Below are 144,179 nucleotides of genomic sequence, written 5' to 3' on the forward strand. Positions count from 1 at the left end.
CTCAGTTCCTCCAGTCTATCTATTATATCTATTTTGCAGTGCTAGAGACTACAAAAGGGAGAAAGTTGGGGATAATCCTAGCCCACACTATGAACCAGTCTAAAAGGTGCAGGGCAGTATTCTTCTACACAAGTGGAACTAGCCTGGATAGAACAAAGCTAGCAGAAGGTTTACGTATTCTATCTTGCAGTGGAAGTAAAACCGGGAAGGCTAAGACACTTTACCCAGGTAACCAAGGCTGGGGCTTGGATCACCCTATTAGGACGAGTACCTCGACACTGTAGGGCAGAAGGTGGTCAGACTATAGTCTAAACATGGGTACAAGTATCTCTCTCACTCTCAAGTATCACTCCTAAGTTTCAGCAGAGCACAAGTACTACATTCGGTTTGGACTCCCTTGACAAGCTCCTCTCCTCTATGCTGCTTTATTTTGCTCTAAACTATAAGCACCACTACAACTACCTCTACTCTACTGTACTCTTTCAAGCATCTACTCAGCACAAACCAAGTTGAAGCACTAAAGTCTGTATAAGGATTATATATTTGCTGCCAAAGTGTTCTGTATTCTCAAGAGACTGCACAGTAAAGCTGTTTTATTTTTTTTTATCACCGGGACTCAGTCATCCTTCCCTACGCACCAGCACCTATACACATTAGCCGTACACCTTGGGTTAATTTCCCCCTTTCTGTGGGTAGCAGTACCAATAGTTCGGGTGGGTCAAATGCTACTCAGGACTACCGTGACAACAGCCCAAGAGACCCATCACAGCCCGGCAGGTTACCGACCATTTGAGGAACAGTACAGACTGGCCACACTAAAAGCAGGTACCAACATCACACCTTTGTGCTGGACTAGCACTGGCGTCACGACAATACCATCACTGGCCAAGTACTACCAACGAACACCACAAAACTGTCTAATATATCTATAGTATCTATATCTATCATGTGTGTAAAAAGTATGATCTCTCTCATAGCTATCTGTCAGATATATTTACCTACAGTATGTAGCTACATTTATCTGTTATCTAGGCCTATCTATCTACTGTATGTATCCCCCTCTCTCATAGCTATCTGTAAAATAAATTTACCTACAGTATGTATCTATCACATCTCTCTAGCTTTCTCATCTGTCTGATCTATCTATAGCATCTATCTTTTTATCTATCTATAATGTATCTACAAATTATCTATGCTCTCTCTCTCTCTGTCTCATAGCTATCTGTCAATATATTTACCCACAGTATGTATCTACATCTATCATCTAGTCCTATCTGTCTGTCTATCTATAGTATCTATCTAATCTGTACATGTAGCAGATCTATATACTTTCAGATCTTTTTTTTTTTTTTGTATCAGCACAGACTGTATATACAGAATCTAATAAAGAATAAAAAAAATTCAGCTTTAATGAGTGTTAGGAGCCACCCTGCCCATTCAGCTTCTTCTGTTTGCAGTGTTGCACTCTCTCAGGCAGGGGGTGATCCAATGTTAGCTACTTAAGGAAGTAGGTGTGGTGACTAAAGGGCTGTGCTCAGCTGTAAGTGCTGCCAGGCACTCTCCACACTTGCCAGACACCATGGACAGCTCCCAGTGAGCACACACAAAGGGATTCTGCTCCAGTATCCTGGACTTCAATGATCCCGGGAGTCGTCTTCATTATAAGGGGGCTATAAGTGAATGCACTGACAGCACTGCCTGTGACTACACCTTTCTCTCTGGTAGACAGGTAAGTGCACATTTGTTATAATTCTGCAGTTGCCAAATAGCAGAAACCAAGTGAAAAGGGTCCAGAGTTCACCTAAAAAAGTGAGATTACTTCCTCATTCTGGGTGCACAGTTCAAGTCGGATATTCTTACACTGTACAATATATGGGCTGAGAAATCTATAAATCTACAATGTGCAATAAATCCAGTTTATTAGGAGCATGACTTTGTTTTTTAACATAAAGCTTTGGCAAGCTGAAATACAGTACCTTTAAGTATACATGTAAGTGCAAATGTGGCAGAGCTAAGTTTACTTGGTCCATCTGACCATTGCACCATGATGTGCTTTCCCTAGGGCAGTGTTTTTGTACAAAGGTAGTGCCATACTAAGAGTGCAGTGATGTACTGCTACATTTTCACCTTCCTGTTATACAATTGGTGCAGTGAATGGGGAAGAAGTCATATTAGCAGTCAATTATGAAGTTCATCATTACCTCATGCAGTCTTATAGGCAGTAGAAGGTAGTGCCCCTTAAAGGCATACTTTAGAGAAAAAAAATGTTTTCAAATCAGCTGGTGCCAGAAAGTTATACAGATTTATTAGTTACTTCAAGTCTCCAGGTACTTAACAGCTGCTGTATGTCCTGCTGGAATTGGTGTATTCTTACCAGTCTGACACAGTGCTTTCTGCTGCCACTTCTGCTTATATCAGGAACTGTCCAGTGCAGTAACAAATCCCCCTAGAAAGAAACAAGACAAGCAGCATCACCATTTCAGAAGATGTGGTTTTCTTTATCCCCATACACACGAAAAAACATCATCTGAAATGGTGAGTTCCGATCGTCTCATTTCTACTTTTAATAATTGTGTATGTCTTGTTTTAAAACGAACACCCCGTGTAACAATACAGTATATTGGATCCAGAAGTAGGATTTACCACAACCAGCGGATAGAGTATGACATTGCAAGTAGTGTCAGACTAGCCTCTTTCTATGTGTTATAAACCTCTCCTGCACTAGACAGTTCCTGTCAGGGACAGGGGTGGCAGCAGAGAGCACTGTGTCAGACTGAAAATCACTACATGACCTCCTCTGGGGCATGCATAAGCTAATAAGTACTGGAAGGCTTGAAAAAAAAAAAAAAAAGTAACTCTTTAACCATATGGCCCCTTTGCAACTGCACAGGATGCCCACATGGTATTTCGGCCCCAGAAAATGCCATCACCGGCAGTCTGCCACCTGAGGCCAGATACTTATTTTGCTTCACAGAAGATGTGGCCCTATGCTCCAGTGTTCCTAGGAAAAATCTACTTTGCAAATAGTCTTGATTAGTTGTTCAGCCTTAAAAGATTCTACTGTGATGTGGGCACAGCTCTGATGCCGACCTATGTATATCCATGGTAACAGACTACAAACCCGGTGTATGTTTTTGATTCTGTAGTTATGTCTTTCTTCCTTGCCCCATCTTCTAGTTTACTTACTATCTGTAGCATATTTAGCCGAGATTAATTAGATCTTCTAAAGCAAAGAGGATGCTTTGCAGAAGTGTGCTGGGACTAAATGCTGATTGCCAGACAATGGAAGTATTTTATACAGTGGTTAGATGAGGGTCAGGTAAGGGTTGGTTAAGGACAGAGTGGGTTATCCTTTTAGGACAGGAACTCCAATTAAAGGATCAGAAGGAAGGGCCAGACAAGAGAAAGGCATTGGGTGCACAGCCCCAACCTCCTAGACTCTACTGAACTCAAAGCCATTTATAAGTAAGATTTAGAGGTGATGTGTCAGCTCTATCACTAGTCCATGGTGTGTCCAGGGTTTGCTGGACTTTTCCCATTGCTCTATTAATGTCCTAGATGATACTGCAACAATTCTGCTAGCAGGTTCTCACAATCCTTGTGCATAGTGCATCCCTGTCACTGTTCTGCTCTTTGTTCGCTTTTGTATTTTTATGTATTTATGGCATGGAAATGGCAGATTATTTCTACTTTTTATTTGAGGGAAAAGATAAGATTACATTTATTGCTCGGGCTTGGGAGTCAAAGGTGGATGTAAAGTCTAAAGCTGACAGAGTCTTCAGAGTACTCAAATTCTCTAATACCGTGCCATTTCAAATATTCTGTAATATTTAACCTGTAGATTTATTTAGAGTATTGTGAAATTCCACTAAATTCATCAAAGAGATTCAGTTAAATCAGCTTTTGTGATTGTTCTAAGGGATAGAGCTTGATAACTGTCTATCGTAGGTGTCATATACTATACAATAACTTGGCCTGTTTTTCTACTAAACAGAATAGGTTGTGTGGGTGCTGGCACCTGGGGAAATCACTCTGCAACATAAACAATAGAATATATCTTGTATTTTTAGCTAACTGGGGATGGTAGACCAGTTTAAGTAATATGTCATTACATATTTTTCTGTAATCCATTGTAATATATGTTGAAAAAGGGGCAACATAGCCATGGGGAAAAAATTAGACCCCCTTTTTAAGGGCTGCCTGACATACTGTGATACACATGGTCCAGAAGGTCCTAGTCCCATTTTGCAAATGTCAAGACTACATCCCTATGTAAGCTCAGACCTCATACTAAAATTACAAGAAGATGAACCAGGAATAGACCCCCTATCTTCAGGGATCCTATTGGACATACATGGGTTAATATGTACACCTTGAACGTGTGTCTTGAAATGCACATGGTTTAAGGTGTGCGTGTCCATGATTCTTACTAGCACTACAATACACAACCCTTTTACATTAGCATTGTACTTGTGGTCTATAGTCTAGCCCAGCATCTTAAAGAGATTTGACTGATCACATTTCTGAGATTATCTAATGATACGTATACTTAATGGATGTTAAAAGCTTAAGGGAGGGCACAAATGGACATGATAAATATTTAATTGCTCCTTTACAAGGAATGCATCTAGGAGCAAATAATTTATTGTTCCTTGTTTGCAAGTTCATCTTTCCTATAGAAATCTAAAAAAATATATTTGGATTAGAGAATGCATATGTTCTCTCTCTCTCTCTCTCATAACATGTTTTGTGCAGGCTTAATAATTCTTATATATTAGCAGCACATCCCACATCCCCCATGTAGACAGTGGATGTAATATGGTTTCTATGTAATATCTCATCAACGATCATTTATACAAACACCAACTTAAATGGTTTAGCCAATATGTCACTGATTCTTTAAAGGTGGCTGTACACCTGCATTAGCTGTCAGACAAATCAGCCATTCCCCTCCATACATATTGACACAGATGAATGTCCATTTCTTCTAATTGGAGAGAAGTCATGTAAGGCGATAGCTCTGGCAGTTGTTTTTTATGTTGTTTTTTTTTTTTTTTTTAAGCAAAAGTGTTTAGTAGTAGAAATTTAACAAGCCTGATCCTTTTCCCTGACATCAGCTTTTGAGTGAGAGTAAGGAGGCCTCAGTACATTTTAGACAGTCAGCCAGTCCCACCAAAGTTGGTATATGGAGGCCTATGGAAATAATTTAAAGCTCCTGGGCCCAAATCTAAAATCTGTAATATGTCCCCACCTACCATATACTGGTGTTATGCAATGGGGCAGATAGGTCTTTAAAGACCCCCTTAAACACTTGAACACTACCTGTACACCCTGTATAACTACACCCCTACTCACGCCACATATCCACTACGTGAAAACTTTATGATAATAGTAATATACTCATTGTCTGGTCATAACGACATGGCTTGTCCCAACAGATTCTAAATGAGAAGAAAGCAATATTTAGCACTGGTAATACAGGTACATTCATTTATTATTGGAGAGCTCATAAAATATAGTTCTTAATGGTCTAAATGGTAATTCATACCTTAACATTGTCCATGACTTTCCTATATCTCCATTTCTTTTTCCGTCATTATACAAAGTATATTGCAAATACATGGTCACTTTGTGCTGTGGTCAGGAATATATTTATCAATACAAATGAGTGCAGAGCATTAGTGTGGATGTATATTGAATTATAATGGCTATTGAGTACCATTTGCTATATAGTATTAGCTTTAAAAGTTCATAATATTACTTCAATATCTCGGTTATTGCTGGAAAGTATGCATTTGGTCAGGGCGAGATGTAACAGAAGTCCTTAGCAAAACTTACAGTGGGTCTCTTTCCTTTACTTTGCAAGCCATTGAAAGTAGGCTAAAAAGCATGTATGCCATTGTCTCTTTATATCAGGCCTCCCCAGTGGGGAAATTTAGCTCAATATGAAGTGGTCTAATATAATGGTCTTTTGCTATTTGTCTTTAGCTTTTGACAAGTTTTCAGTGTCTGATGTCCACAACAACTTTTCTTACTGACTGACTTGAAACGTATATGTAGGCAATTGCATATCCACACATAGAAATTTGGGGGGGGGGGGGGGGGGTATCGGACACACTAACGATTATCTGCATGCTCCGACGTGCATTTTGTAGCTCCTGGTATCCAGATTCCAATGTTATTTTTATTTGTTGCTATGCCCCCTGGCACCCTGATTTAGGAATTCCCATATTTAGTTGTATATCTACAGTTTCTCTCAATAGTCAGGTGGGCATGAACTGAACCTGATTCCCTCTCCCCTCGGCTTCATATTCACACCCCCTCCTAAGCCTGATTCCCGGGTCTATCCCCAAACCAACATCTATTGCAGCGAGCTACATTTGGCATATAAGCGCTGTATCTGTAGTATACTCAACTATTTGAGAGATACATCTACACAAATCTGATATACACCATGCAGTCTCACGTTCATACCCCCTGAGTCAGATTCATGCCCTATAACCTCACATTAACACCCACTGGGCCTAATTCATACTCCATTAGCCCTATCCTCCCACCCCCTGAGCCTGATTCATGCCCCCTCAACCTGATTCATGCCCCCTCAGTCTCATTCACACCCTGTCAGCCTTATCCTCACACCCCCTGAGTCTGATGCATGCCACCCTCAGTCTCATTCACACCCTGTCAGCCTTATCCTCACACCCCCTGAGTCTGATGCATGCCACCCTCAGTCTCATTCACACCCTGTCAGCCTTATCCTCACACCCCCTGAGCCTCATGTACAGGAAAGTAAGTCTCAAATCAGTTTTAAGCCTAGTGGCTAGTGTTGAGTGAAAGTCAGAAAAATTTTAAGTGTTCCGCCTTGTGGCTGAACCCAAACACTGAGTATTCAATTCTAGATGGCAGAAGAAGTTGGATGTCACCCTAGGGAGTCCTGGAAAACATTCATACAGCCATAGGCTGTATCTATGTTTTCCTGGCATCCCTAGGGTGGCATCCAAAGAAACATAAGGACTTGTTTTAAACAGGTTATTTTCTGATAAAGTATATATGAGGTGCCTATGAATGCTCCCTTAAGAGGACAGGGGCATGAAACACTAAATAATGAGAAACATAAAGTTTAATAAAACTACAGTTTTAGGCTATGTTCACACAATGTTTTTTGAGGCAAAAATACAGCTGTATTTTGATAATTACAGCTGTAAATAATCTTGCTCTTTATTTACAGTCGTAATTATCAAAGTGTGGCCATATTTTGCCTCAACAAACGTTATACGAAGATAGCCTCACAGTTTAGAGTTATCATTTAGCAGAGCTATTGAGCCTTTTTAAATATCAGGATGTTTACCAAGCCAGCTCATACGGTTTTCCGCCTGGCTTTATTTGTTCCATACTAGTAGTATGCTTGTGACCATTCATTCAGTGCTTTGTATCCTGGATTTCATATCCTTCCTCTCCAGGGTATTGAAGTTACTATTCCGGACGTCAGCTGTAGGAGCTATATGGTAAATGAACCTGACATGATACTATTGTGCATTTTCCAGAAATACAGAGTGTTTTTCATGTGTTAGAAGAAAACACATCTGATAATGACCATAAATAGGGATACCGGTTCTAACATGTCCACATCTCCAGCCAAGAAGGCCTAGAAAAATTTGGGACTTTTAGCTACAGGATTATTCCCTATGAATTAATCTAGGTGTTTTTGATGCTGGTTGTGAGAAAAAGGTACACCATAGATGTGGAAAAAATCTGTCTTCACCTTTTTTTTAGGGGCTGAAGAATTTGTATTGAAAATCCACATCAAATGTGCATCAACACATATTACAGCTCACATAAAGAGTTAAAGGGGTTATCCAGCGCTAAAAAAACATGGCTACTTTCTTCCAGAGACAGCACCACTATTGTCTCCAGCGGAGGTGTAATTTGCAATTAAGCTCCATTCACTTTAATGGAATGGTGTTACAAAACCCCACCCACACTGGAAAAAGGGGCCATGTTTTTGTAGCCCTGGAGAACCCCTTTAAATGGAGGTCACCTCTGTATGTGGTCAGGGTGATTATACAGTGCCAACACATCTTTCTTTAGAAGGTCAAGCTGCTAATAAGTCACATAAAACAGTGCCATAAAAAAAGAAACACACCTACCATGCCCAGTTAGAAATGACTAAACTCACGATGCACTCTTGGCACAGCTGTATCTGCCTACAGCCTTCAAACACTGGGTAAGCACACTAGTAAGGGAGATCCCAAGAGACCTATGACTAATATTTGCTTTTGGGCTTAAATAGGAAAAACATAAAATACAAGTCTCCATAGCCCATAGAAAGGTTGAAATCAGCTCACCTCCAATCTTCCTAGGAGTCCTGGTATATTCGAGAGGCAGCCCACGGTTCCTGCGGTGGCTAGCAGCCCACGGATGTAGCAAGTTTAAAGTAGTATGGTCTTACAATACAGCGTGGAATCATTACCTGCTGTTAAAATTATGATTTAATAAAGTTTATCTGTTTTTATGAACTTTTGGAGTGCCATAGTAGCCGCTATAGCTGCTACAGTAGTAGTTACTACCGACTGAGAATTATATGCTTGCATGAACGGCATGTGACTACTAGGGTTAGTAATTGGCTACAGCATCACATGAAATATTTACATTATGTGGGACATTTATTATCATTGCGCCAGTGTACGCCACAGAGAAGGCACAGAGTCTTATCTTCTCTGTGGCATACGAAAGCCGTAACCCCCACATGGCTGGTGCAGCATTATGTTGTAAAAAATGTTCCTTTGTAGGAAAATGCAGAGTAATCTTAAAGGAAAATCTGTTGCAGTCTGCAAGAGAACTACCGCCTGACAGAAAACTATTATCAAGCAAAATGATAAGCTTAACCCCTTTAGGGTGCGTTCACACGTATAGGATCTACAGCAGATTTGATGGCACAAATTTGAAGCAAATCAAATCTGCTGCAGATCCTGTACGTGTGAACGCACCCTAAAGGGGTTGTCCTACAAAGGTCTATACTGATGCATTATGTGAAATGAAACATTTCAAATGTACAAGTATTTCTCAAAATGTGCTATAAAAGAGTTATATACTCACTGACACCCCATGGTCCTGCTTTTGTTTCAATAACCTGTTTCCCTTGGATAGGACCTGCCTTTGGGTATCCGCTAAGGTGGGTGACATATGTTCAGTCTAGCTGCAATCTCCTGATCAGTCCCATTTCTATTGGGAGTTGGTCTTTACTGCGAATGCATGCAAGGAGGTTTGTGGGAAAGTGTCTGCACTGTTGCAAAGTAACATAAGGATCAAAGTTTAGAGGTAAAACCATGAAGTTATCAGAACTACTGTATACGTTTGATATTGTCACATGCATCCGTAACGAACCAAGCTTTAAAATTATATTATTTATACAGCATGATGCACACTGTAAAAATGTTTAAAAAAACTGCACCAGAATTAATAGAAAAGACAACATAAAAGATTAAAAAGTCATAAATATGTAAAACGTGATATCAATAAAATATATACATCTTCTACTTAACAAAAAAAGCCCACAACCAACTCTGTCACAAGCACAATAGGAACGCTATGGATCTTTAGTTGTTCTTTTCAGGAAAATCATTTCTATTGTGCCAAAGTGGTAATAGTTAAAAAAAATCCCAATTTGGTATCCCTGTAATTGTAGTGGCCCAAAGAATATCTTTTGATATAACCGTTTTAATGTTATTTTTGCTGCACGCTGCACATAAGTGTAATATTAAAAAAAGAGAAAAGTAAATTGCCTATTTGTCAATATCCTCACAAAAAAGAGTAAATAAAATGTAATCAATAAGTTACATAAATCCCCAAACGGTGTGAATAAAAGTAAAATCTGCCTTGCTGTCATATTGCTATGTCTGCATGAATCTTGTAGAGCGATGTTGAAAAAAGTGCTGTCACTATAATGTGCAATGGAAAAATGTCAATCAGTGCACACACTGTAAAAAAATATATATATATATATATGTGTGTGTGTGTGTATATATATATATATATATATATATATATATATATATATTTATTATATATATAGTGCAGTGGTACTTCAGTTTAAGAGTAACATGGATTGAGAGCGTTTCGCAAGAAGAGCCCACAGTTTTTCAAAATTGTAACTTGGTTTAGGAGCATTGCTTTGGTTTAAGAGCTTCCTGTACTGGGTCAGAGCGGGAGTGGGAGAGGGACATGATCTGCATAGGTGGTCTACAGCTCTGTAGCCTGACCCAGAAAGTCTCCCTCACCTTCTAAATCATAGCAGATCCACTTCAGGCTGGGGATTGCATCAGGGGACAGGGCTGTCGCGGTAATCTCGGTCAGCCCTTGTGTTTCCCATCCTCTCCATTCCAGCTATAATGTGCCTGTACTCACACTCAGCTATACACACTGCTGTATAGAAAAGTTTCTGTCACTGTCCTCCTGCACAGCTCTGTGATTCTCACTTCCTGATTGGTCCATGCTGAACACATGCCCCTTCCCCACTGCTGTCATGTGACCACACAGACCTCTGACAGCAGTTCTGCTTCTCTATTCTAGCCTGTTGTACTACGCTCCTACATGATGGGGATTTGCACTTCCATTCTGTATCTACAAACTGCTGCTGTTTTTTTTTCATTCTTATGCACTTACTATACAATATACTCCTACATGCTGCTTAGCTATACTTTACAGTAACTTATATTATGACATATTCAGCTTTCTAAATGTTTGTTTTACCTGTTATTAGGAGTGTGGAACCATTTGTCTGCAGTTCAATGATTCCTTATGGGAAAATTTGCTTTGATTTAAGAGTAGATTTGGATTACAAGCATGATCCCAGAAGGAATTATGCTCGTAATCCAAGGCACCACTGTATACATCTTTACAATGTGTACACAGACTGACATTTTTCCATTGACTTTAATTTAACACATTATTGCCAACGTGACTACTCCTGGCTGATATAGGAGGGTCCTGGGAACTTCTTCTTGACACCTCTGTAAGCTTTTCATAAAATAACACTTATATCAGCATAAATAGTGGAAGTTCTGGGTGTATATGTGCAGATCAGTCTTGATGGAGATTAGTAGAGGAGATCCTTACATCACCAACACTGTACTCTTTGGATCTATCATTTCAAGATCTGATAACGCGGCATAGAAGTAAGATATTAAACTAAAATTTTCATAAAAATATGGTGATAAAAGCGTTATAAAATGAAAACCCAGTGCCATCGTATCCATTACTTTTTTATGTTTCATTCGTAAAGCACTCAGAGAAGGAATGATCTTATATTTTATAGCTATTATTACAGAGCAGAGTTCACATGTGCAGTGTCAATGCTACTCCACGCATGTCTACCTTAGGGTCCATTTACACAGAAAAATTATCTGCCAAAGATTTGAAACCAAAGCCAGAAACAGACTATAAACAGAGATCAGGTCATAAAGGAAAGCCTGAGATTTCTCCTCTTTTCAAATCCATTCCTGGCTTTGGCTTCAAATCTTTGCAAGATGATCTGGCAGATAATCTTTCTGTGTAAATGGACCCTTAGATCCACACCATAAATGCCTTGCTGTTATGTATCCAACCATAAACCAGTGCTGCTGCCTGTAAATTCTAGGTTATAAAAATACAGTTACTAATAAAATTACTGTCAGTATCAGAATAAACACCCATCTTTTCAAACTAAGGAGCTTGCCTGTGCAACAATATAGCAGTGCACAAAGCAGCAGTATAACACTAGGTCTGAACCAAAAAGCTAAAGCTTAAGGGTATTCTGCTCAAACATAACTTATGATATGTTGCGGCCCATATGTTGCAGCCTATTCAGTCTCCTTCCCCAAGTTCTCAGCTCCTGTTTTCTGCTGAAAAAAACAGCTCTTTCGGAGACAGCTGCTGTAAACAAGTCCCTGACTGGCCTTATCTGCAACATTGTAGCTTCTTTGTAATGCTGTGAGGTATAATCACAGTGAGTTCATTAGCAATTTGACCTCAGAATAACCCTCCCAGCATTACAAAAAGCTACAAGGTTTCAGATAAAGCCTTCCAGGGACTTGTTACTTCAGGTGTCTCAGAAGGGAGGGGGTGGAGGGGGAGATGGAGATGGAGAAAAAAGCTCACACACAGTTTTTTGTGTCTTCAGCAGAAAGCAGTATGAAAGGAATTGTTAGTCTCACCATGGGCAGCAAAATATCAAAAGTTATGTTTGAATGGAATACCCCTTTAAAACTATAAAGGTTTTTTCTTAACTTTATAGGATTTCAACCCTGTTGCTACTCCCAAAATAGGGTCATTTTTGACCTCTTGGAAAAAGCAGACACCTCTGTAAACATATAGACCTTTTTTTTTTTTTTTTTTTTTTTTTAACAAACATACAAGTGCATACATATTGCCATATTGAAAACTGCTCAAAAGTAAATAGATGCACTCCTATGGTGTTATACAGGGTTCTTAGACAAGAGTTATACTGAAATTATTGGGCTTATGGTGAAGTTTGGGTTTGGAAAAAACTACCATATTTTCCAGCAGATAAGACGACTTTTATTTTAACTCTTATTTTATTAAAGAATTTTTGTAGAAATAAGGGTTACAGACATATAAACAGAAACATTCTCATAGCATTGAAAGTGTGTAATATCATTCAGGGCCCAAAAGTCCAACGGGGCGCATTGTGTGGCAGCAACTGGATAGCGTCCATAAGGCCCTTCTGCAACATACGCATGACTCAGCAGCCCCGATTAAAAAGATAAGACGACTTTTAAAGCTACTCTGTACCCACAATCTGACACCCCCAAGCCATTTGTACCTTCGGGTTGCTGCTTTTAATCCAAGATCTGTCCTGGGGTCCGTTCGGCAAGTGATGCAGTTATTGTCCTAAAAAACAACTTTTAAACTTGCAGCCCTGTGCCCAGCGGGAGTATCTGTGCCCTAACTTTGCACCACCCCTCTGTCCCTCCTCCCCACCCTCCTCATCATTAGGAATGCTCCAGGCAGATTGTCTCCTATTCACCCTCTGTGTGAATACTGAACCTGGGTGGGATCGTTAAGCACCTGTGCAATATCCAGCATGGAGAAAATGTTCCAGTGGCATTCCTAATGATGAAGAGGGTGGGGAGGAGGGACGGAGGGGTGGTGCAAAGTTAAGGCACAGATACTCCTGTTTGGCACAGGGCTGCAAGTTTCAAAGTTTTTTTTTAGGACAATAACAGCATTACCTGCCGAACGGACCCCAGGACAGATCTTGGATTAAAAGCAGCTATCTGAAGGTACAAGTGGTTTGGGGGTGTCAGATTGTAGGTACAGAGTCGTTTTTAATCCCCAAAAATCTGCCCAGAAGTTGGGGGTTGTCTTATATGTCAGGAATGGTCGCCACATACTGTGGGGGAGCTCAAAAACTGTATGTGGCAACCGCTATAAAAAAAAATACAAATCACCTGTCACCCGTTCCCGGCAGCCGCGCGTCTCCACTCATGTTCCCGATGCAGGCAGCATGATGCAAGACACTGCCTGCACTGCAGGTCCCCGAAGCTCTCCAGGGCAGCCAAGCATCTCATTGGAGAAGCTCGGAGACGCTCGGCTGCCCAGGAGAGCTTCGGAGGCCTCTCGCAGTGTCTCTGCGTCACGCTGCCTGAACCGGGAACATAAGTGGAGACGCGTGGCTGCCGGGATTGCCCCCAGTGCACCAAACTGCCTAATTAAAATATGAAATAAACGACAATGTACATGAAAGCGGCACTGACGATCAAGGTAAGAAACTTACTTCATCCTCACCACCCACCCCTGTGCACTATAGGGACATTTTATACTGATTTTTATATTGAAACCCATCCTGATCAGGACCAAATAAAGCAAGCCTGTATCATGGCTGTCTGTTCTCCAGTAATGTGAGCAACATCTTACCAGAACAAGTGTTTGTACTATTTTTTTTTTTTTTTTTTGCTATAGTCTTGCTCAAAATCTCAACAGAATCGACAACTTGAAAAGGAGGGCCTGATGGTTGCCCTACCTACACATTTCTAACAGCACCATAAATTCTTTACATGTAGTAACCCTTGTGCACATGGATTTGTGTGAACGTTTGTTTAAAAAATCTCCATTATTTTTAGATCCCAACCGGACTTAAAAGATGGATTTCAATTCATCCTTCATGGATGGCATGGTTGGGGTAGGGGACATGATTCTTCTTGATTCTCTCAGTGACGATTCCCTACTCGAGAACCTAAAGGAACGTTTCAAGCATGATGAGATATATGTAAGTACAACTCTATATATATATATATATATATATATATATATATATATATACTTAGTTTCATATGAGCTGATTTCATTTTGTTGTGTATATTAAACAAAACAGAAACATCTGACATTTGGATACAAATGTTAACTTCTTTAGTGGTATCAGGAAGATGTTACATCAACGAAACGAAAAGGGAAGGCCTGTCATATATACTCACATACTGTATAGCACTCATACTGTATATCTTTATTTCACATAAATCAAAGCAACAAACATCACACTGGGACATAAACAGTTAAAACATCTAAAAAACACACAAAATACATCAAGGGGGCCCCACTAAATATAGGGAAAAGCCCCCAGGACACTTCGACAAGCAAAAATGGCAGTGGTGTCATCCTCCGAGCACCCTGTAATTTTGGCGGTGCATAGTCCACATATTTTTGTCATAGATGTTACATCGGCGTTGAATAAAAAAGAAATGACATATACTGCATTAAGTTAGTGATCTACTTAGCATTAAAATAAAACGCTGATTCCAGATCTACGTGCCCACTATTCTTTGCCCTCCATCTGGGTATCTATACCTGTTTGTATCAACAAAATAGCAAATGATGACACCAGGGAGTGAATGGATACAAAAGTGGTTAGCTCTAGTTCACATGACATTCTGCATATACACCAGGAAAATCCTGACCTGTTGGGGCCACGTGAGGACTGGAGTTGAGAGACACTGACCTGACGTAGCAGTCCTGCAGGACAGTAAATTGTGCTGCCATTTCTGTAGAAGCCAAGTATTGTTTTCCCACTGTTTATAACATGGACCCATCAAATATATTCAGTCAAAGGTGAACTTAGATCCAATGCCAAGCATAAAGCCAAGAAGAAATAGATCAATAAATGTTACTTAAGTGGGAAGACATATTCTTTCATTTTATAGGAAATCTGCATTATTTATGTAGTTGTATATTTCCATGAAAAGACAAGTACAACAAATACAATACTTGCATGGTGTATATAAGGTGTGGCTTTACTGGATCTGACTGTAGGATATGAGCCAGAGAATAAACCTACCGCTTGGATATTGTGACCTTGTAGCACATTCTGCATACTGAGATAAGATTGTGAGATTGACTGAGATAACAGAATGCCATGAACCATGAGTGAGGATATGTTATGTAAAAGATGACAGCACATGATGGGGCCATTCCATCACCTTATACTGTACATAACTAATCATTTTCTGTGTTTGAGCTTTTGATAACATTACATGATTTACTGGGTTTAAACTGTTTTCTTAAGGCATACATACATCTTTATGATATAAATATAGGGGGAGATTTATCAAACATGGTGTAAAGTGAAACTTTCTCAGTTGCCCCTAGCAACCAATCAGATTCCACCTTTCATTTTCCAAAGAGTCTGTGAGGAATGAAATGTGGAATCTGATTGGTTGCTAGGGGCAACTGAGCCAGTTTTACTTTACACCATGTTTGATTATTCTCCCCAAGTCTTAGGGTGGGTTCACACTACGGAATTCTCGCAGATAAACTCCGTGGCTGTACGCGCTCACGGACGTGCGCCTTTCCGCCGGCTCCATTCTATGGGCCGGCTGATTCCGCATTCCGCCGAAAAAATTGACATGTCAGTTCTTTCAGCGGAATGCGGAATCAGCCGGCCTATAGAATGGTGTCTATGGAGCCGGTGGAAAGGCGCATGTCTGTGAGTGCGTACAGCCGGAGGAATTCCGTGGAGTTTATCCGTGAAAATTCCTCAATGTGAACCCATCCTTATGCTTGGACATTGATAGAAATGCAGGATATAACAATAAGTTATGCAGGGTTTGCTCACATCTGCATTGGAGCTTCCTTTAGTAGCCCCTGTCACATCTTATAAAGTATGGTAAGAAGGTGAACCCCATGACTGTATCATGACAAGCCATATTGTAGTCAATAATGTCCAGTGAGTGCTGTTGGTGCCCATCATGTGAAGATATGGCACTGCCATCATTTTGCTGTTCTGCTCCTATAATGATGAGAACAATATTGAGATGTCATTCCTCCAGAGTAGCACATTACGCTGGGTTAATAAACAGCCAAAACCAGGAAATATTGTATAAGGAGTGATGTAATGGGATAGGAAATACACAGCATTAACATGCAGCCAAAAAATCTGCAATAGCTGCCTACTGCTATTACGTCTAAAGGGATTATAATATGGTAGGATTGTTTTTTTTTCTCACCACTTCTGTCTTTTTCTTTATGCCAGACCTACATAGGAAATGTAGTCATATCAGTGAACCCCTACAAGCAACTGTCCATCTACACACCTGAAAAAGTGGAAGAATACCGGAACTGCAACCTATACCAGCTAAAGCCACACATGTAGGTAGAATAAAGGGAATCAATATTGATATGCAGAAAATGGCAATGATAACAATGCTAATCATCAATTACCAGTTCATGGACACACACACACACACACACACACACACACACATATATATATATATATATATATATATATATATATATATATATATATATAAAGAGAGAGAGAGAGAAAGAGAAATCCTATAGCACTGTAAAACAATAGACCTGAAGCAAAGTTGGTTAATTGCAGGTGTGGGTGTATGCATATATCCAAAGTGCATGTATCTCAAAGGGCAAGGTAAAAGATAGACCAATAGCCTCCACTTTATCCACTCATGATGTATAGGAAACACATAGCAGACATGCTTCTACTGCCTTATGAGAAGAAATGCATTTGGAATTAAATTGCGTTACATTTTGTACATGTAAAAAAAAATTAATAACTATCTATCTATATACACAGCACATATACATTCAGCAATTGACAGCAGGTTGTTAATGTGCTGACAGCAGGAAAGAGGAGAAGGAAATGGAGCTTACTTTACTTTTTCAAGAGGAGTTCCCTATTCTGGGGAATCGTCTACCTAGATAAAGTATAGAGAGACATACTGGGTAGATGCTGGTACTCATCATAGTGGCATGCATAATATAGTGACACCAATGGTATAGTAAATATAATTAGCCTTTTGTGAACTTGCCAGCCCCATGGGGCTATTAGCATGTGCTATATATATATATCCACTCAGCAGTCATATAGCAATGACAAAGGGAAAACGATTCATCAAAGAGAAGGCTGAAACAACATTGATGTGTGTAACAGATTTCGCATATGTTTTAAAGAATAGGAAGGAAAGGCCATTTTATGACTAGCATTACACTTAAAAGGGCAATTTCCAATCAACTGGTGTCAAAAAGTGCCAGAGATTTGTAATTTTCTTCTATTAAAAAAATCTCCATATTTCTAGTACTTATCAGCTGCTGTGTGTCCTGTGTCCTGCAGGAAGTGGTGTATTCTTTCCAGTCTGACACAGCGCCCTCTGCTGACACCTCTGTGCATCACAGGATATGTCCAGAGCAACAGCAAATCCCAATAGAAAACCTCTCCTGCTTTTTAGGGTATATTCACACAGACGGGCTCGCAGCGAGATTCTCGCTGCGAGCCCGGCAGGTCCTGGCAGTTCCCATACACTACATACTTGCTGCAGTCTAAACGACCGCAGCGAGTATGTAATTATACCGCCCTTAACCCCTTCTGCTCCCGTCCGGCTCCCCCGCTGTAAGCATACTTTACCTGTCCTTGCTGCACGGGTCCGGCGTCCTGCTCTCCCGCCCGGCCAATCAGTGGCTGCGGCTGGGCAACACACTAATTGGCCGGACGGGAGAGCAGGACACCGGACCCGTACCTCTTCCTGCAGGACATAAAGCAGCTGATTAGTACTGGTAGACTGGAGATTTTTTAATCAAAGTAAATTCCGGCACCAGTTTATTTAAAAGAAAAACTTTAGTGCTGGAGTACCCCTTTAAGCAGGCGTAACATTTACCTGGCATTGTTAAAACCACCTTAACCTCACCTTATCACTGCATTTTGTCATTTAACTCTTTGCTGCTTTGTGAAGTAAGTTAATGTTACATTAGTAATAATTTGTGTATCCTACCAACATGTATATGTCCAATACAGTGATCATAAGTAGAGTATAATCTTGCTGATCGGCGCTCATTTACGGCTGTAGTTTAAGCAGGATGGCAATGACAATGGCTTTGAAATCCATTGAATCATTTATATAACAATGGTGTTATGGTTTCATTGTTATTAGATCTAGGGCAGAGGGTCCAGTAACAGGTCCAATAAGGCTTGCTTGTTAAATCCATCAGCCACTGGCTGTCTGATACAGCTTCCATTACCGTCCGTCACGCTTAGACTAAGTGCTCATCCTAATCTATAATGCTCTGCACATAATTGCATTGTGGTGTTTGGTCAGAAGGAATAAACTGACTTTCTAAGAATATAAAAGGGAATTTGTATGCTTAAATTCTTCAACAACTTTTATCATATATTAATTATCTTAATTTGTGCATCTGTGCCAATGAGGCCCATAAGGTTAAAAGAGACCACCCTAGCAGAGGGATATCTCTGGCTATGTAGCTCTTGAACCTTGTTTAAAGACTCCCTCTGGAATTAGACATAGGCCCACAAAGTAGCCATATGCTCTAGTGGAACAAGTTGCAAGTTTCAGTAAAAACAGATAAAGTTGAATTCCAGACTAGGTTCACTCTGTTATGGTATGTTCACACTCAGAATCCCGGTGGATCACCCGCCACGGATTCCGCAGCTCCCCCATCCACCTGAAGAATGAACCGGTTCATTCTTTGGACGGAAGGTGTAATCCGCCTGTGCATAGAATGGAGTCTAAGGCACGGGCAGAGATGCACATGGCCGTGAGCTGTGGAATCTGCGGCAGGTGATCTGCCCGGATTCCTTAGTGTGCACATACCCTAAAAGGGCAGACTAGATGGACCTAGTGGTCTTTTTCTGCCTAAAATCTTCTGTTTGTATGAGCAAACCCGAACAGAATATGGAAGAATTCAGATGAGATATTTCATAAATGGTGCAGTGGGATTGTGTACTTCTTTACTAGGTTACTAACAATGTAATGTTATAATGTCCTTTTACCTATTGCTTCTTTTCAGCTATGCAGTGGCTGATGATGCATACCAGTCTTTGCGGGAACGTGACAGGGACCAGTGTATCCTAATAACTGGGGAGAGCGGTGCTGGGAAAACTGGTAAGGTTAGCTCACTGGTTACCTTTTTCTTATTATGTGAACCCTTGGGGTCTGATTCAGCTGGAAGTCAATATTGAAAGGAGAAAAGGCTGCTGGGTAATATAGTCCATGAAATCAATGACCTGAAGATTTCAGTGACGTATTACAGTAAATTTGTATATGAGGAAGAAGGGGAGTTTTCAGGACAACTTCTTGAAGTAATCATTAAGTCAGCAGAGTTCGTACAGTGAAAAAAAGCTCATCTCAATGTATTGATTGCTTCTTTTTACCGATTACGTAAGACGCTTGTATGTATTTGTATTAAATCTGGACATGTAAACTAACTCCTGTCCATTCTGTTGAACGTCTCCCTTCTGAGCACTGTTAGCGCCATGGACTGGATTACCTAACACACTGCCTTTTACCAACAGGCCAGGACGGAGTTAGGGTAGGGGAGTGAATAAGGACACCACATCTGCCTGATCCTGGGAGGCCCTTATACATACTAGAAGAAAACTCAGCAGGTTCAGCTGCCATTATGTAATGTCCTTTCACTTTTATAGCTAAACTGTCCACTGCTGGACTCTGCTCTACATAGTCCTGTATAGAGAATATTAGGAGAAACTACATGATCTGCTTGTCAGGGATAATACTACTGAGAATCTGGGGCAGAGAATTCTCCTGAGGAAAGAGGTGCTGCCTGTGGCTCTCAGTTAGTAAGTATAGTTCCCCATGCAGGAGGCCATGAGTTATAAGAGAAGAAACCAAAGAGGACCGTGGAGCCCTCAAACTGCAGATACTGTAGGTGCAGGACCTGTATCTAGAGGATACTTATGTAAGTGTCCCCTAGATGTGGGTCCTATGTGGGTATACCCCTTTAAATGTGTTTAAATAAATTTTTCTTTAACTTCTAAAAGGATAAATTCCTGACATGTGATTATGCTTCGTTTTAACTCTCTGAGCAAACCTATTTTTTTGTGCAGTCTTCTGTAAACCACAAATCATTCATTCTGATATTACTGAGGGTGCTGCCAGATGTCAGCTCTACTACACCTGACAAATCCAGCACTGCTACGTCTGCACACATTACTTTCTCCGTCTTTTCGATGTACCTTACAACAGGGGCGTAGCTAGGGGTTCAGCCTAGGGGGGGCGAGTGAGTCTGAGTGGGCCCCCAACCTATTATGTTACCCATAGGGAACCTCAGTAGACCCCAAACAAATAGAGGTGTAAGTAAAGTGCAGACACATCCAGTGACTCACAGGTGACGTCTTCTCTGATGAGAGTGGGTCAGGTTTCCTTTTCTTTTTCATTGTGAAGACTCTTCTAACCACAAATCATCACAGCAGTATCTGCCAGACAAACATCTTCAGCACCTTACTTTTACAGCACCTTTAACCACCTCTATACAAACTCTCCATCATAGTGCCCTTAAACAGTAACAGAGACTTCTTTGAAGACCAATCTGTAGTCATTTTTCCTTTTCTGTGCTTCTCTCTATACTTAGATCCCTTCTTTATGCCTGTATCTGTAGTTAGGATCCATCATTGTGTCCTCATCTGTAGTAAGACATCCTCTTCATGCCCCATCTGTAGTTGTGTTCCCTCTCTTTGCCCTCTGTAGTTAGCCCCCCCCCCCTTATGCCCTCAACACTAGTTGGGCCCCCACTTTGTGCCTCCATCTGCAGTTAGCCCCCCCTTTGTGCTAAATAAATGGTACCCATTTGTCCTAATGAACTGTACCACCGCCCCCCTGTATAAACTGTGCCTCTTATGAACTGTTTTTATATTAAATAGTGCCACTGTCCCCGTATTATACTGTGCCCACAATGTAGTTTGCCACTGCCTACCTAATAAACTATATTACTACTGCCCTCCAATGTACTGTACCACTGCCCCCTGTAATGTACCGTACCACTGTCCTCTAATGTACTGTACCACTGTCCTCTAATGTTCTGTACCACTGTCCTCTCTAATGTACTGTACCACTGTCCTCTAATGTACTGTACCACTGTCCTCTCTAATGTACTGTACCACTGTCCTCTCTAATGTACTGTACCACTGTCCCCTCTAATGTACTGTACCACTGTCCTCTAATGTGCTGTACTGTACCACTGTCCTCTAATGTACTGTACCACTGTCCTCTCTAATGTACTGTACCACTGTCCTCTCTAATGTACTGTGCCACTGTCCCCTCTAATGACCTGTACCACTACCACTGTCCCCTCTAATGTACTGTACCACTGCCCCCTCTAATGTACTGTACCACTGTCCTCTCTAATGTACTGTACCACTGTCCTCTCTAATGTACTGTACCACTGTCCTCTCTAATGTACTGTACCACTGTCCTCTAATGTGCTGTACTGTACCACTGTCCTCTAATGTACTGTACCACTGTCCTCTCTAATGTACTGTACCACTGTCCTCTCTAATGTACTGTACCACTGTCCTCTAATGTGCTGTACCACTGTCCCCTCTAATGTACTGTACCACTGTCCTCTCTAATGTACTGTACCACTGTCCTCTCTAATGTACTGTACCACTGTCCTCTCTAATGTACTGTACCACTGTCCTCTAATGTGCTGTACCACTGTCCCCTCTAATGTGCTGTACCACTGTCCCCTCTAATGTACTGTACCACTGTCCTCTCTAATGTACTGTGCCACTGTCCTTCCCTAATGTATTGTACCACTGTCCCCTCTAATGTACTTTACTACTGACCTCCTAAATCATTGTTTTCCAACCAGTGTCTCCTCAGCTGTTCCTTAACTACAACCTCCATTATGTCAGGACATGATGGGAGTTCTAGTCTTGTAGCGAGTGAAGGGTCACATGTTGGAGAACACTATACTAAATAAACCTCCCACCTAAATTATGGTTTCCCTACCAGTGGCAAAACTACAACTCCCATTGTACCCTGGTGGCAGGACATGATGAGAGTTTTAGTTTGGTAACAGCTCAGGAGCCACTGTTAGGAAGCAATCATTTAGGGGTACAGTTTATTTAGTAAAGTATTCTCCAACATGTGACCCTCCTGCTGTTCCTAAACTACAATCCCCACTATCTCCTGCCAGAAGGGCATGATGGGAGCTGTAGTTTTGTCACAGGTTTGAGAACACTACTAAATAAACTCTACCTATGTGTATACACTCCAGCCGGGATTCCTCAGAAGGCAGTACTACATAAGTTCCGTAGAAATCACGGCCATTGTTACAACGGCCATGATTACTACGGAACTTACTGTATGTAGTGTGAACATAGCCTTAAACACTAAGTTTTACTTATCTCTTCTTACATCACATTACATACACCCAGGGACACACACACACACATCCCATGCACCCAGGACACACACATCTCATGCACCCAGGACCCACACACATCCCATACACCCAGGGACACACACACACACACACACACACACACACACACACACACATCCCATGCACCCAGGACACACACATCTCATGCACCCAGGGCACACACACATCCCATACACCCAGGGACACACACACACATCCCATGCACCCAGGACACACACATCTCATGCACCCAGGACACACACACATCCCATGCACCCAGGACACACACATCCCATGCACCCAGGACACACACATCCCATGCACCCAGGGACACACACATCCCATGCACCCAGGGACACACACATCCCATGCACCCAGGACACACACACACATCCCATACACCCAGGGACACACACACACACACACACACACATCCCATGCACCCAGGGACACACACATCCCATGCACCCAGGGACACACACATCCCATGCACCCAGGGACACACACATCCCATGCACCCAGGACACACACATCCCATGCACCCAGGACACACACATCCCATGCACCCAGGGACACACACATCCCATGCACCCAGGGACACACACATCCCATGCACCCAGGACACACACACACATCCCATACACCCAGGGACACACACACACACACACACACATCCCATGCACCCAGGGACACACACATCCCATGCACCCAGGGACACACACATCCCATGCACCCAGGGACACACACATCCCATGCACCCAGGGACACACACATCACATGCACCCAGGACACACACACACATCTCATGCACCCAGGACACACACATCCCATGCACCCAGGACACACACATCCCATGCACCCAGGACACACACACACACATCTCATGCACCCAGGACACACACATCCCATGCACCCAGGACACACACATCCCATGCACCCAGGGACACACACATCCCATGCACCCAGGACACACACATCCCATGCACCCAGGACACACACATCCCATGCACCCAGGACACACACATCCCATGCACCCAGGACACACACACATCTCATGCACCCAGGACACACACATCCCATGCACCCAGGACACGCACATCCCATGCACCCAGGACACACACACATCCCATGCACCCAGGACACACACACATCCCATGCACCCAGGACACACACACATCCCATGCACCCAGGACACACACACATCCCATGCACCCAGGACACACACACATCCCATGCACCCAGGACACACACATCCCATGCACCCAGGACACACACATCCCATGCACCCAGGACACACACATCCCATGCACCCAGGACACACACACATCTCATGCACCCAGGACACACACATCCCATGCACCCAGGACACACACATCCCATGCACCCAGGACACACACACATCCCATGCACCCAGGACACACACACATCCCATGCACCCAGGACACACACACATCCCATGCACCCAGGACACACACACATCCCATGCACCCAGGACACACACACATCCCATGCACCCAGGACACATACACATCCCATGCACCCAGGACACACACACATCCCATGCACCCAGGGACACACACATCACATGCACCCAGGACACACACACACACACACACACACACACATCTCATGCACCCAGGACACACACATCCCATGCACCCAGGACACACACATCCCATGCACCCAGGACACACACATCCCATGCACCAAGGACACACACATCCCATGCACCCAGGGACACACACATCCCATGCACCCAGGGACACACACATCCCATGCACCCAGGACACACACATCCCATGCACCCAGGGGGACACACATCTCATGCACCCAGGACACACACATCCCATGCACCCAGGACACACAGCACTTACTGTAATTGCAGGGAAGCTCTGAGGGGGCCATGTGGTGCAGTTCTCTGATCTTCTCCTCACAGTCGGACTCTGGGCCCCTCCTCTTCTTCTGTCCCGACATCCAGGAGAGCAGGAAGCAGCCGGTGGAGGTAGTGAGGGAGTGGGGGAGGGGCCCGGGCTGTGAGGAGGGGGTCCTGTCTGTGTCTCTTCTGCCCTGGTATAGAGTGACCAGACACACAGACAGGAAGCTGCAGTGTTTGCCCTGAGTGCAGCGGCCACTACTTCCGGGCAGCCTTAAAGTGGCAGAGCAGCCTAATTAACATCCGGCCTCTGCGGCCCTTAAGTGTACTGGGGGGGACCGGCCCGGGGGGCCCCCAGCCTTGGTGGGCCCGGGGGCGACCGCCCCCTTTGCCCCCCTCTAATTTCGCTACTGCCTTACAATCAAGAGATGACTAACTGATTGTTCTTTCATGCTGTTCTCAGAGGCCAGTAAACTGGTGATGTCATATGTGGCTGCTGTGTGCGGGAAGGGAGAAGAAGTCAATCAAGTAAAGGAGCAACTCCTACAGTCAAATCCTGTTCTGGAGGGTGAGTAGGGAAAAGTAATACAGAAAATAGCCAGTAACCATCAGCAGCCATTACTCTACACTATATTTATGGATTACTATTGATAAGATGGAGTAATAGATTGATGGGATGGAAATTTATGATTAAAAACATATATTATATCAAATCTACCATTTATATCTGAATCAGCATCAGTACCAGAGTTCAGTTTGTTTTCTGAAATACTATTTAATAAGTGTGATGTTTCCATTGAGTTTATTTGGAAATTATGTACACTATGGGGAACATTTAACAATAAAAAAAGCATATTTTTCGGCGGAAAATGACTAGATGCGAATAAATTTATTCGCAAATGGCTGTTTTGCGAATAAATATTCACATCTGGCCATTTTCCTCCCGGTACGCCAGGGGGCAGGGAGGGTGTGTGGAGGGAGCGGAAAGGGGGGCACGGACTCAGAGTCCGCATAATTTATCATTTTTTTCACCATAAAATAGACAGGAGACCTACTCCAGCCAGTTTCCTGGCGCGCGCACTGATACTGTCGGAGCTGCTGGGACATTTTTAAGTCCGGTGCAGAAAACGCCAGACTTAATAAATGTCCCCCTATGCCTCTAGGGGGCACTCATTACATTACATCACAATATCTTTGTGGACGCTTTGATTTTAGGGTAATTGGAGTGAGAGGTTTTTGTTCAGCAACATCATAAAGCTCAGAAATGTAGTTAAATTATTATTATTATTATTATTATTATTATTGTTATTATTTTTTTTTGTCTTCCAGCATTTGGAAATGCCAAAACCATTCGCAATGATAACTCCTCCAGATTTGTAAGTTCGCACTGATGAAATAAGAAGGACTGTAACAAACGGACATAATACTCCACGAGCCTACTTACTGAATTAGCTCCCAAATATTTCTTATATAATTTTCATATCATACCATTCCATGGGAATGGCTAAATACATAATATATATATATATATATATATATATATAATGTGTTAGTGTGTGTGTAGATATATATGTATTTCATTTTATCCATAAAGAGATATTTTGGAGGATAGAAATAAGACCAATAGTTTTAAGTTTTAACTATTTTTACTATAGGTGAGTGAGCTAGTAATACTGGGTCCAGACAATTGGACCATTTTCATATCGCGATTAATGCTATGATCCACCAGTCATGGCCGGATGCTAGTGAAAATCATTACATCCATGGTAAGATCAGTGTGTGATGTAAAAGTGTTAATAGTTAGTTCAGTAAAAATAGAAGATTTTTTTTTTATAGTTTGCACATATATTATTGTTATACAGAAGAGCCTGGGAACTAAAGAACATAGCACAACATGGCTTTTTTCATTCATCTTTACAGGGAAAGTACATGGATATTGAATTTGACTTTAAGGGTGATCCGGTAGGAGGTGTCATTAGTAATTGTAAGTATATTTAATCTAAGTATTCCATAACTCTGATTCTATCTATCTATCTATCTATCTATCTATCTATCTATCTATCTATCTATCTTACACTTAAAATCTATGTTCACAACAGGAAAATAAAGGCTGTCTTTCTGGACAACCATTTAGGCTCCAAAAGATGGCAAAAAGAGAGTACTGTGAAGGAGAATAAAGCCAAAACATGCTTTGCCTGTCATTTCCACTTTAAGGCTATGTTCACACTACGTAAATCTACGGCCGTAGTTCTCGCCGCAGAACTACAGCTGTAGATTTGCGGGGTGGAACATAGCATTATTTGCTATGGGATCCCGGTTCCCATACGGCGCCGCAAACAATTGACAGGTCCATTATTTGCGGACGGAATTCAATGAATTTCGCCTGCAGAAGGACCTGTAAGTTCACACAGTGAAGCGAGCGGCTCCGGCCGCTTGCTTCACTCTGTGCTATGGGAAGCTCTGATGCGGGCGCGCGCTGATGCGCCCGCATCAGAGCTCCACGGAGGAAGGATCATCCGGCCGGTACTTAAGTATGTAGTGTGAACATACGTAGTGTGAACATAGCCTAAAAAGTCATAGCTAAATGTCAGTGAGACATGCCAAAAGTATCTGCAGGTTTCCTGGGGTTTGGGGCCAATAATTGCTGCTGGCACATACCACAGGGCTAGGGTTATAAATAATGAGGGGTGGTAGATTGTACACAGAAGTACAAGGGGAGATTCCAGTGTGCACAGAAGTACAGGGGGAGATGTATATTTTACACAGAAGTACAGGGGGAGATTCCAGTGTACACAGAAGTACAGGGGGAGATGTACATTTTACACAGAAGTACAGGGGGAGATGTCCAGTGTACACAGAAGTACAGGGGGAGATGTACATTTTACACAGAAGTACAGGGGGAGATGTCCAGTGTACACAGAAGTACAGAGGGAGATGTACATTGTACACAGAAGTACAGGGGGAGATGTACATTGTACATAGAAGTACAGGGGGAGATGTACATTTTACACAGAAGTACAGGGGGAGATGTCCAGTATACACAGAAGTACAGAGGGAGATGTACATTGTACACAGAAGTACAGGGGGAGATGTACATTGTACACAGAAGTACAGGGGGAGATGTACATTGTACACAGAAGTACAGGGGGAGATGTACATTGTACACAGAAGTACAGGGGGAGATGTACATTGTACACAAAAGTACAGGGGGAGATGTCCAGTGTACACAGAAGTACAGAGGGAGATGTACATTGTACACAGAAGTACAGGAGGATGTGCACTGTACACAGAAGTACAGGGGGAGATGTACATTGTACACAGAAGTACAGGGGGAGATGTACATTGTACACAGAAGTACAGGAGAATGTGCACTGTACACAGAAGTACAGGGGGAGATGTACATTGTACACAGAAGTACAGGGGGAGTTGTACATTGTACACAGAAGTACAGGGGGAGATGTACATTGTACACAGAAGTACAGGGGGAGATGTACATTGTACACAGAAGTACAGGGGGAGATGTACATTGTACACAAAAGTACAGGGGGAGATGTCCAGTGTACACAGAAGTACAGAGGGAGATGTACATTGTACACAGAAGTACAGGAGGATGTGCACTGTACACAGAAGTACAGGGGGAGATGTACATTGTACACAGAAGTACAGGGGGAGATGTACATTGTACACAGAAGTACAGGAGGATGTGCACTGTACACAGAAGTACAGGGGGAGATGTACATTGTACACAGAAGTACAGGGGGCGTTGTACATTGTACACAGAAGTACAGGGGGAGATGTACATTGTACACAGAAGTACAGGGGGAGATGTACATTGTACACAGAAGTACAGGGGGAGATGTACATTGTACACAGAAGTACAGGGGGAGATGTACATTGTACACAGAAGTACAGGGGGAGTTGTACATTGTACACAGAAGTACAGGGGGATGTACATTGTACACAGAAGTACAGGGGGAGATGTACATTGTACACAGAAGTACAGGGGGAGATGTACATTGTACACAGAAGTACAGGGGGAGATGTACATTGTACACAGAAGTACAGGAGGATGTACACTGTACACAGAAGTACAGAGGGAGATGTACATTGTACACAGAAGTACAGGGGGAGATGTACATTGCACACAGAAGTACAGGAGGATGTACACTGTACACAGAAGTACAGAGGGAGATGTACATTGTACACAGAAGTACAGGGGGAGATGTACATTGCACACAGAAGTACAGGGGGAGATGTACATTGTACACAGAAGTACAGGGGGAGATGTACATTGTACACAGAAGTACAGGGGGAGATGTACATTGTACACAGAAGTACAGGAGGATGTACACTGTACACAGAAGTACAGAGGGAGATGTACATTGTACACAGAAGTACAGGGGGAGATGTACATTGCACACAGAAGTACAGGAGGATGTACACTGTACACAGAAGTACAGAGGGAGATGTACATTGTACACAGAAGTACAGGGGGAGATGTACATTGCACACAGAAGTACAGGGGGAGATGTACATTGTACACAGAAGTACAGGGGGAGATGTACATTGTACACAGAAGTACAGGGGGAGTTGTACATTGTACACAGAAGTACAGGAGGATGTACACTGTACACAGAAGTACAGAGGGAGATGTACATTGTACACAGAAGTACAGGGGGAGATGTACATTGTACACAGAAGTACAGGAGGATGTACACTGTACACAGAAGTACAGAGGGAGATGTACATTGTACACAGAAGTACAGGGGGAGATGTACATTGCACACAGAAGTACAGGGGGAGATGTACATTGTACACAGAAGTACAGGGGGAGATGTACATTGTACACAGAAGTACAGGGGGAGTTGTACATTGTACACAGAAGTACAGGCGGAGATGTCCAGTGTACACAGAAGTACAGGGGGAGATGTCCAGTGTACACAGAAGTACAGAGGGAGATGTCCAGTGTACACAGAAGTACAGGGGGAGATGTACATTGTACACAGAAGTACAGGGGGAGATGTTCATTGTACACAGAAGTACAGGAGGAGATGTATAGTGTACACAGAAGTACAGGGGGAGATGTACATTGTACACAGAAGTACAGGGGGAGATGTAAATTGTACACAGAAGTACAGGGGGAGATGTACATTGTACACAGAAGTACAGGGGGAGATGTACATTGTACACAGAAGTACAGGGGGAGATGTACATTGTACACAGAAGTACAGGGGGAGATGTACATTGTACACAGAAGTACAGGGGGATGTACATTGTACACAGAAGTACAGGGGGATATGTATAGTGTACACAGAGGTACAGGGGGAGATGTATAGTGTACACAGAAGTACATGGGGGGTGTACAGTATACACAGAAGTACAGGGGGATGTACAGTGTTCACTGAAGTACAGGGGCAGAGAACATTTTCCTTAGTCATGGAACATGCATGACTTGAACTTGGGTATGCTTAACTCTTCTTCCTGTCTTTTTGTCTGTATGTATTCTGTGTTATAACTTTATATTCACAAGTGTCACTTTCCTGTTCCCATCTCAAATATTATTATTCTAGGAGGGTTCACAGCAGGAATTCTCAAACTTCCTGCTCAATGTGACAACAGTTATTTTCCTTACATTTATCTAATGTATCACTGTTAAGGCAATAGATGAAAGGCATTAAAGAGCACACACAGGGAGGGAGGATGGATCCCTGAGGTCACAGCTGCATATTGTCTGACCCAGGCCTGGAATGTTCCAACTCAAATTTTAATTCATTCTTTTGCTTTGGTTCAGCTCTTCTGTAAAATCTTATTGCAGATTATTGGGCACTTACATTACTTTATCGCTTTCTTGCATAACTGACATTGAGTGAACAAAGAGGCTACTACTGAATATTACTTTTTTTCTTCACAAATAGTAGTCAGAAAACATCTGCTTTGATTTATTTCTTAGAGAGCATAATTCACTAGTGACAATAGTATGCTTTAAATATTATTATTATTATTATTATTATTATTAATAATAATAATAATAATAATAATAATAATGTCATATTTTCTGTAAAGCCCATGGACCTTCAGTTTATAGATCCTGGGCAAACACTTATTTATATTTTCTTCCTACATTGCTCAGACCTTCTGGAGAAGTCACGGGTGGTAAAACATGTCAAAGGGGAAAGAAACTTCCATATATTCTACCAGTTGCTGGCTGGAGGAGGTGCCCAGTTGCTAGGTAAGGCTATTAGAATAATTAATTACTCTATTATAATAAACATTTTACTTAAAGGCAAACTATCAGCAGGTTAGAAACATCTTGATTTGATCGTGCTTTTTGGTGCACTGGAGGCGGGACCCCAGCCATCCCGCACCTTCTAATAAATATTCATCCAGTGCTGTGCAGTGATGAGCGCCAGAGCGACATCAATGCATAGTGTCGTATATATATTACAAGGGGCAGGCCAGCAAGGACAGATCAGTGCATGGAGGGCTGTAGCCCCACCCCCAGTGCACCAAAGTACCTAATAGCATGTGAAATAAACAAGGAATATCCACAAAATGGTGCTGAGGATGAAGGTAAGAATATTACCTTCATCCTTAGCTTCCCGTGTACTATAGGGACATTTAAAAAGTAAAAAAAGGAACCCCCCCCCCAGTTTATATCAATTCACCATTAACCAAATAATAAAAGGGCTTGTTTAAAGAAAACATGATAAGATTTGACATACAAAGAACAATAAGTTCCCTCTAGGCCAAAAACAAGGAATTGTATGGGTATGTCTTGCATCACAGGCAAAAAGACAAATTTGGCCAGCTCTCCTACAACACTATTCACACTAGGCAGGAGCATGTTGCTATGGCTGAAATTGCAAATACATAAAAACACACTGTTGCATCATCTTAGAGATTGGTGGCATGATGATACATCTAGATTTTGGGTTCATGTGAACTGATTTTACTATTGACACAGGGTTGCCACTGTATTTACTAGGAAGTCATTTTCCACATTACTTTCTGATTTGTATTTCCATTGGGACCCGAGGTGGTTGCTAAGCAGAGATAGCTATAAATGCAACCATTCTGAAATTTTGTTGGTGTTCAAAGCTCATCGTTACTGCATTTACATGTCAGGGGTGATTCCATTATATACCTCTGATGCGAGACTACAAAATAGCCTATGGCAAATGTACAGTATATAGTGGCAGTCCTCACCCATAAATATCCTGTTCAGCTGCCCGGCTGTGAGACGACAGAAAGGAGAGCCGTGCAAATGTCCTGCAGCCTTTACAAAACACAGCTACAAACACACGTAGCAGGACAGTCTAGTCTGTGCAAGTCCCACCATCTCTAGCCAGTACCACTGCAAACCTGCTCATACCGGGCACCCACAGGGAGCAATAGAGGAGGTACGAGAGGCAGTGCTGATATGGAAGGACTGTGTGCTCACACTGATAAGTCCCTCCACCAGGCGCCTGTTGCTAGATTTGGGGGGTTTATTACCTTCGCAGTCACTCTGAAGCAGCCAGAGACCCTGCACAGAGTCCCAGGATTCAGTGGTCTCCGGCTGCTTTTATCTCAGAGGCCTGTGACATATAGCCTCACATTATGGCCCAGATTTATCAAAGGGTGTAAAATATAGACTGGTGCTAACTGCCCACAGCAACCAATCACAGCTCCTCTATCATTTTACCAGAGCTGAAAGCTGAGCTGTGATTGGTTGCTGTGGGCAGTTAGCACCAGTCTATACTTTACACCCTTTGATAAATCTCCCCCTACATGTACACAATTTTTAATTATTACCAATTAATAATAAACGATCACATATGAGAGCTTTTGGGAATGACCTGGAATTGTTTATCATGATGATGCGTTTACATGGACCGATAATTCGCCCAATCGAACGATTAACAATTTTGAAGTAACAATGTCTTTTTTATAACGATTAGACGGAACGATATATCTTTTGGAAAAATCGTTATTGCGATCGTTTTAAGATCGCTTAAGCCTATCTCACACATAGGGTGAATCGGTGAAAGACTGTTTACACTAAGCGATCTGCGAATTTTTAGCGAACGACCAGCAACGATTTGAGAACATGTTGAAAGATCAAAATGAACGATTTCTCGTTCATCGCTTGCTTATTCACTGTGTTTACACGAGCCGATTATCGCTCAAATGCGATCGTTATCACGAAAATTTGAACGATAATTGTTCCGTGTAAACGCACCATAACACACAGAACTATAGTTGTTATCGTTACTACGATCATTTACTTCTTCTGATCCCAGCAAAAGAATGAACAATGTGTACTATTAGCGGAAATTTAGCGCACGATTAACAATGATTTTAAGGTCAGCTTACAAGCTGCGACCAAAGACACACAAGCGATTTTCCGATCGTTGCCTGCAAATACACAAAGCGATTATTGTTAAAATTCGAACAATATAATGATTTTTTGCACAATAATCATCTGTGTAATAGGGCCCTAAAGCTTGCCCAGGTACAGTGCTGCACCATAGTTGTCTCAGAACTGCAGTCAGTGCAGTGAGGTCTTGTTCTGAAGCTCCTATTCATTTTAATAGGAGCCTCAGAGCAGGACTGCATAAAAAAAGTAACATTTCATTTTTTTTCCTGCATGGTTTCTGTTTCCTATTGAAATCAATGCAAGACTTTTTTGGTTGAAATCATATTTTTTGACATGTAAATTGGTGCAGTTTTCACGAACGGTGGAACAATACTGTTATTGACCAGGTGACTTAGACTTTCAACATGCTATAACATTTCATCCCACTGCCTAAGCACATTAATAAATCTTGTTGGGTGTGAAATACCGTACAGTGCATTAAACCCTATGAAGGAAATTTTGCAAATTGTCTATAAAATCATTGGATTAGACTTATTGGAGAATTTATAATACATACATTCATTTGTGTTTTTAAACAAATTAACGGATATATTGTATTTTTGTTTGCAGAACAACTAAAACTGGCTCCAGATTGTACCAAGTATTTGTACCTGAACAAGGACGCAAGCAGTTTGACTGGCATGAATGATGCAGAGAACTTTAAAACTGTTAAGGTACATGTGCCATAACGTCTTCTAAGTTTAGTAGACTCATCTGAACATATAGCATTACCACAAAATGAAGACCTCTGTCTTTTCACTATGTTATATGACTTTGTTAACTGGAAATATTTATTGTAAAACTGGAGAATAACATTGAATCCAGCTGAATGTTTTTATATTCTTTACAGAACGCCATGAAAATTATTGGATTTTCAGATTCTGAAGTGACCTCCATTCTGCAAATTGTTGCAGTTGTTCTGAAACTGGGAAATATTGAAATAAAGGGCCAGTTTCAGTCCAATGGAATGGCCTCCTGCTATATCCCAGATACAAAGGGTAAGAGATAAAAACATTCATCATACAATATACTTAGATGTCTCACTCTCTGAATGAGGAACACATATTAGTTTAGTAGTTATAAACAGTTAGAGAATATGAGCTGATTCCCTGGTTAGTTCCAGCTTTGTTACATCATTCATATGAATATAAGATGGGGGTTGTGTAATCTCTAGTTATCAGATGTGTAGGTTCTGCAATCCTCGATTATTCCCCCGACAGTCTAATATTGTTAAAATGTTTTTATAAGCAGAGGTCCGCATTTACCCCATTATGAATACAGGGGAAAGAGGTGCTGCAGTCCTGGGGCACAGGGCATCCTCATACATGCCTCATACTGTCCTGCAATGAATACAGTATATTATATACAGTATACAGTGGTGCCTTGGATTACGAGCATAATTCGTTCCGGGACTGTGCTTGTAATCCAAATCCACTCTTAAACCAAAGCAAATTTTCCCATAAGAATTCATAGAAATTCAGACAATTGGTTCCACACCCCAAAATAATGATTTATTATTCTGAATAACATGTAAAACTAATGAAACAAACATTCAGAAACAGCAGAATATGTGATATTATTAGTTACTGTACAGTAATGGAGAGGATGGAAAACACCAGGGCTGACAGAGACTGCAGGGAGCATGAAGGAATGAGCAGGGCAGATATGGGCACAGTATAGCAGCGCTCTCTGTCCAGGAAGAGAGGGGTTACAGCTATGCAGAGATTACCCCCACAGTCCTGTCTGTCCCCTGATGCAAGCCCCAGCCTGAAGTGGATCTGCTATGATTTGGAAGGTGAGGGAGACTTCTTGGGTCAGAGTACAGGGCTGTAGACCCCGCTATGCAGGCCATGCCCATCCTCCACTCGCGCTCCCAACCAGTACAGGGAGCTCTTAAACCAAAGCAATGCTCTTAAACCAAGTCACAATTTTGAAAAACTGTGAGCTCTCAAACCAAAACGTTCTTAAACCAAGTTACTCTTAAACCAAGGTACCACTGTATATTGCTCCTCTCTTCCTCTTCTATTTTATTTTCACTTTTGTGACCTGGCTTTTACATTTGATCAATACAGCGTATAAGGGTGGGGGTCTAGGATAGTGCGGACAGGTTTGCACAGCACCCAGTTACTTGCCATGATCCTATATATAAACGACCTGGCTGTTTCACGCTCTTACTTCACCTTCCAGATATCAAGGAGATCAGCTCACTTATTGGTCTTGATGCGTCTACATTGGAAAATGCATTCAGTGTCCGTACTGTAGAAGCTAAACAAGAGAAGGTGGTGACTACACTGACTTCAGCTCAAGTAAGGAAAAAAGGGGGAAAAAATTGTGACTTCAATGTTGTGTTGCTAATTTTTCAGTGGGTGGGGCCAATCCAGAGAGATGGGGCCACTATCGGCTCATACCTGGCATGTATTTCACCTTGTGGGGCATGGGCATCCAATGATAGACTAACTTTATTAGGAGGTGTGTGCCATTAAATACATTTGGCACCTTTTGCCCTTGTGTTGTTTATCATCTATGCTGCATACATGTTCTTAGGCTGTGTACTGCATTGTTACTTGATGAACATTTGCTGGCCTCCACATAACCACCATAAAGTATCTATATACATGTGAAGTTAGGGATAAGCGCACCTTGAGCATGGTTAAGTCCGATCATTCAGTATTTCAATACCAGTGGCGGAAAAAGTTGGATACAGCTCTATGGAGTCTGGGCCATTGACTGTATCTATGTTTTCCCAATTTCTTCATCCACTGGTTTCAAATGCCGAACAATCGGACTTGAGCATGCTGGAGCTGCGCTCATCCCTAGTAAAGATTGTATACACTGCAGATTTTTTGCCTTTTTGTTACCAATTTTCCAAGATTAACTTCTATTGGGAATTTAAAATCTGCACCAAATTCCTTTACATAATTTGTTATTGTTTTAGGGAATGTACGCAAGAGATGCCTTGGCAAAGAACATGTATGACCGGCTCTTCAGCTGGCTGGTGCAGAGGATTAATGAAAGTATAAAGGTTGGTCCCATGTCTTTTTTGCTAAAAAAATAAATAAATGAATAAATAAATAATAAATAAGTACAGGCTATTACATACAGTATACATTCTATTCATGGCATTCTATTTTTACGTTGTATTGAACTTATGTTTGTATATGATATGTAAATGTATCTATAATTCATTAGTGTATTCCCATTAAGGTCTTTTTACCCATGATCACCCATGACCCACATCAGTTATAGAGCTTTTATGCTTTGTTTAGTGTAATGTAGGGATTATCCAGAAAAACATGGCCGCTCACTTCCAAAGACAGCACCATTCTTGTCTCTAGTTTGGGTGTGGTTGTGCAGCTCAGTTCTATTGAAGTGAATGGAGAGGAATTGTAATACCCCACAAAACCTGGGGACAGGGGTAGTGATGATTTGCAAGAAAGTAGCTGTGCTTTTTCTAATCCTGGATAACACCTTGGTTTACAGCATGTTACACATATAACTATTATCTATCTATATTAATGTTTTAACTATAGTTATTCTTGACGTATTTGTTGGACATGTTTTAGATTGTTACATTAATCTGTCTTTCTCTGCCAGGTGTCGGAGTTCCAGGGGAAGAAGGTGATGGGAGTGCTGGATATTTATGGATTTGAGATCTTAGAGGTAAGTGGGATGGAAAACATGGCTACAGTTTACCAAGCTTTGACAAATGCAGCTGAGCCACCAATGTTACACTTCTTCAATTTTGGAGAGGTTTTCTCACAATGGGGTTTTCTAAAATTTCTGTAGGAATAACAGAGCCCCAAATGAATATTCATTAGAAGAGGAGGACCAGCTGGGCTGATTGGTGCACTGAGGGTAATAATCCCGCCCCCAGTGCACCAAACTACCTATATCTAATAAACTACAAAGTTCCGCAAAACAGCACTGAGGATCAAAGTAAGAAACATAACAGCAAGTTAGATGGTTCCAACCTGCTAATAGTTTCCCTTTAAAGGAAACCTGTCACCCCCCGTGCCGGGGTGACACCCATCCGACCCCCGCAGTGGAGCATCATATACTTACCCCTTCCTCGAAGTCCCGCTCCTGCCGCTGAGCTATCGCCGTCGGAAGCTGTGCACGCGCTCACCAGAGATGAGTCCGACGCTTATAGAGAATGACTGCTCCAGTCATTCTCTATTTCTAACTGCTGACACTGTTAGATAGCTGATAAGCCAAGGAGACACACAGTTTTTTTTATATATTTATTTGGGCTACTAGAACATAGAAAAATGCTTTTATTCTCCAGTAAAATGTGTCAGACAGGCTTTCCTAAGCACCAGATCTTCTGAGGGCTGTAACATCTCAGGTAGGGTCAGGTGTGGGAGGGGTGGTTAGGAGGTGTTCTAGCTTGCAGCAGACACTTTCACTGGAGAATAAAGGCATTTTTCTATGTTCTGGATGCATGAATGGATATATGAAAGGTATTATGTTGTCCTAACAGCTATCTAACAGAGTCGGCAGTTTGGAACATTAATTGCATCTGAGTCACTTTAATCTGCCAAGTGCTTTCACATTGTGATGACTAAGTCAATAAGGCCTGAGTTCACGTGAGTTATAAACAAATTTATAACCTATAAAAAACTGTTCCATAAACACGCTGAGGTTTTCATATCAATCCTCATTTGAAATTTTATATTATTATTACTTTTTATACGTTTTGGGAAGCTGTCAGTCAGGGATTGTACAGAACAAGGAAGTAAGATTAAGACCAGAGATAGAGTTGGGTGTTAAATAGGCAGTTTTGAAAACCAGAAGGATAGATCATTAACAAATGACCCTTAGATGTCCGGGGACATAACATTTTCTATATATGTCTAGTGGTACATTAAGATAAAAAAAAAATCATACTCACTTTCTTCGATCCCTCACAGCTGTGGTTTTGCTGTGTCCTGTTTTCCGCTTGTCATCCCTATTAGTTCTAGGATGAGTCATCCCAGCAGGGACTGTCCAAATGCTAGCTGCTAATGGTGTGTTTACACAGGCAGATTTATCTGACAGATTTTTGAAGCCAAAGCCAGGCACAGACCATAAACAGGGAATGGGTCATAGAGAAAAGACTGAGATTTCTCCTTTTCAAATCCATTGCTGGTTTTGGCTTCCAAAGTCTGTCAGATAAATCTGCCTGTGTAAACGCACCATAACTAAGTCAGGTCAATTCTTGCGGCCAATGATTGACTGAGTGGGAAGTTCCTGTTCCTGATGGCTCGCCGTGAAACTAGGAAGAATTGGTAACGAGTGGGGAGCAGAAGATGGCTACACAGCAGCAGTGGGAGGGTGGGGTAAGTATGACTTATTTCTTATATTTAAGATAACCCCTTCCTTTATGGTGCAGATCATGGAACATTGCTTTGCTATAGCTGTAATTACTTTGCTTTTTATTAACAGGACAACAGCTTTGAGCAGTTTATTATTAATTACTGTAATGAAAAGCTGCAGCAGATCTTTATTCAGATGACTCTGAAAGAAGAGCAGGAGGAATACGATAGAGAGGTAACCTGCCAGTCTAATCACATTTCCTCGTTTTAACACTGTTGCACTGCTATTAAGGTATCTCTGGTCCTGACAGAATAAAACTTGTCTGTAAGCAAAGGGGATAGTTAGGGTGTAGTCATGTCCCATTTGTTGCAGATTTTCTTGAAAATCAGGTCTATTTATCTGAATGGGGGTTTTTTTTGGCAGGAAGCAAATTGATTTCTGCTGCTTCAACTGACATCAATGGAGCAGTAGATGTGCGACATGATAATTTACCCTTATGCAGAAAAATAGAAAGGCATAAGTTTTTCAATGCTAAAACCATATCATTTCATTGTTTAAATGTATCAGCAAATATACTCTTCTTTCATTCTTATAAATATAAGTCACCAAACATCTGGGGGGACATTTATGAAGACTGGTGTACTTGTATGTCTTAAATAAAGCCCTGCCCCCCTTTTTCCCGGCCAGATTTATTAAGAGGTGCATGCCTCTTAGTAAAGCTGGCGGGGCCATTAGGCAGATTTCTACACCAGCTTAGAGCACGCCACGACTTCTCCCCGCATTGGCGCCCCCCCCCCTCCTGCCTCCCATTAGGCAAGTGGGGGATATGGCTGGAGTACACCAGGGAGAAGGGGCGAATCTGACCCTTTTCCATAGTGTATGCCAGGGGTGCATGTTGGTAAATGTGCCCCTAGGTGTTTAAATCTGTTATTGTCAGTGCACTAGTGAGTCTTTTTCTGGGATTTGGATGATCCTTCCTGCCAATTCAGGCGGGCTGTTTAAAAATCAATCTAAAATTACATTTTATATGTGAGTGATATGGTACTTTTGCAATAGGTAACACTCCTGATTTCCTTGTTTCACTTAATACATAACTAACATTTGGTTGTCCAAAGATCACAGTTTGGATGGACCATTGCACACCATTCAGTGTTTCCTTTTGTGTAGAAGAAAAGCTCAGATGATGAAGAATTTACCATAGATGTCATACAAGCTAGATGCCTCAGTAGAGATCAAGCCAGATACAAACCCATATAAAATTGCCACTGCCATAGGACATGTCAATGTGAATCTCAGTAACATTCTTCTTGTGGTTTGCACTGGGGTATGCAGTGTTTATAGCGGGACGGGACGGGGGGGGGGGGGGGGGGCGGGACAGTAAGGAAGGTATCTCTCTAACTTACTTTATAGTAACTTTATTTTATTTAGGAACCAGAACATAATATAAACCTGTACATATTATGCTTTGTGTCTCACATTCTTCTTATTTTTATTTAAGGGGATCGAATGGACCCGAATTACCTTTTTTGACAATGGGATAATCTGTAATCTCATAGAGGATGTAAGTAATAAATTAAATATAGCATCAAAAAAGGATAAACAGAGTTGTGCTATTCTTAAATGTTGGTTCCTCTGTAGGGTCACAGCCACATACTTCAGTCCTGGCCATAAGAACATAAAATACTTGGCCCACATAGTATTGAGTTATATACACTCACATTATTCTATGGGGGTGGTTTGCAGTTTCTTAATCCATGTTCTTGTATTACACCCATTATACACATTATATACTGTATGTGAAGGGTTACAAACTAGACATGTTCTAATAGTTATAAATGAATCCTTATGGCAGAATACAAATGGAATACTAGCAGTACTGGATGAAGAGTGCCTGCGCCCAGGAAATGTCTCTGATGCCACCTTCCTTACCAAGCTTGGACAAAGGTTCAAAAACCATAAGCACTTTGCGAGCAAGACCACCCAGAATGATAAACGTATCACAGATGCAACTTTATCTGATAAATCTTTCCGAATAGAACACTACGCTGGTCAGGTAAGAAATGTTATATTTAGCGCTGTCCTGAACAAGCCTTATAACTACATGTTACTAAAGCAGAGGTTACAGATGCCACAGAAAAGTCTTTATCTATGCAGAAGCAAAGATGAGATTGCAGTGCAAGGTAAATATACATTAAAGCGAATGTACCATCAGGTACATTTGCTTCCAGTGTAGCATATTAATAGAACAGCGCCCGTGCTGGGAAGGCAGTGCAGCGGTCTTTTTTTTAAAACCACAGCCTGGTTCCCGCGCACAGCGCCAGGCTATTACTGGGCGCAAGCCTGGGCTGAAGCACTGAAGGGGGCTAGCACACCCCCAGTGAGAGAAAATCCCCACCCCTCTGTGATTCAGCTCCATTGATTCTAATGGAGCAGCGTCATAGAAGGGTGGGGGTTTCCTCCCACTAGGGCGGGCCGGCCCTTCTCCAATGCTTCAGCCCCCGCCCGGTGCCAGTGAATAGAACAGCGTCGTACACGGGAAGCGGGCCGTGGTTCAAAAAAAGGATGGTACATTCACTTTAAGTATCATGTCTTGAGATGTTCTTTAGAGGTTGACAAAATGCAACTGTTTTGAAATACCTGTGTTTCGCACAGGTAACATACAGCACAGATGGGTTTTTGGACAAGAACAATGATCTACTCTACAGAGACCTGTCCCAGGCTATGTGGAAGGCAAAGCATGTACTGCTGAAATCTCTTTTCCCAGAAGGAGATCCAAAGAATAGTTCTCTTAAACGTCCACCTACCGTTGGCTTCCAGTTCAAAGGCTCGGTATCGACTCTTATGAAGAATCTGTATGCTAAGAATCCCAATTATATCAGGTGACTGCTGTATTAACTATAGACAACTGAGAAGCTGCTTTATCTACATTTCATTTAATATATTATCATAGTGTGCCGATAACATTGCGATAATCTCATTTGCTTTAGACTGAACTATTTTGCCCAATTTCAAAGCAAAGGTTACATGGAAGCCCACATAATTAATTTTAAAGGGGTTGGCCACCTTATAGTAAAATTATTAGTAACTGTACTCACTGCACTTATTGACTGCAGCTCCCTGTGTACCTCATAGAGCTAAAATCAGACTCCCCTCCTCCAGGCTGTGCTGTCCTGCTTTGTGGTGATTCTGTCCATAAGATGGAGTGGCATGTGACCATGCTCTGCCCCAATGTGTCTTACATTGAGCCTGTATATGCCTACTGTGGACACTGGGGTGCGGAGAATGGTCACATGCACCTCCATGTCGGTCATCTTATGGACAGAATCACCACAAAGCAGGACAGCACAGCCTGAAGGAGCGGAGTCTGATTTTAGCTCATTTTACACAGGGAGCTGCTGTCAGTAAGTGCAGTGAGAACAGTTACTTATACTGTACACTAAACAAATTTACTATAAAGTGTTCAACCCCTTTAAATAATTGAATAACTACTAATATCTTTTAAGTAACTACATATGTTTTATTTGGCAGTTTTGAATATACTATTCTAGTTGTGGTCATTGCCTCTTTTCTCCAAGTTTATGGTTAATTATTTTCCCCCTTTCAGTCTCTCCGACTCTTCACTCTCCTGTTTTTTTCCTCCTGTATTTATATTTATTGTATATAATGTGTACCACCAAAACAGGTGTTTGAAGCCTAATGGCACAAAAAAAGCCTCCTTGTTTGATGACACCCTTGTCAAGACACAGGTCCGCTATCTAGGGCTGCTGGAGAATGTCAGAGTGCGTCGGGCTGGATACGCTTACAGACAAGAGTACAAGTCTTTTCTGGAACGGTACAAGATGCTGAGTAGACAGACTTGGCCCAAGTGGGGAGGAGACGCAAGGTAAGATTATATGGAATCAGCATGATCTACAGTACTAAAGAGGAGATGTACTTGTATTATAGGTATCAATCATGGAGTTTTTATCAGATCTACATATAAATAGGTATATAATTATGCTGCAGGTGTCAGTGCACTGGCAATGCCATATGAAATATATCCATAGTATTAACCCCTTAAAGAGAACCAATCATGGCCGAAATTCCAAAAATTTTTTTTTGCTAATTAGCTGTACATTTAAATTTTATTAATATTTGCAAATACACTTAATTATTTTTATAACTGTATTTTTGAGATATACACACTTTACTTTCCTTTTGAAAAGAGCCGGCGCGAGACAGGAAGCTCCTGTCATGCAGAGCGGCAGCAATGCTGGGGGCGCCGCCATATTGATGACGTCATTTTGCGTTCCACCGCTGGAACGCAAGTGACTAAATTAAGATGGCGGCGCCCGGCAGCGGACAAGAGGATTGGGTAAAGTATAAGATACAGACTGCAAAGGCAGTCTGTATCTTCATAAATAGACAAAATGAAGATACAGACTGCCTTTGCAGTCTGTATCTTATACTTTACCTCATCCTCTTGTTCGGTACAGCAAGGCCGGCCGCCGCCATCTTGAATACGTCACTTGCGTTCCAGCAGTGGAACGCAAAGTGACGTCATCAAGATGGCGGCACCGGCCTTGCTCCACCGGAACAAGTGGATTAGGTAAAGTATAAGATACAGACTGCAAATGCAGTCTGTATCTTCATAAATAGACTTCATAAAGATACAGACTGCATTTGCAGTCTGTATCTTATACTTTACCTACTCCTTTGTTCCGATGTAGTAATGCCGGCCGCCGCCATCTTGATGAGGTCACGCTGGAACGCACGTGCGTTCCAGCGTGACGTCATCAAGATGGCGGCGCCCCGGCATTACTACACCGAAGAAGAGGATTAGGTAAAGAATAAGATACAGACTGCAAAGGCAGTCTGTATCTTCAGGAATAGACTTAGGGAGAGAGGACCTGTAATAATAGGGACAGTGATTTTTAGGTGATAGGTTCTCTTTAAGGACAGAGCCTGAAATGGCCTTAATGACAGAGACAAATTTTATGAATATGACCAGTGTCACTTTATTCATTAATAACTTCGGGATGCTTTTACCTATCCGGCTGATTCTGAGACTGTTTTCTCGTGACATATTGTACTTTACATTTCTGGTAAATTGGAGTCGATACTCATAACGAATCTTTATGAAAAAAACCCAAATAATGTGAAAAAATGTGAAAAACTGCATTTTTCCAACTTTGAAACTTTTTTGCGTATACAGAAAGTGGTTATACCACATAAATTATATATTAAATAGCATTAGCAACATGTCTACTTTATGTTGGCGGCATTTATTAAACGATCTTTCATTTTTTTTTAGACAATAGGAAGCTTAAAACATTAGCAGCAAATTTCCAAATTTTCAGTAAAATTTCAAAATCAGATATTTTTAGGGACCTGTTCAGGTTTAAAGTGTATTTGAGGGGCCTGTATGTTAGAAAACACCACAAAGCACCCCATTTCAGAAACTGCACCCCCCACACTCTGCAAAAGCATATCCAGAAAGTGTTTTAACCCTTTAGGGGAGTCACAGAAATAAAAGCCAAGTGTGTAAGAAATTTGAAAATTTTAATTTTCTGTGCAGAGATTTTATTGTAATCCAATATTTTTCATAATTATAAACCTATTACCAGAGAAATGCACCCCAATAATTATTACCCCGTTTCTGCAGTTTATAGAAATACCCCATATGTGGCCCGATTGCGCTATTTGACGCAACCACAAGCCTCAGATACAAAGGAGCGCCTAGTGAATTTCAACGCCTCCGTTATATTTGGTCATTTTTGACTGTACCACTTCAGGTTGGCAGAGGCTCTGGGGTGCCAAAACCTGAAAAAGACCCCTAAAGGGACACCATTTAGAAAACTACACCCCTCAAGGAATGTAACAAGGGGTGCGGTGAGCATTTGGACCCCACAGGTGCTTCACAGATTTTCCGAACAATATGGCGTGAAAAAAGAAAAATTTATTTTTTACACTAAAACGTTGTTCTAGCCTTCAATTTTTCATTTTCTTAAAGGGATAAGAAGAAAAAAAAGACAAAAAATGTGTAGCGCAGTTTCTCCCGAGTACGGAAATACCCCACATGTGGCAATAAAGTGCCAAGGGGGCGCAGGACGAGCCTCCAAAGGGAAGGAGCGCCAATTGGCTTTTGGAAGCTGAATTTCACTGGAAAGGATTTCAAGGGCCATGTCGCATTTACAGAGCCCTCGTGCTGCCAAGACACTGGAAACCCCCCACGAGTGACCCCATTCTGGAAACTACACCCCTCAAGGAATCTAACAAGGGGCACAGTGAGCATATGGACCCCACTGGTGACGGGCACAAATGTGGAACAATGTGACGTAAAAGTAAAAAATTTCATTTTTTCACTTTCATGGCACAAATGTGCACGTCATCAAGGGGTCCATATCCTCACTGCACCCCTTGTTAGATTCCTTGAGGGGTGCAGTTTCCAGAATGGGGTCACTTGTGGGGGGTTTCCAGTGTTTTGGCAGCACGAGGGCTCTGTAAATGCGACATGGCGTTCATCATCCATTCTAGCCAAATCCAACCTCCAAAATCCAAATGGCGCTCCTTCCCTTCGGAGGCTTGCCCTGCGCCCACATGGCGCTTTATGTCCACATGTGGGGTATTTACGGACTCGGGGGAAATTGCTCTACACATATTGTGTGTTTTTTTCTCTTTTAACCCCTTGTGAAAATGATAAATTCATTGTTCCACATTTGTGCCCGTCACCAGTGGGGTTCATATGCTCACTAAACCCCTTGTTACATTCCTTGAGGGGTGCAGTTTCCATAATGGGGTCACTTGTGGGGGGTTTCAACTGTCTTGGCAACACAGAGGCCTTTTGAATGCAACATGGCCCCTCGAAATCCATTCCATCCAAATCCAGCCTTCAAAAACCAAATGGCGCTCCTTCCCTTCGGAGGCTTACCCTGCAACCGCATGGCGCTTTATGTCCACATGTGTGGTATTTCCGTACTCAGGGGAAATTGCTCTACACATTTATTGTTTTTTTTTATCTTTTAGCCCCTTGTGAAAATGAAAAAATCATGACAAGATTAATGATTTAGAGTAAAAATTTTACAAAAATTACACTAAATGTTGGTCTAGCCTTGATTTTTTCCATTTCCACAAGGGGTTAAAAAAGAAAATGAACACAAAACGTGTAGGGTAGTTTCCCCTGAGTACGAAAATACCCCACATGTGGGCATAATGTGCCATATGGGCACAGGGCAAGCCACCAAAGGGACAGAGCGCCATTTAGAGGCTGGAATGGAGGATGAAGGCCATGTCACAACTACAAAGCTCCTGTGCTGCCAGGTCAGTAGAAACCCCCGACAAGTCACCTCATTCTAGAAACTACACCCCATAAGGAATCTAACAAGGGGTGCAGTGAGGATATGGACCCCACTGGTGACAGTCACTTACGTAGAATGTGCCGAGAAAATAAAAAATACCATTTTTTTTATTTTCACGTCCCAAATGTGGCCGTCACCAGGGGGCCATATCCCCGCTGCCCCCCTTGTTAGATTCCTTATGGGGTGTAGTTTCCAGAATGGGGTCACTTGTGGGGGGTTTCTACTGTCCTGGCCGCACAGAGGCTTTGTAATTGCATCATGGCATCCTCTAATGGGAATGGCGGCCATACCTACTTAGCTGGGGAAAAAGGGACAATTCTAATTTATTTGGGGGTATTAGGCCAACTATTGGTTTATAAGGTTGGAAATGACAGGTGTCCATCAAATTCTATCTGTGTTGATCCAGAGGAAGGCAAAAAACCCTCGTGAGGCAGACGACAGTAGCTTTATCACAGGGGAAAAATTCCTTCCCGACTCCATATTGGCGATCAGAATAATCTCTGGATCAACGTGACCCCTGAAATAGGAATAAGGGACAGAATTTAGATAATGTAGAACTCCAATGACGTGTGGTGCGCCTTGGAGCGATCCTGTATGCAGAGGCCGGGGGGATCAGGACAGGTGTCACACTGGAAAATGGTGTCCTTCCTGATCCCCCTGTTACGCCACACTCTGCACTTCTTCTGGGGTCTCCTGTTCTCCAGTGTGGGGGACGTCACCTGGAAAATGTTGTCCTGGTGCGATACGGGGTCCTTCATATCCAGAAGCGCTGGGTCCGCTATATGGCTGCTAAATATTAGGGCTTTATTACTGCTTCTGATATTTTCGTATTGTGCCGCAAGCTACAGTAGCTCGGGCAGTGACGGACCGGAAGAGGGGGTGCTGGTATAAAAGTTATCCCCGTACAGGTGGTAACCTTTATAAAGCAGTGGGAAGATCAGTTCCCGGACGATCTTCCCACTTGTTCCAAGGATGGGGGGGGGGGGGAGGGGGCATCTGGGGGCATCTGGGGGCTGCATTCGGGTGTCCCTTCCTACATACACTCTAAGGGTACGTGCACACTGCGGAATCGCGACAGATAATCCTTTGTGCATTTTGCAGTTGGCACCCTCCGGCGGACTGATGCAGGCGCGCGTCTCCGTCCGTGTCATAGACTCCATTCTATGCACGGGCGGATTCCGCTCTCCGTCCAACGTATTCATTCTTTGGATGGACGACGGAATCCGCCCGTGCATAGAATGGAGTCTATGACACGGGTAGAGACATGCGCCCGCATCAGTCCGCCAGCGGGTGCCAGCTGCGGAATGCACAAAGGGTTATCCTTCGCCATTCCGCAGTGTGCACGTACCCTAAATCTGTAAGTGTACCCTGAGGTACGCTCACAGAGTTTGTAGAATTTCACACCATACAGTGATCTCTTATTGGGACGGTACTGGCGGAAAAGACGTGTCTGGGGGGCAGCGTACGCTACGCTACCCCCAGACACGTCACCGGATGATGAGGAGGATGAGGATGAATGGAGGAAAGAAGGATCCCCCCATTCATCCTCACTGGCTGTTTCGGTGTCGGAGGCAATAATAACGTATCCCTCTGACGCCGAAAACACCCTGGGGGCCATCTTTATACGGGGATTGGTATATGGGGTATGTAGTGGTGTAGTGTCAAACTTTATTCAATGTAGTGTGGTGTAATGTAGTGTTTTTTTACGTGTTTTTTTACAGTAAGTATAAAAAAAAAACCTACGCCAACAAAGGAGTTGCTGATAAATGCCGCACTTATGTGCGGCACTTATCAGCAGACCGTGGCAGTAGAATATAGAAAAAAACACCCTACGCCAAAAAGGAGGAGTTGCTGATTAGCAGCGCACTTTCGTGCGATGCTGATCAACACTCAGCGGCGATAGGGTGCGGAAAATAGAAAAAAAAAAATTTGGAAAAAAAAACAAACTTTTTCTACATTCTGAACATCCCTGTAGCTGCTGATAAGTGTATTACACATATCAGCCGCTAGAGGGCAGCAGAGCGCAAATTCCGGAAAATGACGAGGCTGGAGCCGAAAATAGCAGAAAGAAGACGACGGGGACCGCCGGAAAGACCCGAAGACCGAACGGAATGACGGAGGACGCCGCGAACCCGGAAGACGCCGATCAGGACCCCGGGACAGGTGAGTAATGTACAAATACCTGCTCTGGACCCCTCAGCTCAGGGCAGGTATTTTTTATTTTGTGGGACTCTGATCGCCGTGCCACCGGCCCGATCGCCGTGAACGGCCGGCCGGCCGTTCACGCCGATCGGGCCGGTGGCACGGTGACCACCATTACTTTTTACAGTAATGGCGGTCGGTGCCGTCCTCGGACAGCACCGACCGCCATTTTTTTCCAGGTCATCGGGTCACCGATGACCCGGAAAGGTTCCGATCGCCGCTATTGGCTGATCTGAATTGATCAGCCTATAGCGGCGATCGTAAGCACCCCCGTGCCGAGAAGCTAAGATGGCCTGCTATGATTTATAGCAGGCCATCTTCCCCGATCGCTGTGTGCGAACACGCAGCGATCGGGGAAACATCGGGCGTAAATTTACGCCCTGATGCGCCAAGTACCAGGGCGCGAGGGCGTAAGTTTACGCCCGATGTCGTTAAGGGGTTAATATTGGTACCAACTGACGCCAAAGTATCAAGCTGTAGCTTTTTGACTTTGTGATATACTTTTCTATTAGGTGTCTAGCTATAATTTGAATTGACTTTTGATTTTCATTTCAGAGAACGTTCTACTAGGATTTTCGCTCTAATATTTACTCTCTGTTTTGTGATAGGAGTGGGGTAGAGAGCATGTTAAAAGACCCAGAAGTCAATATTGCAAGTGAGGAACTTGCATTTGGAAGAACAAAACTATTTATCAGGACCCCAAGCACAGTATGTATCGCTTTCTAGTTAATGTGCACACAGGTATAATCTGCTACTCTAATATGATAACAAAAATAAAAAAAGTAAAAATGATAAAAAAGAAAAAAAACATGCTGTATCATACAAAGCCAGTTATGTAGATGTGTATACATACTGTCCTTCCTTTAGATGATATTTAGTGCATATATTACTGCAGGGTCCTTGCAAAAAAAATATTTTAGCACTTAAAATATGTGAGCGGCTCTAAACTGCACTATATAGTTATAATCATTAGTATATTTTTTGGTCTATATGACCCATTTTAATATAACTATTTCATGTGTCCACTATAATATTTTTTTATACTTGAAAAACTGCTTCAGAGCCTGCTATATTTTAGTTTTTGCTACCCAATTTCAGTCTCAAGGGCACAAGAGACTAGTAGTGTACTCGCAGCTCACACACTACTACTGTGTGTTGTTAAATATTTATTTTAAAAAATAAACTAGTGAAGTCACTTACATTGGAGAATTATCAAGCAGTCTTTGGCTATGTTCACACAATGTTTTTTCCTCTCCATTTTTGAAAAGCAAAAATAACATCCATCATTTTGAGTTTAAAATGACGTCTGCTATTTTGCAGTTTGGCCTCCCGTCAGTGCAATGACGGCTACTGGTACATTATCCCAGGTCAGGTGGACTAATTGGCCTTTGGCTGTGTCTTTAATTGAAAAGTCTATTGAATTTAATAGTAAAAACAGTGAAAGGACGGTGAAAAAAGAAAAACTTTGTGTGAACAACTAAAAAATAACGTCCACTGGTTGCAAAAGATGACTGAAAATAATTGACATGATCATTATTTTGCCATTCGCGCAGGCAATGTCATTTTGGACGTCCGTCATTCTATTGATTTCAATGCATTGCACTGAATTTAATTACATTGCAGAAATAGAAAAGGCAGCCACCTTTTTTTTTTCATTGACGCTTTATGAACATAGTCTTACAGTAAGAATGTCATCAACTGGAGTAGGGATCAGTGTTTAGAGTAGTGTTTCCTTATCCCAAATGACATCACACAAGAGGTGCACATAAGCTAATTCTTTCTTCAAACAGTGCTAATTACTTTCATGAGGCCATCAGTTATCTCTGCTGTCCACCCCCTTTCCTTCTAAACATGGGAACATTTGGCACGGCCAAGAATTCCTGTGTTCTCTTTAGAGGGAGGAGTAAGCCACAGCCAGTGAGCTCTGGCTGCGTCTTATCTCTCCTAGAACAAAGAGGTGGCATTGTGACTTTCCATCATGCCTGACCTTTATCTCCATCAACATGATCTGTCTGTGGTCGTTCATGAGAGCCTCAGACATCTAACATCAGTGGTTGAACTCGCCACCAGCATTGGGTGCAGTCAACTAAAGTATAAGGTGTATTGGGATATTGGCCCCTTTCTTTGTCTGGATGATCAAATGTTTTTTGCATATTAGATACTGGATTCTGCCATGTTTCCTAATGAAACATGTACTTTAGAATAAAAAAAGTAGGATCAGGACAGTTTTGTCTTAAAAAATGAATGTTTTTACTTAACTCCAGCTGCAGCTGTTGCTGGGAGTCCTGCAAGATATCTATTTTATTGACATTTAGACGGTTTTGCGGCAGAGACCCAACATCTTACAGAAGAACATTTCTTAGGTCTTATGCCCCTATTCCACGAGTCGTTTGTAGGAGCAAACGAGCGCTATTAGCGCTCGTTTGCTCCTCGTTCCCCGCTCGCTGCCGCCGCTATTCAACGCGGCGTCAGCGAGCGGGTGAGTGCGGGAGGGGCGGCGGGGAGCTGCTGGGGGGGGCTGCCCGGGGGATCGCTGATCGTCCGGGCAGCTCATAGGATATAGCAGCATCTGCTGCCGACGGTCCTATTCAACGGAGCGACGGCAGCAGATCGCTGTTATATCAGTCGCTTGTTTTTAAACATGTTGAAAAACAAGCGACTGCAACGATCAGCCGACATGAACGATGTCGGCTGATCGTTGCACTCTATTCCACGGGACGAATATCGTTCGTAGCGGCCGTTATCGGCCGAATACGAACGATATTGCTCCTCTAAACGACCCGTGGAATAGGGCCTTTAGTCTCTGTTGCACTGGGTCTCATGTAACTGTAATCAGATCGTCAGGGAGTTTCCTTTTAAATAGTGTTTTAGACATGCATAAGCTATTTCTGCCTCTATTTACAGGTAAAATGTTACTAACAAAGACTTTTTTTTAGCTTTTCGACTTAGAGGAGAAGCGCAAGAAGAAATTAGGTGAGCTGGCCACCCTTATACAGAAAACATTTCGTGGATGGAGACTTAGGAGTCACTTTTTGCTCATGCGGAAGAGTCAGATTATCATTTCTGCATTTTACCGTGGCCACGCAGTAAGTTTCAAGATTGTGTAAAAATCTGAAGATGAAAATTTTTTTATCAAGGTGTGCTTCATCACTTCTTACAACTTTTTACAGTTAAAGTCTGCTTGGTCACTGATCTGACTGCAGCTCATGTTTTATCAACATTAAAAATCATTTGGAAAAACTTATGGGGAAGATTTATCAAACATGGTGTAAAGTGAAACTGGCTCAGTTGCCCCTAGCAACCAATCAGATTCCACCTTTCATTTTCCAAAGAGTCTGTGAGGAATGAAAGGTGGAATCTGATTGGTTGCTAGGGGCAACTGAGCCAGTTTCACTTTACACCATGTTTGATAAATCTCCCCGATGGTGCCCAAATAACAGGACAAAGTGGATCAAAATCCCCTCACACGTGAAATAAATAGGCAGGTGCTAAACTGCTGTGACTGCAAAAGCAAACACAAAGATACAGCACGAAAATGTGAGTGCTAAGATATATGCAGCTGTGATCATTTTATTATATTTACTAGCCTTTTATTATATTTACTAAATTCGAGGTTCTTGTGCAAATATGAACTAGGTAATGGGTGCTTACCAGCCATTAGAAGGCAACCTCGTACAGATGGGTCCCTGTTAGAGATGAGCGAAACGGGTTCGGGTTCGAGTCCATCTGAACCCGAACGATCGGCATTTGATTAGCTGGGGCTGCTGAACTTGGATAAAGCTCTAAGGTTGTCTGGAAAACGTGGATACAGCCAATGACTATATCCATGTTTTCCACATAGCCTTAGGGCTTTATCCAACTTCAGCAGCCACCGCTAATCAAATGCCGAACGTTCGGGTTCGGATGGACTCGAGCATGCTCCAGGTTCGCTCATCTCTAGTCCCTGTTCTGAACAGCATACCCATCACTCTAGAGTCAGGATAGGTAGGACCAAGGGTAGACACATATCTACTACTACTCCATGATTGTTAAAGGGGTACTCCAGCAAAAAATAAAAATCTTTTAAGCCAACTGGATAGTTAATTCTATTTAAAAATCTCCAGTACGTTCAGTACTTATCAGCTGCTGTATGTCCTGCCAGAGGTGGTGTGTTCTTTCCAGTCTCACACAGTGCTCTCTGCTGTCCGTGACTGGAACTGTCCAGAGCAGTAGCAAATCCCCTATAGAAAACCTCTCCTGCTCTCCAGACTGGAAATAATACACCATTCCCTGCAGGACATACAGCAGCTGATAAGTACTGGAAGACTTGAGATTCTAAAATAGAAGTAAATTACAAATCTCTGCCACCTTCTGATTTGAAAGAAAACCATTTTTAGCTAGAGTACCCCTTTAATTGAAAAAAATACAGCAGCACTATCAAAGGCTTCAAATGTTCTTGTGCGAGGTCAAAGCAAACACTGATTTGCATTTTTGGTGGATTATCCTACAATTGTGGATAATAGTGTGAAGAATAGTGTGCTAACTTATAGTCTGTACCTGCTCCTGACCCATTGATTTCAATGGAACAAATGTATATACAGTGGTACCTTGGTTTAAGAGTAACTTGGTTTAAGAGCATTTTGGTTTAAGAGCTCACAGTTTTTCAAAATTGTGACTTGGTTTAAGAGCATTGCTTTGGTTTAAGAGCTCCCAGGACTGGGTGGGAACGCGAGTGGAGGAGGGGCATGGTCTGTATAGCGGGATCTACAGCACTGTACTGTGTCCCAGGAAGTCTCCCTCACCTTCCAAATCATAGCAGATCCACTTGAGGCTGGGGCTTACATCAGGGGACAGGACTGTGGAGGTAATCTCTCCATAGCTGTAACCCCTCTCTCCCCAGACAGAGAGTGCTGCATGTATTTGCCCACATCTGCCCTGCTCATTCCTTCATGCTCCCTGCAGTCTCTATCAGTCCTTGTGTTTCCCATCCTCTCCATTACTGTACAGTAACTTATAATATCACATATTCTGCTGTTTCTGAATGTTTGTTTCATCTGTTTTACATGTTATTCAGAATAATAAATCATTATTTTTGGGATGTGGAACCAATTGTCTGCATTTCTATGATTTCTTACGGGAAAATTTGCTTTGGTTTAAGAGTGGATTTGGATTACAAGCACGGCCCCGGAACGAATTATGCTCGTAATCCAAGGCACCACTGTAGTTTTCCTTCAGGACACAAAAGCACATTTAGCTGTTAGAATAGCTGTATGCCCTTGGAAATGTATTGCACATAGTCACTACTAGACAGAACTCAGGAGGATTGAGACATTTTTATTACAGAGTTTATGTTTTTTAATTTTGCAGCAAAAGAAACACTATCAGAAAGTGCGGTTCTCTGCCTTACTTTTACAAGCCTACATCCGAGGCTGGAAGGTAAATGACATGCATACGTTTATGCCAAGTGACTCATAGTACCAATAGCGTTATGACTGATTATGATGAACACCCTGCATGTTTGCTAGTAGTACATCAGTATTTAAAGGGGTATTCCCATCTCCAACATTTAGGGCATATTAGCAGGGAATGTCCTAAATGTGTGATAGGTGCAGTTCCCAGAAGTGGGACTTTATGGCGCAATCCTGTTAATATGTCCTAAATGTCTAAGGTGGGACTACCCCCTTAATCTTCTTTGCTGTGCACTTTTGATTGGTGTGAATTTGCTTTTAGGCGCGTGTGTTGCTGAGGCGAATGAAACTTCTGAACCGCCAATCAGAAGCGTCATCCACTATTTGTGCTTATTGGAGGGGATACAAGGTAATGCCATCTGCTCCGCTTCAGTATTATGAGGGCAATGGCTAACTTTTTAAAGTTTGGAAGATTTGAACAGGAAGTGAAGCAAAGATTTTTTTAATACCTCATTACAGTGGTGATCATCATCAAATCTGTTGTGTCTGTCATAACCTAACATGTATGTAAATGGTCAAAATTTGAAATCATGTAATAATCCTGATCTATCTATCTATCTATCTATCTATCTATCTATCTATCTATCTATCTATCTATCTATCTCCTATCTATCTATCTATCTATCTGTCTGTCTGTCTATCTATCTATCTCCTATCTATCTATTTATCTATCTATCTCCTATCTATCTATCTATCTGTCTGTCTGTCTGTCTGTCTATCTATCTATCTATCTATCTATTCATCTAACTTCAGAATATGCTGTCTAGGTAACTATCTCGATCTATCTATCTATCTTTCCTGATGTTTCCTACTGTGCATGAATAATTTATAAGCTACACTTAACTGAACAACCGCTTATATGTAATTATAAAATGATAATTAGAAAAGATTATAATCCCGCTTTAATCACTATCACTCTGTGCTCACAAAGCTATGAACCTGTAGGGCTTAGGGCCAAATCCATAACTAAATGTTGCAAAATTGCTTTTGGATGTGAATCAAAAAGTGTTGTACCTGTGTAAGCAGAGGTTTTCTTATGTAAATTTACACAGTAAAATGTTAAACGTAGAGATAGCAGAATATGTATAAAAAATGTGGCTCTATAAAAACTGCATGTAACTGTTTGTTCAAGCATACTGAATACAGAAGTTGCTGCGACTCATGAATAAAATTCTTTTTACAGGTGAGAAAGGAATACCAGAAATACTTCCGTACAGGTGCAGCTAAGAAACTGGCCACTTTTATCTACATGAGGATTGTAAGTTTTTCTGCTGTCGTACACTGTGTATTTTCTCTGTTTCGGCTAGACCAAAATCTTGCAGCTAGTAGCTTCCATAGATACATTACAAGATATATACCTCATACAGTATTTGTGCACCTGACAATGATTTCTTGTTTCTAGCTTCAAAAGTATTTCTTGGGACTAAAGAGCAACCTTCCTTCAATGTCTCCAACAAACAAAACATGGGCACCCCCAAAATATAAGTTTCTTACCAGTACAAATGAAGAATTAATGAGACTGTTCCATCTTTGGAAGGTGAGTACTAAAATATTCAGTCAACATCCACTTGGACCTGGTGTGGAAATCCTATGCCGCACAATATGGTTCTGTGATGTGGTGTGATATGACCATCAATGTCATATAGATCATTTAAAGAAAATACAGGATAACACGCAACTAGAACATCTGAGCTTCTAAATCAGATTACAAGGCCTGTTCCCATGTATCAGATTTATCAGGATTTTTCACATTCACTTCAGAAATGATCCCAATGGAAACAATAGGATTGGCTGTGGCATCAGCTTTACTAACATTTTAACAAAGTGAAATCCTTTACTTTAAAAAGTATGTGCTGTAATTTAGAATTGCCGGCAAGTGTAAAGCCTAAGTTTATTATACATTATTCACCTCTGAGCAAGTGATAGACTGATCCCTAGGCAGTGCTCAAAGCTTCTTAAGGCCCTACAACACAGAATGATTTTTGACACCCCCCCCCCCCCCCCCCCCCCCCCCGGGCCCAGGTTTTTCTCAGTCCAACCCTGACTAGTTTACTAGTGTATGAAATTATTCTACAGTATAATAGATGAGCCTAAAATATTTTATATGTACACAAATTTAATCTTTTTGGATAGTGCAAAAGATACCGACAGACTCTAACCCCTCAGCGCAAGGCGATACTCCAAGATAAGCTCGCTGCCAGTGAAATCTTTAAAGGCAAAAAGAAGTCCTATCAGGCCAGGTAGGTATAACTGAAATAGCAAAGAAAAGACTTTGGACATAATATAATGCGGAACAGACAGAAGATGACTAATAATCAGTGATGAGCAAACTTACTGAATGTTCCAGTATAGCTTAACCCTCCTGAGAGGATGGATGCAGCCCTAGAGAGTCCTAGAAAACATAGATACATCCATAGGGCTGTATCCAACTTCTCCAGTCACCGGAAATCAAATGACGAGCATTTCGGTTCTAACTATCCTAAACATTTGGTAAGTTTCCTTATCAGTACTGATAATATAATAGAAAAATATTAAACTGGTAATTTTATTATTCTGTAAGTCAAATGTTTTTTTTTTAGTGTTTCAAGACCTTTCCAAGGTGATTCTGTGGGATTACAGAAAAGCCCCAAACTCCAAAAACTGATCTCTTCTGTCCAAGGAAGGATAGAGGTAGCAGCCAATGTTCAAAGAATAAGCAAAATTGATGGCAAGGTATGTTGTCCTATTCTGCAGTCTGCTAAGAGATATTGATGTACAGTATATGGCAACAGAGACCCAAACTGTGTGACATCTGGTCATCGGGTGGGAACACTCATTCCTAAAATCTGGACTATGTAAAAGGGTCAGCAATGATCTGCTGATCGCATCTTTTGCGTGGCCATTGTCATTGCTATTGACCACCCATTACCTTGTGTAAACAGCTAATGTGCAGCTGACGATGACTTTGAATGGTCTGACGATCATTTGTGCAGCCCAGCCTACGATTTATTGAGCTGTGTAAATATATAGCCCTGGAGATACCCCATAGTGCCAATGGATAGCAAAAGACTATCCTTTTGGCATCTACTAGACTAGTATATTTTTGGTAACTGTTTGGCCAACAGTTATAATACGTGTATGGTCAGCTTTAGGATCCTGCCATTTTCTAACGGGATCTGCCCGAAAAAGGCTTGTTCTTTGTGGGAAGGGGTTTGACAGGCTAAATTTGTATGTAGCTGGTCTTTTGTTGCCTCGGCAAGCCAAGGACCAAATAAATAACATGCTCTTACAATTAACTATGGTATGTAATGGGTGGACGGAAGAAAGTTTCACTTGGTAGCTTTTAAATGTTTATGACCAATATTGGCATTGGTAGAGGGAGAGGGTTTACTTGGATATATGATTTACTTTGAAAAGTAATTGACTTTAAATCTTTGCTTGCAAAACACTACAAGTCTTGGTATACTGAAATCATACTATGAGGATTTCTAGCTATATAATAATGATAAAATGGAGTCCCTCTAAGCTTTCTGTCAATATGAAAGAAAACAACTTATTGTTGGCCAGTTTAACCTTATAAGAAGTAGAAAAGAATTGCTATCATTCTTACTGTAGTGTACTAAATAATTAAATGGCTGCACAGATACAGTAAGCAAAGGCTAAACGTGTAAGAAGGGATTTATATGTATTCAATGCATTTACTTTATAATAGACAATCCCTACTTATAATAAGCAAATCACAATTATCAATCCTTCCCATATATCTATATATATTTTCTTCCAGGGAACAGCTATGATAATTTTACTAACAAAAAAACAGGTTGCTCTTGCCGATTCAAAAGGTCAAGTAAAGACATTTGTTAATGTGGAAGAGATTGGCAGCGTTTCTGTAAGCAAGTTCAGCGATGGCCTGTTCCTCTTACAGCTGACCCAGGTACTGACTATCAATGAACCTCTAGCATCAGAACTTCTTCTGATCAAACCTGAGTTGTTTTTATTCTTTATTTTTTTTTTTTAGCTTAGTAGACTGATAATAGGTATTATGTGATGCCTCTGTATATAGACTGATAGACATTATGTGATACTGCTGTATATAGACCGATAGATATTATGTGATGCCTCTGTATATAGACTGATAGACATTTTGTGATATTGCTGTATATAGACTGATAGACATTATGTGATATTGCTGTATATAGACCGATAGATATTATGTGATGCTGCTGTATAAAGACTGACAGACATGTTGACAGATATGATGCTTCTGTATAAAGAATAGGAGATATGTGGCTGTTTATAGACTGACATACAGAGAGACAAGTAGGAATTCTACTTTATTATAGGACATACTATGATGAGTTGCTGCTGTATGCAGACTGTATAAGTTCTTTTTAAATAATTTTACACCCTTTACCTGACACTATATTATCTCCTTTTCTATGAATGCATTGGGGTATGTCCACACTGAGGAAATGTGATGGAAAATCCCTTGCAGAATTCGCCGCACGCGGGCTGCGGCGGGCTCGCGCATCTCCACTCTTTTCCGAATCCATTCTATGCACAGGTGGATTCCGTCGTCCGTGCAAGGAATGGAGTCTATGACACGGGCGGAGATGCGCGCGCCCGCCGCAGTTCGCAAGCAGCAAATTCCGCTACGGATTTTGCGTCACATTTCCTCAGTGTGCACATACCCATACACAGGATTTATCTAGATCCAGAAGTTACTGCACCCATATAAGTAGATAGTTGACACATTGTAGTCAGTCCATGGTAGTGGTATATCTTATTCTTTGTAGCTTGCTCTAAGATTAATATAATTTTGTGTTGTAGACCTCCACACCAGGAGCAAAGGGAGGAGCAGGAGGAGATATTCTTCTTGCCAGTGACAACGTCATTGAGATCGTGACAAAACTTTATCAAAATGTACAAGAGACAACACAAAAGAAGTTAAACATTCAAGTTACTGATGAGTATGTGTCTATGAGTTGTAAATTATTGCTGTGTATTGGTCGAATTGCTGAATAATTGAAGAGACAGTGAAATCTCTGTAAGACCAACTCCTTGTGAAGACCACCACTGATTTAGACCGAATTATCCTATTAGATTTTCTATTCCTTATATCTTTTTCAAAAGGACAGGCACTTTAACTACAGTTGTGGGTAGTTTCCTCAAAGATATTTAACTGTATTTTATATATTTTTCCTTTCGGTATAACTATACATTTATCATATGCTCGTTGCTTTAGGTTTTCAGTGAAGTTCAAGAAAGATCCAGTGGTTGTGAAATTAATTGAATCAGGTGGACCTGGACAAAATGGAAAAGGCCCAGTGTTCAAGAAGAAAGGAAGTCAAAGAGTAGAAGTCTTCGTATAATGCCCTGGTCCTCGTGAACTTGCTTGTCCAGAAGTTACCTTTGTAATAGGCAGATAAATATGTAAAGGTTTCCATCACTGACTTTCTTAAAGGGGTTTCTGATATATTTTTCAATGGCTAAATACGCTAAGGGTGTGGGGGAAAATAAATATATGTGTACTAACCTGCCACCTATCCCCTGCCAGAATCTCTGGTTGGTGGGGTAAGGACAGTTGAAACGGCAATAACAGCTGATAGGCGGCAGGTGAGTGCTTGTGTAGTTGTTTACTCTCCCCTACCCTGATCTAATTTAGATTTAAAATATTTATCCAAAGAACCAATAGGTCTCATTTATTTAAAAAAAAAAGTTTTAATTTTTGAAGAACAGTTTAAAAAACAAAACCTGCAGGTAGCTAATGGCAACAAGGACACTTTTTTAGACACTTTTGACAAATGAGGTCTTTAATACCCATAGTAACCAAAACCATCAAAATTCAGCTTTCATTTCGTATAGTGCTTTTGAAAAATGAAAGCTGTGCAGTGATTGGTTGATATGGGCAAGAAAGACAATTTCATAAGTCTATGCCCCATAGTGTCTGTGTACTGTCTGCAATGATTTATTATACATATAAGGCTTCATATTAAAAGATTAAAAGAACTATTAATAGCAGTGAATTAGAGCCCCCCCCTTTTTTTTAAGAAAATGATAGCTAACACCTGACAGATAACTATAGACATTTTTCTCCCATACACCTGTATTATTTTCCTGATCACTGAAAGCCCTCTATTGACTTATACTTAAATCATCATCTGCCCGTACTTTACAGTCTCACCAAATTCTCTCTTACCTTTCATACAAAATATATCTTATATATGTATACATTGATTTTAATATATTTTATCTTTAATGTACAGTACATAAGCACATAAATCTGATCAGATGACATTATTCAGCAATGACATAACAGCATCATTTGATTTTAATAAAAAAGTTAATTGGAGGGCGCGGCTATATACACTGAACATGCATGGGTATATATGGCGTCACACCTTGTATGCTTATACCATGCCCCGAGAATTGTCAGCCACTAATCATGAAGGCAGTCGGTTTTACTTTGTTTTAGTTTTTGTGACTCCACTTTGTAAAAATGTTCCGGTCTGAGGATAAGTTTGTTGTTGAGAAGACAACTATATAGGCAAGGACATCCAAGGGGCAATATGTTTCAAGGATTCTTGGATGGGGAAACACTGAATTTACAGTTTGTCAATAAAAAAAGAGCTGCTCTATCAAAGGTCCTATGGAGAATTATATAACATGCAGCTAATAAACCTTAAATGTGGCTCATGGGTGCATTGTCATTGTCTATTCTTTGTTATCAAAGGTTTAAGGGTTTTTCTGGACTACAAATTGGAGGGGGGGGGGATCTGTCTTTTGTCATGCCCTCTGATGACTGATCGCAGTGATCATGCTTTAAACAGCCCTATACTTTTGTTAGTGTCTGTACCTAGTATTGCAGCTAACAGCATCTCAGCATCTCTAATCAAGAGACCAAAAGTAACAATCCCGTGCTGGTAAACAATAAACACGGTGCTTGGTAGAGTGTCATGGCCCCTTCAACCGGCTTATCAATAGGAATGGGGGATGCCAGAAAACTTCTTCAGGGTAGCTTCACACATAACGGATCCGCAGCGGATTTGACACTGCGAAGTCCCAGCGAAATCCGCTGTGATCCACTGCCATGTATTTTCTATGAGAAGACATACTAGCAGCGAGTTTGACATCCTAATGCGAGTATGTAAATTAACCCCCCGCCGGCCGGAGCATAAATTACAGTGACAGAGCGCACCCATCTCACATCCGCACAGACCACTGAAAGGAGATCTCAAGTCGTGCAGTCAAGCTCCCCTCCAGTGTGCTCAGCGCTGTGCTGCTACCGGGCACGTCTCTCTCCTCCTAGCTAGCGGCTCTGGGCGCTGCACATGCCGCTCCATGTGGAGCTTAAATCAGAACTTGAGATCTCCTTTCAGTGATCTGTGCAGCTCAAAGTCACTGTAATTTATGCTCCGACTGCCGAGGGGGTTAATTTACATACTCGCAGCAGGATGTCTATCTCATAGAAAATACATGGATCCGCAGCGGATTTCGCTGCAAATTCGCTGCGGTCAAATCATCTGCGGATCGGTTATGTCTGAAGCTACCCTTAATCTATAAAAGCATTTTTTAAATGTATTCACATGTCTATGTAGAACAGCTTATATCAATTTTTGACACCCCTCCCCCATTAAATTACTCTGCATTGTCTACAATTTGTACTTTACATAAAACAAGTATCCTAAGGATCACAAGTATCCTTTGTGTCTGCAATTTAACAACGGTCGAACCTCCAGCAGTTAAAATGTATGAAGTGAAATTAACTCAAGTATCATGATTTAGTGTTAGGGTATGTTCACACGTACCGTATCCGCAGCGGATTTTACGCTGCGAGTTACCAGAGCAATCTGCTGCGGATACCTGGCCTTTCACTACAATGGGCTGACATACTTGCAGCGGGATTATCATCCTGCTGTATGTCAAACTGAGCGCCATTGACCCCCACTACACGGGTACATACTTTACCAGGTCTCCACTCTGGCTTGCTTCAGAGTCTCCCGGCAGTCAGCCAATCAGTGCACTGCGACAGCAAGCCGGAGCGGGGACCCAGTACAGTATGTTTCTGGGCTGCAGGGGTTAATGGCACTGAGTTTCACATACTCGCAGGGGGATGACAATCCCATTGTGAATATGTCAGCCCATTGAAGTGAATGGGCAAGTATCCGCTGCGGATACGGTACGTGTGAACGTACCCTTAAAACACCTTTTTAGCTCTTCCCTATCTGTATTCATCATATCTTGCACTTGAAGCCCTAGTAACAGTGACAATACAAAGAGAAAATGTTATGTTGTGGTAGCAAAACCTAATCTGGGGAATCCACTAACAGAGGAAAAAAATAAAAACTCCTAAATAAGCGGAGGCGTGAAAAGGATTTACAGACGTCTGTTGACCTGCATAATTTTCACAAGGGCTTTTCCGGGCATTCATATTTTTTTCAGATATTGCTGGGGTTCCAGAGAAGATAATAAACCGCCTATTTTCACCTACTAAGCGTCCTTGTGGGTCCTATCACAATTTCAGCGCCCCTGATTAATGCTGTTGATACTGACATTTTTAACTTGCAATTCGGACCAAACATATGCATGTATTTGTAGAGAATGGGAAAAATAGAAATTCAGTGTGTTTGAAGAAATGTATCTTGCATGTAAAAAAAAAATTCCACTTCAATAATTTGTTTTTAACATTTTTAATCAAAATGTAAAACATGAATATATTTTTATAAAACACTTTAATCTACAAATTTTGGCAAGTTCTAAACTTATATATAACTTTACAAGCTGAGAAACATCTCCATGCTTAAAGGAGGACTCTGGGTGGGTGAGCATGCTCTCACCTCCCCGGCTCCAGTGTTGGTGTCAGTATCCCACAGTCTGCAGTTTTGCCAATAGCAACCAATCAAAACTGAGCTGTCATTTTTCTAAGGCAGGATAAAAAGTGAAAGCACCTGTCTGATTGGTTGTAATGGGTACTATTAATTTTTGCTGACAGAGTCAGGCTGTTAGCCAATCAGATGTCTGAGTTTGGCATTCAGCTCCCTCTCCTTGGCTAGCAGTTCACTGCTATGCTTTTTGTAGGCTTCAAACTCTCGCTTAATTTGGGCCAACTCTTTCTCACTGTCTGCCAGTCTTGTATTAAGCTCCACAATCCTGGCATCGGCGTTTACAGCAGTTACGTCTCTTTGATAGCGCTCTTCTGCCTCCCGTCGAGCCTTCTCCGCACTCTGCAGACTATGAGTAATATCAGTGACTTCTTTCTGCCGCTCTTGTAGAGTACGCCCGCGCTCCATGCACAGCTGGAGGAGGTCTTGCTTCTCTTTATTTAATTCAGCCATCTTTTTTTCAGCTTCTATTCGCTCAGTTTTTTGCACCTCCTCTAAGTGACCCAACTTCTTCTGTAGGTGTTGACACATCTCTTCTGAAAGCTGAAAATCACATACAACAGAAGCAAAAAGTGTCAATCTTTTACATTGTAATGTACATATAGTATAAGTAAAATAAAAAACATCTATACCAGGATGCAAGGATTAAAAACCATGACCTATTACCACACTCTACCATATTGTAGCTTGATAAGATCTCCATGTTATTCCTTACAGATATCTATGGTGCTCTACTGTACCATGGTGTGTCTATTAGTTCATATGGAGTAGATACAGAACTTCTCCCCTGTATGAATGTTCCATTGGTCCTCAAATTACTTCTAGAAGGATTGAAAGAAACTATTGCACGTCAAGAGTGCTGTCCTATTGACTGTCTGTTCCAAATTACAAATTATAAAGTTTATGGTGCGCACTGAGAATCACACACCCTAACACAGTGAGGGTTAGGCTGCATTCTCACGTTCCGTGTTCCGCACAGAACCCAGACGTGGAATGCCTGTAACGGACTCTCCCCCGCTAGGGCAGCATGTGTAATTAGATGCTGAGAGTGGGGGAACTGTACAGATATGCGCCATGCTGTAATGAAGCAGCCGCGCAGCACTGTCATTACAGCACGGCGCATATCTGTACAGTTCCCCCGCTCAGTTTATAATTACAGATGCTGCCCGAGCGGGGGAGAGTCTGTTACAGGCATTCGACGTCTGGGTTCTGTGCGGAACGCGGAACAAGAGAATGCAGCCTAAAAGGACAACTCCCGCGGCCCCCCCCCCCCCAAAAAAAACAAAACAAAACACAGACACACACAGACACCATACTCACCATCCCTCTGGTGATGATCGCCACTCCATTCGTCCGCCGTCCAGCGATGTCTCTTACTTCCGGGTCCATGGGAGAGAAAAGGCAGCCTTTTCATTGGCTGGAGCGCATCACATGGCTTCCAGCAAGTTCAGCCAATCAGGGCTGAGTGGGGGAAGGGGGCCAGACCGGGTATTTAACCACATTACAAAGTTATATAACTTTGTAATGTGTGTTAAATAAGCCAAAAATTTTTTCGTGGGAGTTGTCCTTTAAGGTGAATCTCCTTTATTCAAAGATGACAGCCAGTTTATATATCCTGCGGGCATGTGTTCATCTACTAAGGCTTGTGTCAGTACTTCATTGACTGAGCTACTACACTATATTGTAATGGCTTCACTAAATATACAAAATATCACAGCCTTAGGAAAACAGATCTGTAGTAAAAGCTACTGCATGCCACCCCAAAATCACATGACCCATAACCTGGTTTTGGATACTCTGTAATAAAATAGTTTTCCAGGCTTATAACAAATAGCAGCTATCCCACTTATAATGTTTTGGGTACATTCGCATGTACAGTATTGCAGCATATTTTGAACTGTGAGTTTTTCACTAAAATCTGCTGCAAACTGAATAGCGTCAAAGTCTATGGCACCCCATTCTCATTCAGATTTAAATTCCCCTGTGAGACTGGAGTCTATAGCTGTTTAAAATTTCAGATATAGTGCTGATGTCATAGTAAAAAACTATAAAGAAGACATTCTTACCTATTTGCGTTCCCCAGGAGCCCTCTTGTGGTGTCTCTGGGTGCCCTGCTCAGTTATAGCCCACTCAGACATATAAGCCATTGATTGGCTAAGGGGGCTGTCACTGAGCAGGGCAACTGAAGATGCCGCAGGGAGGCACAGGGGGAGTGCGGACAGGTAAGAATGGCTTCTTTATTGTTTTTTACTATGAGATCTGCACTATATCTGAAGCTTTTAGAGGCTAAGGGCCCTATTCCACAGAGCGATAATCAGGCGAATCGGTTCGATTCGGTCGATTATCGCTCTGTGGAATAGAGACAATGATCAGCCGATGATCGTTGTCATCGGCTGATCGTTGATATAGGTTAGGACCTATATTTGTCAGGCGCCGACCGCGCACCGCTACGTGGAATAGCGGTGCGCGGCCGGCGACTGACGATATACATTACCTATGCATGGTGCAGGGCTCCTCTTCTTCTGCTTCTCCCCGAGTCCCGCGCTCCTCCAGCATCAGGGCGGCCTGTCTCAGCGGACAGGCCGCTCAGCCAATCACTGGCCGCAGCGGTCCCGGACAGTGATTGGCTGAGTGGCCTGTCAGCCGACACAGGCCGCCCTGACGCTAGAGGAGCGTGCGGGACATGGAAGAAGCAGAAAAAGAGGAGCCCTGCACCATGAATAGGTAATGTATACTAGTTAAGCTAGGGCTGCAAAGACACCGGGCCGTGGAATAGGCCCAGTAAACGAGCGCCGATCTAGCAGATTGGCGCTCGTTTATCGGGCCCCATCGGCCCGTGGAATACCACCCTAAGGCACTTCCTTCCCGTAGTGGAATGAAAATCTGCAGCGAGAATAGAGTGTAAGGGGTATTTCAACACTTTTATTAAATTCATATGCTGCTGGGGCCATGCAAAAAAACTGAAAAAAAAACTACAGCTAGCCCTGGTACCCTACAGCTCCTGTTTGGTTCCAGCAGTGATTGTTTTAGCTATCAAGTTTTTGTATCAGAAGCAGGAAAAAGCCAAAACATCGGGGGACAAGACGGAGAAGAATGGGGGCTGTGAGGAACCCTGTTAAGTTTTTTTTTTGTTTTTGTTTTTTTTGCATGGCCCACAATTGACTCTTCATTACAGTAGGAGACCTGAGACTGTGCGTAATCCACCGAATGGACAAATTACCAAAAGGCACCATGCTCACTAGGGGGCTGCCAGTTACAGCACACTGTCAGCATCAGTGGTAGGGACTTAGGGTGGTAGCTTACAGATTCACTTTAACTGTATCCAGTCTTGTCAATGCTACATGTATGCCAGGATACATTTTCATACAATTCACCAGTGAGATTGTCATACATTTTCTCCATATATTGACTTTCTGAAGATCAGCAGAGCCTTCCATTAGGAACATAGGTGTCACATCTCCTACATGAAACAAATGACGCAATGTGCAAGCACAGTAATTGCTGATGGAAAATCTAATTTGCTTGTTACTTCCAGCTGGCTGCCCTGCGGTCTTGGTAACACACATTCCCTGCCACCAATCCATAAACCCTTGGTAACCATTAACACATTATTTGCTGTGTTTATCTGCATTACCTTAGCTATTCAGACGCCACTCCCATATACCTCTATATGATACCTAAACGGTATGATCTGCTAGAAGAAAATCTGCCTACCTCTGCATTATAGGGGAACAAAATAGGCCATAGCAGTCTAGGATCTATGTGATTTGTATATGAGAAGAAATAATCCAGCACTCACCCACTGTGGTGACCTCAAGGTAACTTATTGCAGCATGTAGTGTTCAAAGGGAGGGAGACATAGAGGTGAACAAACTAGTCCTGGGACAGCTGTTTCGGGTTCCCCCTTCCTGTAGCCAGGAGTACTCCTATGTGATTTCTACAAATAAGATGAAATCCAGCACTCACCGAATAGAGTCTCCTCGACTAATCCAAATATATTGCAGGGAGGAGAGCGGTGGATCAGTGTAGGGGGAGACACCCAGGTGATGTGCCTGCACCTACACTGATCCATCGTTCTCCTCCCTGCAATATATTCGGATTAATAAAGTTGAGAAGAGGCTATTCGGTGAGTGCTGGATTTCATCTTATTTGTACATATTGCACCTACCTTTTCATCTATGCACCCCAACTGTCTCCTTTGAAAATGCATCCTGTGCTCGAGGTTTGCTCCGTTTTGGGGATTGTTTGTATGCAGTGCGGACTAGCTGTCTCTTGAATCATCCACTTCTATGTGATTATCGCTAATGTTTGGGCAATGTCATAGGTAAGAAGAATAGTGAGGAATCTCATCAAGCTGACCCCTAAAGTGGGCACTATAGTGAGGGAACAGGGTACAACGTCCAGACACTACTGTGTATTACAAGTCAGAAAGCCTGGACACTACATAGCTCCGGGAGGAGAGGCACAGGTAATCATTTACCCTAGATGTCAGGAGAGGGGTAACTTGGTTATCACTGGGGGTCTGATTGCTGCCCCCTCCCCAATCCCAACAATACAGGTAAAATGTCCCTCAAAATGGGGAAGAGGAGTTGACTGGATCAGAGTCAAGTAGGGTACATCCAGAGATGGAAACAACAGGATGCAGCCAGAATAACCCTTTCAGTAAAGGAAAATACCAGAGAATGTATGCATAACCCACATCAATCTTTTTTTTTTGGTGGGGGTGCAGCGTCTGATCATGTGATCATGGGATCCAAATTCATACGCCTATTACTCCATCAAACTCTGAGATATCAGTACATTTTAGGTGTAAACCCCCTTTAAGACAATTATGTTACGTTTACAACCATTGGTGACGTTATTAGACGCAGTATGTCAGGTGCTGTCAGGGTGACGTTATTAGACGCAGTACGTCACGTGCTGTCGGAGGGACGTTATTAGACGCAGTACGTCACTCGCTGTTGGGGTGACGTTATTAGACGCAGTACGTCACGTGCTATCTATGGGGGGTGACGTTATTAGACGCAGTACGTCAGGTGTATTCGGGGTGGTTATTAGACGCAGTACGTCACGTGTATTCGGGGTGACGTTATTAGAGGCAGTACGTCACGTGCTATGTGGGTGACATTATTAGACGCAGTACGTCACGTGTATTCGGGGTGACGTTATTAGACGCAGTACATCACGTGTATTCGGGGTGACGTTATTACATGCAGTACGTCACGTGCTGTGGGGGTGATGTTATTAGACGCAGCACGTCAGGTGCTGTCGGGGTGACGTTATTATATGCAATATGTCACGTGCTGTCGGGGTGACGTTATTAGACGCAGTACGTCAGGTGCTGTGTGGGTGACGTTATTAGATGCAGTACGTCATGTGCTATGGGGGTGATGTTATTAGACGCAGTACGTGACGTGTATTCGGGGTGACGTTATTAGACAAAGTACGTCACGTGCTGTCGGGGTGACTTTATTAGACGCAGTACGTCATGTGCTATGGGGGTGATGTTATTAGACGCAGTACGTGACGTGTATTCGGGGTGACGTTATTAGACGCAGTACGTCAGGTGCTGTCGGGGTGACGTTATTAGACGCAGTACGTCATGTGCTATGGGGTGATGTTATTAGACGCAGTACGTGACGTGTATTCGGGGTGACGTTATTAGACGCAGTACGTCACGTGCTGTGGGGGTGACGTTATTAGACGCAATACGTCATGTGCTGTCGGGTGACGTTATTAGACGCAGTACGTCAGGTGCTGTTGGGGTGACGTTATTAGACGCAGTACGTCAGGTGCTGTCGGGGTGACGTTATTACACGCAGTACGTCATGTGCTATGGAGGTGACATTATTAGATGCAGTAGGTGACGTGTATTCGTAGTGACGTTCTTAGACACAGTACGTCAGGTGCTGTCGGGGTGACGTTATTAGACGCAGTACGTCATGTGCTATGGGGGTGACGTTATTAGATGCAGTACGTCACATGCTGTCGGGGTGATGTTATTAGACGCAGTACGTCACGTGCTGTGGGGGTGACATTATTAGATGCAGTACGTCACGTGCTGTGGGGGTGACGTTATTAGATGCGGTACGTCACGTGTATTCGGGGTGACGTCATTAGAAGCAGTACATCACGTGCTGTGGGGGTGACGTTATTAGACGCAGTACATCACGTGCTGTGGAGGTGACGTTATTAGACGCAGTACGTCACGTGCTGTGGGGGTGACGTTATTAGACGCAGTACGTCACGTGCTGTGGGGGTGACATTATTAGACACAGTACCTCAGGTGCTGTCGGGGTGACGTTATTAGACGCAGTAGGTGACGTGTATTTGGGGTGACGTTCTTAGACACAGTACATCAGGTGCTGTCGGGGTGACGTTATTAGACGCAGTACGTCAGGTGCTGTCGGGGTGACGTTATTAGACGCAGTACGTCAGGTGCTGTCGGGGTGACGTTATTAGACGCAGTACGTCATGTGCTATGGGGGTGACGTTATTAGACGCAGTACGTGACGTGTATTCGGGGTGACGTTATTAGATGCAGTACGTCACATGCTGTCGGGGTGATGTTATTAGACGCAGTATGTCACGTGCTGTCAGGGTGACATTATTAGATGCAGTACGTCACGTGCTGTGGGGGTGACGTTATTAGATGCGGTACGTCACGTGTATTCGGGGTGACGTCATTAGAAGCAGTACATCACGTGCTGTGGGGGTGACGTTATTAGACGCAGTACATCACGTGCTGTGGAGGTGATGTTATTAGACGCAGTACGTCACGTGCTGTGGGGGTGACGTTATTAGACGCAGTACGTCACGTGCTGTGGGGGTAACGTTATTAGATGCAGTACGTCACGTGCTGTGGGGGTGACGTTATTAGATGCAGTACGTCACGTGCTGTGGGGGTGACGTTATTAGATGCAGTACGTCACGTGCTGTGGGGGTAACGTTATTAGATGCAGTACGTCACGTGCTGTGGAGGTGACGTTATTAGACGCAGTACGTCACATGCTGTGGGGGTGACGTTATTAGACGCAGTACCTCACGAGCTGTCAGGGTGACGTTATTAGACGCAGTACGTCAGGTGCTGTGGGGGTGACGTTATTAGACGCAGTACGTCACCTGCTGTGGGGGTGACGTTATTAGACGGAGTACGTCACGCGCTGTGGGGGTGACGTTATTAGACACAGTACGTCACGCGCTGTGGGGGGGACGTTATTAGACGCAGTACGTGACGTGCTGTCGGGGTGACGTTATTAGACGCAGTATGTCACGTGCTGTCAGGGTGACGTTATTAGACGCAGTACCTCACGAGCTGTCAGGGTGACGTTATTAGACGCAGTACGTCAGGTGCTGTGGGGGTGACGTTATTAGACGCAGTACGTGACGTGCTGTTGGGGTGACGTTATTAGACGCAGTACGTCACGTGCTGTCAGGGTGACGTTATTAGACGCAGTACCTCACGAGCTGTCAGGGTGACGTTATTAGACGCAGTACGTCACCTGCTGTGGGGGTGACGTTATTAGACGGAGTACATCACGTGCTGTGGAGGTGACGTTATTAGACACAGTACGTCACGCGCTGTGGGGGTGACGTTATTAGACGCAGTACGTCACGTGTATTCGGGGTGACGTTATCAGACGCAGTACGTCACGTGTATTCAGGGTGACGTTATCAGACGCAGTACGTCACGTGTATTCGGGGTGACGTTATCAGACGCAGTACGTCACGCGCTGTGGGGGGGACGTTATTAGACGCAGTACGTCAGGTGCTGTGGGGGTGACGTTATTAGACGCAGTACGTGACGTGCTGTCGGGGTGACGTTATTAGACGCAGTACGTCACGTGCTGTCAGGGTGACGTTATTAGACGCAGTACCTCACGAGCTGTCAGGGTGACGTTATTAGACGCAGTACGTCACCTGCTGTGGGGGTGACGTTATTAGACGGAGTACATCACGTGCTGTGGAGGTGACGTTATTAGACACAGTACGTCACGCGCTGTGGGGGTGACGTTATTAGACACAGTACGTCACGCGCTGTGGGGGTGACGTTATTAGACGCAGTACGTCACGTGTATTCGGGGTGACGTTATCAGACGCAGTACGTCACGTGTATTCAGGGTGACGTTATCAGACGCAGTACGTCACGTGTATTCAGGGTGACGTTATCAGACGCAGTACGTCACGTGTATTCGGGGTGACGTTATCAGACGCAGTACGTCACGTGCTGTGGGGGTGACGTTATTAGACGCAGTACGTCACGTGATGTCCGTTACCTGCAGCCTGTGGGTCAGTGCGCGGATCTCCCCGGCGCCGGCCTCGCTGTTCCCCCGGAGCTCCGTCACTGTCCCCCGCAGCTCCTCCAGCTCCTCCCGCCCTCTCCTCTGCACCTCCCGGAGCTCGGCACCGGCCGCCTGCAGCTGGGCTCGCAGCTCCCGGACGCTCCGCTCCTTCTCCAGCAGCTCCGGGTAGGCGCCTTCCCGCAGCCGCTCACACTCCGCCCGCAGCTGCTCGTTCTGCCGCTTGTACTCGTCCTTGAAGCGGATCATGTCCTGGTGATTGGCGGCCAGGATCCCGAACCTTTCGTCCAGCTGCTCGCCCCGCCGCCTCTCCGCGGTCAGCAGCCCTTCGGTGTCCGCCCTCAGTCTCTCCAGCTCCCGGTTGTCCCTCTCCAGGCCCTGGCAGCGGAGCAGGGAGTCGTCCGCCCGCCGCTTTAACAGGCAGATGAGCTGGGACTGTTCGTCCAGCCGGGACCGCAGCATTCCCATCTCCGTCTTCTCATCCCATAGCGAGGAGCTGACACTCCGCACCGAGGCGCCGTCCGCGCCGTCCACAGACTCCCCCGGCATTTTGCGCTCTGCCTGTTGCAGTGGCTCCCGTACGGGCCACACGCGTCTCCATAGTAACCGCGTTGTTGGTTGTTATGGGCGGCACCAAGCCTCTAGTAACTGTCCAGACAGTAACCAATCAAATCGCATAAAAGCAGAAATCTGATTGGCTGTTATGAGACAGTACCATTGTCTGCAGTAATACTTATGTGGGAGACCTGTAGATGGTGCACTGGGACAAACAGCTCTAGTTATGTATAGGACTCATTCATCTGTTTTACAGATCAGTATTTCAGGATCCATAGAAAACTCATACTGCTACCTGATTTGGTACAGAGATACATGCCGATCAGCTATTTCATTAACCCTTTGAGGACCAGGCCCAAAATGACCCAGTGGACCGCGCAAATTTTGATCTTAGTGTTTCCGTTTTTCCCTCCTCCCCTTCTAAGAGCTCCAGCACTTTCAGTTTTCTATCTACAGGCCATGTAATGGCTTATTTGTTACAGGAATAGTTGTACTTTGTAATGGCGTCATTCATTTTACCATAACATGTATGATGGAACCCCAAATATATTATTTATGAAGATATAAATAGGTGAAATCGCAAAAAAGAAAGCAATATGGTAACGTTTGGGGGGTTCCTGTGTCTACGTAATACACTATATGGTAAAAGCGACATGACACTATTATTCTATAGGTCAGTCCGAACACAACCATATGCAGGTTTACGCAAATTCTCTAATGTTATATATTTTTTTTAAATGAAATCCTTTTTTTTGGCAATTAATTATAAATAAAATGGGACTATTGTGACGCTTATAACGGTTTTATTTTTTCACCTACGGGGCTGTATGGGGTGTCATTTTTTCCGCCATGATCTCTAGTTTTTATTAATACCATATTTGTGAAGATCGGACGTTTTGATCACTTTTTATTAATTTTTTTTATATATATAATGTAACATAAAATCGGTAATCCGCGCACTTTTTTCGCAATGACGCTTGTTATATTTTAATAGATCGGACAATTACGCACGCTACAGTATATTATATGTTTATCTATTTATTTTTATATGTTTTATTTATATAATGGGAAAGGGGGGTGATTTCAACTTTTATTGGGGGAGGGGTTTTGGGGTAGTGTGTTAGTGTTTTTAACTTTTTTTTTTTTTTTTACACATTTGAAGTCCCTTTGGGGAACTTTTACATAGTTTAGTTTGATTTCTACACTGATGAATGCTATGCCATAGGCATAGCATTGATCAGTGTTATCGGCGATTTGCTCATTGAGCCTGCCTGTGCAGGCTCAGTGTAGCAGATCGCCGATCGGACCGCACGGAGGCAGGTGAGAGACCTCCGGCAGTCCGTTTTACCGATCGGGACCCCCGCAGTCACACTGCGGGGGTCCCGATCGGTAAGTGACAGGGGACTCCCCCTGTCACTTACATTTAAACGCCGCGGTCGCGGCGTTTAAGGAGTTAATGACACGCGGCAGCGCGATCGCTGCAGCGTGTCATTACCGGTGAGATCCCGGCTGCTGATTGCAGCCGGCCCCCACCTGCTATGAAGCGCGCTCCGCTCCGGAGCACGCTTCATAGCGGGAGAAACACCCAGGGCGTACAGTTACGCCCTAGGTCGTCTGGGGACAGACTTCCATGGCGTAACTATACGCCCTGGGTCGTCTAGGGGTTAAAGGGGAACTCCAGATGTACAAAAAATGAACCTGCTGCAGAACCATATAGCATTGCTGACCTGTCTAACCCAGTTTTGAAACTACCAAAATCCTTTGGGGTTCTTCGTTCTGTGTTTCCTTTTTGAGTATTTGTACATAGTACTACAGGTTCCAGGCACAGAGGCCATTTTATCCCGGAAGTGAAGCCTTGATGCAGTAGTAAGTGCAGGGAAAAAGCACTTTATAAGCATTTCCTGTAATAAGTGTATATTGGTGATTTGTATATATATATATATATATATATATTTTTATTTTTTTGGGGGGGGGGGGGGGGGCAATACAATACTTTAATAAAAATTTTCACTAGACTCCTCCTTTAAAAGGGTAGTGCGGCGTTTAAAAATTATTTACTAAATAACACACATTACAAAGTTACAAAGCGATTGGCTGAGCATAACTGCGCTCAGCCAATCGCGGCTGAGCATAACTGCGCTCAGCCAATCGCGGCAGAGCCACTGATGGCACAGCAGATGAGGGACGTCTGGAGCTGTCGACAGTAATCTGGTGAGTATACTGCATCACACTTCCGGGGGTGGGGGGCCATTTACTTGCATAACACACGTGACAAAGTTCTGTAACTAATGTGTGTTATTTAGTGAATAATTTTTAAATGCTGCACTACCCCTTTAAGAGCTACTTTTATTCAGTGTCTCTCAGTCACAATGGGTTTTGGGGTGCTGGGACCCCTTTCTCAAGAATTCCCTTCCTTCCTCCCTCGCAGCCAGACACAGAAAATATAAAATAACTGAACTGTACAACCAGAATGAATACCCAATCCTATAGCTTTGTGCTGCTGCCAGGGAAATTAGTTCTCAAATCTTCTACTAAAGTGACTGTACTAAAACTTGAGCTGCAGTGTATGATGGAATGCAGCAGGGTTGTGGAGTCGGATATGGAGTTAGTTTTGGTTGGAGTTGAAAAAAAATTTACCAGCTCCAGCTTTGAAAAAAAATCTAAAATTTGTATTTCAGTTTCATATGAATTTTACATATGTATTTTCTGTTTTATCAATCTAAGGACCTTATTTATAACAACCAGAAAAAACACTTTCTCACATACATTGTTAGAAAGGGTGAAGCATTTTCTCCATATATCAGTAATAAAGCACTGTCCCTATTAGGAATGGTCGAGCAAAAGTTGTCGGCCACTATTTGGTAGTTTGTTTCTGAGTTGGAAGAGTCTATTTTGTGTGTGTGTGTGTGTGTGTGTGTGTGTGTGTGTGTGTGTGTGTGGGAGGATTTGTGCTGTTCCTGCATCCTGAATGATTGTATATGAGCAGCAGTGTAATATGAAGATATCCTATGTAATATAGAGGAGAGCCATAAGTAGTGTAGCAGTAAACTCTGCACTCTGTAGTGTGTTTAAGTGTGCTATGGCTGCAGCAGGCTGCGTGTGTGTGTGTGTGTATGCTATGGTGGCAGCAGGCTGTGTGGGAGGCAGATATTAAAGGGATATTCTGGGCAACCGTGAAAAATTCAGGGGGACGGGATGGTGGAAACATAAAGAAGTCCTATTTACCCATCCCTGTGCCCTGCAGTGCAGCATCAGGGCTCATAGTCCCCTGCTGGGTTTCTGATCCTCTAATGTCACGGCTCCACTCAGAAATGCATCCTCTACCAATCAGTGAATGAGGCGGGACACAGCTGCAGTCACTGTAGTTCCTGTGGGACTGCAGTGATTCAGGAGCGCTGACAGCGAGCTAGTACATCTGGGCCTATATCTGACCTCTAGATCACTATAGCTGACCTCTATATCACAGGTATCTGGCATTGTTAATTTCCCAGAATCACGTATAAAATCTAACTTTTATTAGATATGCAATAAAAGTAAAAAATGTATTAAAACAAGTGTTCTACACATATGAAATCGGCACTTCACAACAGATCTAGGGTGTTGACCCTCTGATAGACTGGTATACTTAGGGATAGATTAGCCCAGATGTATAAAGATAAAACCAGACTTCAGAATTACAGGGATTACTCACTACCCCCAGCGTGCCCAGGATGGTGAATCACCATCCTGGGCACGCTGGGGGTAGTGAGTAATCCCTGTGGGGATGAGTGCACCATATCTGCACTGTGACTTTTTATCATCATGGCTGTCTTGGCAAACACTGTCAGTATATATGATTCATGCACTTGCCAGTTTCTGTGATTGTACCTGCTGTATGAGACTTTTCATCTTCCAGGATTGGATGTTCCTCTAGTACTTGGCAGACATAGCTAGTATATGCATGGTTGCCATAGATTATCATAGAGGTTATGCATGTTATCATATTTACATGTGGCTTGTGACGTCATAGGATACTGGTATCTAACCTGAACCCCAAAGGACTGTCTCTGAGGGTCATTGCTATCCCTATTGGTCATACATACATTTTCTGACGTGTAATACTGCAGCCATTAAAGTGTACTCCTGATTGTGTGTGGTTTGTCTGTGTCTTGGGGTTGTCCTGACCTGTCGCTCCAAGTGCTTATCGGAGGCCGGGACAGGGTGAACACCCGACGCACACACAGAGTACACATACTATATCAACAAAACACAACAATCACTGAACTCAGGGAGAACAGTGAAAAATTCCAATGGAGTACTCATTTACGAGTCTCCATTGATTGTCCCATACAAAATTTAAATATGCAAAAAAGGGGTCCGTGGAGCCTCAGTTACGAGTCTCAAAACACGGGAGTAGCCAGATATCCCTCTCTCCAGAGAAGGAAGCCCATTGCCAAGGGGTGCCTCCTAGTGGGGAGAGCACCAAACCACCCTGATACGTAGTCCCTCAGGTCCTCACTCTGTTGCAAGCTTTAGGACCTAAATAGGGAAACACCAGGGTGGCCCCTGTGAGTCAAAGTCTAACTCTGTGGAGAGTATAACGACATAAGACAAGGGTTACCAAGGCTAGTCATCCATCCACAGACTGCAGTTTCGGGGTATTTGCCCCTCGTCAGTGTGGAGCAGGATTCTGGCTACTGGGGCAATGATAAATAGACCAACAAAACACAACAAGCACTGAACTCACGTGTTTTGAGACTCGTAACTGAGGCTCCACGGACCCCAACAATTCTATATAATCTCTAAACAGTAACCACTGTGTTTTGTGAAGGTCTCCTGATGATCCCAGGGACATATCTGGGTGAAACGCGTAGAGACTTGGATTGAGACAGAGATACCTGTTTATCGCAATTTTTTTCTGAAGTCTGGTTTTATCTTTATACATCTGGGCTAATCTATCCCTAAGTATACCAGTCTATCAGAGGGTCAACACCCTAGATCTGTTGTGAAGTACCAATTTCATATGTGTAGATCACTTGTTTTAATACATTTTTTACTTTTAATGCATATCTAATAAAAGGTAGATTTTATACGTGATTCTGGGAAATTAAATATAAATTACACGTATTTGGACCGTGGTTATTGCATGCCCATACGAGGTGGTGCATCTGTGATTTCTATCTGGCATTGTTACCAGTGTTTCTTTGTGTATGGTGAATATTTATTTAGAAAGAATACTTAGTCAGCAGAAAAAGACCACCTGCTCCATCTAGTCTAGTTCAGAGTTCTTCAGGACATGGTGGCTGGAGACTGGCTACATCCACTGCACACACAGGAGAATCTGCTTTATATCTTTGTCTTATTTACTCAGAAGTCGCCCCAGGAGCATGTAGCACATTAGGAAGAAGCTGCTGAGCCAGATCTACTGTACACTAATTTGATAAATCAGTCCCCTGGTGTCTGACTGGCCAATGAAGGAGCTGCAGCTTACCGACTCCACAGCCCTGGAATGCAGTTCCATGTGCACGTGAAAATATGACGTGATAGTCAAACGCTCTGGCCCAGACCTGAACTCATGTATGTAACCAGGAGTGCAAAGAGGGATTTATATACCTTATCCAAAATGCCTTAGAAATTGCTTCCTACATAATTAGAAAGTAAATGGTTGATATCCCTTTTTATAGGACTGAGGGAGAATATTGTTCTTCACTGAAGTGCAGTAGTTATCTCCATTGTCAGGATCAGCGGACGTGAGCACACTGTGCCACGTGACCGTCTATCCCTAAGGGCGTTGTCTAGACATATAGTATCTTCACAAGATACTTCTGATAATGGTGATAGGCTTTTCCAGACAGTACAGGCAAATACTTAGACAAAGGTTACACCAGATGCTGGAGACAAAGGCACAGGTGCAGGTCACACAATGCAGGTAACTCGGTGCATTACCCTGGGGGCAATGTTCCTAGATACACTGACGTCGAGAAACATGTGATGTTGTCTCTGCAGTGTTTTGGTTTATCTCCTAGAGGTCAACTTCACTAGGATCTACCTTCTGAGAAATGTGTAAATGCCAAGTCTCAGTTCAGACTAACAGCTGAGCCATATCGAGGAGATGGAGGGATTCTTTACCATGGGAACAAGGAAGTTCTCATTAAAAGTTGACTTTCAAATATTCTGAAGGCATGTCATGACGATCCATTTCAGTTGGCCATTCTGGCAGGGATAAAATTTAAGCCAAAATCTTTAACCATTTTTACTTAAGATCAATGCTCAACAACATGTCAAAACCTGGCAAAAATGTTTTGTCATAACTCCCAATATCAGCAAGGAACCACTCAACATATACCAGTGCCTGGAAAAGTATCAAGCTTAGTCAGTATTGATATTCCTTGTCAGGAAACATCAAATGGCAACAAATGTATAGTTGCTGCCACTGATCATTTCTCCAACTGGACTGAAGCAACATTTGTTCCAGAGAAGGCCCCGTTCACACAGAGCAAGAGTGGTGTAATTCCTCTGCAGATTGCCACCAGCCTCCATGTAATAATGACACTCTATGGGAGACGCACGCGCTGCATCTCTCGTCGCTGAAGAATGAACATGTTCATTCTTCAGTGCGGAGAGACGCTGAGCAATGCGGCGCGCGAGCCTCCCATAGAGTGTCATTATGACACGGAGGCTGGCGGCATTCCGCCGCTCTTGCTCTGTGTGAACAGGGCCTAAGAGTGCCAAGTCAGTAGCAATTTATTTCAAATAATACCGACCCTGTTGTGCTAAATACACTGGCAACCATTCCTAAAAAGCTCAGTTCAACCGTCAATACAACATCCATTCTGCACAGAAATAACCAGAAGTGTGTTTTAAAATTAAGCATGATCAATTTAATTTTGTTATCATTGTCTACCTTTAAACATTATATATTGTAGCAAGGACTTGCTAGTCTAAAGGTGCCAATACATAGGACGACTACTGGGCAATTTGTTATGCTAGATAGCTGTCCCTTGCATTGAGTGATAAGTCACTAAGAAAAAAAAAAAGAAATTGCATAATCATGGTCCATATCTCCTGGCTCTCCTTCATCCCTCCTCCATGTCTTTGCCAGCTGCCATTTCTTGCTGTATCCTTACTTTGCTGGGCTTCCGGGTCACCAGATCAGTGTATGACATGTCAGACGCTGATCATGTGAAGCTCCCTTTACAAGTTGAAGTTTCAGGACGTTATGACTTTTATTATATCATGAACAGTCAAGTTTTCCTAGTTGAAGTAATATTGGGGACATTTATGAAACTTGTGGCGTTTGCATGCGCCATGGAGAAGGTGCAGATTCCTACCTTCTCAATGGCATATACCAGCTGTGGCAAATCAGGGAGGAGACATGACCTCCCTTGTACTTAATTCTCTATGATTTATGCCTGATAACAGATGTAAATCATGGCAGAAATCCTAATGAGGTGTAGATTTCTGTGCCCGCCATGTGGCAGATGCAGGTCCCACCAGAGTTACCTAGAAGGCGTGCGCCTCTTAGTAGAACCATTCAGAAAAAGGGGGGCAGGTTTTATCAAGACTAGCATACAGGTACACCAGTCTTGATAAGTGTCCCACCTATGTTTTTAGAGTTTTAAGTCAATTAGATTTCTCACATAGCTTACCAGACAAAGCTAAATCCCCAATAAAATGTTAAAAATTAAGTAATACAATTAACTAACTAAATGCTACTGATTTCATGGGGGTTTAAAGGGGTTGTCCGGCGATAAAAAATTATTCACAGAATAACACACATTACAAAGTTATACAACTTTGTAATGTATGTTATGTCTGTGAATGGCCCCCTTCCCCGTGTCCCACCACCCCCACCCGTGTACCCGGAAGTGTGGTGCGCTATACATTACCTGTCACATGCCGACCACGGTCTCCGATCCTCAGCAGTGACGTCTTCTTCGGGAGGCCAGCGGATCTTCCCGAGTGCCGGCCACCCTCTGCAGCGTCATCCGAAGCTCAACCGCGATTGGCTGGGCATAACTGTGCTCAGCCAATCGCGGCTGAGCAGCTGATGACGTGGCCGCGTCATCAGCCGCTCAGCCGCGATTGGCTGAGCACAGTTATGCCCAGCCAATCGCGGTTGAGCTTCGGATGACGCTGCAGAGGGTGGCCGGCACTCGGGAAGATCCGCTGGCCTCCCGAAGAAGACGTCACTGCTGACGATCGGAGACCGTGGACGACACGAGATGCGGTGAGTATAATGCACCACACTTCCGGGTCTAGCGTGGGTGGGGGGAAACACGGGGAAGGGGGCCATTCACAGACATAACATACATTACAAAGTTGTATAACTTTGTAATGTGTGTTATTCTGTGAATAATTTTTTATCGCCGGACAACCCCTTTAATATGGTCTGAGGGGTATGAATTAGCCTAGGCTAATTCATACTCCAAGGTGTAAATTGTCCTATGCCTAAATATACTGGGGTATAATATAGCCTAGGCCACTTTAACCCCAGGTATAGTCTGGACTGTGGGCATAATCTGGCCTGTTACCCCTGGATTCTACACTACTGCCATGCCATGAGATGGTGAAAGTGCACTGGACTTAACAGGTTGACACTGCACTGGAAGATGATTTACACAGTATGTTACTATAATGGTATGTAGGAAGAGGATGTAGGAAGTTACTGATGCACTGAATTTGAAAGGTGTTATGTGATCAGAAATGAAACAGCAGCAGCACAGCAAGGGAGGGGTTATGCTAAGCATTGAACTGCTGCTGATAAGCTAAAGGGAAGAGGGAATCACATTCAGGCAGCGCTGTTTAACTTACCATTGATATTTGTGGTGAGAAAATACTTGTCTGTCTGTTTCATTCCCACAGAAGAGCTACTTTCACTCAAATTGCTAAAATATACGCCTATCCATGGCAGAAAGGTGTCTGAAAACACAGCGCAACACAATTTGCTCTGTACGGAGCTGCATAGTTGCAGTTAGTGGAATTGTATTGATGGCCCTTTGACTTTAGGTTGCAAAAATGCAACATAATTGGGTGCCAATCTTCTTGTTCCTATGCTCCCTGCTTTTTCTAAGCTGCTAGTTGTATAGGCTCTGTGCAAACCCTTTAGCAAGGTGCATGAGGTCTTAAGGTATTTGAGTGACAGTACAAGGTGTATAGGGGAATCTATTCTCTCCTCCCAGTAGAGAATGTATGAATGTACAGCCATACCAAACAGTCATGGAGAGATGAGTCTCAGCAGTTTGTCTGACAGTTTTTGAAGATGTATGGCCACCTTTACACCTTAGGATGCCAGAAAAGGGGATGCTTTTTCAACAATGATGAAGCAATAAGAAACCATCCAGTAACCTCATGTGATGTCCCACACACATATCAAAATGTAATTAGTTTTTGACAGGGATGTTAACCTGGGACAGCTGCATACTGGGTGATGCAGCATGGGTGAGGTTATGATGGTATAATATGAGGACGGTATGTGTGCATTAATATAGCAAGCATAGAGTAAACAGCAATCCATAATATAACAAAAATTCCCTTACATATGCTGTTTTGTGTTACAGATTGTATACCAGTAAGGGTCATTTTCCTCTGAAGCCACTAGATGGGGGAATAGTGCAGCTTATTTTGCCCTACCTTTTTCTTACAGCTACAACTAGTAGTGTCTAGTAATTCATAAACAGTCTAGCCTATTGAAACAGAGATCTATCTATCTATCTATCTATCTATCTATCTATCTATCTATCTATCTCTTATCTATCTATCTATCTATCTATCTATCTGTGCAGCTAGTAGTTTATGGCTGCTGTGTGCACAAGCAGATACATTGTAACCAGTTAATCATCACTGACAGGGGTGAGGAGAAGCGAGAGAATGGCCATCTTTTATTGATGATCATTGATGCAAGGATGTCCAGGTCCCATTGAAAAAGTGTTCCTTCTTGACTTTATTTTTTGTGCCATGATCTATAGTTTTCATTGGCGCCATATTGGTGTAAAATCCTGGTGTTTTTTCCTCTTTTCATTTACGCTGTTTACAATGCAGAAACAATATTATTATTTTTACATATTTTTATTTGTATATTGGGGAAGGGGGTGATTTAAACTTTTATTGGGGGAGGGTTTTTTAAAAATATTTTTATAAGCCTTTTTTCCCTTAGGGGACTTATATATGTAATCATTAGATTGCATATACTATGTCATTGCATAGCACGGACCAGTATCATGGGTATTCTGCACATAGAGTCTGCCTGAGGCAGACACTATGAGAAGTTCACCGATCCCACAGGATGAAGGTAAGTATTGTTCCTGTAAGTATTGCCGGTCGGGGAAAGTGATCGGCACCCCTGCAGTCATCCCGACAGGTCACAATCAGTAAGTGACAGGTGCTTCGCCTGTCACTGACTACCCTAAACGCTGTGATTGCTATAGATTGCAATGTTAATGCAATGGGTTAATGACAGGCAGCTGAGTGATCCCTGCTGTCTTTCATTATGCCAGGTCCTGTCACATCAATGTGTGCAGGGCTACTTAAACTGAAGCAGTCCGCACACATTAAAACCCTTTTATAGTCAGAAATGTATATATATTCCCACTGTATGTAATATCGGCAGTAGGAACATATATCGCCTTATGGCTGATGTGAAGGGGTTAAATACAGTCCCTATTTGGGAATTTTGTAAAAAAAAATCAGACTGTTAACACTAAGCAGTCCAAATCTGTCAAAATAAAAGACCATTATCTGTGTTGTACAACAAACCATCCCCCATATTTAAATCTTCCTTGATCATTCCTTCTAAAAGGTTTAAAGGAGTCTGACCATTTGGAAAATTTTCAATCAGGCAGGGGCAGAGGGAGACATAAACTATCACAACTCTCCCCGTGCCTCTTCAGCTCTGGATTGCCGCTTCGGGACCCCCGCAAGACTCCTCGGTTTCGTGTACTGACAAAATCTTGACCTGGTTGATAGACTGCATTCTCCAATGCATCGACTGAGACGGGCTCCCCCACCCGAGTTGTGACGTCATCGGAACATGCCTTCTGAAGGGGGTCCCGGCGCCTGTCAGTCAGCGCATTACTGGCACGGGGGAGAAATTTTTTGAAATGGCTAGACTTCTCCTTTAACTGTTTGGGCATGACCTCTGCTTGTATGAACACATTCATAAATGTGGAGATCATGTGACAGGATAGTCATGCAGAGTTAACCTTTTGATGCTACCATAGCAACTCCAGAGCAAGAGGTAACATAGACAGTATTTACTTTACTGTATTTATTGTAGCACATAAGGCTCTGTACAGACTGCGGCTTCAGTCCCTCAAATATATTGTCATAAGACTGTTCCATTAAAGAAGTTGTCCGAAGAGCAGAATATGGCTGATAGCTTCTGCTCTTCAGCATTCATTTTCTCTCTTCCCATATCTCAGAAGTATTCTTTTCAAGACGTGAGGGGCACAGGTCCGACTGAGTTCAATAGCCTGAACATAGCTAGTAACTACATTCTGGTTGTTTCATACACATTTTGGGGGAGATTTATCAAACTGGTGTAAAGTAGAATTGTCTTAGTTCCCCCTAGCAACCAATCAGATTCCACCTTTCATTTTGGAATCTGGTTGCTAGGGGCAACTGAGACAATTCTATTTTATACCAGTTTGATAAATCTCCCCCATGTGTTTTGTCTCAGACTCAAGTGTGCAGCACGTGCGGGAAATGACCTGAACGTAGTCACTAGCTGACTATACTCATGTTCCGCCTTTACAGGCGAATCCAGTTGTGGAGAAGCCACACACTATACAAGAAGAGAGGGGGTTTAGATACATGTCGGACTACACCCCGTGCTAATGTGTATCAGGACAGTATAGTTCAGACAATGGAAGTCAGATATAAACCATACACATATACAGGTTTGGAAGGCACACTAAAATCCTCAATCTTACCAACAAAGCTCTCCAACCCCTAATCTTCTTCCTCACCTGTCTACCATCCTACCTGATACTGACGACGAGCGAACAAACATACACTTTTGTCGCCAAAACTTTTCTTGTGCTGCACCTGTTCTCTGAAATGTTATACCCTGGACAATCTTAATTTACAACATCCACAATTTCAAGCCTACACTAATGCAACATTCAGTCTGAAATTGCACAGATCCATTCATAGGTGGGTGGTGATCTGTAGGGTAAGTGCAGTCTGTGCTAGGACCTGCTTGCGGTGGGGCTATTTTTTAAATAAAAATCTGAAGCATAAAATCCGCTGCAGAAAATCTGCAACATAGTTGTGCGCAAAAGTTTACATACTTTTGACCAGTTTGCATAGTAAACTTTATTAAAAAAAAAAATGTACTTTTAGGGTATGTTCACATGTACTATAAACAGTTGTGCTCAAAAGTTTACATACCCTGTCCTGTATTTCAGCTGATGTTATTTGTGGGTTTTTCTTTGCATCCCGAACAATTTCCTGGCACTGTCAGTTGTGGCTGAAATCTTTGTTGGTCTACCTGACTGTGGTTTGGTTTTTACGGAGCCCCTCATACAAAGCAGCCCAGGAATTTACAGGAACTGGAGGTTTTTTGTCAAGAAGAATGAGCAGCTTTCCTGTCTAAGAAAATAAAGAGCCTCATCCACAACTACCACAGAAGACTTCAAGCTGCCATTGATGTTAGAGGGGGCAATACACCGTACTAAGAACTGAGGTATGTAAACTTTTGATCAGGGTCATTTGGATGTTTTTGGTTTTCATTATGATTTAAAGAAAAAAAAGTAGTTTGACAATAAATGTTTCCCCCAACCACTATCCATGCGTGAGAAAAACAGTTTTTGTGTTATCATTCATATTCTCCGAAAAAAATGACAAGAAAGTAAAAATCCTGCTGGGATATGTAAACTTTTGAGCACAACTGTATATAGTACATATGAACATATGCTAAAAGTACATTTTTCCAATAAAGACTATTATATTGCTTAAAGGGGTACTCCGACGGGGGGACTTTTTTCTAGTCTGGCCGTGGAGGAGGTGGCTGAGGGCAACGACGTCCACTAACCTCCCTGGTTCCAGCGGCAGGTCCCATATCGCAGCGCTCCGGTCCCCGCTGCCCGGCTGCTTCCTGGTCTCTGACGCGGCCTCGAGATGTGATGTTTCAAGTCCGCTCAGCCAGTCAGTGACGGAGGTAGGATCCAGCCGTCACTGACTGGCTGAGCGGACTTGAAACGTCACGTCTTGAGCCCGTGTCAGAGACGAGGAAGTGTCCGGAGTGCCCCCTGCTGGAGTACCCCTTTAACTGGTCTTCTTCCCTATTACTGTCCCACCCTCCACACTCCATACACTGATGATGGCTAGTCTGGCATATGAGTGAAACCCTATTATAAAAAATAAAATGGCTGCATTATTGTTTTTCTATTTATGCCCTGTTTTCTCATAGATTGTATACTCTTGTGACTCTTTTGAGTAGGGCCTCCTCACTTCTCATTTGAACTATTATTTTGTTCCTATGTAATGTCTGTTTTCATTTGAGCATCTTTAAATTGTAATGTGGTGAGGAATACATTGGCACTATATAAAGATCATTAGTATTATTATACTGTATATGTCCTAGCTTACAGTAGATTAGTTGTTAGAATTCTTGCTATATGTGACATTGTGGTAAGGTAAGATGTGTTTAATGACAGATAAAATAGATTTCCGTAAATGCTTGCGTGACTGAACTGATGTCTTTTATAGTAAGAGTGAGTAAGCCATGACTCAGAGTTTGACAGTCTCCCTCTTCGGGGTTTATTCTATGTTGATTGCATTTGCTAATTAGGAGAGACAGCAACTTCTTCAAATGTGGCCAAAGGGATCTGTCTTATCAAGCTGAGTGCTAAATGTTATGGCTACAGATCCTACATTACTGGAATGAGAAGTAATTATCGCTGTTGGGTCTACATTGTGACATTGAGAAGGGTCACCTACTACGAGTGGCATTGTACTGCCCAGAGGTAATGGAGTACAATGAAGGATTTTAGTAGTTGTGAAGGATATAGTAACAGATGTAGTCCTAGTGTCCAGTAGCGTAAAAATTTTCGAGAATGTATTGAGCATATCTGTCTGTAAAGGCAAACTAGTTCAAATGTTGGTTTTAACTGGAACCCTCTGGTGTTCAACCTAAAGTATTTTGGGCTTAATGGCTAAGAAATGTTTTATTAATTTTTTTTACTTTTATATTAACATACCCTTATAGGGGGTTTATTTATTTATATGTGTATGAGCTGTATTGGCATTAGTAATAGTGATTAGTAGGGATAACAATCCTACAATTGTACAAATTTTTAGGATTTAGCTCACCAACAGTCTTCATCATGTGGTGTGTGTAGTATTACATTTATTCTCTGGGTCAATACAGTCACATTTACTATACATAGCAATTCATATATATTTTAATGCTTTAATACTTTTGCATAATAGGTAAGCTAAAAATCCAGGCTCATCAGAAGCAAGGAGATTGAGCACAGATGCTAAGAATGCTAAGAAGAAAGATGCTAAGTTGGATCTAAAATTTATCCATTTCAGATCTAAAATTGATTATTAACCCCTTCATGACCAAATGTCAATGATGCATAGATGTCCAGGTCACAATGAAACAGCGCTGTCCTTCTGGGATTCTTAGAGCCATAGTGTTTTTATTTTTCCACCTACAGACATGGTTGGGTTGTTTTTTTTTTTTTTTGCGCCACGACCTATAGTTTTTATTGGTATCATGTTGGTGTAAAAGAAAAATTTTGATTGCTTTTTATAATTTTTTCCCCTGATATATAGTTTTTGAAAATAAGCAGTCCTGGTGGGTTTTTTTCCCCCTTCTTCTCGCTTACGCTGATAATCACACAGGAACAATATTGTTACATTTTAATAGATCGGACAGGATATATAAAATATTTTTTTTTATATTGGGAAAGGAGGTAATTTAAACTTTTATAGGGGTTTTATTTCATAATTTTTTTTTTTTATATTTAATTGTTATGAATGTGACTTTGCGCTCCTCGGTCCATGCCGGGCGAGTTCTGTCTTTGTGTTCTGTGTTTTTTTGTGTTTATCTGAATTGTCTTTATTTGCCAGCTACACCCATCTTGCCTGTCAGACTTCTGGCAGTGCAGGGGTTACTGCACTGCTGGATCTGCTCAGCTGAGCTTGGTGCTGGGATCAGGGCTGGTCCAATCAGCCGTCAGACCTAGTCTCTGTTCCTGTGTAAATAGCAGCAAGCTCCTCAGTTCCCTGCTGACTATTAGAGTTTACTCGCCTGCTCAGGTCCCTGTGCCTTTTCCCTGTGCTCCATATTCCTGTCCTTTATTGCCATTCTCGACTTTGCTTATTGCCGCCAACCCAGACCTCTTGCTAGTGACCCTGACTATGCGCCGCCGCCACCCAACTGTTGCTGACCTAGTTTGTCTGACATCTCTTATTGTGTTTGTTTGTCTGTCAGTGTTCTGTGTTCCACGAATTGAGGGTAGGGAACGTCTTTGTGGTTCTCCGCAGTCGCTAGGAGTGTCTTCTGGCAAGTAGGCAGGGACAGTGGACGGTGTCAGCTTAGGGCTTACTGTCCGTGTCTTGTCAGACTGCCTTTGCCATACCTAATTCTAACATTAATTTTTTAAACTTTTTAAGTCCCCCTAGGGGACTTATATATGCCATCATTGGATTGCATATACTGATCAATGCAATACCATTGCATAGCATTGATTAGTACTATCGGTGATCTTCTCATAGAGCTTGCCTTAGGGCAGACTCTATAAGAAGATCGCTGATCTGACAGAACGGAAGTAAGGAGAACTACTTTGCCTGTCAGTGCGAGTCAGTGACAGGTGCTAGTATGGCTAGTATATAGCCGTATGGAGGTCATGAAGGGTTTAACCATTGCTTTATTTAGAGCCAGCTTATTCTGCAACACTTTACATAACTTTAAGCAGTATTCTGTTTATGTAAAAAAAATAAATGCTCCAGAAGCACCATACAACTTACCATCCCCCCCAAGTCTGTCAAGCCCAAAACCACAAAATTTTGCCATGTTACATCACGCAGTGCCTGTGAACTACTAATCCTGGCATCCCTAGCTCTGCTTGTCTCTGCCCTTCTTAAACGCCCTGTCCGAATAACGCCTGCCCACAGCTCCCTCTGCATGCTGTATGTTTGCACAATAAAGTGCAAAGCAACATGCCAGATGTCCAGCATCGAAGCTCAGCATAGATCATGACCCATGGACCATCCTACAACCGTGATGTCAGTGGTGCGCAAAGTTTGTAATTCCATCCCAGAACAAACCAGGCCCATTACAGAAAACAGAGAACACATGATCTACGTCTCCAGTGGGCGGGGGGAATCAGAAGGAGCCAGACTGAGTGGAATGGCTGCAGCAGAATTTTCTCATCTTCAGGCCGACCGAGGAGAAAAGCATGCTAAATGTTTTCTTTCCCAGCTCTAAACCATGTGACTGAGCTGGACACACAATGAAAGTCTTTAGAACCGTCTCAGTGCCATTAACATAGAGCAGAGAGAGAGACGTGCATAGCCCCATCTTTTCCCGCTCATTCTAGCGATTGATGAGAAAATGGGTCGGAAAACTCAGACCTCAGCCAATCTAAACAGTTGACACTTATGGCCATAAGTTCACTCACTGCAGTTTCATACTAGTACAGTTGCATTACTGAATTGGTACTGCATAATTTTCCTGAAAACGCTGCAGTACTGCAACCTTACTCCAATAAGGCTATGTTCACACTACGTAAAAGTACGGCCGTTGTTGCCGTGGTGGAACAATGCCTGTTGTTCTATGGGATCCCGGCCGGAGCGTACACACATCGTACACGCTCCGGCCGGGATCCCATACGCCGCCGCAAACAACTAACATGTCAGTTTTCTGCGGCCGGAATTCTGTGAATTCCGGCTGCAGAAAGACCTGTCAGTTCACACAGTGAAGCGAACAGCTCCGGCCGCTTGCTTCACTGTGTGCTATGGGAAGCTCTGATGCGGGCTCGCGCTTATGCGCCCGCATCAGAGCTCTGCGGCCGAAAGGATCATCCGGCCAGAGACCGGCCGTTCTGTGACCCGGCCGGGGTCACGGAACAGCCGGTCTCTTACGTAGTGTGAACATAGCCCTAAACTGCAACTGATATGGACTCATTTTAGCTTCCATTGTACAGCTGCAACACCAGGACCTTAATCAGTTTAGTTGAATCTAGATTCCCATAATAATTTTATGGTGTTCTGAGTTTGGTTCAGCGGAGCCACAGGAGATCTGGATGCCGTGACTGTAACACAGCCTTACGTCTACTCATCCATTCATTCATTACTACATGAATGTAGTTTTCAACCATACTGTACATCAGTTTCCATGATGCCTACATTAGTTTGGCATTTTATCAATGAGTGCACATGACCCAGGCAAAGTTTTTCATGTCTGTGACTTTTCATTGAAAGCAAACACATTTTTCAGCTGTTTAAAATAAGGAAACTGGCTTCATCCTAACTACCCGGGGATCAAACTTGAAATAGAGCGTGCTACATCCTTCTCAGCACTCATAAGTGTATTTTACTGTTAATTACAGGAAAAAGACTGACAGAGAGCTGGGAAACAGAATGCATTATATAGCAGGAGGTTGCATCTGTGAACTGTTCACCCTATGATACTGTTCTTTTCTTCACAAGTTGTCAAATACTCAAATACTGATTTTCTATACATAGCCATCAAATTGCTCCAAATTGGCAGCGCTAGCAATGAGCAAATATAGTATCAAGCCATTTAGCTAGTCAATGTAATGACGCATTCATACAGTATCAAACACATGCTCAACATATACCTAGGGCAACACAGAGGTTTATTGAGTGATATCAAGATATCACATTTACTTTAGTCATGTTGACCACTAGATATTTCTCAGAAGACTACATAGGCACAGCCTTAAAGGGAATCTGTCACTCCCGGTGCCGGGGTGACAGGCTTCCGACCCCCGCTAGAGCACCTTATACGTACCTGATCGCGTCGGACTCACCAGTCATTCTCTATGAGAGTTGGACTCATCTCAGGAGCGCGCGCGCCGGGCTTCGGGCACTGAAATCTCCGTCACCCGACCATCTCAAGAAGTGGGACCCAGCGCGATCAGGTACGTATAAGGTGCTCTAGCGGGGGGTCAGGAGCCTGTCACCCCGGCACGGGGGGGTGACAGGTCCTCTTTAACGCTGTGCTGTAGGACCAGCCTGGCTTAGTAAATGAACAACCCTGTTTCTGGGGGTGAAATAAAAAATTTTTTTTTTTTTTTTTCATTAGTCAGCTGTAATGCTAGGTATAAATGGTGGCTATTTGAAGCATATTGACTGCCATTTTGAGTGTCATTCTCCATTTCACATCTTTAAAGGTCCTTCACTGATGGATGACCCAGATGACTGTATACATGAGGCTTCTGGGTCATCCAACAAGTTTGAAGAAGGCTTTTACTGATTCAATGGAGATAGTTTGCAGAACCAACAGAACATTTGACCAGCCTCAGTGATTCAACAGAATATAGTATAGGGCATAGTATCATCTAAACAAGAAAACCTCATATCATTGCTTTAGGATTAATCTGTGCATTGTCCCATTGTGTGAGTATTGTCCTCTTAAGGATTAGAACTGGCCATTCTATTCTTTAACATGAGGTAATACAAACAAACAGGACAGAGATCTGTGTATTCTAAACTTAGTGCAGCACTAAAGTGTATGAAGTTATTGATTCTAACTGTGTATAAAACCTGAAAGCTGCAGCCATCTGAGAGAGAGGTTTGGAGCTATGGTAAGGACGCTTTCATAGTGTAGGTCCAGGACTTGGTCTGTGTCAGATCGCTGGAAGCCTCTCCCCGGTTGAAGTCCTATGACAGATGAAGTATTGTTATGTTCCTGGTAGTGATTTCTTCTCTGTCCTGCACCGATTTGCGGCGAATGTTTGGTTTTGGCCACTTGCGGCTTTGCTTGTGGCTGATACTAGAAGGACAGATGATGTGACTATGCACTAATGATATTGTCAGTACTTAACCTTTGTATTCATATCTATGCAAAAGTGTACGCAATCTCATACTAAGAACACCTGGTTATTGTATTTCTGATATACCATCTGTATATAATCCTTTTATGAATTTCTATCATCTTTTTAATCATTTGTTTAATAAAATTGCGTTGTATCTTAATTGGTCGCCTTCTCTAAATACGTATCTGAACCTTTTGCTCAATAGTTAGCAAAACATCAGCATATGGTGCAGAATCCATAAGGATAAACCTTAGTGTGTTTCCCATGTAAAATCAGATCTAGTATGGACTCATAGCAGGCTCTACTTGCCGTACTTGGGATGATGGGATGATGAATCCAGAGTACATGGTCATGTGCATGATGCTTTAAACTAAACATAGACAGTAGATATTTTAAATAGGATCAGCTGCTAATTCATCTGTTGTTTTCTGTCTTTTCTGAAGCTAAGATTCCCATACACCTTACATTTACGTTGGCCGAACCCACTGCTCATGGCAGATTCATCTGCCAATATAAGGTGAATGGGGTTTAGAACAACCATGACAGATGATGTCGGTGGTGATAAGTTTTAAACCACTGTTGAAGGAGAACTCCAGCGAAAACAAAAAATCCAGTGCAGGTATGGGGTGCAGGAACACGATAAGGCTATGTTCACACTATGTAAAAACAATAGTAATTCTTGTTTAAAAAAATAAAGTGTGCGAACATAGTCTAAAGAAGCTATACACACCTCCACAGGCCTGCATCACCAATCAGGAACCCCCGTCGGCCTTCTGAAGCTCCTGCTCCTGCAATGTCACGACCTTACTCAGGAATGCCTGCTCAGCCAGTAAGTTACTGGGGCGGGACACCTCTGCTGTCACTGACAGGCTAAGCAGGCACTTCCCCGAATGCCAAAAAAATTTTGCTGCCTGAAGCCACACCTCTTTGTCAAGCATGGTATAAATATTAATTATTTTCATATAATGTATTTAATCTATCTTATACTTTAATTTCTCATAATTTTGTTGTTTGTAAAGTCAATATGAGAGTTAGCAATTTTAAATAATAAAAAAAAATGTTTAGTGTATTTTTGCCCAGTTGCATGCTAGGGTATAGCAATAGCCAGGGAGGTAAATTCCAGCCCTCTTTCTATAGTCAGTGCCCTTTGAGCTGCCTCCAACTATTAAGGATAATTTTACTTAAGTTACAGCTCCCACTGACACTTCACAGCCGATATGCAAATTGATATAATGGCCTTACAATTGCTCTTCTGCTTCAAACATGACATTAGAACAATGACAGAATAATTTGGCTCATCAAGTACACCTGTGTTTAGCTCTAATTTTAAACGTAATGTTGTTATAAATTGCAACATGTACTTAACCTCCCATGAATGTTCAGCATGTAGTGCGTATTTAAAAATAAAGACGAAAAACCATCATATAAAAGACTGTCAGGTTATCCCAGAAGATGGACTTAAATAACTTCTATCTGTAGATAAATAAGAGCTAAATCCTATGTACATATTTGTAAATACACTGCTCAAAAAATAACACAATATAACTCAATAATCAAACTTCTGTGAAATCAAACTGTCCACTTAGGAAGCAACAATGAATGACAATCAGTTTTACATGCTGTTGTGCAAATGGAATAGACAACAGGTGGAAATTATTGGTAATAAGCAAGACACAATTAATAAAGGAGTGGTTTTGCAGGTGGGGACCACAGACCACTTCTCAGTACCTGTGCTTTCTGGCTGATGTTTTGGTCACTTTTGAATGTTGGTGGTGCTTTTACACTCGTGGTATCTTGAGACAGACTCTACAACCCATACAAATGGCTCAGGTAGTGCAGCTCATCCAGGATAGCACATAAATGCGAGCTGTGGCAAGAAGGTTTGCTGTGTCTGTCAGCGTACTGTCTAGAGGCTTGAGGCACTACCAGGAGACAGGCCAGTACACCAGAAGAAATGGAGGATGCCATAGGGGGGCAACAACCCAGCAGCAGGACCGCTACCTCTCCCTTTGTGCAAGGAGGAACAGGAGGAGGACTGCCAGAGCCCTGCAAAATGACCTCCAGGAGGCCACAAATGTGCATGTGTCTGCACAAACTATTAGAAACCGACTCAATGAGGATGGTATGAGGGCCCAACGTCCACAGATGGTGGGTGTGCTCATAGCTCAAAACCGTGCAGGACGTTTGGCATTTGCCAGTGAACACCAGGATTGGCAAATTTCGCCACTGGCGCTCTGTGCTTCTCACAGATGAAAGCAGGTTCACAGTGGGCATATATGACAGACGTGACAGAGTCTGGAGATGCCGTGGAAAATGATCTGCTGCCTGCAATATCCTTCAGCATGACCGATTTGGCAGTGGGTCAGTAATAGTGTGGGTTGGCATTTCTTTGGAGGGCCGCACAGCCCTCCATGTGCTCTCCAGAGGTAGCCTGTCTGCCATTAGGTACCGAGATGAGATCCTCAGACCCCTTGTGAGACCATATGCTGGTGCGGTTGGCCCTGGGTTCCTCCTAATGCAGGACAATGCTAGACCTCATGTGGCTGGAGTGTGTCAGCAGTTCCTGCAAGATGAAGGCATTGAAGCTATGGACTGACCCGCCTGTTCCCCAGACCTGAATCCAGTCAAGTACATCTGGGACATCATGTCTCACTCCATCCACCAACATCACCAACGACATGTCAATACTTTGGGCAGAGAGTGGAGTCGCACAAGAAATCCCATTGAAACAATGGCACAGGCGGAATTTCAAGCAGCGGCGCGGGTTCCTCTTGAAATTCCACCACGTTTACTCAGTGTGAACGGGCCCTAACAGTAGATTTGCTTAAAGGGGACCTGTCACCCCAGGTGCCGGGGTGAAGCCCGCCCAACCCCCCCAGTGGAGCCCCTTATACTTCCTCAAAGTCTTGGTCCTGGACCCCGTCCCGCTGCCGGGAAATCCCCGTTGGAAGCCGTGTGGGCACCAGAGATAAGTCCGACGCCCATAGAGAATAACTGCTCTAGTCATTTTCTATGGGCGTTGGACTCATGGTGAGCGTGCACACGGCTTTCGACGGGGGTTTCTCGGCGACGGGACAAGTTCAGGGACTTCAAGAGGGGAATAAGTATAAGGGGCTCCACCGGGGGTCAGGCGGGCTTCACCCCGGCAGCCGGGGTGACAGGCCCCCTTTAACTCTACTATCCACCCCGGATAATTTTCTGTGAAAACAGATCTTTTACAGAAGTTTATCTGATACCATAATTGAGTTATGACCATAACCCATGGTTCTTCGTAAATAAATAACCCATGTCTGCAGCTCTGGTCCTTTCACTTTTTGTGGATAGGCACCAGTGTGTTCATGTTCAAGGCACTGTATTGCAGAGGATTCATTGCAGTCTGGCTCTTAGTAACTCCCTAGTTTCTACAGTACACTTTTCCAGTCTTACTCTACTGGCCTGTATAGAAAATAGTCCCTCACACAACTACACATATCTCACTAATCCATAGTGCTATGGCAGTGGTGTCAAACCTGCAGCCCTCCAGCTGTTGCTAAACTTTAATTCTCATCACGCTTATACAGCTAAAGCTGTTTTATTTGTAAAATCGGAAAGGGGGATGATTGAAATGTTTATTAGGGGAGGGGCTATGTCATTTTTTTTAAATTAACTTTTTTTTACACTTTTTATTAAAAATGCATGAAGCATGCTTCGTTTAGCTTCATAAAAAGCAGAAACATTGATATTTGGATTCCGCTGTCTGCCCACTATGGGGAGAAGGTGGAGGCAGCCTGAGGACCACATGGAAAACATGGATACAACCATGGTTCCAGGGTTTTATCCATGTTTTCCACGTCTCAGAAGTGGAGGCGGGATCATTCAGAGGGGGACATGGGGGAATGCGGTAAGGTGCGCGCATCTCTGCCCTTGCCATAGACTCCATTCCATGTAAAGGCTGGTTCCGCAGTACCCCAAAGAATGAACAGGTTCATTCTTTGGGCTGGCGGCAGAATCCACCTGTGCATAGAATGGATTATCCGCCCGGATTCCGTAGTGTGCACATACTCTAAAGGAGAAGTTCAGCAAAAATAAAAAATCAGGTGCAGGCAGGGGCAGGGGGGAATAGAATAAAGAAAGTATACTTACCTGACTTTGTTACCGTATAAACTCTTCCAGACCCCCGCCGGCGTCACAACCCGCCTAATGGATTGACCACTCAGCCAGTCGGTGATTGGGGTACAACACCGCTGCAGTCACTGACTGGCTGAGCGGGCAGTCCATTAGCTGTCTCGGGTACTTTCACTCAAGTTGTGATGTAGCAGGAAGGAGTTCTGGTCAGTAGTGGATTATAATAGGGGCGTTTTGGGCCCTGAGCTCCTGGGGGGCCCATGACCACCCAAAAAGACTTATACTTTCAATGGTGTACTGTCTCCTGGCTACACTTCTGCCATGATTTGCAAAAAATCACTGTTTTTTTATGGCAATTTTGCACAAATCAGGACATCATGACATTATCTATCCTGTACTATGAACGCCAGGCTAGTGCTTCCATAGTTACAGTGGGGTGGGGGGGGGCAGGCTTGGTGAACAGCCTGGGGCCTATGGTAAAGTTAATCCACCCCTTGTTCTGGTGGTGGATCCAGGAGTAGTGATGAGGTGCTGTGGGGGAACAGGATGTACTTAAGCATCGAAAATGTTATTCTGCCCAGGAGCTGAATTCTTTTTTTCTAGGAATTTAAATTTACTGAAAACATATAAAGGGGTAGTGCGGCGCTCAGAAATTATTCACAGAATAACACACATTACAAAGTTATACAACTTTGTAATGTATGTTATGTCTGTGAATCGCCCAGTTCCCCGTGTCCCACCACACCCACCTATGTACCCGGAAGTGTTGGCGCATTATACATTACCTGATCTGTGTCGAGGGCCGTCCGCCATCTAGTTATGCTCAGCCGCGATTGGCTGAGCACAGTTATGCTCAGCCAATCGCGGCTGAGCATCGGATGACGCTGCAGAGGGCGGCCGGCGAACAGCTCCGACTGTTCCGAATGCCGGCCGCCCTCTGCAGCGTCATCCGATGCTCAGCCGCGATTGGCTGAGCATAACTGTGCTCAGCCAATCGCGGCTGAGCATAACTGTGCTCAGCCAATCGCGGCTGAGCACAGTTGTGACGCGGCGGAGGGGGTACGGGCGGCAGCGACTCGGCCATCCATCCGAAGATGGCACAGTTATGCTCAGCCAATCGCGGCTGAGCATCGGATGATGCTGCAGAGGGCGGCCGGCATTCGGAACAGTCGGAGCTGTTCGCCGGCTGCCCGAAGAAGACGTCACTCGCTGAAGATCGGAGACTGGTGTCGGCACGTGACAGGTGAGTATAGCGCACCACACTTCCGGGTACACGGGTGGGGGTGGTGAGACACGGGAAGGGGGCCATTCACAGACATAACATACATTACAAAGTTGTATAACTTTGTAATGTGTGTTAGTCTGTGAATAATTTTTTATTGCCGCACTACCCCTTTAAGTTTAGTTTCTAAATTTCATTGGATTGTTTACATCTGGTTGTTTTCTTTCTTCCATCTGTGACCCCCGATAATGTTTACGGGCAGTACTTTTGCAACTTTGACAAGTCATCTAGTTCTTCTTATATGATCTGTATTAATTTGACCATGGGCCAAACAATAAAAAAGCTGCCCGAGCAAAGCACGTGCACTAGCCCCTTCTGTTTTCATTGACAGTAAAGCGCTAATTATCCAGGACATCTACTTGGCCTAGTAATGAAAAAGAAATTGACAAGAGCCTTTATTGACAAGAAAAATGAGTCCAGATGGGATTCGGTGCCTTTTGTGTTTAGTTTTGTGTATCATCCTCCTTACATCATGGAAGTGATAGAAATGTTATCTGTTAATTATGGCTATTTTCAATTCAACAGCACTAAGTATGTGAGTATGACCCAGAAAATCATATTCTTAACCCCTTAGTGACCAAACAATTTTCTTACTTTATTCATTGCCACCTTTCAGGAGTCATACCATTGTTTTATTTGTGTCACTGTAGCCATATGAGGGCTTTATATTTGCAAGACAAATTTAACTTTTTACTGGCACCTTTTTGGGATTCATGTAACTTATTGAATAAGTTTTAATAATCCATTTTTGAGGGGGATAATGGAAAAAATGTCATTTGGCACAATAAAGATGTCACTTTGGCACAATAGAGATTATTTTAAAAAAACGTCAAAATTCAATGTTGGAGCTAGTGGCGGACTTATTTTTTGCGGAAACATGTACAGTCTTTATTGCTACCAATTTTTCTGTAAATATGACTTTTCGATCTTTTATGTTATTTTTTTCTAAGGCGGATTGACAAAATACAGCAATTCTGGAACAGTTTTTCTAAAATATTTTTTTCACTGCTTTCACCGTGCTGTATAAATAATGGATTTATATATTTATAGCTTTAGTTGTTACGGATATGGCTATACCAAACGACAAGCAATCTACAGTGGTGTACAATGTTTAGAAGTGTACAGTGGTGTAAGGGTGTAGAGCCCCTGGGACTGCCATGGAGATGGATCAGAAACTTCTGTTCAGGTAAGTATTCTGCACATCATCTAAACCAGTTACATGCCGCTGTCATGAATTGACTGCAGCATTTATCAGGTTAAACTACCCCAAAGGATTCTCTGCTCCGGTTTCAGCGGGAGCCCAGCTGTCATACTGACAGCTGATCTCCCGCAATGCCAGTGTGAAAGAGCGACATTAACTCTTTCTGGCCACTCTGTAAAAAGGGGTATTGGTCGGAATAAGGCCTATTAGTGACCATTGAAAAAAGGCATGTTGACGGTTACTAAGGGGTTAATGATAAAATATGTAACAGCAGACGACCTACAGAAAACTCTACAAACTGCAAAAACCTCTGTTGATGTGTCTGCTGTTAGTAAAACACTGAACAAGAATGGTAATCTTAAAGGGACAGAGAAGAGGAAGCTGCTGCTGTCCATGAAAGAACATTGAGGATATTCTCAGGTTTGCTTGAGACCAGTTTGATGTTCCACAATGCTCCAGGAAAAATGTTCTATAGACAGATGACATAGATCCATAGATCAGCTTATCATTCAAGAGCAGAAAGATGGGATGGAGATTAAGCTATCAGACTGCTATTCTGATGTATTTCATTCTGGGAAAGCAGTCTTATTTAGATTTTTTTTAGAGAAACTGAGCTAATGTTTTTATACTGTCATAAGAAATAAAAATTACATTAAAAGGTTTCCATGGACTTTACACAAGCTATTCTTATATGCAAGTGTTTCCATGCCTGATGACAATGCACTATTTTTATTATCCACTAGAGGGAGTAAGAATCGTTTTGAGTGGTCCTTCTGCTTACAATATTTTCTTCCAAAAGATTAATTGTTGAAAACTTTGAAACTTGGACCATAACTATATGAATATCGAATGGTTGCAGACGCAGCAGAGTAAAGAGCAGTTGGAAGCTATAAACCACTTTTTATGTAGAGGACAACAGCTTCTTTGGGGTTTTGTGCACTACCCACAGTTAAGATAATAATATACTGTATAGGAGTTTTCCTCACTTGATGTACATAGTAGCGGCTCAGGGGCGGACACAGACTGCAAAGACTGTGTTTGGGCCCCCATAACCTATTAATTTCTCCACCTTTCTGCCTTAAAGGCACACACATATATACGCCCAGGTATCCAGTACATGTGTCCTGGTTTCTCAGGAGGGCCCTACAGTACAGCACAGATGCCAGGGACCACTAAAGCATTGTACTGTAGTCTGTGCAGGCTCCAGTGTGGGACTGGGGTACCTGTGGCAAACCAATAGAACTGAACAATAACAATAACTACAACTCTCAGAATGCCCTACACTTATGAATGCTGTGAGTTGTAGTTTCTGAGAGGACAACAGCTTGAGTTATCTGCTCATTTGTATTTCAAATCCCAGCACATCCTGAAGGCTGCAGACGGCAGTAAATGCTTGGAGTTGTAGTGTTTGCAGCTGTTGTACTTGGAGGGTCCTGGGTGCATTATACATTGGAGGCTTTTGGGGAGATTAGTATATATAGCTCAGAGTGTGGAAGTGACCCCAGAACAGTACTAATAGGGGATAGAATAAATGGGCCCTTAATCACTGTAGGGGCACGGGTGGGATACATGGACTGTATGTAGCTGCACATGTGGGATACATGGACTGTATGTGGCTGCTTAGGGGGGACAGGAAAGAGAAAAAACAACCATGTGGCAGGGGAGGGGGGCACAGTTATTGGCAAAAAAAAGGCATAAACTTACAATCAAACATCAGCAACCAGGGGGAGGGTCTGTGCTTTCTCTTACACAGTCCACCCTCTGTCTTACAACTCCCAGCAACCTGACAGACACACTGACAATAATCACTCACTGTCAGAGCTACTGCTTTTGCTCCTCTTCACAGTCCTGTCCCTGGCAGCGATAACTCTGCAGGATCCCTCCAGCCCCTGTCACCACATGCTCTCTCTCCTCTCCTCCTCACACAAGGTATGCCGGACAGTGGAGTACAGGAGGGGGAGGGGCTAGCAGCAGCAGCGTGCAGTAGGAGAGAGGAGAACCAGCTCCGGCCGGGCACAGCATCCAGTCACTAAGTGGGCCCCCCAGGAGCAGGAGGCCCGCACTTCCTGGGTGCTGATATTGCCTGATATGTGTGTGTGTTATATATATAGTATGCAGTTCTGTTCTGTAGAGAGATTATACTAGATAGGCAGTCATTGCATGTAATTCAGTAATAGCCTATGTTCACACAACGTTATTCAGCTTCTTTAAAATGACGTCCGTCATTTTGCGTCTAAAATGACAGACAATATTTAGCTGTCTGGCTGCCAATCACTGCAATAACCGCTGTTGGCACATTATTCTAGTTTGGGTTACTAATTGGACTTTGGGTGTGTCCTTAATTGAAAAGGCCATTGAATTTAATGGTAAAAATGGAGAAAGAACGGTGAAATAAGAAAAACTGTGTGAACAACTAAAAAAATAACGTCCTCTGTTTGCAATAAATGGGCAAAAATAATTTACATGATCATTATTTTGACGTCCGCGCAGACACGTCCGTTATTTTATACGTTGTGTGCATTGGACGTCTGTCATTCTATTGACTTCAATGCATTGCATTGCAGTCAGTGCAATCACGGCAAAAACGCATGTCTTTTTAAATAGAAAAAGTGGACGCCTTTTTTCTTTTTTAGACATTGTGTGAACATGGCTATACAGGTGTTTTACCAGTCAAATGCTAAATTTACCCAATAGTACATACAGCAGATGCAGTGTTTGCAGCATTGTATGTTCAGTGTGGTCTAGAAATTACCATTCTTTGTTCAAATTATAACAATCAGAGGTCATTGTAATTGAATGTAAATTTGTCATAGTAAATAAATGTTTTATTGGTATTTTTTGGTATTCTGAAAAAATGTGATTTATAAATGTTATTAATTTTTTGCCACATTCCTAAACTAAAAACTGTTATATATTAAGATAAAATGCTAAATAAACTTGGCACATAGATTTTCTGACTGTGTCCCATCTAAATTCTGTTGTGGTGATTGATTTTTATTTGTTTTTTTGTTCTTATTAAAAAAGATGGTTCAATTGAACACTACATAAAGCACTTTTTTTCTCAATAATTCCTTGTCTTGGCACACACAGAGTTAATTTCCTCTATGAATGTATTAACCATAACCTTTCTAAGCTGCCCCGACCTCTTACCGCTCTCATTCTCAGTCTTTAGGAATAAGATTGGTTGCAGAGAATTTCATCTGCAGACTAATTGAATGGGATGGCCTCTGCCTGCTTTGTTTGTGAAGAAGGGTGTTGCTATCATTGATCTTTCTCCTTCTTTCTCTAATCTGCGTAACTCCTAAGTCGTCAGATTGAATTGAAAGCATTACCATTGTCTCTTTTGTCTTACTTGTCTAAACCACATAAATTTGGATGGGCCCGAATTACAAAAATAATTGAACCTAAAAATCATTTGCATCTTGAAGGGGATGTGTCACCAGAAAGGGATCCATGGCTGCTATCAAATTTTTATCTTAAACATATTTTTTAAAGCCTGTCATTACTAACCACTTTGCATAAATTAATAGTGCAAGTGAATATAAGAAATTCTCTTATACCCCCACTTCTTCATTGATCATCACTAAGAAGACAGACTTTCAGCTTTACTGAGGGATCAGGTTGCGCTGCTATATTAGTCTATAAGAAATGTAAGAGAGGAGGATGGGGTGATAGTGAAGAAAAGGGAACGCAGGAAGAGAGTAGAAACACATACAGAGATGCTACTGGCTTACAGAGGCACCCTAGGGATGGATTCACATCTACCACTGCTTGTGAGGGTTTACTACAGAGAAATAGAAGAGCAGAATCCTCTGTTTTTTTTTGTATGTACCATATAGGAGCCATCATAGAGGCTAGTCTCCATTCATTCTGGTGAAATGTACCCAAAATTACAGCTACACAAACAATTTTTGGTGGTACTCTTTCCATGCACAATGACCTCTGCACAGGTCAAGATGCTTAGAACTCTCTCCAATAGAAGTCAACATGTCAGTTCCAGACTACAAAAAAATGTACCTGCTGCTAATCCCCCCTAATGTTGTATTGTTGATACCAGTCCCCATTGGTAGGTGATTCCTGCTCTCCTCTCAACACATACAGTAGCAATGCCCACTCAGCCAATCATAGGCCACAGCCTGCTCGTGGAGCGGAAAGCAGGAAGTTCTGAGCAGCAGGAACTGGAACCTTCAGAACGCCACCAGTGGGGGATTAGTGACAGATGAGTACATTTTTAAAACTTTTTTTTATCTCATTGTTGCCTAGTGTGTAGCACAAATGTGGTAACCCAGGGTAGCCAGGTGCTATTAACCAGGGCAAGTGGTTTACCTCTTCAGCTCTTGTCATGGGCCCCCCCCTGGTCCCAGACACACAGCCATTAGAAGTTGTGCAGGTGCAGGTGCAGGTGTTGTGCGACAAACTACAGAGCCCAAAATATAAATAGGGTTCTTAAGGGCACGAGATACAGTAAATCACGGTTCCTTTGGCAAGGTGCAGAAACACAGTAGTTGAAAATGACTGACTGAGATCAGTCAGCTGTAGTCAGCTGGGTACTTGGAATATGTTTGAATGCGCAGGTACAGTATATTGTTTAGGAGACTTAACCCCTTAAGGACCGGGCCTGAAATGGCCTTAAAGAGAACCAATCATCGATGATAATCAAATTTTTTTTCCCTCATTAGATGTATTTACTTATTTTATTAATATTTGTAAATATAATTGATTACTTTTTTGGCCGTGTTTTTAAAATATTTACTTTTTACTTTCCTATCTCTTTTGAAAAGAGCCGGCGCGAGACAGGAAGCTCCCGTCATGCAAAGCGGCAAGGCCGGGCGCTGCCATCTTGATGACGTCACTTGCATTCCACCGCTGGAACGCAAGAGACTAAATCAAGATGGCGGCGCCGGTCTTGCTGTAGTGGACCAGAGGATCAGGTAAAGTATAAGATACAGACTGCAAATGCAGTCTGTATCTTCATTTTGTCTATTTATTAAGATACAGACTGCCTTTGCAGTCTGTATCTTATACTTTACCTGATCCTCTTGTTCGGTGCAGGAAGGCCGCGCGCCGCCATCTTGAATACGTCACTTGCGTTCCAGCGGTGGAACGCAAGTAGCGTAATCAAGATGGCGGCACCGGCCTTGCTGTAGCGGACCAGAGGATCAGGTAAAGTATAAGATACAGACTGTAAAGGCAGTCTGTATCTTCATTTTGTCTATTTATGAAGATACAGACTACATTTGCAGTCTGTATCTTATACTTTACCTGCTCCTTTGTTCCGGTGCAGTAATGCCGGGTGCCGCCATCTTGATGACGTCACTCTGGAACGCACCGCTGGAACGCACGTGACGTCATCAAGATGGCGGCGGCCGGCATTACTGCACCGGAACAAAGGAGCAGGTAAAGTATAAGATACAGACTGCAAATGTAGTCTGTATCTTCATAAATAGACTTCAGAAAGATACAGACTGCATTTGCAATCTGTATCTTATACTTTACCTGCTCCTTTGTTCCGGTGCATTAATGCCGGCCGCCGCCATCTTGATGATGTCACGTGCGTTCCAGCGGTGCGTTCCAGCGTGACGTCATCAAGATGGCGGCGCCCAGCATTACTGCACAGAGGAAGAGGAATTAGGTAAAGAATAAGATACAGACTGCAAAGGCAGTCTGTATCTTCATAGATATACTTAGGGAGAGAGAATCTTTGATAATAGGGATAGTAAATTTTAGGTGATTGGTTCTCTTTAACCTCTTAAGGACATAGGACGTACCGGTACGTCCTATGTCCTCATTAGCACTTCAAAGCGGGGCCGCGCGGCGGCCCCGCTTTGAAGTGCCGCGATCCCGGGTGCCGCGTGTAGCCCGGGACCGCCGCTATTAGCGGGCACGGTCCGATCGCCGTGCCCGCTAATTAGCTAATCGGAGGCAGCTGTCAAAGTTGACAGCTGCCTCCGATTACCGGAGGCAACGTTTCCCTGGTGTCTAGTGGGGGAGATCGCTCCTCCGGGACCTTGTCCCGGAGGAGCGATCTCCGTTACTGATGCCGGCCGGGGACGCGTCCAAGATGGCGCCGTCCTCGGCTCGGCACTCGTTTGTTTCCGGCTGCAGCAGCCGAAAGCAAACGAGTGCCGATCTCATGGATCTCTGCAGCATATCTATGCTGCAGAGATCTCAATGAGAGATCCAAGTGTATATACTAGAAGTCCCCCAGGGGGGCTTCTAGTATATGTGTAAAAAAAAAAAAAAACGTGTTGTTAATAGTAAAAATCCCCCTCCCCTAATAAAAGTCTGAATCACCCCCCTTTTCCCAGGTTTTAAATAAAAGTAAACAAATAAATAAATAAACAAACATGTTTGGTATCGCCGCGTGCGTAATCGCCCGAACTATTAATTAATCACATTCCTGATCTCGTACGGTAAACGGCGTCAGCGCAAAAAAATCCCAAAGTGCAAAATTGCGCATTTTTGGTCGCATCAAATCCAGAAAAAATGTAATAAAAAGCGATCAAAAAGTCGTATATGCGCAATCAAGGTACCGATAGAAAGATCACATCATGGCGCAAAAAATGACACCTCGCACAGCCCCATAGACCAAAGGATAAAAGCGCTATAAGCCTGGGAATGGAGCGATTTTAAGGAATGTATATTGGTTAACAACGGTTTGAATTTTTTACAGGCCATCAGATACAATATAAGTTATACATGTTACATATCGTTTTAATCGTAACGACTTGAGGAACATGCATAACAAGTCAGTTTTACCCCAGGGCGAATGGCGTAAAAACACATTTCCCCCAAATAAAAGAAATGCGTTTTTTTTTTCAATTTCACCACACTTTGAATTTTTTTCTGGTTTCGCAGTGTACTTTATGCAAAAATTCAGCCTGTAATTGCAAAGTACAATTAGTGACGCAAGAAATAAGGGGTCATGTGGGTTTCTAGGTGGAAAAATGCAAGTGCTATGACCTTTTAAACACAAGGAGGAAAAACCGAAAACGTAAAAACGAAAATGGGCCATGTCCTTAAAGGGTTAAGGACCGGAGCAAATTTTATGAATATGACCAGTGTCACTTTATTCATTAATAACCTGTTTAGGTTTAAAGTGTATTTATGGGGACTGTATGTTAGAAAGCCCCACAAAGCACCCCATTTTAGAAACTGCACCCCCCAAACTCTGCAAAAGCACATCCATAAAGTTTTTTTTAACCCTTTAGGGGAGTCACAGAAATAAAAGCTGAGTGTGTAAGAAATTTGAAAATTTTAATTTTCTGTACAGAGATTTTCTTGTAATCCAATATCTTTCCTAACTGTAAACCTATTACCGGAGAAATGCACCCCAATATTGATTGCCCCGTTTCTGCAGTTTATAGAAATAACCCATATGTGGCCCTGTTACGCTATTTGACGCAACCACAAGCCTCAGATATAAAGGAGCGCCTAGTGAATTTCAATGCCTCCGTCATATTTGGTCATTTCTCACTGTACCACTTCAGGTTGGCAGAGGCTCTGGGGTGCCAAAACCTAAAAAACACCCCTAAAGGGACACCATTTAGAAAACTACACCCCTCAAGGAATGTAACAAGGGGTGCGGTGAGCATCTGGACCCCACAGGTGCTTCACAGATTTTCAGAACAATGTGGCGTGAAAAAATAAAAATAATTTCTTTATACTGAAATGTTGTTCTAGCCTTCAATTTTTCATTTCCACAAAGGGATACAAGGAAAAAAAATGCACAAAACATGTAGCACAGTTTCTCCCGAGTACGGAAATACCCCACATGTGGACATAAAGTGCCAAGCAGGCGCAGGACTAGCCTCCAAAGGGAAGGAGCGCCAATTGGCCTTTGGAAGCTGAATTTCACTGGAATGGATTTCAAGGGCCATGTCGCATTTACTGAGCCCTCGTGCTGCCAACACTGGAAACCCCCCACAAGTGACCCCATTCTGGAAACTAAACCCCTCAAGGAATCTAATAAGGGGTGCAGTAAGCATATGGACCCCACTGGTGAGGGGCACAAATGTGGAACAATGTGACATGAAAGTGAAAAATTTCATTTTATCACTTTCAAGGCACAAATGTGGCCATCATCAAGGGGTCCATATCCTCACTGCACCCCTTGTTAGGTTCCTTGAGGGGTGTAGTTTCCAGAATGGGGTCACTTGTGTGGGTTTCCAGAGTTTTGGCAGCACAAAGGGCTCTGTAAATGCAACATGGCGTTTATCATCCATTCTGGCCAAATCCAGCCTCCAAAATCCCAATGGCGCTCCTTCCCTTTGGAGACTTGCCCTGCGCCCACATGGCGCTTTATGACCACATGTGGGGTATTTACGGACTCAGGGGAAATTGCTCTACACATTTTATGTGTTTTTTTTCTCTTTTAACCCCTTTTGAAAATGAAAAATTCAAGGCTAGACCAACATTATAGTGTAAAAAATGTAATATTTCATTTTCACGCCACATTGTTCCACATTTGTGCCCGTCACCAGTGGGGTCCATATGCTCACTACAACCATTGTTACATTCCCTGAGGGGTGTAGTTTCCATAATGGGGCCACTTGTGGGGGCTTTTACTGCCTTGGCAGCACAGGGAGTTTTTAAATGCAACATGGCCCTCGAAATTCATTCTACCCAAATCCAGCCCCAAAAAGCTTCAGAGGCCCGTCTTGCGGCTGCATAGCGCCTTAAGTCCACATTTGGGGTATTTTTGTACTCGGGGGAAATTTCTCTACATGTTTTGTTTTGTTTATTCTCTTTTAACCCCTTGTGCAAATGAGAAACGTCAAAACTAGATCAATGATGTTGTGTAAAAATTTAACTTTTTACACTTAAACATTGGCCTAGCCGTGAATTTTTCATTTTCACAAGGGTTTAAAAGAGAAAAAAAACACAAAACGTGTAGAGCAGTTTGTTTCGAATACGGAAATACCCCACATGTGCACATAAAGCGCCATGCGGCCGCAAGAAGGGCCTCCGAAGGGAAGGAGCGCCATTTGGCTTTTGGAGGCTGGATTTGGCTGGAATAGATTTCAAGGGCAATGTCGCATTTACAAAGACCCTATGCTGCCAGGACAGTGGTAAAACCCCACAAGTGACCCCATTCTGGAAACTACACCCCTCATGGAATCTAACAAGGGGTGCAGTGAGCATATGGACCCCACTGGTGACAGGCACAAATGTGGAACAATGTGACGTGAAAGTGAAAAATTTCGTTTTTTCATTTTCACAGCACAAATGTGCCAGTCCTTGAGGGGTCCATATGCTCACTGCACCGCTTGTTAGATTCCTTGAGGGGTGTAGTTTCCAGAATGGGGTCACATCTGGGGGGTTTTCAATGTCTTGGCAACACAGGGCCTTTGTAAATGCGACATGGCATTCACCATCCATTCTAGCCAAATGGCGCTCTGTCCCTTTGGAGGCTTACCCTGCACCCGCATGGCGCTTTATGTTCACATGTGGGGTATTTCCGTACTCATGGGAAATTGTTCTACACATTTCGTGTTTTTGTTATCTTTTAACCCCTTGTGAAAATGAAAAAATAAAGACTAGATCAATGATTTAGTGTAAAAATTTAAATTTTTTTTACACTAAATGTTGGTCTAGCCTTGATTTTTTCATTTCCACAAGGGGTTAAAAGAGAAAATAAACACAAAACGTGTAGGGTAATTTTCCCTGAGTACGAAAATACCCCACATGTGGATATAATGTGCCATATGGGCACAGGGCATGCCACCAAAGGGACAGAGCGCCATTTAGAGGCTGGAATGGAGGACGAAGGCCATGTCAGGTTCGCAGAGTGCCCGTGCTGCCAAAACATTGGAACCCCCCCCACAAGTGACCCCATTATGGAAACTACACCCCTCAAGGAATCTAAAAAGGGGTGCAGTGAGCATATGGACCCCACTGGTGACGGACACAAATGTGGAACAATGTGCTGTGAAAATGAAAAATGTAATTTTTTACTCTAAAATGTTGGTGTAAGTTTGAGTTTTTCATGTTCACAAGGGGTTAAAAGAAAGAATGAACCCCTAATCACGTAGCACAATTTCCCCCCGATTACAGGAGTACCCCACATGTGGACACAGAGTGCAAAGCCGGCGCACGGAAAGCCTCCAAAGGGAAGGAGTGCAATTTGGAGGACAAAGGGCTCTCAGAGCCCCCGTGCTGCCAAAACAGAGGAAACCCCCCACAAGTGACCCCAACAAACTCAGGAATCTGTGGTTCGTACGGGGTGGGGTCACTTGAGGGGGCTTGTGGGGCTTCCTGGGGCAGCGCCTTGGGGGCTTGTCATCACTAAATGATGATGACGATGAGGAAGAAGAGGAAGGAAGAGGGGACGAGGGATCTTCCTCTTCTCCCTCACTGGTTGTCTCAGTATCGGATGCAATCCAGGCGAATGCCTCTTCAGCACAGAACAACCTGCGGGCCATTTTTTTGTTTTTTTTTTCTCTTTAGGATGCCTTCACACACACCGGATACGCACACTGGGGATCCAGCGTCAGTGCATCCCTATGATTGACATCCCGCTGCATATATGTAAGTTAAAGCCCGCTAGCCGGAGCATACTACCTCCTTCCCACTCCGGCTTGCTTCGGGGCTCCCGGCGCATCCTGCGCAGCCAATCAGTGAGCTGCCCCGCTGCAGCTACTGATTGGCTGAGTGCGACGTCCTGCTGAGAACCTCAGAAGCAAACCAGAGCGGGGAGGAGGTGATGTATGCTCCAGCCGGCAGGGGGTTAACTTACATACACGCAGCGGAATGTCATTCCTGCTGCGTGTATGTATTCTCATAGGGATGCACTGGCGCTGGATCCGCAGCGGATTTCGCTGCGGATCCGCAGTGTGAAATCCCCTGCGGATCCGGTGTGTGTGAAGGCATCCTTAGAGGGGTGTGTAAGTGTTATGCTTTTACACGTGTAAGTGTTAGTGTTTTATGTACTGTTTTTACATTTTATTCGTGTGTGTTTTTTAGGAGGGGAGGGTGGCAGCGGAGAGGGTAAGAGGAGAGGGTGGCAGGGGAGGGGAGAGGGGCGGCAGGACGGAGGGGAGAGGAGAGAGGGTAAGAGGAGAGGGTGGCAGGGGAGAGAGGGTAAGAGGGGAGGGTGGCAGCGGAGAGGGTGGCAGGGGAGGGGAGAGGGGTGGCAGGACGGAGGGTAAGAGGAGAGGGTGGCAGGGGAGAGAGGGTAAGAGGGGAGGGTGGCAGCGGAGAGGGTGGCAGGGGAGGGGAGAGGGGTGGCAGGACGGAGGGTAAGAGGAGAGGGTGGCAGGGGAGAGAGGGAAAGAGGGGAGGGTGGCAAGAGGGGAGGGTGGCAGCGGAGAGGGTGGCAGGGGAGGGGAGAGGGGCGCTGGCAGGACGGAGGGGAGAGGAGAGAGGGTAAGAGGAGAGGGTGGCAGAGAAGAGAGGGTAAGAGGGGAGGGTGGCAGCAGAGAGGGTAAGAGGGGAGAGGGGCGGCAGGACGGAGGGGAGAGAGGATAAGAGGAGAGGGTGGCAGGGAAGAGAGGGTAAGAGGGGAGGGTGGCAGCGGGGAGGGTGGCAGGGGAGGGAGAGGGGCGGCAGGACAGAGGGGAGAGGAGAGAGGGTAAGAGGAGAGGGTGGCAGAGAAGAGAGGGTAAGAGGGGAGGGTAGCAGCGGAGAGGGTAAGAGGGGCGGCAGGACGGAGAGGAGAGAGGGTAAGAGGAGAGGGTGGCAGTGGAGAGAGGGTAAGAGGGGAGGGTGGCAGGGGAGGGTAGAGGGGCGGCAGGACGGAGGGGAGAGGAGAGAGGGTAAGAGGAGAGGGTGGAAGGGGAGAGAGGGTAAGAGGGGAGGGTGGCAGCGGAGAGGGTGGCAGGGGAGGGGAGAGGGGCGACAGGACGGAGGGGAGAGGAGAGGGGGTAAGAGGAGAGGGTGGCAGGGGAAAGAGGGTAAGAGGGGAGGGTGGCAGGTTGGAGGGGAGTGGGTGGGAGGAGAGAGGGGGTGGCAGGACGGAGGGGGTGGGCTGGCAGGACGGAGGGGGGGGGCGCTGGCAGGACGGAGGGGGGGGTGCTGCCAGGACAGGGGGGGTGCTGCCAGGACAGGCGGGGGGTGCTGCCAGGACAGGCGGGGGGTGCTGCCAGGATGGGGGGTGCTGCCAGGATGGGGGGTGCTGCCAGGACGGGGGGGCTGCCAGGACAGGGGGGGTGCTGCCAGGACAGGGGGGGGTGCTGCCAGGACAAGGGGGGGCGCTGCCAGGACAGGTGGGGCGCTGCCAGGACAGGGGGTGTGTGCTGCCAGGACAGGGGGGTGCTGCCAGGACGGGGGGGAGGCTGCCAGGACAGAGGGGAGGGGGGGCTGCCGGGACGGAGGGGGCTGTCAGGAGGAGGATGCCGGAGGTCGCCGCCGGGGGAGGGAGCAGGAAGGACGGGGAAAGGAGGAGGAAGCACCCGGTGCAGTCCTGGAGTGTGCCGGGTGCCTCCTTCCCCCGAGCTGCTTCCTCCTCCGGTAACAGGGAGATAGATGATCATCTCCCTGTTACCGGAGGAGAAGGCAGCACGGGGGGAGGAGGCGCCCGGCACACTCCAGGACCGCACCGGGCACAGGACTCACCACCCCCATAATCACGTTCTCTGCTGCAGATTCTCGGCAAGCAGAGAAGGTGATGATGGGGGTAGTAGTGTGGATCACCCGTGATCGGCCGGCTGGCGGCAGCCGGCCAATCACGGGCGATCGGGGGCCGGCACCCACGGGCAGATGATGCCTAGGGACATCTGTGATTGGTGCTGTCTCGTACAGCACCAATCACAGCTCTGTGCCGGGGTCCGGTCCCGGAAATGCAGCAAATCGCTGTGATTGGCAGATGACAAGTCATCTGCCAATCACAGCGATCGTCGTCACGGGGGGCAGGGAAACTGATCCCTACGTGACACATGAAGATGGCTGCTGATAGAATCAGCAGCCATCTTTACCGGAGCGCCGCGCGACTTCGCGCGGCGCCCGTTTAAAGGGCTGACGTACCGGTACGTCATGGGTCCTTAAGTCACAGTGATCCATGACGTACCGGTACGTCATGGGTCCTTAAGAGGTTAGAGTGTCACTTTCGTTAAAATTTCTATTGCAGAAATCAATAGTCCAGGCGATTTTAAGAAACTTTCTAATTGGTTTTATTAGCCGAAAAATTTATTTGTATCATGAAAAAGCAGTTTGAAGCTCTCCTCCCTGTCTTCATGGTTTTCCTATGGAGAGAGAAAGTAAAAGCAGCAAAACAGGGCAACAAAGAGTTAATTTACATTCACATCCCGGGCTCTCTCCTGTGACAGTCAGCCCCCACCTCTCTGACCTCTAATCAGGGCTCTGAATAGCTCCCTACTGAGCAATCCTTTGTTCTCGGCTCTCAGCTACCCGCTAATCTCGCTCCTTCCTCCTCCCCCCTCCCCTGTTCATAGACCAGACAGATCCCACTGATGAAAAACAGTCGAGATTTCCTGATTCTGAGGAGTGGATGACAGAAAGGAAAGGAGGGGAGACCTGGGAAAAGGTTTTTTACATGCAGATTATGGCATATTTGTCCAATAAATCCAATTACAAAGTTTCTTAAAATAGCCTGGACTATTGATTTCTGCAAAAAAAAATTAACGACAGTGACACTTTAAGTCTTGATATAAATCACGACTTAGCACAGCTTGAATGAAGAATAATACTTTTGACTGGATAATAGATATGACAATAAATCACTGCTTTCCTAGCAGGTACACTGACAAAGTCTTTGAATACTTGAAGATAATACAGTAATACCTCAGTGTTCGATCCAAACAGAATCAGGGGAGATAACTGTGAGCTGAACTATTGTTGTTCGGACAACAATGTTACAGTTGCGGGGATTCTCTTCATAATGACGGGAATCCCTACTCTTAACAGGTGACTGAAGACTCCCTGCCAGGCATTTCTGGGTGCCGTTGGCAAATGGTTTACAGTAAGTAGTGCTGTGTGATGCACCAATACTTACTGCTAGTCCAGAGGAGGTAAGTGGTGATGTTATTGCTCTTTACTCTTTACACTTTGTGGGCTGGGCGCTCTACACTTGACCCATAGAGTGTAAAAACCATTCAAACACATTTTCATTGTTCCCTATGGCAACACACAACTCTGTTCTCAAACTGCATGGTTCTGGGACAGCCTTCCAGAATGAATTGTGTTTGATAACAGAAGTATTACTATACTTAGACTTGATTTGACTTGACTTAGAGTATGTTGGTGACAATAGGCTACCTTAAAGGGGTACTATCTAGATACTTAGGTACTCAGCTCTGGGGACTTTGGAAGAAGAGGTACCTGCATCTGCAGCTATGAAGATCCACTTGTTGCTGTCCGTGGGCACCGTGGTCCGAGTGACACAGATCCAGGAACACAGGCCCCCACCTAGTGGGTAAAGCCAGCCAGCCTGCCCTGCCATAAAGTACATAGAAAATAAAGTGACATCCAGTGGTGGGAGTGCAGACTGCAGCCTTCACTCCAGTACAAATACATAGAATACTACAACCCTACATACTTGCTAAACATTACTGGCACATCTGCTCTGGGGCACTGCACAAAGTCTGTAAGGGCCCTCTCATCACCTTAACAGTGACTTATCTGCCCCATATCTGTCAGAATGCTTTTGGTGGACATCTAGGTTCTTGTCCTTCTGCCATTTGCCTCAAAGTCTTCTTAAATAAGGCTTCTCATATTAGGAAGCTTTGACAATCTATTACTAAATTGTGCTGGGATACTCACCAATCATTCAGAAAGGAATGTTATACCCAAGTGGGGAGGCCCATTTGATTTTGAATAAAGTGTTTAATAAGTTACCAATACAGGTAGCTATCTGGATCTCATCTTCCTTGCCTATCTGGGCATCCTAAAGTGCCATCCCAATGTAATCATCACTAGTGCTTAAAGTGCATTGTTGTAGAAGGCAATGGAGAAAGAAGCTGTCAGTTAACAGCCATTTTTAGAAATTAAAAGTTGTCAGATCACAGCCTCTCTGTCTCTTCTTTACTCCACTGATTTATCTAACATAAAGATTAGAGCCGTCTGCTTTTTTTTGGAGGGGGAGGGGGGGGGGGGGGGGGGGGCTTTTTACTAAAATTTGTGAAACCAACCCTATACTACTATTATGGGTATTGTGTACATTTTAATTTCTATTATTTAGGGAACTTTCATTGTGCTATTCCTCTCTGGCCTGTTGCAACCACAAAGCGGCAGAACAGAATTGTGTTTTTGCTTTTCTGCTATCCTATTATTGCAGCCTTACTACACGTTGAGATTGACAGCTAAACTCAATTTCATGTAATGACCCAAGCAATCAATAGCTATCAGCCATCCACTTGAAACTGAAACATGTAGACATCTTTGTGTCAACCTGTTTGCACTATGTCAGAGGCAATAGAAAGGTAGCACACTTTATTAGAATCCATGCTTACACACATTACACACATGCTTACACACATTACTTGTAAGAGTATTTAGTTTTCTATTCATTCAATGGACATAACATAGGAAACAATTTACTAAGAGTTCTGTGTTAGTATTTTGGTGGTCCAGAATACTAGTATTTAAGTAAGTAAAATATCCAGACAAATCAGGGTAAAAAAAAGTCATGCACTGTCTGAATATACCCTTACAAAAGAGCCAAGTAAAATAAGACTTCTGAGAGACACGTCTGCCTACATCCTCACATCTGAATTAGAGAAAATTCACATTTCATTCCATCTGAAGATAATTAATCAGGTCACATCTGAGTGCTAAACGCAGCAGAAAGAGACAAAAACACCAAGATCAATACACAAAATTAATGAAGAAAGCAATAAGAAAAAGATTCAGGCTGAGTTCACATATTTTAAATGAAAATTTTACTTTTGCAAAGTAAAAGGGATGAGGATAAATACACAACATGCAAACATGGCCTGTACTCACAGATGTGGTCAATGTGCAATGCCGTAACAAATGCACAGCAAAATCATATGTGCTTTACTGTATGATGCTGCAATTTTTCAATTTTTTTTTGTAATGATATGGTTTTTATAGGGGAAATATTAAAAAAGTCATAAACCTGTAAACATTAACATATAACCATATAAATAATTATCATATTTACACTAAATCTGTCCGCTACAATTCAGATTCCAAACTGCAGACACTGTAAGATAGCTGATAGGTCAGGGAGACACATGGTTCCTCTCATATATCCAGCTGTGCTTCCATAACATAGGAAAATGCTCCCTGAAGTGCAATTTTGGGATTTTTATAGTTGCAATACTTTATTTTTTGTGATTCTACCGTCAAGGAAAGAATTGCACCTTTTGATTTGTTTTCAACCCACTCTTGGTTTGGGCTAAAAATACTGACTTAAATGCTATGTGTGAACATAACTTAAGGGTTCATTAGGGCTGCAAATGTAGGCTAAGTGCACACAGGAAAATGAAAGAAAAACACAGCCGTTTTCATGATAATATTGTCCTCCATTGAACTCAATGGAAAATGGGCCAGCAGTGCAGACACTGCAAAAACTGAGAAATCTGGCAAACGTGGCATTAACTATAGATATCTAGCTAATTTCCTGTAAAGACTTTTTTCAAACTATGTTTTACAGCGTCTGTTGCATAGCAACGGATGGTGTTAAACTGACAGCCGCCGGGCTGCATTCAGCACGTTCCTGCAGCGGATACCTCTGTATCAGCTTTAATGCAATGCTGCCCCTGCAGTAAAGAACGGATGCTGATTCCATTGCAATCAGCCTCCGTTCTTTACTTAAAAACAACATTGTGTGAACATAGCCATACACTGTTAGGCTGGGTTCACACTATGTAAAAAACACGGCCGAAGTTGTGCAAATAACGGTTGTTATTTGCGCAACTACGGACGCTGTTATGAAATACAGCCATGTTTTTTTTAGGTAGTATGAACATAGCCTTATACTGTTATACTGTTTTTCCCACAAAACCTTTTCTATTAATCTGTTCTGCTTATCCTGTCCTAAAACATTTTGGTAGATTGGACTGTGTGTACAATGAAACAACTTTGTTTGAAACTGGCAGTTTGACACTTGGGTGTCAAACTGGCGGCCCTCCTGAGAATGGTGGTTTTGCAACAGCTGGAGGGCTGCCAATTTGACACCCAATATCAAATGGCTAAAGAGTGAGAAATGAAACGGTGCTAAAAGGCTGTTAACATAGCAAAATATTGAGAAAAAGCTTGGCAATTGTAAATTATATGAACCAGATGTTTCTCTATTGCAGAAAAAAAAGATTTTTCAGATACGTTTCTTCACGTGCAATATATAAACCCTTCCTTGAAAATAAAGCTTTTCACATACAGCAATAATGTGCTGTGCCACAGGGCAGGGAAGTGCAAATTTCTTACAGTTCAAGAACTATCATTACAGTACATAGAGGTGCTATACTTAAAGGGGTTATCCAGTATTAGAAAAACATGGCCACTTTCTTCCAGAGACAGCACAGCTCTTGTCTCCTGTTTGGTTGGGATTTTGGAACTCAGTTGCAATGAAGTGAATGGAGCCTAATTGCAAACAACACCTGATCTGCAGACAAGAGCGATGCTGTCAGTAACTTACCTGACCGCGCTCCAGCGTCGTCTGGTCCGGCTGGAGCGCAGCGCCGCCCTCCTCGGCCGAGCCGGGTGACGTCACGGAGACCCGACGGCGTCCCTAGTAACCAGGGAAGCCGTGGGTCTCGCGTTAGTATACGTCGCCCGGCCAAGCAGCTGAGTGCTGTTGAGCTCAGGCTGAGTGACGGATCTCTCTGCCACTCAGCCTGCAGCGCACCAGCTGCTATGTGTCTGGATTCAGGAGGCCGGACCAATCAGTCTTTGGTCCGGGCTCCTGATCCAGTATAAAGTGTTTTCAGTGTCAGCCTCTAATCGCTGGCTATTAGTTGTTCTGATCCCAGCTCCCCAGTCCCTTGTATTCTGTCCTATCCTTTTCCATTTTGTCTTGCCTGGATTCTGACCTTTTTGCCTGTCCCCTGACTCTCCGCTCGGTTCTGATTTTGTACTGCGTTGCTCGTTTGGTTCCTGACTCGGCTAGTTTACTCTCCGCATTTTGTTTGTCTGTCTGTCTGCGTTTTATGTTCTGCACGTATACAGCATAGGGATTGTCTTCGTGGTTGTCCGCGACCGCCTAGGGTCGACTGAGGCAAGTAGGCAGGTGACAGTGGGTGGGGTCAGATTTAGGGCCCACTGTCGAGTGTCTTGTCTTCACCTGCCGATCGTGACAGATGCTTTGTCTGGAAGTAAGTGGCCATGTTTTTCTAACATAACCCATTTAATGTGATATGCTTTGTTAATACCTGCTATTCACTGCATACTGTATGATCACACAAGGAAGGCTAACCATTTGCTTTGCATCCTGAAGTCTATTTCATAAAATCACCAGTTCTTGTGTATATTTTGAGAGCTAGAGAACTATACAGATCAAACACTTCTTACCACTGACACAATGGGGAGATTTATCAAAGGGTGTAAAATTTAGACTGGTGCAAACTACCCACAGCAACCAATCACAGCTCAGCTTTAGGCAGTGCTGAAAGGAAAGCTGAGCTGTGATTGGTTGCTGTGGGCAGTTTGCACCTGTCTACATTTTACACCCTTTGATAAATCTCCCCCAAAGTCTACAGCAATGTATCCAGTCTAGGCAATCCACTCCGGACTGGTTCTTTCCACCAAACTCTTACAAGAAGAAACAAATCGGCATGCTTTGTGTTTATTTCACAGAAGAGACATGGTTGGATACAACTGTAGGACACTGCCGACTCAAACTCAAAGTATTAGAGCTATACTAAGATCTAATATCAGTCTACCATGGGATTTTATCGGGAAAAGGTGGATGTCAATTCATAATGATGGACGTAAATAATGATCACGATCACTGTTTGCAGCCGTCATTATTTATAGACGGACGACTTTTCCAGGTAGATAATGGCACATTCCCATAGTGGGAACATAGCCTCTAGATCTAAAAATCATGTTTCCGTTCTGCTAATGTGTAAGTTGAAGGGGATAAGGCTCTACCTGCTCTCCGTTGTTCAACTTCCCCCCTCTGACGAGGGGGTGGGGGGGGTGGTAGCATGTTGCAGGCGCGTGTTGGCATTGCATGCGGGCAAAACCACACCCACAAGCAATGTCCAATAGCTGCCTGATGTCGACCTGACATCGATAACATTGGGAAGCTATTGGTCACTTCATGCAGCATGCTCCTTCCCCCTCTCAACCGGGGAAGTATCAGCATAGATGGGTAGGGGGCAAAAGTGCTGCGTCGGAGAACAGACAAGGTAGGACCTGTTCTCCGGATATGCCCTTTAAACTCCTTAAGTTCCATCATTGAGCTGTACCAAATCAGTATATGATACCTTCTCAATGACATGCACTTTATTTGTGAGAAAGATCCCCCTCTTCCAATAACCCAAGAACAATTTAGCACAGGGACTTACAAGACAGCCCCTTATGGACAAAAGTATTTGGGTGTCTGCTCATTACACCTATATTAGCCTTTAGGACATCCTATTTTTATTCTTAAGTACAGTGCTGCCTTGGATTACAAGCATAATTCGTTCCGGGACTGTGCTTGTAATCCAAATCTGCTCCTAAACCAATGCAAATTTTTCCATAAGAAATCATTGATATGCAGACAATTGGTTCCAAACAAAAAAATAATGATTTTATATTCTGAATAACATGTAAAACAAATGAAACAAACATTTATAAACAGCTGAATATGTCATATTGTAAGTTACTGTACAGAAATCAGCATGTGGTGTATAATGTATAGTAACTGCATAAACCTGAAAAACAGCAGCAGTTTGTAGATACAGGATGGAACTGCAGATCCCTATAATGCAGTAGCGTAGTACAACAGGCTAGAATAGAGAAGCAGGGCTGCTGTCAGAGGTCTGTGTGGTCACATGACAGCAATGGAGAAGGGGTTTGTGTCCAGCATGGACCAATCAGGACTGACAGAGACTGCAGGGAGCATGAAGGAATAAGCAGGACATATGTGGGCACATACATGCAGCACTCTGTCTAGGGAGAGAGGGGTTACAGCTATGAAGAGATTTCCTTCACAGTCCTGTCCCCTGATGTAAGCCCCAGCCTGTAGAGGCTCTGCTATGATTTGGAAGGTGAGGGAGACTGTATGGGTCAGAGTACAATACTTTAGATCACACTATGCAGACCATCCCCCTCCTCACTTGCGCTCCCACCCAGTACAGGGAGCTTTTAAACCAAAGCAATGCTCTTAAACCAAGTCACAATTTTGAAAAACTGTGAGCTCTTAAACCAAAACGCTCTTAAACCAAGTTACTCTTAAACCAAGGTACCCCTGTATTATGATTTCCCCTGACTGGAACAAAGGGGCGATGTGCTTAATACCACTATTGGGGTAGACGATTGGGGTAGACGATTGGGGTAAATTAGTGGATTATCATGAAGAGACCCCTAGATTGTATTAGAAGTGGGTAAAATGGAATAGTAAGATAGGCAATGCAAACATTTAGTGTAATCCTGAAGACCAGATGTCAGGAATGTGCAGTAGCCTGGTGTGAACTGGGCCTGGTGTTTGCTTTTGTGTGCCACACTCGATTGCTTCTCAGCTTCCGGCAATGCAGGAGTTAAGCTGAGAAGCTGCTGAACTTGATTATGCACCTGTATTGTCTGTGTGATTGACGGGTTTCTCTGCCTGTCTGCAACCTGATCAGAGCGCTGGTCCAGACCGGGCTCTTGGTCAGCATAAAACAAAGCTGACAAGCAGCAAAGGAATCCCTCAAGGACTTAGGGATCCAACAATGATCTTCTAAAGTGCCAAGCGCAGATAAAAACTAGGACCGGGTAGTCAATGGTACATAGCCGCATATGCGGTTACCAAAATAGTAACTCCCAATCAAACTAGTCATAAAAACAAATAATTTATTGATAGCAGCAACGCGTTTCGGCACCAGCATCCATAGGTGCCTTTCTCTCAGAGGCTTGAGAAAGGCACCTATGGATGCTGGTGCCGAAACGCGTTGCTGCTATCAATAAATTATTTGTTTTTCTCTTTCTTGCTAAAACAAAGCTGAGGCAGAGTCCCAGCGCTGGCTATTAGATTAACATCCTGATCCCAGCTCCCCTTTCTCTATTCCTGCGCTCCCCGTCCTAACTCCCTCTACTTGCTCGTCTGTGTTACCTGACCTCTGGCTTTGACTTTTGACTATCCGACTGCTACTTGTTGCACTGCCTGTCTGGTTTTGACCCTGCCTGTTTGATTATCCTATATAGTGTTTGTCCGTCTGTCTTGTTCTGTGTTTCATGTACTCAGTATAGGGAACATCTTCGTGGTTGTCCACGGCCGCCTAGGGCCGATTGAGGCAAGTAGGTAGGGATAGTTGGTGGGTTCAGCATCAAGGCTCACTGTTGTGTCTTGTCCCTGCCTCCCCTGTCCTGACACCAGAAATTTCTGTCATAAATCCAATTAATGAAGTCAAACTAACAAGGTTTTCCGATAAACCATTTTCACATCAAAAATCCGGAAATGCTGACTTTGGCTGTTCAGTATTTATTGCGGACCACAGGAAATATGGATTTCATAGACTTCTATTGGCGTGTCTGTGACCGAAAAATTAGCAAATGTGTGAATATGAACACAGAAACCAATGGCATATAAATGTATCTGTAATTGTGCACCTGCAATAACGGACAAATGTTGTGGACATATGTATGAGGTCTTAACGGTTTACTTTCATGTGGCCATTAGTGCTGCTGCCTATCTGTGCTGGTGGAGACAGTCTCCTTCTCCCTTTGCTCCTTCCCTGACAAACATGGCAGAAAACTATTTTTATTGGCTGCTCTGCAATGAACAAAGAGTCAGTATGCTGAGATCTGTCTTTGGAGAGAGTAGCTGAGCCTCATAATGTGGACATGCTTATTCCTACTTTGAGCACCAGGTAGTGCCATAGTATATAATGATACAAATGATATGATGTTAAGTGGTAGAACAACTTCTTTAAACAATTGCATTTTTAAAATGCCCATAGAGATTTAGGCTATGTTCACACAACGTAATTTTTTGATATTTTTACGGCCATTGTTGCAATATGCAACAACGGCCGTATGAATACAAAAAAATATGTTGGCCGGGTATCTATGGGATCCCGGCCGGAGCGTATACACATAGTATACGCTCCTGCCGGGACCCCTAGCGGAGCCGCAAACAACTGACTTGTCAGATTTCTGCGGCCGCTATTCAGTGAATAGCGGCCGTAGGAAACCCTGTCAATGCACACTGTGAAGCGATCGGCTCCGGCCGCTTGCATCATAGTGTGCTATGGGGAGTTCTGATGTGGGTGCGTGCTGATGCACCCGCATCAGAACTCTGCGGCAGGAAAGGTCTTTGCAGAGACCGGCCGGTCTTTTACGCCATGTGAACATAACCTTAAACTACAGAATACTTAGAGCTTGTCTATACAGTTTACAGAATGACAAACCATATTTTTGGGGGCTCTTAAAATTATTTAAAGAAATATTCTTCATAAGCTAGAGACCAGGCATATTATACACAAATACATGCATATGAGGGTATGCCCGCATTCCAAATCACCATAGCAGACAATGTAAAGTGTGGCCGGAGCCACGCTTTACATTGTCTGCACCGTCAGTTTTGTGTGGCTGCTATTTAGTGAATAGTAGTGATGAGCAAGTACTAAATTGCTTGGGTGCTCGTTACTCAAGACAAATATCTCCCGATACTTGAGTGCTCATTTCGAGTAACAAACACCATTGAAGTCAATGGGAAACTCGAGCATTTTTGCAGGGGACCCAAGTTCGTTAGAGGGAAGGTCGTGTGAAAACCTGTCAACCTCAGAAAATGATGGAAACACAACGGAAATGCACAGGAAACAGCAGGGGCAGCATGTATGGATGCCTCTGAGGCTGCCTAATCACATTATTAAATATGGCCAGAAATCTGGAAATATACTAGTGATCCCAATAGTTTTGGGGGGGCTATGAGAAACAATCTAGTGGTGGCTGCACCAATACCTCTGACACCCCCTTTACACTGTGCGAGCAGTAGTGAATTTAAATATGGCTTGAGTAAGAAATACAGAAATCTGGAAATATAGTAGAGGGCCCTATAAAAGAGTACTGAGCACTTCTTAGGGGTCTGTATGCAACACCTAATGTCCCCTTTCTGCCAGCAGCCGATCACCACAGTGTGCTGCTGATATCGTGGTAGCTGCACTGCAAGTCCCAGCCAGCAGTCTGTAGTAATACAATTTAAAAACAATTTAAAGCCCTTACAAGGGCTGTTTTGTTGTTTTGCTAGTATATACCCTGCCTACTGGAACGCTAATTCCCTCCCTAACGCTCTCCCTTACCAGCAGCAGCTCTGTCCCTGATCTCTTCCAGCATACATGTGAGCCAAGCCTCAACGGCCGAGATTTTTATATGGCAGGGCCATCTAATCTGGCCAACCAATCGCTGCTATCGACATGTATGGGTCCCACGTGATCTCAGGATGTACCAAAGAGTCTCCTGCATGTTTATTGGTGGAGAAATAGCGCCCAAACTTACAGGAAACGAATGATGAGATTTTCTTGAGTATCGCGAGATGCTCATCCGAGTAACGAGTACCATCGCGTATCCTAATACTCGAACGAGTACCAAGCTCGGACATGTTTGCTCATCACTAGTGAATAGCGGCCACACAAAACTGACATGTAAGTTTTCTATGCGGCAATAGGACATGTTATTTTAATTTTCAATAAATAGTGGCCAGTGTTGCAACGGCCGTTATTTATTTAAAATTAATGGTGTGTGAACTTAGCCTAAAAGAGGTAATTTAACTATGACCTATATAATACAATTTTTGAGAACAGAGACCCCCTTTAAGAAAAAAAAAATACCCTGATATTTTATGTCAGAGAAGACATCCTGATACACTAATGAAAGGATGTATTTATGAAATTTCCTAGAGAAAACGTAATGTTTGTAGGAGTAGGTAACTCTGACACTTCAGTATGGAAAGCAGCAGCTTAACATAAACTGAGCTGCATGATAAAGACATCTCGCCCCTGGGGAAGTTATTTTCTGAGATACTGAGCAATTCACGTCTCACGACATTCAGTTACACCCAGCAATCCAGTCTCAGCCACGGCTACACAGCAGCTATGGAATAGGAAGTACATTCTGAGCATAAAATGGTAGAAAAGTTTTCCATAAAGGTTAGAAAAGGTCAGAACTGAGAGGACCTAGCAAAAATGTCTGCTGTACATTTCAGTACTCCTCAGTGTTTGAACTGAAAAGTTTGTAACTAATATTTTAATAGAGTGAAATGTATTACATTTAGTTTAATGTGACTTTAATATATAGTGTTATGATCAGTTTTATTTGTTATTCTTATACTTGTTTTGTTGAAATAAAACTGTAACTCTTCATTAAAAATGTCTTCAGTTTGTTAGTTGATTAAAATGCACAGAGAGACCCCTGAGGAAGCCAGCAGCAAATAAGCAAAACCTGTGGGGAAGGAAGGGGTAGCAACCATGCAGCTGCAAGACTGACTGTTTTTATTGCAGTACAGTAGTCTGTAACAATGTATTAATTGAGTATTGGCTATGCTAGTTTGGCTGGGTTCACATAGGGTTTTTGAATTCTGTTGAAAAGTACTATCTTAGATAATTTACCATTAAAATAGAACATAAGGCACAAAAATGATGCCGGTATCTTGTTTTCTGTTCTGGTCAGGAACAGGATGCAGATCAACCAGAAAAGAAGGAGAAGAAGTAGAGCCAACAAATGATACATCAAAGGAAGAGCCAATGGGGTAGGATAAAACCAGATCAGAGCAGAATCCTTAAAGCACAGAAATGTCAAACGTTTAGATTGCACCAGGTCTCAGTGTTTAAACCTGCTGTTCTCGTCAAAGGGAAAGCAAGTAGCAGCATGCTCCAGTCCTCGGTCGGCCACGTGATCAGACTGATTAAAGGAGTCGGGCTCCATAGCTTATTACTTTTGTAATCAGTCAGATCAGGTGGTCTGCCAGGGAATGGAGCACGACACCACATGTGTCCCCTGTTTATAACTCATAATTGCAGTGGGTCTTAGCACTTAGGCTTGATTTGAGGTAAATTTTTTACATGTGTGGACAACATATGAAAAGTTTATATAAACTACAATACTGCTTTAGGCTGTTCACACTGCGTATGAATCCGTCCATAGTGCGAACCGCGAATATACGCACGTAGTTTTGAGGTTGATGCGTTCGCTTAAAAGTATATGATATACGCCCGCACAGTGCACACTACGTATGAGCTTACGGCCGGATCGTATGCGGCACCGTAAAAAATGAACAAACCATTATTTGAGGACGGAAATGTTGAAACTCACGGCCGTGGATTTCCATGCGGTCCCGTATGAAGTACTTATTTCAGCCAAATTGAACTTGATTTTTCGATCCATAAGGTTCTGTGTTGTTTACGGGGCTGGGCGAAGATTTCCAAGTAAATGACCTGCCTCAGATCGCTTCGAATCAAGCTAGGGAAGCATAACTGTACTACGGACGTATGTTCGCGGTGCGTACGCATCCGGCGCCATGTCGATTTTTCACACGCCCGTAGTTTCAGCCGCACATGTACGGCGGCGTAAGAACTGCGGACGGAACCGTACGCAGTGTGAACATAGCCATAGAGTGTAATTTAAAATCAATAGTACAATCAGAAATCAACAGTACAAGCAATTTCAAGAAACTCTGTAATAGGTTTTATTAGGCAAAAAAGCATCTTTCTGTACTCAAAAAGCTGTTTTGCAGACACCCCCCTCTCATCTTCTTATCTGTGCATTATCAGGCTAGGCCATCTTCAACACAGAGGAGCAAAGTAAAAAGGGTTTGCTGACTCCATTGTAACCTAGGGAGGGGTCAAAGGGAATGAGTGAACAGGGAGAGCTGGGAGCTTAGAGAGATAAGACTGCAGGATGATGTGCTGTGTGGGACTGCCTTTTCTCCTCTCCGTGCTCACTCAACCCGTAACCCCTCCCCTCTCCATAGAGAATAGTGGACACAGAAATCCTGCTTCCTCTGACGGGGGGAGTACAGAAGGAAACTCTTTTGCTTGATAAAACAAATTACAGAGTTTATTAATGTCGCTTGTACACATGGAATAGAAAGTACATTTTGAGCATACAATGGTAAAAAAAGTTTTCGAAAAAAGCTAGAAAAGGTCAGAACTGAGATGGACTTAGAAAAAATGTCTGCTGGAAATTTCCGCACACCTCAGTGTTTGAATATTTTAAAAGAGTGAAATCTATTACATTTAGTTTTCCGTGTAGCAGTGGAATGTTGGTGATCCAAATAGCAAGAAGAAGTGGCGGCAACCCAGGCAGCACAAACATGGTTGCTGATTGTCAAATAACAACAACTTAGCAAAGAGGTCAGGAGGTGGAGACTATATATATATATATATATATATATATATCCGCAGGAGAACATACCAGAATTCTCCAGAATCTGTTGGCTGAGCTTATAAGTACAGGTGGACACGCCCATGTCTGACACCAGAGGGAGCCCAATCTTCCAGGAGGTCAGCTCAGAGCAAGAGAAGCTGGAGAAAGACAAGCAGGCTGAGAGAAAGGGAAATGATCACAGTGCGACCCAAAGCAGGCAGGGGGTAACGGATACGGAAGAATGCCATTACACAGGGGTTGCAGAGGACTGACTAGCCCTATAATATGCTACAATGTTAAAAGATTTGGAATACTGCTGTATTTTTACTTTTTAATATATGTACACACAGACATGCTTTTTAGATTACTGTATTTGAATGTATCCATGGTCTTCCATTTGCGTACCAAGCACAATGTACGGTATATGATTACTTATGATTATGCTATTAGATAACCTTGCAACAATACTTGTCAGGGCAAGCTGAGCAGATATTTGGGATAGGAAATTGCTCACATACTGGATGCGAATTTAATAAGAGTCTCTCTTGTTCACAGTATAAAAATTTGAACTTCAGCGCTGTGTCTAATGAAAGGGCTATTACACATCCCGTCTCTTCCGGGAGCCTCCGTGACCGTGAGCTGAATAAGCACACTTAACTTTTTACGTCAGTCTGCATTGCTGCAAATTGGATCTAAATCACACGGGATTTAGTACAAAGCAGAAGTGTGGCACCATTCAGTATCTTCCTCCTCCCACCTCCAGACAGATGTGTTACACTGCCATTGATATTCCCATGTTTGTCACACGAACAATGAATATAGTACTTAAAGATTAGTCAGTAATGTATACAATGAGTCAGTCTATGACTCTCTGTTGACAACATTTTCTGACTTGTGTCTGTCTAAACTTAAAGGGGTTATTCCATGTTAAAATTTACATTTAATCTATAAGATCAGCTTAAATGTAATACATTTTCAATTAGAGACATTAAAGGGGTAGTGCGGCGGTAAAGAATTATTCACAGGCTAACACACATTACAAAGTTATACAACGTCTCCGATCTTCAGCGAGTTACGTCTTCTTCGGGCGAACAGCTCCGACTGTCCCGAATGCCGGCTGCCCTCTGCAGCGCCATACGATGCTCAGCCGCGATTGGCTGAGCATAACTGACGCGGCGGAGGGGGGACGGGCGGCAGCGACTCGGCCGTCCGTCCGAAGATGACGTTTGGCACAAGATGGTGGACGGCCTCGACACGGATCAGGTAATGTATAATGCACCACACTTCCGGGTACACGGGCGGGGGTGGTGGGACACGGGGAACGGGGCGATTCACAGACATAACATACATTACAAAGTTGTATAACTTTGTAATGTGTGTTATTCTGTGAATAATTTCTGAGCGCCGCACTACCCCTTTAAAAAATATGCTCTTATGTAAATTCTTTGGGCGGACAGCAGAATCTGCCCAAGCATAGAATGGAGTCTATGGGACGGGCAGAGATCAAATCGGGAGGGCACGGGGGCAAGCGGCAGAATCCGCAGGATGTTATCCGTGCGGATTCTGAAGTGGAAATGTGCCCTTACACTAGGATAGATGCGGGTAAGGATAAATGAACACAGAGCAACGATTAGGAGACATTTAAAAACAGAAAATAGTATAGAAGAAAAAACAAAACATGGAGAAACGAGTGTCGCTAGACACTTTAAAGAGGCAGGTCACCATATATATGAGTTGAGATGGTGTGTACTTGAAGAAATACAAACTACGGGTTAAGAAAATAGGGACAAGCAGCTGCTACTTCAACGGGAGACCTATTGGATAAAAAGGATTGACAGCATTGAGCCGATTGGATTAAATGAAGTATGTAGCTTCAAAGCATTTCTGTAAACTTCACTCTCCCCGAGTAGACGACGTGAATGTATTATTATTACAGTGCAATATAAGTCACTAGACAAATAACTAGAGGTTGTGCCATGTGATATATGTTATATAATTTATGTCTTTATGTATACAACTAGACTACTGGTAAGACCTGACATCGGTATTTAGCTGAGTAGGAACCTCTCACCTGTGCGCATGAGTAAGGAAGCCCTGCCTTCCGAAACGTCGCGCGGCAGGGAGAGGACGCCTAACCTCTAGCTACCTCCAGTGCTCTGACCACACACAGCCGAACCTTATATATTGCTTCAAAATAAAGAAGTCAAGATGAAGACGACTGAAACGTGAGTGTACTTTTTTCATATATCGCACACTCACTGTAGAAAGTTAAAGGTGAACGATAGGATACACGAACTATTACTTTGTTACAAGCCAAAGAGGTGGCAGTATCCACGTTGATTGCTCGACACTGAGCTAAGCTGTGGTCCGAAACCAGACATTGCACTTTGTTGCCATTACACTAGGAAACAGGCATAAATGATGACAGAAATCTACACGTGCTGCAGAGCAGCTATAGATTTCTGCACCCACTGCACGGCAGGTGCAGGTCCCAACATATTTACTTAGAAGCTTGCACTTCTTAGTAAGTCAGGTGGGGTAAATGGAAGCAAGGGCCTATTTTAATACCAACAAATGACTGTAAATGGCCCCCCTAATGTTTCGCATCATAAAGGTGTTAATTACTATTAGCTATTTTATAGCATTTGTGAGCCTCCAGGGGGCTTTATGAAGTATAGATGGATTTTTATATATATTATAGCATATTTTTCTGAAAAAAGCTCTAAGCTTGCCTTCACACAAGCATGAGGTTGCATGATCAGGGGCATAGCTATAAGGTATGAAGAGATAGCAGTCGCACCTGGACCCCAGTGCCTGAGGGGACTCAAAGGTCCCTGTGCCTATAAGAAAACACTATGGGGGATATTTATTAAGTCCGGCGTTTTCTGCTCCGACGGTACAGAGATTTATGTAGAGGCGGACTGCCTCTACATAAATCCCGTGCACGCCGGTGGGCGCTGCAGGAAACCTACGCCAGTCCGCACCCCCCCCCCCCCCGTTCTGCCCCCTCCACACACCCTCCCCGCACCCCTGCTGTACCTGGCGGAAAGGGGCCAGATGCGAAAATTTTATTTGCAAAACGGCCATTTGTGAATAAATTTATTCGCATCTGGCCCCTTTCCGCCAAAGAATACGCTTTTTCAGCTTGATACATGTGCCCCAAATTTTATAACTGTTATGGGTTCTACATAAGGTCCATGAGGTGGAGGATAATTTTTAAAATTACAAAATTTAGTTTCCTGTGTTTCTTAAAGTTAAAGTGTCACTGTCGTTATAACTTTCAAAATCAACAGTAACATAAAGCTAGTTTGCAATTTACATTCATTTTTTTTTTTTTTTAGTTATCATGGAAAACACGGCCCTTCCTGTTTTCTGACTCCTTTTTTCTCAAAAGACAGGAAACATTCAGAAAACAGGAAGTACTGTGTATCCTAGGCCATCTGAGCGCTCACTGAGAAGGCAGTCATGCAATGGACGCATTGAGCTGTGACTGTGCACTGGCTGGGATTTCTGTGTTTAGGCTGTTTTTTTCAACAGCACAGACAGAAACTCTGCCTTCAGGAGACTGGACCTGGATTTCTGGTGAGTATAGCTTTGTTTTACAGCATGATAACAACAACAAAAAAATGAAGGAAAATTACAAAATTATCTACTGTTGATTTAGATTTTGAAAGTTATAAAGACAGGTACACTTTAAATTAGTCCTGACTTAAAGGAAAATATTTAGGAAAGACTTTAACTCAAAATGCACCAAAAACTGAACCGCATGACCCAGATATTTGAATGGCTCTTGTTTTAGAACCATACTGAATAACATCCTTAGCATGGTTGAGCATTGTGCTATTTTCACATCTACAGTATTAGAATATAAAATTCTAACTACTGCTGGAAAAGGTAGTTATGTTTTCATCTACTATAAGTTTGACAATTTGCTATTTTGTCTGAATAGACATATTAGTTTATGATATTCTTGGATGAGGAATGAAAAATGTATTTTCAAAGAAAATAGGCTATAGAGTATCCAACAAGAATTTAAAGTAATAAGAAGCGCTTACCAGAAATTGGAAATGACTTTATTCAAGGATGTATCATAGGCTGCTAAAATCCCAATTTTCAATTTAAAATACTTTATGAAAAGCAAAAAGCACTTCTCACCTTGCAACAAGGTAGCGGAGTAAGAATATTACATCGTTATTGTCTGCAAAACTATATCAGTAAAGAAGGACATACTATGAGATTGGAGATCTACACTGACCAAATCCTATTGTCAAATTTTCTAAGTACACTTCTTCAACAGTCACACCACTTAGAGGGTCCAGAAAGTTGAAGTATGTACATAGTATGTCTTTGCTAACCACTGTACAGGTCCTTCGCAGGTGCAGTATAAGTTGACCTTCAGGAAATGGTATTTCCTACTGGCAGTGATCTCTGTCAGAGGGATAATGTCTTCTGCCAAACTGCAAAAAAAGTTCAGAAATGGTTGGAGATGACAAAGACTTCAAGATGTTCACTTGGCATCCATGTTCCCTAAACTTCTGTAAATCTAATTAGATGGAGAATGGTACATGTACTGAATGAGAATAAATCCAATGCCCTTGGCTGGGAATTTATGTAGGACACTGTTTAACTTTATGTTATGTTTTTATATTGTACGAGGTGCTAGTGTGTACACATAGTCATACATTTGGAAAGGCGTTTTAATTATGCTACAGTGTGGGAGCAACAGCTTATAGAAATAAAAACCTGGTGATAGGTGTAACACTGCCTCTACTCACCGGCCATGGCACCACCCAAGTCCTGCTCCTCCCCACTGCCAGCCTGTCTTCTCCTCTGCTGTACTACGTGCAAGTCCCAGGGTTGCTCTGCTCTGTTGGCATCAGCTTTCCCTGATTTCCTTACAGATTCCGGCTGCAGAGACATCTCTGACCACCAGGTAACACACATGGCCATCTGCTCTGGATCTATAGGGCCAGCTTTTCTTCACCTGCTACTGCCTTCTGCCAATTCAGAGCCACCTGCACCTATTAAAACTCACTTCACCTGTTACTCCTTTCCTGGGCATTTTTGCTTTCCTGAATATGTAGCGAAGGTGTATGTCTATTTCTGCTGAATTCCAATGTATCCTGATCTGTTTCATTTCTTTAGATTTTGCTTCCTGTCTGATCCTTGTCTGCACTGTTTGCCTCTCTTTTTGCTATCTGACCTGCCTCTGAAGCTGCCTGCCCCGATCCTTAGCCTACCTGGCCATGATTCCTGTCTTATTCCTGGTACCGCGCTGACTCTCCTGCTGATGACCTGGCCTGCTGATACTCGCCCACTTCTCTGGTGCTTAGCACTGACTGGTCCTTGGGGCCAGTTGCTGCTTACACCAGGACCATACTTGTGGAGCGACCTAGTGTCATCTAGTAGCAGAAGACCATTCCCCATATCCTGGAGCGGGATAAAGGGTGAAGACCTAAAGGGCACTTAGATTCTCCTCCCTGGTGTGGCCCAAAGGAAAACTGATTGAGTAAGGGCCCTATTACACCAACAGATTATCTGACAGATTTTTTTGAGCCAAAGCCAGGAATGTACTATAAGCAGAGAACAGGTCATAAAGGAACGACTGAGATCTCTCCTCTTATCAAATCCATTCCTGGCTTTGGCCAAAAAAAAAATCTGTCAGATAATCTTTTGGTGTATTAGGCCACTAACACTGCGAGTTAACAATCATTGTGTTACAATAGGTTCCCTTAAAGCTGTAGAACCTTCATAAGTAGGGGGATGGTGTTTTATATATTTAAGTTGTCCATGTACATTAAGGCCAGGTTCACACTACGTAAGACACCAGCAGTTCTATGACCCGGCTGTGTCACAGAATGTCCAGTGTCAGTGAAGTTTATCACGGCCGGTACTGCAGTACTGGTTGGATAAACTTCAGTTCTATTGAATTGGCATGCAGGCGCATCCGTGTGTCCACATCCCAATTAACCATTGAACACAATGCCAACTCTCCATTGTGTGACCTGTCAAGCTTATGCGGCCGCAATTTAGTGAACAATAGCCGTGATTAATATAAAACTTATGTAGGTGAACATAGCCTAATAATGCATTCTAGAAGATATTCTGGAATTATTTACTTTTATTTGTAGTTGATAGTTACCAAACATGAATGAAGTTGAAAATACTGCTTGTATTAAAATCTATATAACATACAGTGGGGTAAAGGAGTATTTGATGCACTGCCGATTTTGCAAGTTTGTCCACCTACAAAGAAGGAGATGGGTTTAATTTTTTATCATAGGTACGCTTTAACAGAGAGAGACAAGACCTATAGAAAAAAAAAGATCCAGAAAATCCAATTATTTTATTTTCAAATAATAATTTAGCATTTTATTGCATGATATAAGTATGTGATACAATATAAAAACAGACCTCTGTTTGCAATTAAAGAGGTCAGATGTTTCCTGACCCACTCATTCATACAGATGTTTTCCAGATCTTTTGGGGCTGACGCTTGGCAACATTGAGTTTCACCCCCCCCCCCCCCCAAAGATTTTCCATTGGATTAAGGTCTGGAGACTGGCTAGACCACTCCAGGACCTTGAAATGCTTCTTATGGAGCTGATCCTTAGTTGCCCTGGCTGTGTGGTTTGGGTCGTTGACATGCTAGAAGACCCAGCTACAACACATGTTCAAAGCTCTCAATGATGGAAGGAGGTTGTTTGCAAAAATCTTGTGATGTATTGCCTCATCCATCCTGCCTTCAATATGGTGCAGTCATCCTGTCCCATTTGCAGTAGGCACCCTAAAGTATTATGTTTCCACCCCCATGCTTCATGGTTGTGATTTGTTGTTGGGTTCATACTCACAGAGTGAGTGGGGTTAAAACCAAAAATTTCTATTTTAGTTCCATCTGACCCACATGACCTTCTCCCATGCCTCCTCTAGATCATCCGGATGGTCATTGGTAAACTGCAAACTGGCCTAGACATGTCGGAGAGTGAGCAGGGGGGCCTTGTGTGCCCCGGATGATTTTAATCGGCATAGTGTGTTACTAATTGTAATCTCTTGTGGTCCCATCTCTTCTGGGCTGATTCCTGACCTTTTTCAGAATTATCCTTTCCTTACGAGGTAAGATCCTGCATGGAGCCTCCGACCAGGGGAAATTGACAGTTGTTGCCTTCTCACCAAGATGCTTGCCTACTGTCCTGTAGCCTATCCCAGCCTGTGCAGGTCTACAGGTTGCAGTGTGACTAATTTAGTATGTGGACAGGTGTTTTTTTTTTTTTTTTCCCCACAGGTAACGAGTTTAAACAGGTGCAGATAATACAGTTAATGAGTGCAGAGAAGGACAAGCTTCTGAAAGAGAAACTAACAGCTGTGTGAAAGTGAGAATACTTACTGGTTGGTAGGTGATGAAATAGATGATAGATTCTGTCTCTCACAGTTGAAGTGTAGCTACCATAAAAATAACAGACTCTCCATTCTTAGGTAGAAAAATCTGCAGAATCGGCAGTGTATCAAATACTTATTTTCCCCACTGTACATGCTAATGCAAACACTGTAGATACAAACCAGTCATTGCAGTCTTGGTTTAATTAATTCATGGATTTGTTCTGTATCCATTTTGAGCACATCTGCTCTTAGATCACCTTAGACAATGCGATGCAGTGACCCAGAGGAAAACATATGGATTCAACTGCAATTGTTGAGCGTGTTGTCTTTTCCGATGGCATAAGCTTATACATAATTAACTTGACTATTGAGAAAACAAATGTATTGTTGCCCAAAGTGATCTGCATGGTTTTTCCTATGTTAACCCTTCATATTGGTGACAAGGTGATCTTAGTGCTCTTACTGCTGTTACTGAGCCCCCAATAGTCTTCAACATGTTGCACAGCTGTTTCTCATTCTCTACATTTCAGGGGGCAGGACTAGTGATGGGATGTTTCAAGTAGTACATATACATAGACTTCTTATCCTTCATTGGCTAATCAAAGTGCACACTGTACTCCTCTCTGATATACCACAACATAGTACTGGAGTGTACTGGACTGAACAGGCACTGTGCTAGGGGAAAATTCACACTATATACCACTATAGATTGAAGGTGCTATGTGAACAGAAGGGAAAGAAACAGCAGTAGTAGAATCACATCAAGGAAATTGTTACTGTAGACACTGAAGGGAATTACACTTTAGCACTGTGGACATATAGCAGTAAGGTACACTGTAATTTACACAATGGACAGCTGCTCATAGCTTTTTAGGTCATGAGAGATTAGATGGAAGCTTTGATTTACCTTTAAGGAGCATTGTGGATCAGGCAGGCTCAGCTTGCAGGTACTCCGCTCAATCTCTCTCCTATACCCTCCTGCACAGAGCACATGGTAAACCCTACCCCCACTTCCTGTAATTTGTCCTTATCTTGCAGTTAGTTAAGACAGATTTTAATAATAAAAATATAATACAACTTACTGCACATTCGTTTTAGTCCATCTATGAGATTACTTTGAACAGCCGTCCTGCTGGAGGCCAAATCCAGCCCAAAAAACATATACAAAAAGGGTAAAAAGTATTCTCATAATACGCTATCTCATAAACCAGAGCTGCTTTATTTCTTCAATCATTATAGATCCACAATGGATCCTTGATCACTGAGAGGGATAGGGCCAACCATTTGCTGTGGCTCACCTGCCCTTCCTTTAATTGGCCCTTCATTGCTCCAGGAATGGGTAGGAGACCATATCTCTATTAGAATGAGCTGTCCTGAGAGATTGGTACAGTACTCAAAGAAGGATTAGAACTTCCAATACGTAATGATTTTCTTAAAATAAGTGAATTCTACTAATAAGTAAAATGTGTAACTGGGGTGTTTCATGGGTGCTCTTATCCTAATCAAGTTTCTTTATAAATAAATCCAGCTATCTGCAACCTCTCCGAATGAGATGCCATAACATGCCAATCTGTATGTTTGCGCTTCTCTCTTTCCAGCTGGCCCCACCCACCAGCAGGAACTTACATTCATATTGTATGGATGTGTGGCACTTTACAGCAATGCTATTTAGGCAACTGTATGGGAGTTTTATCAGGCCAACCTAAGCTTCCTGGTAGGTAGGTGTAAATTGTCATTTATGTATTGTATTGTACCATTCTGGACCCCCACTGCGCAGTTATCTCCATATATTATTACAGGGTTACTGTAATGATTTCTATGTCAAACAACTGCCTTGTTTAGCCCTAGTACCTCTTATGCTGTTGTCTTTTTAAAAAGGATTATAATGATAGGATTGTGCTTTGTTCTTTGTTAAATCTCATTGGTGCGTAACATGATAGATTTTTGGGTCATTTTATTGGAAAATGAAATGTTCTTTTTTATTCTGCAGCTGATGTGCAGCGTCAGCAGGAGTCTGACTCATATATATATATATATATATATATGTGTGTGTGTGTGTGTGTATGCACTGATTTAACCCTAAAATATAATATTTACCTCAATCTTATAATTTGCTAAATATTTCTATATGTACAAGCATAATATCAAGCAAAGCAAAGGTGCAGAGGTTTTGAGAGTCCTCACAAGGCTAAGGTTACGTGGTGACACTTGTCATGTACTACACTGCCACATGCCATCTAATGTTATTAAATACTATGTGGTTGCAACATGTAATAGGCTGGGTTCACACAAAGTTTAACAGCTATGCAACGGACGCTGTTAAACAGCCGGCCGTCGGGCTGCACTCAGCCCGTTCCTGCAGCCGATACCTCCGTATCGGCTGCAGGCACATTCTTTTTTCACAATTGATTTGTGGGCACCGGCGGCTGTGCCCGCAAATCAACTAGTCATTCACTCCAAGGCAATGTGCGCCCGCGCTGAACATTGCGTTGTGTGAACAGCTGATGTTTCCGGATGCTGTTTAGCAAACAGCGTCCGGAAATAATTGACAGGCACATTATTCTAACGTCCGTTGTAAAGATCGGGCGTTAGAATAACGAAGTGAGAACACAGCGGGCGGCATTGCATTGACTTCAATGCAATGCCGCCCCTGCAGTAAAGAATAGATGCTGAGGCAATTGCAATCAGCGTCCGTTCTTTACTTAAAAAGAATGTTGTGTGAACATAGCCATATAGTGGGACTGTGCCATGACAGTAACAAATATTCATGTTTGGTGAACCTAACACTAGGGCTCATAAGTATGGTCTTTTTATGCTTCTATAAACCTCTGAGTTGTATTAACCCCTTGCCTCCGCAGCCTGTTTTGGCCTTAATGACCAGGCTCATTTTTCAAAATCTGACCTGTCTCACTTTATACGCTTATAGCTCAGTGATGCTTTAACGTATGCTAGCGATTCTGAGATTGTTTTTTCGTCACATATGGCACTTTATATTAGTGGCAAAATTTGGTCATTACTTTGTGTGTTTTTTGTGAAAAACATCAAAATATCATGAAAAATTTGAAAATTTTGCATTTTATGAACTTATGAAATTCTCTGCTTCTAAAAAAGGAAGTCATAGCACATAAATTAGTTACTAAATCACATTACCAATATGTCCTCTTTATTCTGGCATAATTTGGGAAACATATTTTACTTTTTTAGGCTGTTATGGGGCTTAGAAATTTATCAGCAAATTATCACATTTTGTGAAAGTTTCCAAAACTGATTTTTTTTTAGGGACCAGTTCTTTTTTAAAGTTGATTTAGGAGGCTTGTATACTGGAAACCCCCATAAGTGACCCCATTTTGGAAACTAGACACCTTAAAGAATTAATCTAGGGGTATAATGAGCATTTTAACCCTACAGGGGCTGGAGGAAAGTATTCACAATTAGGCCTTAAAAAAATCGAAAATTTAAATTTTCCAATAATATATATGTTTAGATTAAAGTTTCTCCTTTCCAAAAGGAACATGAGAGAATCTGCACCCCAAAATTTGTAACGCAGGTTCTCTTGAGTACAACGGTACCCCATATGTGGGCGTAAACCACTGTATGGGCACACAGCCGGGCTCAGAAGGGAAGGAGCGCCAATTAGCTTTTTTAAAACGTTTGAGCGCCAGGTGCGTTTGCAGTGCCCCTGTAGTGTCAGCAGAATAGAATACCCCCAAAAGTCACTCCATTTTCGAAAGTACACCCCTCAAAGAATTCATCTTGGGGTAGGATGAGCATTTTGACCCCACATGCATTAGAGGAAAGTATTCAAAATTAGACAGTAAAAATGAAAAACACGAATTTTTCCAATAATATGTTCGTTTAGTTTGAAATTTCTCAATTTCACAAGGAAAAAGAGAAAAAAAGTACCCCAAAAATTGTAACGCAGGTTCTCCTGAATACAACGGTACCCCAAATGTGGGCATAAACCACTGTATGGGCACACAGCGGGGCTCAGAAGGGAAGGAGCGCCAATTAGCATTTTTAGTGCAGATTTTGCTGAAGAAGTTTCTGAGCGCCAGGTGCGTTTGCAGAGCCCCTGTAGTGTTCGTAGAAGAGAACCCCCCCCAAAAGTCACCCCATTTTGGAAAGTGCACCCCTCAAAGAATTCATCTTGGGGTGTGGTGACCATTTTGACCCCACAGGTATTAGAGCAAAGTATTTAAAATTAGACAGTAAAAATGAAAAACTCGAATTTTTCCAATAATATGTTCGTTTAGTTTAAAATTTCTCAATTTCACAAGGAACATGAGAGAATCCGCACCCCAAAATTTGTAACGCAGGTTCCCCTGAGTACAACGGTACCCGATATGGGGGCATAAACCACTGTATGGGCACACAGGAGGGCTCAGAAGGAAGGGAGCGCCAATTAGCATTTTCAGTTCAGATTTTGCTGAAGAAGTTTCTGAGCGCCAGGTGCGTTTGCAGAGCCCCTGTAGTGTCCGCAGAAGAGAACCCCCCTAAAAGTCACCCCATTTTGGAAAGTGCACCCCTCAAAGAATTCATCTTGGGGTGTGGTGACCATTTTGACCCCACAGGTATTAGAGGAAAGTATTCAACATAAGACAGTAAAATTGAAAAACTTGAATTTTTCCAATAATATGTTTGTTTAGTTTGAAATTTCTCAATTTCACGAGGAACAGGAGAGAAGCTGCATGCCCAAATCTGTAACGCAGGTTCCCCTGAGTAGAACGGTACCCCATATGTGGGCATAAACCACTGTATGGGCACACAGCAGGGCTCAGAAGGGAAGGAGCGCCAATTAGCATTTTCAGTGCAGATTTTTCCGAAGAAGTTTCTGAGCGCCAGGTGCGTTTGCAGTGCCCCTGTAGTGTCAGCAGAAGAGAACCCCCCCAAAAGTCACCCCATTTAGGAAAGTACACCGTTCAAAGAATTCATCTTGGGGTGCAGTGAGCGGTTTGACCCCACAGGTACTAGAGGAAAGTATTCAAAATAAGACAGTAAAAATGAAAAACTCGAATTTTTCCAATATATGTTCGTTTAGTTTAAAATTTCTCAATTTCACGAGGAATGGGAGAAAAAATGTACCCCAAAATCTGTAACGCAGGTTCTCCTCAGTACAACGGTACCCCATATGTGGGCATAAACCACTGTATGGGCACACAGCAGGGCTCAGAAGGAAGGGAGTGCCAATTTGCTGGAGCAAAACCGCAGCTAGTAATGGTTATTAGAATAGCGCAGTTACTAAAATACAATAAAAAAATTAGATTACAGGTAATGTGGGGTGGTTACGGATAATCTGGGGTGGTTATGGGCAACCTGCGTTGGTTACGGGCAACCTGCGGTGGTTACGGGCAACGTGGGGTGGTTACGGATAAACTGAAGTGCTTATAGGTAATCTGGGATGGGAACCTGTAACGTGCGGTGGTCGGGGGCAACGTGCGGTGGTCGGAGGCAACGTGCGGTGGTCGGGGGCAACTTGCGGTGGTCGGGGGCAACGTGCGGTGGTCGGGGGCAACGTGTGGTGGTCGGGGGCAACGTGCGGTGGTCGGGGGCAACGTGCGGTGGTCAGAGGCAATCTGGGGGGAATTACATGTGATTAGGGGCAACATGGGGTGGTTACAGACAATCTGCGGTGGTTACGGGCAACATGGGGTGGTTACAGACAATCTGGGGTGGTTACGGATAAACGGAAGTGCTTATAGGTAATCAGGGGTGGGTACATGTAATTTTGGGTGGTTACGGCAATCTGGAGGGGGTCACTGGCAACGTGTGTGAGTTAGAAGCAACGTGCAGTGGTTAGAGGCAACGTGCGGTGGTTAGAGGCAATCTGGTGGGAATTACATGTGATTAGGGGCAACCTGGGGGGGTTACAAACAATCTGCGGTGGTTATGGGCAACATGGGGTGGTTACAGACAATCTGTGGTGGTTACGGGCAACCTGGGGGGGTTACAGACAATCTGCGGTGGTTACAGGCAACATGGGGTGGTTACAGACAATCTGCGGTGGTTATGGGCAACATGGGGTGGTTACAGACAATCTGGGGTGGTTACGGATAAACTGAAGTGCTTATAGGTAATCAGGGGTGGGTACATGTAATTTTGGGTGGTTACGGCAATCTGGTGTGGTTACGGGCAATCTGGAGGGGGTCACTGGCAACGTGTGTGAGTTAGAGGCAACGTGCAGTGGTTACGTGCAATATGGGGGAGTTACGGGCAATCGGGGCTGATTACGGACCATCTGGAGGGGCTCACTGGCAATTTGGGGTGGTTACAGGCAACGTGCGGTGGTTATGGTCAACGTGCGGTGGTTATAGGCAATGTGTGGTGGTTATAGGCAATGTGTGGTGGTTATAGGCAACGTGCGGTGGTTATGGGCAACGTGCGGTGGTTATGGGCAATGTGCGGTGGTTAGTGGCAACGTGCGGTGGTTAGTGGCAACGTGCGGTGGTTATGGGCAGCGTGCGGTGGTTATGGGCAACGTGTGGTGGTTAGTGGCAACGTGCGGTGGTTAGTGGCAACGTGCGGTGGTTATGGGCAATGTGAGGTGATTACGTGCAATCTGGCGCGGATACGGGCAATCTGGGGCAGATATGGGCAACCTGCGGTGGTTACGGGTACTTTGGGGGGGCTAGGGGTAATCTGGGAGTAAAGTGCAATTATTACTATAATAAAAAGTGTGTTTTATTTTTTTGTATGTTTTTCACTTTTTGTACTTTATACATTAATTTTCACTGTATTACTATGATTACTGTGATATTTTCTATCACAGTAATCATAGTTCAGTGACAGAGACCAAATTGGTCTCTGTCACTTTAAATTTTCGGAGATAACTGATTCTGGAGCGCATGCGCATTTCAGAATCAGCCTGGACGTCGAGGAGGAAGGAGCTCCGTGGATCCGGTGAGTATATGGGGAAGGGGGGGTGACTTGGGGGACGGGGGTGACTGGGGGGGTGGGGGGCGACTTGGGGGGGGGCACGGTGACACTTTTTATCCCCTGTCACCAATGATTTATGGTGACAGGGGATAAAAAGTGCTGATCAGCACTGGGAACAGGCGATCGGTGGTATATAGTATATACCGCCCATCGCCTGTTCCGGGACCACACGGGGGTGTCCCCGATCACTGCCCCATGCTCTCCGCTACCTCCGGTGGCGGAGAGCATGGGGCTTTGATCACTAATTCATTTCCATCCCTGCGAACAAACATCGTTTGTTCGCAGGGATGGGGGCGGCCATCTTGGATCTGATGGCCGCCCGGGTAGGGTGATCGGGGGCTGATCTGGGGTCTGAGGGGACATTTTTCATCTCCCCCCACCGTGGATTCACGGTGGGGGGAGATGAAAGCTATCGGCGGCGCCGGTAATGCCCGGTACCGGCGGATCGCCGCTAAAACGGTAGTAGCGGCGATCCGCCGGTATCGGGGGACGAGGGGAGGGGGCCAGGGGACACAGATTGAGTGGCGGTGGGGGGAGGCAGCTTTCTGCAGCCTCCCCCCGCCGCCCGATCGGCGGGGGACACTGAATCTCCCCATAGACGCTGCGGTCACATTGACTGCGGCGTTTATGGGGTTAACTGCCCGGGGGGGGGGAGCGCGGCTCCCCTCCAGCCAGTGGCAGCAGGAGGATGCTGTGTGACACAGCCTCCTCCTGCTGCCCGATCTCACCTAGGGACAGAGGGGGGAGGCAGGGAAAGCATGACGTCCAGGGACGTCATGATGCGTTCTGCCACTGCTTTTCATGACGTCCCTGGACGTCATATTGGGGGAAGGGGTTAAGATGTAATAAAGCCCCACACAAATACTGTAATCGGAGCTTCATACACCCCTATATTCCTCCAGATTTATAAAGAAACAAATAAAAGTTTTTTTCAAATCAGATCCCATACAAATTCAACATAAAAATCCTTGGAAACCTCCTTTGGACACATAGAAACATAGAAGATTTTCGGCAGAAAAAGATCCTATTATGTTTGGACAGATATATGTTTATCCCAGGCAGATTTACATTCAGTTATTGTAGATTTACCAACCACATCTGCTGGAAGTTTGTTCCAAGCATCTACTACTCTTTCAGTAAAGCAATTGACACAATTGCCAAATCAGATACATTTTTGTCACAGAAAGATAGCAAAGAAGGTGTCTGAGAAGTCTCTCTGAGAAGCATTGCTTCTGGAATTATATAATAGAATTGTGTACCTAGGTATTGCTGTTGCCTATTTTTATGGTGGTTTCATTGATTCCCCCTCAGTATGTCCACCTGGCTCTGGTAAGAAAAAACTGATTATAGTCTTCTCAATTCTATTGGTTGGTCTCCGCAATAACAGAATCTACTCTGCTGACTGGGTACAAGAGGGTTTAGGTAGAGGGACTGGGCCAGGATGCTCTGTATTCCATTTCCTTTCTTATGGCACTTCCAGTAATTGAGTAGTTTTTCTTTTTTTGAGATTTTTTTTTAAATGTTTTTTTCAATTTGCTACAAAATTGTCTTTACTGTTTAGCTAGCCCATAAAAATGTTAAAAAGTATATTTCAGGAACAATTTTTTTTACCAAGTTTTACTGGTTGGCGCAATAGAAAAACATTTTATAAATAAATAGATTGTCCCACCACAATCCAAGTAACTGGTGGTCAGGGACTTGTGCTTTGCAGAAAAACTGGTACAAATAACTATTATTTCCTTTTTTTTTACTTTTTAACTAGTCTCATAAGGTGACTTTCACTTTCCTTCCTCTGATCACTTATTTCATACACTGCACCACTACTGTCATGGTTGTATACTGGTAAATACATGGCAGGCCTTTGGCTGTCATAACTTGACATTTAATGGGTTAAACTGCAGGGATCAGAGCTTTCTCCTATCCTGGCAGTTGGCATACTAACAGCCAAGTTCCCTTGGTCCCCTAACAGGAGACCTGTGCCAAGCTGCTACCAAACAAAGACAGTATTTTTTGGTAGCAGCTTGCCTACAGCCCTGTAGTGACTGCCATAAAAACATATCTGAATAGTCACTAAGGGGTTAAACACAGCACCTATCTTTCAGATCATATATAAACATAATATTACGAGTGTATTTTTTTTTAATAATCACATTACATTTCACACTGTAAGGATGAATCCTTTAACTTGCCCTCCCAGTGTCCCAGTGATAGTGTCCCAGTGTCATTTACATCATGTATATTATATGACTTTTACCGAAGCAGCTTGTGCATAACACTGGTGTTGAAGACAAGTTATTTTAATAAATGTAATGAGATTACAGTATGTTCAGGGAGAGTGCTCAGAGTTAGTAATGTACACAGCTTACTTACTCCAAGGTATTATATAAGCCCAGGTGCGTAATCGTCTCTCTCCTGCCTTACACACACAGCTACATTAATATTCTCATTTCTTGCAGATGTGCCCGAGTTACTGACTCCCTGTCGTGACGGTGTCATTTGCAGGAAGGAAGCTTGAATATTTGATAGGACTAAATAAAGTAAGAATGTAAACAGATCTTTAAGAAATTAAAGAATACAGGTATTTAGTTTTTTCTCACATATATTATTTTCAACCCATTTTTCAGAGTTTCCCGTATTACCAACACCTGTGCCTTTGTAGTCACTTGTAACAAGCTTTTCCGGAATACCAGCTTGTGGAAGTTGTGGAACCCAAGACAGGTGGTTTTGAGGGCCAGCTATAAAAGAGTTTGGTGCCAAGCAAGGGAGTGTGTATTGAGGCATATGGCAAGTAGAAAGAAATGGTGTTATATATGGCCTGAGCCAGTTATTGTGGGGCATGTCACTGGGCTGAGAGTACAAAAAAGTAGGACCAAAAATAAGAAGCATGTGTCAAAAAATATTACCCATGAAGTACGGAAGAACCACATTGTGGAGTGCAAAAACGATGAAGGTCAGATGAGAATTGTAGGTGAATGACAAGAGCTGACGTCATCTTGGGCACTGCCTGTGTGTTTGTCTCTTGGTTGGTGTCGGCTGGGGTGCCTTTGATGGTAGAATGTAAATAACTAACCAGAGACTAACTGCTTGGCTTACTATTTTCTTTTGTTGACTCAATCCTTTAGTAGTGCAATTCCCAGGTGCAAGGGACTGATCCCCCAAAAATATATGACATGATCACCACGACTATACTAGACCTAGCTGACTGGAAACCTGATGGGCCGAGTAAGGAACTGTAAGGCCATTGCACAACTCCTTACAGGCTATACCTTTCTGAAATGATAATATATTTAATTGTTGGCAGAATGAACACCACCAAAAAATTAATAAAAACCAATTATAAATCCACATTACAAAATTCATATAATCGAGATGAAGACTAGACCTCCCCACTTGGCATTAATAAATGCAATGTATGGCACAAACTGGAAGAATAGAAATAGTAACACAAAATCAGTACTCCATTTAAGATTTAACTGTGTTCAATACTCGCCCATTATCTAAGCTTGATTGTAATAAGTTTCCATTACATGAATTGAGTGGTTTGTCTGCAGCACATCCTGATGCTGCTGAAAATCCTCATTGCCTGGTATGACTCCTCCCCCTCCCTTTTGAGACCTAAGTCACATGATGTCTGTCTCTTCTGTTGCTGGGCAAGCTGTAACACCTCTCTGTAACTCCACCCACTACTGACATCACACAGTGTTTACCTGGCCAAGGGCGAGAAACAACAACCTCTCCTGGGTAGTATAGGGGAAAGGAGACACTGTTGTTTCATCTCTCCCTCTCTTTCTCCATCTATGTACCATATGTAGATGGATAGATAGATATAATATGAAATCTGTAAGAGCAGCACAACTTGTTGTAGGAGGGTGCCCTTAGGTAGTCTTGACCAAGACCTCCACAATATATCAAAAAGGATCGCCCACTGAACACTATGTGATACATTTATAGTTTCATGTTTATTTTTCGTGATCATGTAATCTGCCGTCCGGCTCGAGCTTGATCGTTTTTATTCACTATTTTCACTTTTGTATATACACAATGAATTGTATACACAATGTGTTTGCTTGTCAAACTCTGATCAATGGAATGTTTGTGCACCAATCATGTCTCTGCACTAATTATCACACATGTATAAAGAGGTCTGTTGTTACTTGTGAGTCACGCTTGAAAAAGACAACGGAAGGTCGTTGAAACGTCGCACTTTGACTTGTATGCTGTGCTGCACCACTATGGAATAAAAAACACTTGATTTTTCTAACTTACCTGGATAGATAGATAGATAGATATGAAAGTATGTCAGCAGCACAATGTAAGTGAGGTGGGTGCCAGTAGTAGTTCCAACCACGAACTTCCAATATATTATAGTAAATCCAACGGCACTCCAAGATATGTTGAAATCCAAAAATGTGATTTATTCACGTGATCAAATCATGTTATAGCACAGCAATCAAAGAGGCAACGTTTCTGTGGCCTCACGCCACCATTTTCAAGCCAAAGAAAGTGAGCACATCACACATTTAAATACAAGAGGGTTACACCCTAGGGTGTTTCCCATAGGTGAAGTCATATGTCCATCAAAGTGATTATAAATACATTCATCTGGTGTGGTAAGTGAGTAAAATATATCAGGAAGCAATAGTATATGCACCGTGTCATGTACTACAAAATAAACAACATAAAGTGTACTCAAGTGACCCTGAAGTGTACATATAAATATTTTACAATTTCCTAAATATGGGAAAATCCCATTAAATGTCCATGTACCATATTCGTGAAAAGTCCTTGGAAAGATCATGTTTCCATATGGATAAATCCATAAAAGTCCGCCTGAAAAACAAATATCGCAATATTTAAGGATCCATTTCGGGAACTTCATCGGCCGCTAGAGCTTCCGTGGTTACATCTTTTAGCGTCCCAGTCTCCAGTCTCACAGCTGACGTCAGGAGTAGCGCTCCCAATATACGTACATCGGTGTCGGTTGCAAGCTAAAATAAATTAGCCACCAAGGCAGGCAGCAAAATATGATGTCAGTGTCAGCTTCTCTGCAGCGGAGTGTTGCCACCCAGCTCAAGAATGCCATTCAGCAGTGGGGCCCGACAGGCCGCCATGATCGCCCAGCAAGACAGAGGCACTATAAGAAATACCGCAACCACCGAAGACGCATCATCCGGGCTGTGTCCGACAAGGAGACGGGTAAGTAACACACTTTGGCTCACAATATGCGGTCTAAAGCTGAAGGTTCCGTCCATGTCCCATAGCAATCTGAAAATATATACAAAGAAAAAAAATATCAATCGTTATATCATGTAAAAGAGGATCTAATGATGTAATTGCTCACATTACACAGGGTGCACTCCCAATTCCTGGGGTAGAGAAGCATTATCTTGACATATGTTTAGCAGTCTTATATTCTATATTTAAACCAAATTGTCCAAGAGCCTCAGTTCACCTATGGGAAACACCCTAGGGTGTAACCCTCTTGTATTTAAATGTGTGATGTGCTCACTTTCTTTGGCTTGAAAATGGTGGCGTGAGGCCACAGAAACGTTGCCTCTTTGATTGCTGTGCTATAACATGATTTGATCACGTGAATAAATCACATTTTTGGATTTCAACATATCTTGGAGTGCCGTTGGATTTACTATAATATATTGGAAGTTCGTGGTTGGAACTACTACTGGCACCCACCTCACTTACATTGTGCTGCTGACATACTTTCATATTTATCAACCGGTAAGCTGGCACATACTTGTGAAACTTTTACTACGATTTTTTTTGACCTTTTGAGTTACAATGGATGAACAATCAGCACAAGCATTCCTTTTCACAGAAGGTGCTACTAACCAAATCCTGGGGGATGTGCAAGCGGATATGACATTTTTGAGAACTCCTGCATGCATTGATCTACAGAGAGACTATGAATATCTGTCCAAGAGACAACTTAATTTACAACTGCATATTGGGACACTGAGCGAGTACCACAAACACCAAAGAATACCAAGAGGCATGAGAACACGTTTAAAACCCAACATGGACTTTGAGGATGAGGAATCCCGGCAAAGATTCATTACGGTTTCCAATAAATATGCCTTTGAACTTATCTTGATTCAAATGAGTAGTATGCAAAAGCAGCTAAAAGAGGTGGAAAAGAACTTGAATGACACTAAGGACCAACTAAATACTACTATGTCTACCGAGGAACTGGAGAGATTCTATCACAAGCAAAACAATTTTTTGGAAAAATTCAAGTGTGACCTACAGGAACAGAAAAAACATAAATGGTTCAGAGACTTACATGACTATACGTCCGGGAAAATCTATACATGGAGTCCAGTAGCGGATACGCCCTTCAACCTGAGAAAAAACAAGAGAAAGGATACTAACAGATTTCAGAGTGTGAACAACGACAATGAGGTTTTTTTAGCGCAAGGTCCCCCTCCCGCCGCAAAAAACGACGAGGAGGAAAAAAGAGGAACCGAGAACGCAAAAGAGAGAACACAAAGAGGCAGCAGGACTACTCCGAGAGTAACCATCAAAAAGAAAGCAATGTGGTAAATATTTCTTCTGTTGTACTTGAACCTAGACACTTGAATGTTTTGAGTAAAGGTCTGAACTATTGTCCCAGCCAAGTAATTGACTGGTTCCAGTTAGACTTAGATGTATCTCAATTTATAAGACGTTGTAACTTACGTGTATGGTTTGCTGATAAAACTAGGGACCAGGTTAATGTCACAGTTCCTAAATTTAATTGTCATGATTTACATATCACTACAGATAGCGATTTTAATCCCACCAATGTCTCTACAGCCATCGATTCCTTTGCACTACTGGTCAAAGACGAATTAAGAGAATTACGACATAACTCTGAATCACACACGGTTTTGCATCCTAACCTCACCACCTCTGACATGACAGCTC

The 144,179-nt window shown here is 43.1% G+C and overlaps 2 protein-coding genes across 3 annotated transcripts; one reads left to right on the forward strand and one right to left on the reverse strand.

The window, feature by feature from the left end:
• Window positions 1-1,544: 1,544 nt before the first annotated feature.
• On the forward strand, window positions 1,545-59,918 carry MYO1A (myosin IA). 2 transcript variants are annotated; one of them, XM_069970397.1, is made up of 29 exons: window positions 1,545-1,729; window positions 14,121-14,266; window positions 16,523-16,638; window positions 19,315-19,409; window positions 25,026-25,130; window positions 25,892-25,938; window positions 26,483-26,546; window positions 30,693-30,791; window positions 33,531-33,634; window positions 33,811-33,958; window positions 35,148-35,266; window positions 35,896-35,982; window positions 36,555-36,620; window positions 38,385-38,489; window positions 39,754-39,816; window positions 40,108-40,308; window positions 40,908-41,134; window positions 41,938-42,138; window positions 48,403-48,502; window positions 50,731-50,880; window positions 53,141-53,209; window positions 53,504-53,590; window positions 54,425-54,499; window positions 54,644-54,778; window positions 55,375-55,481; window positions 55,821-55,953; window positions 57,005-57,154; window positions 58,051-58,190; window positions 58,466-59,918. In XM_069970397.1, the coding sequence occupies exons 2-29, from the start codon at window positions 14,141-14,143 to the stop codon at window positions 58,590-58,592; spliced, it is 3,246 nt and encodes a 1,081-aa protein (XP_069826498.1). In that variant the 5' UTR covers window positions 1,545-1,729; window positions 14,121-14,140; the 3' UTR covers window positions 58,593-59,918. The 2 variants fall into 2 exon arrangements, with proteins under 2 accessions (XP_069826498.1, XP_069826499.1); XM_069970398.1 differs by lacking the exon at window positions 53,504-53,590.
• Window positions 59,919-61,942: 2,024 nt separating this feature from the next.
• On the reverse strand, window positions 61,943-71,011 carry CCDC89 (coiled-coil domain containing 89). Its single transcript, XM_069970399.1, has 2 exons — window positions 70,379-71,011; window positions 61,943-62,645 (listed from the first exon to the last, which is right to left on the reverse strand). The coding sequence occupies exons 1-2, from the start codon at window positions 70,949-70,951 to the stop codon at window positions 62,223-62,225; spliced, it is 996 nt and encodes a 331-aa protein (XP_069826500.1). The 5' UTR covers window positions 70,952-71,011; the 3' UTR covers window positions 61,943-62,222.
• Between the last annotated feature and the right edge of the window lie 73,168 nt (window positions 71,012-144,179).

Source organism: Dendropsophus ebraccatus, chromosome 5 (assembly GCF_027789765.1).
Source record: "Dendropsophus ebraccatus isolate aDenEbr1 chromosome 5, aDenEbr1.pat, whole genome shotgun sequence".
NCBI classification, from domain to species: domain Eukaryota; kingdom Metazoa; phylum Chordata; class Amphibia; order Anura; family Hylidae; genus Dendropsophus; species Dendropsophus ebraccatus.

What these genes read in the sequence shown, in the direction of transcription:
- MYO1A (XM_069970397.1), top strand. Translation starts at nt 14,141, where the DNA reads ATGGATTTCAATTCATCCTTCATGGATGGCATGGTTGGGGTAGGGGAC. An exon ending in TAGAACACTACGCTGGTCAG is followed by an intron (nt 40,309 to 40,907) that starts GTAAGAAATGTT and finishes TGTTTCGCACAG; the next exon opens with GTAACATACAGCACAGATGG. An exon ending in AAGAATCCCAATTATATCAG is followed by an intron (nt 41,135 to 41,937) that starts GTGACTGCTGTA and finishes CCACCAAAACAG; the next exon opens with GTGTTTGAAGCCTAATGGCA.
- CCDC89 (XM_069970399.1), bottom strand. Translation starts at nt 70,951, where the DNA reads ATGCCGGGGGAGTCTGTGGACGGCGCGGACGGCGCCTCGGTGCGGAGT. An exon ending in CACTGACCCACAGGCTGCAG is followed by an intron (nt 62,646 to 70,378) that starts GTAACGGACATC and finishes TGTGATTTTCAG; the next exon opens with CTTTCAGAAGAGATGTGTCA.